Source organism: Xiphias gladius, chromosome 18 (genome assembly GCF_016859285.1).
Source record: "Xiphias gladius isolate SHS-SW01 ecotype Sanya breed wild chromosome 18, ASM1685928v1, whole genome shotgun sequence".
Classification (NCBI taxonomy): Eukaryota; Metazoa; Chordata; class Actinopteri; order Istiophoriformes; family Xiphiidae; genus Xiphias; species Xiphias gladius.
In genome coordinates this window covers 15,360,649-15,504,453 of record NC_053417.1, presented here as the reverse complement: position 1 = coordinate 15,504,453, position 143,805 = coordinate 15,360,649, and the positions used below count along the sequence as shown (strand labels likewise).

The following is a 143,805-nucleotide window of genomic DNA, read 5'->3' as shown; positions in this document are numbered from 1 at the left end:
AGCATATTTATTAGGGGAATGGGACACTATCTTTTTAACTCATTAAGTTCGGCACACTATGGGACCATGGCATGTGGTCACATTATTGTGTCCTCAATATTATGGTTCTAGGCAGCAGAACTCAACTTCCAAGGTCCCTGCCTGAAACCGAGCTGTGTCGCTGTCGCAGGAAAAAGAGTGACTCAACATATATGGTCATGCAGGCAACTAGAGAGAAGAGTCAGTTTTAAATGCTTGCTCCTTTTGGCTTTCAGTAGCTTTGTAGCTCCTCCGTAAAGTTCACTTTGCTACGTTTGTGATTTTTGTTTAACTCCTAAGTTGCTGTGCTGATGTTTATATAAGAAAATAGGAACCTGTTTTATGTACCTTCTTTTTTGCTGCTCCGTCAGAGATATAGAAACACCCATTGCTGTGTCAAGCTATTGATTATGCAAACTGGAACACTTTTACTGTGATGCAGCTAAGGGAGGGTTGTCTTAGCAACTGACTATTTGTTTTTGTTTTTGTTTTTTTTCAGTTACACTGGTGGCTCTGTGGAAGGCAACACGGTCGGTCCACCACTTTGTCCAGACTGAAATATTTCAACAACTATAAATTGGAGTGCCATGAAATTTTGTAGAAACATCCATGGTCCTCACAGGATGAAGCCTACTGACGTTGGTCGATTCATGGACTTTCCCTCTAGCCACCAGTAGGTTAATATTAATTATTTGTTTCCAGAGAAATTACTCCACAAGTATCTTATGACTTGCCATGAAATATGCTACAGATATCCATGGTGCCTGGGATGAATCCTGATGACTTTTGCGATTTTCTGACTTTTCATCTTGCATCCAACAGGTCAGAGATTTTATTTATCCATTGAAACCTCTCAACATCTACAAGATGATCCGACACAAAATTTTGTACGGATATTTATGGTTCCCAGAAGATGAATCCTAATGGTTTTGGTGACTCCCTAATGTTTCCTCTGGCACCACCATGAGGTTGATATTTGTGATGAATGAAATGTCTCCACACCTATTGAATGGATTGCCACAAAATATGATACAGACAGACATTCACATACCCCTAAGGATGAACTGTAATAACTGGTAATTCCTTATCTTTTCATTTAGTGCGATCATTCAGTCAAAATCCAATACTTTTAAATCTACTGAAATTCTCAGCCTCAGATGTACCTTGTGCTTAGTGCTAATTAGCAAATGTCTGCTACTCTAAACTAAGACGGTAAACATGATAAACATTATACCTGCTAAACAACAGCATGTTATCCCTGTCAAAGTGAGCATGTTAGCATACAGGCATTAGCATTCAGCTCAAAGCACCACTATGCCTAAATACAGCCTGACAGAGCTGCTGCTGTGGCTATAGTCTTGTTTACACTGCCAGCACTGTTTGATTAAAGTTAGACTTTATCTTGATTTAAATATTTTTCTGTCATTTTTGTTTTCAGTGTATCTATTTAAATGTAGCAAGGGAGGAATGCTAAAAATGATGCAGCCACAAGAGAATGATGGTATGTTAATGTTCAGGATCATTCAGTATAAACCTTTGATACTACCCACAACTCTCCAGTCTGGGTGATGCTCAAAACCCTTCTCCAAGTCCAAAACATGATTTAAGATCATTCCTAGTAATTCTTTGATTTCTGTGGCAACAGTCTCTATTAATCTGTTATTCTTGTCAAGAGGAGCTTGTAGGTTTTGTCATATGGTGTTTTCCAATCTGCCAATTTAATCTTTCCCCACTATCCTTTTATATCTGTGTGCTAGTTGCACTCTATGATAACCTTACTAGTTCACTTCAGAAGTGCTCAAAAACCTTTGGTCTACATCCGTCCCATAACAATAATCAAATATTTATTCCATAGAAGATAATTCTTTACGCTCCCATTTAGATACATTTTAGACACATTTCCATTGCAGGAAATTGGATGCCACCCACCTTCCAGTCTTCCAACATTTGTAACCTACAAAACTACTGCTGCTGAGGGACTAATGACATGAAGAAAATGGAGGAAAGATGGTGCAAAGATGAATTATAGAGTTAAATTACAAAAATGAATTACATCAACCTTTTCGTCCACAATCTAGGAAATTTACTAAGAACTTGTAAGGACCAATTTTGCAACAACAGCTGAAATGATTAGTCGATTAATCTATTAGTTTTAACAGAATATTAATCAACTATTAGCTATCACTATTCTGATAATCCATTAATCATTTGAGTCATTTTTCAAGATAGAATGCCAGACATTTGCTGTTTCCAATTTCTCAAATGTGAGGATTTACTGCCCTTCTTGCACCGTAAACTGAATACTTTGGATTTTTCTGAATACTTAGGGTTTGAGACTGTTGGTCAGACCAAAAAAAAATTAAATAGGTAACCTTGGGTTCTTTCAACAATTTTCTGACATTTTATGGGGGAAAAAAAAACCTGGTAATCAAGAAAATAATTGGTGGATTAATCGATCAATAATAATGACCCCGTCCTGCCGCCAAAATGTTAGCAGCTAAACTTTACAAGCATAGAGCAAATCATTAAGCCTATGACAACTCCAGTGTTGTGAGCTTTTTACCATTTTTATTTAGAATTAACTGCACCCCCCCCCCATCAAGATCAGCATTTTCATAACCTCTTTACATAATGGCAGTAAGGGTTTTTTTTTTTTTTTAAAGATACTATTGTACCCATTTTTTTTACATCTAACTTTGAGATACTCATAACCTACTGTCTTCATGTATGTCAGGTTGGTTTTGGCAGTTAAATGAAATCTCCCAGACCACAATTAACAATGTGGAAGTCAAAATGTCAGTAAGTCCTCATGCAGCCTGAACAAAAACCAATTTTCACTACTATGCCACCTCAAGTGATCACAGCAAACAGCCTTTTGTATCAAATTCTACAGCACAGGCGAGAGCCCCGCTGTTCAAGTAATACTTTGTAATGGTATTAGGAGGGCTATAAAAGTGTCAGAGCCTTTTAAACAGGCAATCAGAGAGTGAGCCATGGTCTGTTGCTTTTGCAGGCATCAATCACTAAGTGATGTATATGAAGTCTGAAAACACTTTTGGCCATTTGACATAATGTGATAGATCTACTTTGTTTGGTATTACTCAACAGTAATACTTAAAAGTATTTTGCCATAAAAGAGCAAACATATGTGTGCAAAGCTAGTGATTCAGATTTAAAAAAAAAAAAAAAAAGACAAACATACAAAATACTGAAACTGAGTCACAAAATTCACAAAATTACATAGTTGTGGAAGGTAACTGATTGTTTCATGTTTTACTTCTCAAGTAACACACTAAAAAAAAGGAAAAGAAAAAAAAAACGACAGCACATTAAAGTACATGTAGTTAGTCCTCTATGGAATATTCACTTAGAAATGAATGATTCCAAAATATTCCTGCATAGATTAAAAAAAATTGCAAAAATATCATGTAATGGTAGCTTTTTAAAAGAATTTGTTGGCATTTTTCATAGGATACAAGGGGAAAGAAGGGAATGACATGCAAAAATCAAACCATGGCACAGTATATAGTATTTGGCCACCAGGATGCAATGGTAGGTTGTTGGGATATTACTGCATTGAAATAAAATAACTGAGGCACTATCTAAATAATTCTGTGCTATTTCATCTCTATTCTCATTGTTGGAAATTTGAATATTTTTTCTGAACATTTCAATTATTCTATTAATTTTCTCTACAATAAAAACTGCGGTGGCAAATGACTGTCTTTGGTCAATCCTACGGCCCAGACTGAAATATCTCAACCAGTGATTAATCGATTGACAGTATTGGATGGAAAGCCATGGAATTTGCAAGAAATAATAATGGTCACTGGGGGATCAATTAAAATGACTGATGACAGTCTGACTTTTCCTCTGGTGTGTTAATTTTCAAATGTTAGCATGCAAACACACTAAACTAAGATGGTAAAACCCCAGCATGTTTGAATTGCCATTGTGAGCATGTTAGCATGCTGTTGTGAGCATTTAACTCAAGCACCACTGTGGCAAAGTACAGCCTTACAGAGCTGCTAGCATGGCTGTAGACTTTTAGTCTTGTTAATGAATGAGGCAACATGTGACCAGTTTATGGAGCAAAGGAGATGCTACAATTCTGACTAGAAGTGCTTTGCTATTCTGTGGTTGTCTACCTCCAGTGGTATAAAAGGATTTGTGTGCTTCCTGCTCCTCTGGCTCAGTGTTCACTTCACCATCCTTCCTTTGTCTCCCTGAAATTGTAGGGACAGGACTGACGGACTCAGTTTCAGATAAGGTACTGCAGAGAAGCCACTTCTTAAAAATTTCGGACCAATCAAAACATTAATTTCTCTATTTCTTTATAGTAAAGGCTGGGCCATCTAGAGCAAGTTCAGAGAGTTTAGCTGAAATGGTAATTAAAAAGCTCTCTCTTAAGTTTTAGTCAGGAGTCTAGCAACAGAATTTTGAATAAATTGTAGCCTCTTAAAAGACCTTTGGGGGGGGGGGGGGGCATTGATGTAACATCTATACCTTACTTTAGATGAAAGCCTAATTTAGGTTTTCAGCATCCTAATGACTTGGGAATTGCTGTACCCTTACAATATATTGATTGAAAACTTTATTTCTGACATAAAGAGAAAACAATGCAGTTTTGGTCACTATTTGATATTTGATGTTAATTTTACATAGCAGTCTAAGATAACATTGAAGCTTGTGATTTTATCTTGGAATAAGAGCTCCAGAGCTGCAGATACTGCATCTTTTTATGGCTATAGGATGAAGCAGAAATATTCAGTGTCTTGCATTTGTTGAGCTTTGAACAACTATTCATCAGTTTTATTAATTGCAGACAGATGGCCCATGAGCAAGTCTTTTTTATTTATTTTATCTGGCTCTTTAAACAGGTACATGTATAACTGAGTAGCTTTAATCCTCACTGGCATTTGAATTAAGTCTCAAATCAACTATATCCTAGTATCTCGCTTGTAAAAGGAAGAGCTGAAGTGGGCCTATAATTACTGAGGACCTCACTGTCCAGGTTAGGCTTCAGGAGAGCCGGGACAAGAGTCAGGAGAAAAAAAAAAAAAAAGGAAAAAAAAAGGATGGTCATATTTAAATGAGAGAAAGAGTCTACAGCCATGCTTGTGGCTTTGTGAGAATGTACTTAGGTAGAGCAATTCTCTGAGCTAAATACTCATTTCAGCATGCTTGTGAAGATGTAGTTAAGTGATCAACAAAGTGATTACAATTCATCCCGTGGGAGACATAAATGTCCGTAACATAAATTGATGGCGACCCATCAAATAGTGGTTGAAACATGTCACTCACAAATGTGAACCTAATGGTGGCGCTAGACGAAAAGTCAAGGGATCACCAAAGCAATTAGGATACATCATCTGGACAAACCATGGACATCTGCAGAAAATATTTTACCAATCCATTTTGTAGATGTTGAGATATTTCACAAGATAATTGAGAACTTTTGAAGAGTCAGGGAATCGTCAAAGTCAATCAGATTCATTCTCAGGGAACCATGGATATCTGTACTACATTTCAAGGCAACTTGCCAGCTGCTGGTGGTGCTACAAGGGATCACCATAGTCAGTAGGCTTCAAGCTCTGGTGACCATGAATGTCTGTTCCAAATTTTACAGCAATCCATTGAATTGTTTGGACCAAAGCTGTCTACCAATCGACAGACAGACAGATTGAGTGACAGACAGACCAACATTGCCATGCCTATAGCCATGCCACTTGTATGGCTTAAAATTTAGAGGGACCGGCTCAAAACCGCATCAAAAGAATACTCACAGTCACAGTCTTACAGAGAATCCAGAAAAATCCAGATAAAATCCTCATGTTAAAAACAACCCTCATAAATCATGTACAAGCAGCTTATTGCTACCCATAGTTACGTTTTATGTTAATTTTGTTGCTACCTGTAGTGGCTGTAGCAATTATGATGGGAGCAAAGGAGGAAATTAGATGACTTAGTATATAGAGCGACAAAGTCTGCGTTAGGAGAAAGGTTGGAGTGGATGGATGGGTCAACAAAACTATTAGTGAGAGTTGTTTCTTTTATCCATGACTGTTCCACATCCTTAAAAATGTGATTATTATTCCAACCATGACGACAAAAATCATCTAACATTGAGAAAGTACTTATATTAACCCAAACTACAATTTCTCCCTAAACCTGACTGAACCATGACCGTTCCATAACCTTAAACGCAGTTTTTATTATTATAAGCATTATGAGAAAAGTCCAGTACGCCACTGCGGGTACACTCCGTGCGTTTATTATTGTATGCATGTCGCCATAGGGGTGCCATTTCAGGAGACGCGCCAATGGGTCGTAACAGGGGGGTAGGGACAAACGACCTATTTGGTCATTTAGGTTGGAGGACTTGGCTTTTGATGGAGTGAGTATAGGGAAAAACATTTGTTGCAACAACGCTAGCTACTGCAAATTTAGTGTTAAAAACTAAACTATAAAATTTATCTTGCAAATCCCTCAACCTTTAAAGTGAAAACTTGGTAGTGAGTTTCAGAGATTGGGAGAGTATTTAAAAGCCAATCAATAGAGCACAATACTCTGGATACTGCACTCTGATTATCTTGGAGAAGTGGGCTCAGAATGTTTTTTTTTTTTTTTAATAAATTAATTAATAGACCCAAGACCAGGATGGTAATGTTGTGTCATCCAACATTTCTTGTTTGGTGTTGGTCAGGTTGTTGTTTAGGGTACTAACTGATCAATAAACTGAGCAAGCTTCACAGAGTGGATCTAGAAGAATTCTTTGACATTTTGGGAAATTTGTTTATTTGCCTACTTGCAGCGTTAGATGAGACATCAGTGCCACTCACGTCTGTATGGTTAATGTGAGGATTGACCCAGTAGCCAGATATCCTATCTTAGCATAAAGATGTCTCTGCTGGTTGTCTTTCAAGTCTTTATGCTAAGCTAAGCGGATGTTGGCTCCAGCTACATATTTACAATACACAAACACAAATATGGAAGTGGTATTAAACTTCTCATCAAACTCTTGGCAAGAAAGCAAATAAAGTGTGTCTGCCAACATGTCAAAGTATTCCTATAAATGTGTAAAGAATTTCATGCTGTAATGTTTATGGATCTACTTCTGCACTATGACGTCTGTGATGTTTCTGTGGTCAGTGACGAATTAAAAGTTTTCAATAAATGATCAGAAACAGGGGTATAAGTCATTGATATTTTCAATTCAAATCTCTGAGCTGTGATATAAATGCAGTATATTAGCATGCTGATATGTAGCCATGTTAAATAAATTCAAGGGTGTCTCATTGGTTAATGAAGTCAGCACAATTAGCGTAAGGGTTATTTAAAACATGTATAATAATTATGTCCAAGTTTTGTTATGGTTGGTGATACTAAACAGAAGCGTAACATAACTGATTAAATATGGGAAGATTCCTTATGAACCAGACTCTTGTCTAGATCTTATATTAAGTAAAATGACACAAACTGACTTAGTTAAACTTTTTGGTTTTATGTTGACTGGCTTTTTGTATTTAACATGTCTATTTCTGGACTGTATATGTCAAAAGACTGTAATTGCTGTAAATCCTTTGACTATTCTTTATTTCCATTTTGGGCACATTTAATATTATTATATGTAAGAGTCAGCCCCATGACAGCCACTAAAAAAAACAATACCATGAAATATAACTAATAATATTTTATTGCACATATAATAATCACCTTTGTTTGTTGAAAGTCATAATACATTCAACGTGTTGAATTTGAAGCCTTTTTACCTACTGTGAAGCAAAGTGCAGATCAGATCTTCCTGAGGTGTAGATTATTGCAAAGTGGACAGCAACAGACAGGTGCAAGCTGTGAGCACAAATGCACCAACAGATCATCATATGACCATATGGGCCAGTGGTGCCATTTAATCGTACAAATCTATCCATCCGAGCAAGACTAAATTATATAGAAACCAATTAAGATGTGACAGGTTTTCCCAACACAGACGGGATGTATGAACCACACACCAGCCAGCCAGCCAGCTCGCACGCACACGAGAGCAAGATGGCTATAAATGCACATACAAGGACTCAACCTAGCTGTAGTGAAAAGCATAAATCAACAAGATTGATTTCCATGGTTTGATTGGTTTACAGTACAAATAAACAGATATACAGAGATAAACATCAAGAGAAATAGATATAGACAGATGGATTGAATAAACTTCCCATTTTAAGCCTGGCGTGCTAAATGTACATCGGCAAGCTTTGCAATTTCCATATTGAAGTAATAAAAAGGACAACTTTTTCCCCAATTTTGAGAAGGGATGCAGTTATGGTGGTGGATAATTCACAAAACTATTTGCAAAAATAGTAATACTTCAGTTTAATGCAGTTTTGATTCAAAATGTCCTTAACTTAATCTCCACTTTAAAAAGGTGTTTTACTGTCTGACAAAAAGAAAAAAAAAATGAATAATAACAACTTTCTTTGTGTCTTTAGTCATCTTATGGTCATACTTGGCCTACGCTTTTGTTTTTCCTTTGTCCATGATCAGCCCTGGTTTTATATGAACTGAGCAGGTGGTGGTGCAAATCAAACACAGCATTGCTAAATATCTAAAAATTTTGACCACACAGTGCATTGCTACATGCTGGATGCTTTTCACTTAAGTTCTGTATGCATATTAAATGTGCACTGGAGAGCGGGATATCTTCTTTTAACTCAGTGAGTGGGCAAATGCTGAGAGATGGACTTGTACCTGGAAAAATCTCTTAGTGGCATAATGTCTGACTAACACATACACGGAGTATGTGTTTTAGTATGTGTTCCCAATTCAAATTAGGTGTAACAAAAACTATTATACAAAGCTTAAGCTCCAGTTTTTGGCTATATTATAAGTATTTATGGATATTTCATGAGCCATAGCTTTTCACTGTTTTTTCATCACATCGTAACTCAAAAATAAAGTTCTTCTTTATTAGACCTTTTACAATCAATAAACTGTTTTTTTAATCTTGTTTAACAGTCACTTACTGTCAGTTTTTGTATAAAGAACTCAGGCTATAAATTTAGGAATGAAATTTACTCCAATCGGTTGTTTTAACTTTCGGTGGGAGGTTGTCTGTTTATTTATGATTTGTTTTGGCACAGGTCCTTACGTCGTCTAAAACTGCAAAAGCTGTGATTCAGAATCACTTTCTGTGGTGCATCACTCTTGACTGCCACGGCTGTTCCTCTAGCGAGTTAACCACTAACGGTCATTTGACAAGGTCTTTAATTCCCTTCATCTAAGCAGTTTTCCCTCGACTTCAGTGGGTTTTCCCATGTCTGCATGAGCACACACCCATGTCTGGAGCCTTAATCTGTCCCTGTCAAAAATTACACAAGAATAGCATATACCATTGTCATAAAATCCTTGCAGAAAGAAAAAAAAAAAAATTTTTTTAATCAGATCACTTAACCCTTTACTTTGTAGCAAAGAAAAGTAGAGTATAGAGTGGCTTTGTGGACTTATTTGGTAATGTGGGTGTAGTTCTGCCTGCACAACAGAAATGATCTCTTTTCTACACTACTTCTGACCCAATGGAGGAAATATGCCTCTGCCCAACATGGCTCCACCAAGACTTTTCCTGCCCCCTTCAACAATTTTTCCATATTAATTATTTAGTAATGTTTTCTGTCTTTTTTGACACCTGTGAAGGAGTTAAACCTCATGTTCCATCACAGCAAAGATGGATATTACGTAGTCACACTTCATATGTTTCCAGTTACACGTGCTGATGTCACTCTTTTTCACTACTGCCATCCAACTCTGTCTCCACCATCACTACAAACCATTTCAGAGCAACATGGAAGCCATTAGGTAGCCCTCTAATTAAATAGCTTAAGAGCCTTTGTCAATATTTTTGGCTGGGGATTGAATGGGTTATGTGTGTGTGTGTGTGTGTGTGTGTGTGTGTGTGTGTGTGTGTGTGTGTGTGTGTGTGTGTGTATATATATATATATATATATATATATATATATATATATATATATATATATATATATATATATATATATATATATATATATATATATATATATATATATATATATATATATATATATATATATATATATATATATATCACAATGCATACAAGTTTCCACCAAAACTCTGAGTACATCTGCAATGAGTCATTAACTTCTGTGGGAAAAGTGGAGCATTGTAAATTACATGAATGAATACATAATTTGAAGCTATAGTTAGCTACTAAAGTTTATTAGTTGTTCTGTCAGTTCTAATGGATTTAACTGATAAGATCCTCGGGAGAATATTTATCTCTCAGTAGCTGTTAGTGTTTTGTGTGTGTATTGGAGATTCTGTCTTAATAATTTTTCCTTATGTCAGGCCTTGCTTAGGTACTCACATCTGCACATTTATAGTGCTGGCAAGTAAGGGCTGCTGGCTGAGGTTTAGCATACTTCAAGCCACACCTTAGAGGACTAAGCAGGGGTTTGTTCAAATGGACAGATATTTCAGCTGTAATTTGAGCTAAATCTGGAGAGAAGCCAAAAGTTCCCCAGCTTGGACTGAAGCAATAATAATACATTTATTGTGTATAGATATATATATATATATATATATATATATATATATTTTTTTTTTTTAACAGGTTTGTTTGAAAAGATTTTTTTCACTGTCAAAATGTAGCCAAAGTTTACAATATACCCGTACTCAGCAAAAGACTGTGGATTAGCATGCATAGCAGACAAACTGCGCAAATGTATATGGTGTACTTCACTCTCTCTGATATGTACAGTATGTGCCACTTTGTCACCTGACATGGTGAAAGAGCTCACTTAATGTTAATTTTGACTGACAAACTTGGTGGATGCAATAAAATAAATACTGTATAATATACAATATACCTCCTATTAATACTACCTATTTAAACTCCTACTAAGACAATATAAGAGAATTGTTGATTTAACTAATTTATCAGATTTGATGGATTGGCTTCAATTATGTTGGAAGTTGTACCTAATATTTTGGTAAAATACTTCCCAACAATCCCAAATATTTCCCTCTCCTCAAACACACAAGCACACACCTACTCCTGTACATCTGGGGGGGGGGGGTAATGAATGTGCAATAAGATTGAATCAACACCTCTCTGAGACTGCTTAAACTATACTACTACTGAAAGTTACACAAAAGGCAGCTTTTGCACGGCGTTGCTTGTATTGTGTGGAGCTTCTGCACTACATCCTACAGAGAAAATAAACGCAAAATGTTGAATAAAACTTTATTTTTGACATCAAAGACAAGACCATAATTGTAGAAAAGATGTAGAGTTTGCTTTACGTTTGCCGTTTTTTGTATAAGTATGAAATCGCTCTTAATGGAATGAAAAGTCATACACAGCCTCTCTTCTCTTTTCCTCACTCTGGTGTCAATCACTGTGCCTTCCCCACAAGTGTATAATATAACAATAAATATGTTTATGGCAAGAAATAACATTTGATTGTAAATATGTCTTTCCAACACACAAATAAATGGATAGGCCAGTCGAGCACCATATGCAACTAATTATGAGCTCTTTTTTGGTGTTTTAACAAGAAAGTGAGGGAGGCGAGGAGAGATAAAGGAGGAGACAAGACAGTTAATCTTCTGGCGTATTTTTAGGAGTATTTGCAATGTTTCACTTTTGCATTCATACACAAAAGAAAAGGTAAAGGAACAGAACAATGTAACCCTACATTTATGGTACACTGCTATTTAACAGCATAGTATGCAAGAAAGATGTTACAGCAAACCAAAGCTAACCAACATAAACTATTTTATACACAGGTACTGTTTCAGATTTACTCTGACAACATTCCAAGTCTTTCTCCACCTCAACAAGAACACTTTGTTCTTGTGTTTAATCACTGGTACTGGCAGAGCAACTGCTGTGGTTATGAAATGCAGCCAAACATTTCAGGGAATGTGCCAGTAATGGATAGAGGCTTAGCACACTGGCTCTATTTTATATGTTTGCTTCTATGGCATTCTGACTCCTATGTGCAACAACTAACCAGTCAAACATTAATCATATTAAAATCTCAATTTTGAGACTTCTTCTTTGGTGGCTGATTAAGTTGTCCTTGGTCTTAAAAAACAAAAGACTTAAGGGAAAGCAATAAATCAATGCAGACCTTGTTTCCCCTTGGCTATTCAGCCACTTGGGGTGTAAAACGCTCAAAGGCAATGAGCACTTGAAAGTCTGGAGCTGCGGACAGATTCTGCCCAGCAATTATCCTGTCTGCATGCCTCCTAAACACTGCATACCAGATATGTTTGGGCCTCTTCAGCAACAGTCCCAGTTATGGAGACACAGATGCTAATGACACCATATTTTAAGAGCTGCAGAGACAGAGGGCCTCTGGCCATCACTTCTAAAACACATGCCACACAGCCTGCACCACCCACACCACACAGACCTGTTATTGATGACCACTGACGGCTTTCCTCTTCACTTGACTCGGAGTGGCCGCCATAGGCAACAAAACAGTAAATACAACTTGTCAAGGTAACGCAACTTACTCATAACTGTTTATCAGTTACCTTCACTTATCTTGTTACTGAGGATAGATATCCTATAAAGATGTGTTCATATACTGACATATTTTCTCTTTCCCTAGTAGAGTTGTGCTGTCTAAGACTTTGTGTTTCCTTTTTGGGCTGCTGCCCAGTAAGGAGCAAACTGACAAGCACCTGTCACATGGATTGATGTGTCCAGCTGGTGAGCAAGAGGTGGGCCAAGAGACGCAGGAGCAGCGCACATTAAATCTGATGGCCAAGATGAGAGGGGTGTGGTTGAGACCCAAGCATAAGGTTTGAAGGTGATAAATGAGGTAAGATGTAGGGGTGAAGGGAGGGTGGGGTGGATCATTGGGGGAGAAGGTGACAGGAAGTGTCTCTACCTTGGATACCTTCAAGGTGACTCAGTATGACAGAACATTCCCAAGGGTTTACTACTGCAAGTAGGGATAGACAGAGAGAGAGAGAGAAAGAGAGAAAGAGAATTTCAAGGTGCAAAAGCTCTTTGCAGATGTCCAAATACGCAGTAAATCACTCTGAGGACCTGAGGGTGCTAAAATGCTTTTTGACTGAATCTGTCTCCCAGCCCAGCGGCTCCAGAATGACTAAAACATTAAAAGGAGTCTTCAGGGTAGCGGCAGCAGCCCACCCATCCCCCACTAGCGCCTGCACAATCCCAGGACTGTGCAAACATAAGGCCAAACCAAAATGGCCTCCATTCAGATGTTTGAAACCAAGAGAATGCTTGACTGGAAGATTGGCTTGTACACAAACTATCTATTTAGCCGTGTGTCCCCATTCCCATGAGTCATAAAGTTGCCCCTGGCATTTGAGTAGAGAGGTCTGTGTGTTGAGTTACAGGTGTTCTTTTTAACATGGTTGCTCAAAAAAAAAAAAAAAAAAAAAAAAGGGGGGGGGGTGTTTATGACTTTTCTTCTATGGAGGGCTGAGGAAACAGAAGTGGCACTGGGCTTAAAAAACAAGTTTAAACCTAGGATGTACTCACCTTTATAGCACAATAACAAATAGGCCTGCTCAGCATCCTATGTAACCATACTACTGCAATCAGCATACTTTTCTGCAAACACCCGCCAAGCAAAAGGGGCAGATTTTTAATTAAACCGACAGTCAAAGTGCTGGGAGGAAGTAAAAAAATTACTTGCGAATGAAAACAAACAGCAATATTTAATTGTATCATGTTCTATTATAAGCACATAGAGAAGCATTACAATGAATATAAATTTAAAAAAAAAAAAAAAAAGGAAGACACTTCCAAAACTTCACCATTAGTGGTCTGCAATCATTGCCTGATATTACTTTCTCTGGTTTAGAATAAAGGAAAAAACAAAACTGTTCTGTGAATGTTCAGTAAGAAGTTTAGTGCAGCACTATTATTCAAATGTGCAATAACATTAATGTATCTATTTCTTATTGCTCATAAATGGGGTGAGTAGTGAAATGAGTAGTAGTGAAATAAATGAAATTTCAATAGTTTTATGGGTACAAAATTACAACGTCACATTTTGAATTCATTGAACTGTAACTGGTAAGCTTACTTTGGAGAGTGAATAAATGTTCTTTTTATGTATGCTGTTTAAACTTTTTGAATGCTTTAACATTTATGTGTTCTAGTCTTAACACTGCTTTTTTCCAGACTTTGTCCTATAGATAATATCATCTTCACACCTTCCCACATTTTGCCTCCTTTGACCTCTAAATGAAAATGACTGACATGATTTAATGGTAATGAAGAGAACATTAATAGGGGATATATTCCAGTGAGTGCCTATAATTACAGCACTGCGTCAGAGAATTATATCCACAACTCAGAATGATTCAAATACAGTTAGTAGCTTAATCTAAAAAATTATTCATCTAATGTTGCACAGATATGCTTAATTTGCAATTCGCTTTAAATGTCTTCTGATAGAAAGAATCGGCAATGTTGCCACAAAGAGAGAAAAAGATGTGCAAAAACAGGACTGTCTGTGGCTCTCTGCTGCCTGGATGTGTGTGCTCGACTGCCCCCTGTCATATGCAGCTGCCACTGCACTAACATTTCATCGGAGAGGAAAACCACTCCCTATAACTGATTATCCCAGAAAAATTTCCTATATCTGATATATTCATATATATATATATATATTATCGTCATATTCACCCAGTCATTTATGCCATCTGCAGTGCCTGGGTTTAATACCAATGAGAGACAATGATATGACTGAGGATCCAGTATAGATGTAAGGAAGCATACCATTTGAAAATCAAAAGAATGATCTTCTTGATACAAACATTGAATACCATGATGTATCCTGAGTTTTGCAAAAATGCACGCTCGTAAGTGAAGGCAAGGTCTTGGCTGTTTAGGTTGAAAAAATTACCAACCTAGATAAATGAAAGGATACAATTTACAACAAATAAATTAATGACATTTCCTGGTCTCTGGCCTTGTATATGAAAACATTAAGGTAATTCACTGCCATCCAGCTGAGATCAGAGTCTTTTCTTTTCATTTAGATTTTCTGACAATGGTCAAAAGCCAAAAATTATAAATGCACACCAGTTTTTGGGTGTTGCAAATATTGCATATGCATAGAGCATGGTTTCAATCTGAACCAAGAACCAATTTTTACCAACTGTGCATGGGGGGGGTATGCTCACAATTTTAGCCTTAAAGCACCAACACCACTGGATACTGGATACTACCACTGGATTGTTGTTTTTAAAACATTAATCACACTCAGTGTACAAAAGCTTAAAACACAGTTGGACAGTATATCCTTGTGACAGTCCATTTTACATAAAACCTGCATGTTCACTGGTACACTAGCTGTAATGCAGTGAGGTTAGATCTGTTGTTAAACTACCCTCTGTCACAAACACATGCTGTGTGACTGAACTGCAGAGTAGCCCACCAAAACTGATGCTGCTGGAATGGATACTGCATTACAGTACCTCAGTCTAACTAAAGGTGGCAGCACAGCCCCTGACACAAAACTCAGCCAACTGTGATCACTGCCAGAGATCATCTTTAATGTCTCAACATAAACCACAGAGAACCAACTTGGTAGGTGATCAGTAACTTTGTGAATGAAGCCAGTGTTGTGGCAGACCTTCATAAACCTTATAACTTAATAAACTAATCACAACTAGAACTATTTGCTCTATATAGTCAATCAATAGTTGACCCTATCCTTGTCACCATCTTAAGTGAGAAAATACAGGATTGCCACATTTCACTCCTTGAGGAGTGCTTTTTTCTCAGCAACACCTTCCCCTGATAAACGGACACAGGGCAGAATATACTAGAGGGGCCACAGCAGATGAACATGCATCACTGCATCCATTCCACAGTGCTTAAGTCTGCTCAGTGCCGAATGACATCACACAACCAAGACCACTGGAGCAGAACAAGATCCTGTAAGGATTCAAATTAATTAAATTAACAAATGACCTTAGATTAAAAGGAGGAGTCACAGATCAGAAAATGCAGGCATTTATCACTTCAATAGGCAAGGGTACTCTCACATGATGCCTTTATGTCATTTATCTGTGCTACAAGACCACACTACCTTACAATGACCTGCATAAGACACTAATTGTACTATACATAAATTAATGTAAAAAACAACTAAAGGGTATAGAATAATGTACTTGTCTCGCAGTTGTTTCAATGAAAACCCAACTTGTATTAAAATGCCTTTGGATATAAAAGCATCAAAGGAAAATTCCACAATAAAGAAACAACCAGGAATCCTGTCACGGTGCTGTCTTGATAAAGTGTAAAATAAGCTGCAGCCCAGATGGTGTTTTCTTTTATTTCAAGAACAGACTATATCTGTACCATCTCAGAGAGACGAGTCAATCTCAAGGTTCACTAATACAGTGCCATGGACAGGGGATAAATCCCTAGTGGGCAACAAAAAGAAGATCAATAAAGAAAGCATGTAAACAAACCACAGTGGAAATGAAGTTGAGATGGATGGAGAGGGTGATAGTGTGGGTGACCAGCAGTGTTTCAAATAAAGCACATGGCCAGGAACTGAAAGAAAGAATAAGGGGCAGAAAGCCAGGGGGACTGTCTGGGTGAAGAGCAGTGGGAGTGCAAATGAGTAGAGGGAGATGCACGGCCATGAAGGAAAGAAAAGAACAGAGAACGAGGAAGAGAGTGCATGAGGGAGATGGGGGGAAAAGAGAAATTGAGGGAGAGAGAAAAACGGTAGTGTACTGGTGATTTATGCTAGTTGTATAATTTTCTACAACACTGCCCACTGCCCCCCCCCTTCCCTACAGCTCTCCTTTCTTCCTCCATATCCCACCCTCCCACCAGGGTGTGCTCCTCCTCACTGTCACAGCAAGGAACAGTCCCTGGCCACACCAGCCAGTGATTAAGATTCTACCGTGATGCGACTGCAGCACTTCGCAAATGGAAGACTGGACATAATTTCCCTAAAATGCTGTTTTTTATCACCTATTTCCCCTTCATCAGCTTGCCGCACACGATTGATAGCTGATGGCACCTCTGACAACTTAACGTTTTTATGGCTAGATTTATGGGCTATCTGCTCCTCTCCTTTTACAGCTCAAACTCTGTAAAAATGCTTATTTCTCAGATAAGGAGAGGGAGGGTGTGTGTCTGTGTATGGAATGGTATCATACCCACTTAAATGTATGTATGAGAGAGCAGGGCCCATCTCACTGCATTGCAGTCCAGATCTGTGCTAGACTTCCAGTACTTTATGGCTCCTCTGAGACTGAAATTACCTCAACATAGCATGGATTAAATAATACTTCTCATTTCTCAGAAAGTATACCACCCAAATCTCATCAGTTCCTAGGCAGCAAACGTTTGCCACCAGCCTCTTTCTAGGAAATAATAAACCACTTGAACACAAAAAAGTCTTATCTATACAAACAATATGTTTATTCTTACAGGACTTTTCTCTCCCAGATATAGAGCTATCAAGGCATCATTTATTTATTTATTTTTTATTTTTTTAAATCAGGAGGCAAAATAGGTTCCAAAGGGATCAACAATGAAATACCCTCACTATATACTACAAGAAGCTTTTTTTGTCTTATATTCATGCTGGCTGATTATGTTAAGAAATGGTATTGCATGAGACCCGCATTATCACTCTCAGATTTAAACAAGTTTAGATTGCAGTGAAGTTAAGTTAGGTGAACTTTGATGGCAGTGAACACCTGAACATCTGAGCAAAAAACTGCCTTGTTGAGTATTTGTGTGCGTGTATGTGTCTGCACATGTTGATGCGAGTAAGAGATTTTCAGGGTACTGGGAGCCTGCTGGACTTACTGGGCTGCAGTGGAAGTGTGGCCACTGCAGGTTCCCCTTCCTCCCTGGTCAGATTTATAGCCAGTACAGGCTCCCAGTTAGCCTTCTCTTCTCCACTGATGAGCCTGGCAGATCCCAGACAGATGCCCTGGGGGACTGGAGTGTGACAGGGAATGGGGGAGGGGAGCAAACAGAGGGAGAGAAAAAGAGAGAGAGAGAGAGAGAGAGAGATGTGAAGAGTAGGGAGGAGAGAGAATGAGAAAGAACCAGTCTGATGAGATCAGTGATTCATTGACATACCCAGGAGGACACACCCTGGAATGGGGTAATAGCACACGTTTTAACTGGGCTGGCCCATAACTCATTAGGGTTACCAAGGCTACAAGGAGCACCTTAGGGGAGAGGCCCCAGAAATCACCTCTGCATGTTGTTAGATGCAGCCCATATAGAGAGGGAGATTAATATTCAAGGCTGCACAGTGCTCACCCTTAGTGGAGAGTACCAATCTGTTGAGGGGAAAACCAGCACATTTGATGTCTGCATATTTCCACATCCAGTCACAGGTTTTCCTGAATTTTCCACACCCCCTTTTTTTCTTGGTACTGTGTCTGCATCTGAGGGTGTCAGTGGAAATTTTATGACGTGAAATATGTAACTGGAAGAAATGCAGCTCTAGTGTGCTCAAATACAGCCATCTTTCCAGTATGGTGCTAACCTCTTCCAGAATACCATTGGACCTTAATCCTTCATTATGGGAGATAAATATACTAGTCACTGTGCACTATATGAAAAAGCAGACTGGTCCTCGCTAGCAAAAAGATAATTACATACTATCATCTTTGTTTATTAAGGTCTTCTAATAAAGCTGCCTTCTATAACATCTCATCAATTTTAAAGCTACCAGATCAGATCTCAGGAATACCTAACTCTAGATAATCCACAGATAAATAGTTAATTTGGAAAGACTGCCTTCAAAAAATATGCTCCCCATCAATGGAATAAATTAGACCTAAAAAAGGATTTAAAAACTTTAACATCTCATTCCCCTGTGGGACTTTAACATTTTTTTTTGGACATTTTTAAAGATGCTGTTATCTGAAGCTGTTATCATGTGTCTTCTCTCTTTGCTAATTTGCTCTGATGTACTTTTTTGCAACAGAAATGTTGATCTCAATGAGATTACCTGATAAAATAAAAGGTTATATACACATGTCTGCATAAGTGTATTCATAAGTGAAACCTTGTCGTTCCTCACCTAAATTCAGTTTTTTTCCAAGAGGCTAAACTTCCACATCGCTCACTGGAAGCCTTTTCCCGTGAGGTCCAAAACAGCCTTCAGCTCAGCCCTCACTGGAGAGCTTAATTGCTGTGATAATTCCCAGTAATTGCTGTTGCTTTCTCTGTCTTGAATTTTATAAGGGTGCAATGAACAGGTATGGTTTGATTGTGGCTTTGGAGAGCGGATACAGCTCATGTTGCTTCAATTAAATTTGGGGCATTTCTCTAGCACGCTATGGTTGACTGAGTCAGATTCCTTATTTTCCATTTTCCGAAAGCAAGGCAGGATTATGCACAGGAGACCAGAGGTTGATGATAGTGAACCAAGGCCATTACACCCTTACTCAGCACCTGGGAGGTCCCATATGACTAGACTGGGTTCATCATCAACTTGTTTCCTAACACGGCACCGACCTGCTGACATCATACTGTGAAATTCTGGACATATGTGAAGTACTGAAACAAATACAGAACTACCAGGTAACAACATGACCTCAATCCAGTAAAAAAAAAAAAACCAAAAAACTCATCATCTAAATGTGATTTAATAGTAGCCTATTAATCACCTAATGTAAAACATGTTCTCTTCTAAAAAGCCACAAAACTGAGTTATCCATTGAAAAATGGTCTCTTTCTGATTAAGCAATCGCATTGCATGCATAGGCTGCCCAGATTTCATAAATCACTTCAAACATACATGGCATTTGATTAGAACCCATTAGCAATGAGCAACAGTGTGTGTATGACGTGCATGTGTCTCATCTCACATTTTCCATGGTCTGCTCTTTAGGATGTTCCTCATTAGTGTGAATATTAATGCGACCAGAAAGGGGGAAGAGGGGAAGAAAAATGTAAAAGGAATTTGGAAGAGCTTTTTAAAGGGCCCATTTCATCAGAATCGTTATTTTTTTGCGGTTCTCTGAAGGCTCGTAACCGGCGGTCTATGAAGAGAGACATGCCGCAGTGGGGCTTAATTTAAAACCAGAAAGGTCACTGCGCTATGAAAGGTCCTCGGCTCAGCCAAAAATATAAAATGAGGAGGAGAAAAAGAAAGAGGGGGGAGGGGGCCAAGAAACACAGCAGAATGAAAGGAGATCAGAGGATGCCGATTGGGAAGGGGGGACCCAGGCGGGAGGAAATACGTTCAAGTAATTTGGAAAGACAGTGTTATGGAAGGGAGAACAAAAATGGAAAAACACAGAGGAAAAGAAAACAGAGGATAATGAAATGAGTTGCAATTGAACTGGACCAGACCTCGCATCAAAACAGATGCAAGAGGTTTTTTGTTTACTTTAATGGTGTTTTTGCAAGTAATTTGTTATAATGGCCTACAATTTCAGGGAAAAAACACTGTGTCCATACACAGTGAAGGATTGCCAATCTGTCCAGCAATCTGTGTTGGCAGAAACACAGCCCTCCCCAAGCCTTTGCTGAATTTGGCTCCCCGTGCTTGATACTGGACCAGAGTGCTAATGGTCAGAGAAACTGCATTTTTCCTGAGATCAGTCTGTCTATAACTGATGATGAAACTTGATTTGGCTGAGAAATGCATGTCATGTGTTGGACTTGGCTTTGTCAACAATACTAAACCATTCGGCGATGAAGTTGCCCTCCCCCAACTCTACCTTACATTCCATAAACTAACATCCCTGCCTTCAATCACTTGTTTATCTATCAGCTCACTTTAATTGTCCGCTGGGTTTTTGACTGCACAACATTACATAAAAGCACACAGGAGCCTCATGGCAGCAGCACGGCAGCCTCTGATGTAAAGCCTCACGCTTTGCACAGATAAGACGGGTTCAATTTTAATGTTGCTAGCACACCGAGACGCACCGGGCTCACTTGTAAAACAGAATGCCCTGTTCGCTTGTAAACGCAGCAGCCCAAGAGGAGGAAAGAGGTGGGGGTTGGGCCGGCTGAGGTGGGGCTGAATTAAAAGGAGGAGAGGAATTCTAACTGTCCAGTTCCAGCAATCCATTCAGTAGATCGATTTCTTCTCTCAAATTCCCAATCCATTCCCCATCTCTTTAAAAAACTAAAACCCCATTCCAATCACAACTGCAGTAAAGCATATCTTGTAAAAGGTCATAGTGTGACCTCTGAGTTCTCTAAATTGGATGCTTGTTGGCCCACTTTCCTTTGAAATACTGCACAGCCTGATATAAAAACTGCCCTGTACACAATCACATCACCTGTGGGACCTGCATCCATCCCATCAGTAGGTGTTCATTTTGATGTGGACTGTCACAGCACAGAGAGTTTAACAAGATATCGGTTGTCTGTGTTGAGGGAAACAGGAACCAGACCTCAAACCTAAACTAGAGCATGGGGCCCAGGAAAAAATTTGGGATAGGTGTATCTGTGCGTGCATGTGTGCTCGCCATAGGCAGCATGCTGGCATATAGTGGAGCATCTCTCCTGCAGCCGGCCAAGGGAACTGATCAGATGGACGATCAAACACTAATCATTCCCTCACGGCTCATACCGAGTAAAGCTGTCATTAATTTTGCGGAATTACATCAAATCTGAGACATTCTTTATGTGGCCCACGGCCTGTAGACAGTTATACGACAGGGACTGCTGCGCTAAGCAGATGGGGCAGCTTGGCCGTGCATACTAAATACTACCGTCCCCCATTTCTCTATCTCCGCCCTCCCAACACTCAGCCCTCAGCCCTCCTTCCAGGCACTGTGCTCCTGCTCCCTCTCTTTGTTTTCTACCCTTCTAATGCTTTTTCTTCACTATATGGTCACACAGCCCTTCCTGGTTATATCACTCATCCCACAGTGGTGGAAAATATTTTACTCAAAAGTCCTCATAGTGCTTTAAATAATGCCTTAATAGAAAAAAAAAAACTGCACCGACTTGTATTCTAAGAACTCTATTCCCACAGAAGACACCTCACACATTAATTTAGTATGATGAGGAAATAAACTGTTTAATGACATAAATCTTTAATGTTTGTCTCTTGGATGTTGACAGCTCCAACAGTTTACTTGCCTACACACAACAGAAGGTCATAATCCCATTTGAGGTTTCCTTGGCAACTGATTACTGCTGAAGGCAAGCTGCAGCAAGCTGCAATTTATGACTAGTGACACATACCTGCCATTCCCTTTGAACGAGACATGTGGTAAGCTATATTCAGACAGACCACCTCAGGTAATAAAACTGCAGTAGCACTCAGAGGCTATACTATTTTCCTATATTGAGAGGAATTCTAAAACAGCTTGCTAGAAATCAGCAGACAACAGGGATTAAATTTGTGTGGAATAGTTCTACAACTGATAAATAAACAGCATGACAAGGCTTATGTGCCAGAACAGTTGATAGTGTTTTGTTTCTATCTTATGCTTAAAAGTGTTGATATTTGTGCGTTTACACTTCCCAAAGAAAAAAAGTATAAAGCCAGACGGTTTGTGTGCAGTTGTTGGGGTTGGGGGGTGGGGGAGTTTGACTGACAGAGGAGCCATAGTTGCAGGCAGCCAGGTCAAGATCAGGCAGTTTCATGGACAATCCACTTTCAGTTTCGTCTCTATTAGGGTGAAGCCTCACATTCCTAAAGCACAGCCATCTTCTTCACACAACAGTGATGCTTCAAAGTCAAGGCTATCTGTGGTCTGCCATAATGCCTTCTGAAATAAACAGTACCACAAAACTACAACCAATTACCAAAACAGGTACAAAGCCGGTATAAGACAGTATGTGATTAATTCATAAAATGGGTTTTTATATCCATGCATATCTGGCTTTTCAAACTGGATAATTGAAATCATGATAAAAAAACAAAGAGGCAAGACACCCATTCTGAATCTTGTGAAAGCTACAGTTGCAACAATATTGAATTAAAAACTTGAACATTTTTTTTGTTTTTATTTCCCACTATCCTAGCCTAAAACATACTTGTAAACAATGGCTACTGAATAAGCTAGTCATTGCAGTACAACCTCTTTAATTACCCTACTGCATAGGGAGCCACTACTTCCAGCACCACTCTGCTCACACCATCTCCGCACACTATTAATCCACTTAAACACAATTTATAGGGTCTCAACATCGACTGCCCATCGACATAAAATTACATGAAGCATCCTTATAGTGTCTTCAACAGACTAAATTAGCCAAACTGGACTTACTAATTGAGGAGGAGTAAAGTACTGTGTGACTGGATTGACTCATCAATGAGCACAAATAAATAAGCAGGCTATAGGCAGTATGAGAACATCAATAACTATAATAAGAGAGGATGAAGATTATTTAAGGTGCAGTTGCCGAGACATGATAACCTTAAATACTACTAACTTTCATTTCCACTTCTATGATCTGGGTTTTTGCTTTTTTGTGGTTGCCGGCAGCAAACTGCCTCATGCTGAATGTACTGCAATGTATATTTTTTTCCCCCTCCCTTAAATCATTCTTTTTCATCTGGATTTAAATTTAAAATCAATTTAGATCAAATTCACATTCAATTACAAAGTCAATAATTAAATATGTATTTTATTTAAAAAAAAAAAAAAAAAAAACTCACAAATTAGGCATATTTGTCTAAGACAAACAATTTAACAAATTACTGTAATACACCAAAAATTCACAGTGATGTTTTCCTTATCCTGGGGCATTGTCATCTACTTACTCAGCCACTCATATAGTTTGCTGTTCTGTTGTAAAATATCCAAGACCTTAATTGGATCTGTCTTAATTAATGCAAAGTTGCGGGGATGCCGGCTTTAAGCACTTTTAATTTCTCTCTTTCAGAATCTCGTGTTGTAGCCTGATTAATTAGTATATTCTTTTTATCTAATGCCTTTTCCTACATTATGTAAATAGACTAAGATCACAACGCCATCGAAGAGTCCCAGGAAGCTAAAGAGCACGCACTGTTTGTTTTACAGGTTTTAGTGATATGGTCTGCATTTGGCAACCTGAACGCAACGACTGTAAAAGCATTGGGTTTTCAAGATGGTATACTGCCATCTGCTGTCTAGAGCCATAACATAATCATGTTGGTTCACTTGTACCCCCACTTAAGAAGGAACAGTATTAGATGTGATGCGTCTCTCAAACCAGTTGCCAAACTGGGTCACGTTCCAACAAAGTAGGAATACAGGGTTATTTGGGAAACTTTTCTGAATAAAACCCGAATTCCCCATCAAATGTGGAACATGTAGTGATGTTAAAATATCTGGTCCGACGCCCGATTTTCCTCCGTAAAGTCAACCAGGTTTACAGAGTTATCTGTATATTTGGCAAAAACCCCTGCAGGACAGTGTTAAACTGATCCGAAAAAATTAATTGAAGAACTGTAAAATGACACAGGTTTGTGCTGGATACAGAGCAAAGGCCTTGTTTTTATTGTCATTCAAATTAAATACCTTTCATAGCGTACATAGTCTACCTCCTAAATGCACGGGAAAAAGTGCGTAGGCTAATAATAACGTTTATAACAAAGCAGTCACAATCGCTTTAGATGCCTTGTTCCTCCCCTTCCCTATGGGAGGGACGATAGCAAATGAAAGAGAAACCACAACAACGCTGTCGCACCCGCTAATCGTTGTTTTCCTCGTCACTTCATCAAGAGATACTGATCTCAACTGGTCCGTCTTCACAACGCTGTCGGACAGCCAATGGCCCTCTGTGCTTTGACATCCGATGAGGAAAACAACGGCGGCCGACGACAAGTGTCATATTACGCCCAGCGCAACCTCTGCTAGTCTTCTTTGAGCTTGGGGATTGTAGTTTAAAGCGCGGCATTTCAGCGTTGTTTCATCGACATGGAGAACAACAGCTCCCACAATTCCACGGTGGCAGTCAGGCTCTCATGCTTATGTTTTGCTCTGTTTTTTTGTTATTGTTTCGGGTTAGTGGAGTGGCTGAGCCAGAGGAGGAAAGCGCGGCTGTGTCGCTCATGTTTTTGTTGTTTTCTCACGCTCTCTGAGTCCAGTATCTCACAGAGAGACGACTCGTTTAGACTGTTTACAGAGAGGTGATTGCTATAAAAGGTAAGCGAGACATCAGAGACGGTCGAGATAATGTGCGCATTTGTCTTTAGTAGTTAACAAAGACGTTATTGTCTCCCCGGACGTGCACGAGCACCACATTAACTAATTGTACAATGATAATCAGCCAGTACAGGTTCAAGTCTACCTGCAGTGTCTTTGATTACACGATTGTCTTCCTAAGCTTGCATCGACGTGCATGGCACACCGTTTCTCAGCATGTGCTACTGTTGGGCCTCAAGCCTCGTGCTGAGTAATGTGAACCCCCGGAAAGCTACTGTATATTTAAGTCACTGATCTCTGGTTTTCGTCGGCATCTGTAAAATGTTCTGCAATATTTACACTACAAACGTTTCTTCTCTAATTTCTCAGTTTAGAAGGATGCTTTACTAAAATAGAAAACAATAGACTTCTATAAATATATTGGCTTATGAATGTACAACAGGAGAGAAATATAATATATAAAGTAACCATTATTCCATAATTGCATCATACGTATACTAAACCAAAATAAACCAAATAGGGATTTTAGAGTTCTGTAAAAGTGTTTTTTTCCCTTGCACATGTTGTTGATAATCTGCTGCACTATTATGTGTTTCTTTTGTCCTGGGTTGCTGTTTGCATGTGTGTCTGGGGAAAATTTGAATTTCTGCCATGCCAGGGTACATCCAACATAGTTAGGTACATTTGACCTATACTGGAGTCAATACCCACACAATGCTAATGAATAAATAATGCTTTCTGTAAGTTATACGTGTCTCCAAGTGGCGCATTTAACTGCAAGCAGCGATTCCTTAAAATTCATGTACAGTATTTACCAGTGGAATATGAGCCCCTACATCCCGGGGGCCCCAGACACCTTGTCCTGCATGTTGGCACGTGACAGTGTACAAATGCAAATGATTTTAAGGATGACTGAAATAGCCCTTCTGACAAACATGCAGTATGTCATGTTGCTCAAAGGCCATGCTGTCACTGAGGTTTAGTTCTGGTGTCCCTTCCTTAAGCGTATGCTCAGTCAGGATATCTTCTTACACTGAATAAACATTCAGACTGCTCGCTCTCTCGTTTGTTTAAAAAAAAAAAAAACACTCCAGTTTGAACATTGTGTTTTTCCTATAGGTGCAAAATAGCCTGCCTTTGTGTTTTGTTGCCATGGACAAAGCTTGGCAGGTGGAGTTTAGAAACGTTGGCTGCAGCTACTTCCCTCAGAGCAGAGTCGATTGCCACTACACACTGAGTTCTGGGCACAACTGGGCCAGCAATGACTGGATAGGGCTCTTCAAGGTATTGTTGATGACTGTCACAAATATTGAGGGAAAATAGAGTAGGTATGCATGTATATTCAACTGCAAAAATAACAGTGTGGGCATTTTTTCTCCCACAGGTGGGATGGTCATCAGTGAAGGACTACCACACATTTGTTTGGGCACTAGCCCCAGCCGACTATCAAGAGGGCACAGATGTCAACTGCTGTGTGCATTTCCAGGGTACCCCTGCCCTTGTTTTCTAACTGTATTTAACTGTACTTTAGTTAGCTTGAATCTATACAGTACAGTGCTTAGATCTGCACATAAAACCTTCAGCAGGAGATTAATGTTTCTGTAAATTGAATTTCTCTGTTGTACAAAGGGCTAGCGACTGTGGAAAAACTGTTATTTCTGTGTTAAGGCTATTTCTACAGATGTAAGAGGGAAAATATCCTATGCAGAAGACAAATATCCCTCTTTGCTTGGTCTAACACAGACACAGTCTGTGTCATGGTTTGAATGAATTTCTTCAATAAGCAGGAGTTTGAGTAATGAGGATGACAAAGACAATGGCTCAAAGCCTGCTCTGACTACCACTACTCACTGGCAGATACAGTGTTTGCTCTGTCCTGGCTGTCAGTGGCAGCTGATAAGCCTGATTCAGTGTGAGGGGCACGTGTGCAGCAGGTGTGACACTGACCCTTGGTAGAGTGATTTATCACTAACTTAAGCATACTGTCAATATCATTCTTCATTGGAAGAATAGCAGTGGAAAGAAAGCCTAAAAGAAACTGCTGATGGTCCCTTATCACCAGCGATGCAGTGATTTAAAAAGATGGTTGCCTGTACTGTGACCTAAGCTGGTGCTATAAGTTACAATACAGCTCATAAACTTTGCTGTATGTCATTTCTCCTGTCTGTTTTCCATTTTACTCCTTTACTGCACTTGTGTTGTGAAACAGAAATTCAAGTAAATCATTCCACACATGACACTATGGCCTGTGAGAGATAAAGATAATATTAGATTAGCTCGCTTTATGGGCTGGGTGAAGTCATGGACTGTGGCTAGCTGGTCTCTGGTCAGAGTGGGAAGCATTGCATTGTAAGTTCCTGCATGTTTTGTTTAAGGGGGAAAAATGAACCAGAGAATCATAACTGTGAAGATATGGACAAATATGGAAATGAGTAAATAAACTGGAAGTCAGTTGCAAGGTTATGCTAATACAGCTAGTCAGAAAAACCATTTACCAGTTAAGATATATGAAAAAATACTCTGCTTTGCATAATAATCTGTGTGATATGGTTTTTCCATAAAATAATTCAATTACCTGGTTAGAAATACTTAGACATTTACGCCCCTTCCGTCATTGCAAATTCCATAATCTATGACTATACAATTATTTTGCAAGTTACCTACTCGTGCAGGATTGTCTTTCAAACTAGCTGTGATGTTTCAAATCATGCTCACAGGTACAGGTCTTAAACTCAGATTTTAGGGGAGCACAAAGAAGCTTTTTACTTTCTGCAGAAGTATTCAGTCTTCTAGTTTCAAACCCTGAACATACGCCACTCTGCACAGTGAAGGTCAAGTAAGGAGTAACATGGGGGGACTTTAAGACGCCAGAAAGCAACGCATCATTAACAGGATGTTGATGCTTGCATTCGCACTCGAGGTTAGTGTTAGATAAAATATTTTTACGTCAGTGTCCGTTTTTGCTAACATTCTATTAAAATTCCATTTTAACTACTAACATAAACGACCATGGAGGGTTTTCAATTAATTTAATGGTGTAAAATTAAAGTATAACTTCTTGCCTCTCTAACCATATCTCATGTTAACCATTTATGGTTAAATGGCTGTTGAGGCATGAGCTTCACAGCCATTTAGCTTCAAACTATGCAGTAAAGGCTCATTAATTTCCATATTGCACTGTACACCACCACCTGCTACATTACTTATGTTATATTAGCTTACTACTGTTTTGTTACTTTCATCTCTGCGGTTTTCTAGAGTAGCTCTTTGACATGTTTTGGTTAGCGCTGGCTTTGCACAAACACTGGAAGCGACTGCAAACCGCTTATCAACAGGTATCTTATGTATTTAACATGTGTTTAAAAAAAAAAAAAAAAGACATTAGACTTCAACATGTTGATAAACGAGCAGTTAGCTTGCTGGAGCTAGCCTGACTGACCAAACAACTGGGCCCAGCGATCCTGCTGTCCTGTCCTCAATGAGGTTACTGGTTTTAGGAACTTCCTGAACAAAACCCAGGTAATTCATGGATGTATTCGTGATATCTAACAAAGTACAACGTACGACTAAGACACATATGTAGCCTTTGGAAGGCGTGTTTTTCCTCTTCAGTGGGCGGAGGTTAATCGTACTCACCTGCTTAAGTTCATTTCTATGCTAAATTATGCTAACCACGCCCAACAGAGATTAAAAACCGGTGCAGATAATCTATACTAACCCCGGTAATACAGCAAACAAGCGTATCTCACAGAAAATACGAGTACGTCTTTCAGTACCGCAGACAAAACACAAACTTTGAGAGATATCTCCAAACTTTAGCCACAATTGTCAACAGTTCGTTTTCTCAGATACAGGGCCTTTGGAGTGACCCTCCTATTTTAAGTACTCTGTGCTCATTAAGTATTTTAAAGGAAAAGAAGGACAACGGTAACTCACGCGAGGCAAGCTGGACTTCGCAACGAGGTATCATGATGGAGGAAAGTATATTCCAGGCCGATAAAATAAAACCAAACCTCATCTTATTCCCAAGGAGTTCTGTTTATGTCCATTGAAGTAATTGCAACCATTGTAATATCCAAAATGGCGCGAAATTTCTGTCTTGCTCACCTGTGCTGAACGATGTTAGTGCTGCCTCTGGTGGCCGGAAGCTGTATTGCAACATTCTATTCTTAAATCACTGTTACTTCAAATAAAAAAATAAAATAGTTTTTCGGTGGTATACCATTTGTAAATTCTGCCTTATTCATCACAATAACACAGCCATATAATGTAAAATAAATGTATTATAGACTTGTATAAAAACCAAAACACTGTCCGTGTCATTAAGATTTATAGTATAGATTTATAGTTAAAATTTGATTAGCTCTTCCAAATTTAGTTATATTGCACCTACTTCCATATAAGCATAATGGGAAGCTAGCTCTAAATGAAAACAAGGCTACTCTGAAACACAATTCTTATTCTCTGCACATTCATTTCAATATAACTCTCCTCTTGTTTCCACCACTGTTTAGCCTCCTACCTACCCAAGCCCAGCCACCAAGAGTATGAGTTTGTATACATCGATGCTAAGGGGGAAGTGTGCTCCCACAGCTCCAAATTTACTTTCTGTGCACCAAAGCCACTGGAGGATCTGGTGACCCTTGAGGAGGAACCCCATGAAGAGGAAGGAGGCACAGGCATGCTGCTCGTAGTACCCAGGGCTGAACTGCTGCAGGTGAGCATAATGAATACAGAAAAGATTAACTGGATAAGGTATTATGGGAGAGTATGTTTATTGCTTTGCAAAATTAACGAGTGCTGATTAAACACATCTGATTGGAAATCAATACTGTTTTATACTGTTAGCAAACAAAGATTAAAGCACAATGATGATCCCCCATGCACTGGTTGCTTCTTCCCATCTCTTGTCAGAGTCGACTGCAGGAATGTCTGCGAGAGCGGGCTGAGCTGCTGCAGCTGCAGGAAGCGACAAACAGGCAGAGGGAGAAAGAGAGGGAGGAGTACAAGAGGGCTAGGGAGGCCTGGGACAGACAATGCAAAGAGCTGGAAAATGATATTGACAGGCTGCATGAAGAGCTGAAGCAGAGTCAAGAGAAGATCAAGGAGATAGAGAGGAAGCAGAAGGTGGTGTATAGAGCTAAGCAAATAACAAGCAAATCATTTGATTAGGACTGGTTTGCCTTTTACCATTTCCATACTTTCCTCAATATCTGTGCCCTTATTCTCTGATAAAAAAGCACAAGTCTCTCCTTAAACAATATCCTTTAAAGGTTCAATGTAAAACTTTAAGTAAGAGCAATTTAGGAAAATGTATGAGTTATTGTATTAAAATAGCTTATTATTAAAGTTGTTTAGTCCATGTCAGGATAAATTAAAAATACTCATAAAAATTAAAAATGTGTCTGGTCCATTAGGTGGAGCAGGCTTTAGGAGAATCTCTTGCCCAGGAGAAAAGTGCTTTATTGGATGCAAGGGAGGCGAATGAAGCGCAAATCAAAGAGTTGGAGGAGGATATCCAAACCCTGACACAGAGAACCGTGGAAAGAGAGACCGAGTTGGAAAGGTCTGACATTTTCTTCTTTCCCTTTGTCTCTTCTCCGTCTGCTACTTTTAGTGTTACACTGGTCTCATGAATACTTTTGATTGTCAGTAACCAAATCTGTGTGTGCAGGATGAAGGAAAGAGCAAAGAGGGCAGGAGCTCAGAGGAAAGAAGAGGAGAGTGAGAGAAAGAGCCTGCAGGTACTTACAGTTCAGAACATGCACATATATCATTATAAAACCCCTATTCTCCTTTCTTCTACATCTCCTTCTCTTTACCCATCTGTCACTTCTTTAGACCAAGCTGGAACAGACAGAAGGTGAACTCAGAAGTCTGTCCAAGGAGTTCCAGGGTCTGAGGAACTCTCTGGCCCAGAGAGACACCAGTGTCATTCAGCTCCAAAACACAATCACCACCCTCACCCAGAAACTCACCACTGCCCACAGGAAAGAGGTCAGACATTTCTTTGGAATTCAGAGATGATGTGATTGAAAGGAGATTTATATCTTGCTTGATAGTTAAAGCTGCACTTAGCAAATTTACACGCTAGAGGCTTCAAATGTCTGATGTACTGTAACTATCAGCACAGTTTCGTTAAACAAAGAATACTTCATAAATGTTCAGGAGACATTTTGTTTCTTTAATCTGAGTTTTTAATCTACCACCTCTTAAAAGTGGAGAAGTATTTGCACCTGTCATCAGAATTTATTTGGGGCAAACATGTAGTCGCTCTACGACTTATACTGATACATGGATGTATTTGTTCATAAATACGCTTCCTAGAGTGGCTTTAAATAAGTTGTATGTCAGCACATCCGAAAAACCGTGCTAGAATTGACCTTAAACATTTGGGAATTAAAATTCAGTATTAATTATGTTCAGGATTAGTATTATCTAGCAGACCCCCTATAGATCCCCTACATATGTAGCCAACACACATTTTCTTGTTCTTTTATGGCCAGACGGAGAGCGAGGCAGCACTGAAGGACATGCGGAGCCTGCGGGAGCGTCTGAACGCAAGTGAGCGTGCTACAGAGGGCTTGAAGAGTGATCTAAGTGCCATGGTAGCGCAGAAGGATCATGGGCAGGCCGAGTTGCATCAGGCTCGTCTGCAGGCTGCCCAACTCACCCTTCAACTTGCTGATTCCAGTCTGGCCCTGAGGGAGGGAAGAGCCCACTGGGCCCAGGAGAGGCAGAATCTCCTGCACACTGCTGAGGTACTGCATCGCTGCAGTCCATAGAATCTGAAGTGGAGTATTTAGAAAATGTAATATATTTGTATTATGGTAGAGTTAAAGTTTTGAATATATATTTTGCCATATGTCCTGTCACTGTCCAAATATATGAGTTATGTTGTTAGATGTAATTACGTTTCAAAACAGAATTTGATGGCTTCAAGATGAAATGTTATAGTGGTATACGGAGCTTATCTAATTGTGCACTGCAGCTGCAAAGTTGAGTCAAGTTTTTGCACATGGTCCAGTGAACTCACTGACTGAGTGTGTGTGTGTGTCACTCTGACAGAAGGACCATGAGCATCTGGAGAAACTCAACGCAGAGATGCAGAGCATGGAGGAGAGGCTGCAGGAAGAGAGGATGGAGAGAGTGAAGCTGGAGGTTGAGCTTGGAAGAGAAAAGGATTGCAACCGGGTTAGGAAGACATGTATTTGGCAGATGCTTTGATCTGAAGTGACTTAAAATAAGTACACTCAAACCTGATAGGAACAAGATGTAGATATCATGTAAAATTGGTGAGAGAATTGTAACAGTATTTGTTAAATGGTTCTGATATACTGCATCCTGATGTCTTATGATATCTGGCCCGCAGGTTCAGCTGAGTGAAACCCGCAGGGAGCTCCAGGAGCTAAAGGCCAGCCTGAGGGTTGCCCAGAAAGAGAAGGAGCATTTACTTGCTGAGAAACAGGTCAGAAACACTGTTTGAGTCACACGGGACAACTAGAATCCGTGCTGACAGAAAGTTTGTCCAAAAAATGGGGAAGGCTATAAAGCTTTGAGACTCTGTATATTCATATGTAAATGCTGAGCTTGTGTGGTGTCAGGCCTAAATAATGGCTTGTATGGATTAACAAGTAAATTGTCTTATCTTAATCAACTCCCAACCGCAGTACTTCAGTCATTATCCACTTTAAATTAAGCACAAGTTTAGTTAAAATCTTTACCACTGTTTAGCTCTGGTGCACCTTTGAATATTTTTTGTTTTCCTAAAATATTGTTATTTATAATATATTCACATCCTAAAATTTGTTTTTGTAACATATACACAAGTATACTGGTATTATGAAAGTCCTAGGAGTTAGGAATCTTCTTTCTGTTGTTGTCTTTTTAGTTGTTATTGTGCAATATAAATTGTTTATAGTGCAATATAAATCACTGGATTTCAGGGCAGTGAGTGCTGCCACTGTTAAAGTGCCCAAGTTTTTGTTGGCTAACCTCCATCACATTTGCCCACTACTGGCAGAATGGATGGTCAATGTTTTTAAAATCAGTGTCCATCTTAGTTTTAACATGCGCCATATAGGAGTACAGCAGCCAATTTTTGGCACATCATACATTAAACAAATGTTTAAATGATTATTCTACTGTGATATTTATGTAATAACAAATGTTGTGTTTTTGTATTTACTGTGTAACCATTTTTTGTGGTTTTGGCTTCAAGAAGTCGGACATCATGAGGGTTATGAGGGTGATGGTTGCTGGAGCCACAATGAAATGTGATATGATAGCTGTATTTTCCACTACAGGAGTTGATGGAGTACATCTGTCAGCTGGAGCAGAAGATGGGAACAGTGTCCAGTGCCAAGTGGAGCACTGCCCTGATCGCCTCTACAGGTGAATGGAGCCACACATTAATCTACAGTATGCCCTGCAGATGTGAACAATAAAAGTGTTAACTATCATTCAACAGCAACACTAAATATTGTTCAGAATGGCCTATGTCATGGGTGACAGTAGCAGTGCTTGAGGAAAAGTGATCACTTTTTCTTTGCCAATGATTCTATCTGGCAGGGCTGCCCGATAGTGCGTTATCTGACTCTGAGGACGAAAACCCAGAGGCCTTGCAGCCCCTCCGTCCACCAAGACCTCTGGGCCACTACAGCCTGTGTGAGCAAGGCCAGCCTGACTCCTTGATCCTTGCAACCCCTCCTCCCTCCCCTAGGGAGATGGAGAGGAGCGCAGTGGTCATCAACCAGCCAGCCCCATTCTCCTCACCACACCAGGCCAGCGCTGACACTCTTGCACACAGCTCTGATTCGGTGAGACAGACTATATGAGCCATTCAGCGTCACCATAGTGTAATTATACGTGATACTTAAAATGAGTTATGTCTTCATGCTGATAGCCATGCACACCAGTTAAACATGGGCAGTGGATCATTTGATATAGACATTATCTCAATTGCAATTAGGCCGCTAGCCTGCAAGTTATTAGACTGTAATAGCTGCTGGACAGATATGTATTAAGAGTCTGTGTGTGTGTGTGTGTGTGTGTGTGTGTGTGTGTGTGTGTGTGTGTGTGTGTGTGTGTGTGTGTGTGTGTGTGTGTGTGTGTGTGTGTGTGTGTGTTTGTGTTTGTGTGTGTGTGTGTGTGTGTGTTTCTGTCTGGTGTTTAGGAGGAGGAATCTGATCCACGTCAGTGTGGAAGGCAAAGTTCTGGAGAGGAAACGGCACTTTTGCTGCCTGAGCACACAGACACTGTTCTCAGGTACAACCTCCCACCTCAAACACACATGACCGTATATAGAATATACACACATACACACACAGCAGGAGGCAATAGTACTCCTGTCCATTACTCTCAAGTATTAAAGGAATAATACTCCATAAATGTTTTGCATAAAAAATCATACCAATGTAAAAGGATATACATATTTCCAGTAAATTGTACTAAAATGTCAGTAAAAGTCATCATTTTGAGGAGTGGTTGCTTTCATCAGTGGTAGAAAGTAACTAAGTACATTTACTCAAGTACAGTGCCTGTGAGCAATTTTGAGGTACTTGTATTTTACTAGAATATTTCCATTTTATGCTACTGGATACTTCTACTCCACTACATTCACATGTCTTCTTTTCCGCTCCATTAATCATCTCAAAACCCCTCAGATTTATCTTGACCCCCTGGAGGGGCCTGAACTAAACCATCTATCAGTAAAGTAGATAAAATTAGCTCCACCTCAGGCAGCTTCAACAGTAAGATGCTGCTTACATATTGCTTCATCACAATAAATCAATACAATAATGTGATGTTTATAATAATATATATAATAATATCAGTCACAGGGGCCATTTTTCTGCGGAACAAGTCCTTTTACCTTTGATGCCTTAAGTATATTTTGCTAATAATGATTCTTCACTTTTACCTGTGTAGGAGAACTTGTGACACAATATTTTTACATCGTTGTATTGGCCCCTTTATTTAAGCATGGACACATGGACATACTACTTGCCTACACTCAAAATATATTGAAAGATATTCCCCACAATGAAAGGCAAGGCATTACTAAACGAGCGATGATAAGACAGTCATAACAAATTGATCACGCTTGAAGATTTAATGTTCAAAATTGAGATTTGCATTACTGACTGCATATTGAAATGAGAATTTTGTTGAGGCCGAACAAGCCAACAAATTTCTACCTGTCACGCGGGCTGGTTTTAAACTCCAGCAATGTGTCATATTTTATGAGCTCATGACGTGATTTGTGCGTACAGCCTTACTCTGCAAGTAATTAGTGAACAGCGCCACCAAATAAATGCAGTGGAGTAAAAAGTATCATATTGCTCCCTGAAATGTAGAAAAGTAAAAGCATAAAGCATCTCAAAATGGAAGAATGAATGAATGGAAAAAAAATTGTCTTTAAACATAGTACCTGGGTAAATCTACTTAGTTACTTTCCATTTCTGGTCTGGTTCATGCGTACACAGTGAATTCAAAGGTTGCTAATGCACACAGACACATGCGACCAATTATTTATAGTGACAGCGTGAGTATGGCTGGAAGATGGAAGTTTTGAATATGTGGTCGTAAAAGAAGTTGAGTCAGGGTGAGGCGGGGGAGACAGTCTGAAACAGAGCCGGGGCATGGGAGGGGCAAGATGGGAGGACAAGGGGACAGATAAGTTGACAGCAAGCTGTAGCAATGATTTACCTGAGGGGTGTACCGCAGTCACGGGCCAATTTTCAGCGTCATTAAAGCCCTCGCTCTCCCACTCTCCCACTCCTTCAGTCTAACCCCCTCTTTCAACCAGAATGTGTGTTTCTTTCAAGTTTTTTTTACACACGCGCACTCTGCTTTGTGTCTTCCACCAGTGATCTGGCCGACACGTCGCTATGGTAACCAGTGGACAGTCCAGCCACAGCCACGTGTGATGAGAAAAAGGAGAAGGGGGACTTAGTGTGGTTCCACATTACTTCCATTAACAAGCACACACTGTATACAGCTCAGTCACTATACAGACAAAATATTAATATGCAATTTACATCATATCTGCCATGAACCTTTTCCTTCCTAGACTGTCGTGTTATTGCCCTCACTGTTGTTGTTGTAAGGAATGACATAATGCTTGTGGTGGCAGGTCAACACCGTGTTTATGACTGACATAAGATTGTTGCATAGTTCGCAATGACGGGCTTTTAGGCAATGGCTCTGTGCATCTGAGAGTTCGCAGGCTGTAGCAGAATGATTTCCGTTGAATCATTGCTACGTCGAGAGCTTTACGATGGATGTTATGTCGTTTTATGACATTTGTGATTAGGAGTCATGACAGGCACTGTAATTATGATGTTTTGTGCAGGCCTGGCTCCACTGAAAATCATGGCAAAACTCTCTTCCAGCATTAAATTCTCCACAGCGGCTTTGAACACTATTCATGGCAGCATAAAGTAATGATACAGTATCATGCTAGAATTATATTGCAGTAAAGCAGGTCCATGACATCATATTTCTCCTCCATTTACTGAGAACTAAGATTTGATAAGCACTTTCTTGTACGCATTAGAAGTTGATTGTTATGCAGTTGCAGTTCGGGAGATTTAGTGATGCAGAGGCGCTCTATGACGGACAAGTATTTGAAACAGAGAGCCTGTTGAACAGACTGTGTTTAATGTCTACAACGATAGATGCTAGGTGCAATTTTGTACTTCAGCAACTTCATAACGTCATTATTATACCATTAGTGCTCATAAGCTTTTCACTATAGATCAGCTTGATCACTAATGATCCTGGATTTTACATTTCGTAATTATTGAAAGGAAATGCTAATTTACTAGCTGGTCATTTGGATATTTAGCGTCAGTCTTTATTACAGTTTATATTGTACAGAAATCTTAATTCACAGTCATGCAGTTCTAAATTTGTGGCTAAAATAATGAAATAAGAGTCAAAGAGTATCTTCTTTATAGATCTTGACATCATGACATGGTGTTGGTATTTTCCCTTAGCCCTATGGCAATATACTGCCTAATAAAAATAGCTGACTACCTTTAAATCAATACTGTATGCATTTTTCATGATTTTCTATTTATAATTAACTTGAGTTCTGCTGCAATGAAACTATATTCAGGTTTAGTTTGAAATCGGTGTTCAGATTTCGCACAACTGTTTGTGCGATGTGTGACTAAATTTTCCATGCTTGGCTAAGAAAATTTGCTAGACACTTTGATGCTTGATTTTATCTGCTGTATTTGCACCCTATTTTTACCTAGAGGAGTTTTTAGCTGAAAAGTCGATATATGGACACTTAACAATATGTCAGTTGGGTCCTTTCATCATTATATTAATCATTACCATTGTGTGTTGTGTTTACCCATATTTTATCGACGCTGTGTTTATTTTCTGATTTCAAATACTCACTTTGAGTCTATTAAGATTTTAATACTTGTGTTATATCGTTGCAAGATATTGGTGCTAATGAAAGGGAATGATACCAGCTTGTTGAGCCTAAGGTAGAGGTGAAAATCTGCAAAAGAAATGGATTTTAATGTTGGAACAGCTTCAGCAGGAACAGAATTATTAAGCTAGTAATGGAAGGAGTAAATGACTGACCAACCTTTCATTTACCCTTTGTCACAAGGTATTCTGGTGATGCAGTACAAGTTGATTCTCCATACATAGAGTATTTTGAGGAGTCTGGTATTCTTTCCCAGAAAACAGCACACTACATGTATTCTCCATAGTCCTTGTTTGTGGTTGTAATCTGACTTCATGTCTTACGGAAGTTGTTTTCGTGTTGTTCCACTGAGAGCTCAAATACAAGTGCTCCTCATCAGGACACTGTCTCACATTGCAATAAAGCCCCAGTGGTTATGGTTTGTTTTGAATTTTTGTGTGAAGGTTATCCCACATGTACACCACCGTGTATTTTCTTATCATCTGTGTAACAGGGTTGGGGTGGGTTCTTTATAATAAAATGGTTTATGTATCCATTATTGGGTCTAATGTGTCTTTTTCTGGCCAAAGATCATAGCAATATTTTGATCCTCACATGACATTTCACTGCCAATTAACTATGCCATTTCTTTTCACACAACTATATAGCCTGTATACCCTTTTGGCTCATTGCCGGTTTCAGATACGGTTCTCAAATCTGGTTTTCCTCTCTGCTCAGCTTTGGCTCTCCCACAGTCCCCCCTCAGGCCTGACGTCCTCATCATCTTCATCCTTGTGCCTCCCCAGTCCTCCGGCAGTTTCCTGCTTCCCTCCATCTTAAGTCTGGGGTGACGATAGCTAATTATAAAATCAATGATGCTGGGCTGCCTAGTTTACAGCTCCCTCTAAAACCTTAACTGGGAAATCACTGTGGGATTGATGGCTCCCTCACTCTTTATCTCTTTTAATTAGAAATGTAAAAGATATGAAGACCCAGAGGCCAGAACACATCTCCTGGCTTTTATGACCCTGCTTTCCCCAGCCCTCGCTCCCCTTTTCCAAATCACCACTTCCTCTACCTGGCCTTGTTTATTTCCTCTGTCTCCCTGCTGGCACGCCCTCCATTCTCACTCGTCACAGATACCTTTACCCGTTTCTTCATCACTTTCTCCATTACCCTTCCTTTAAGATCGCCCGCCTGCCTCACTGCTCGTACAGGGGAAGGTGTTAAATTTATGGTCTTTGCACTTGAAAACGTTTCTCACCTTCCCCTCACCTCTCCTCTCTCCCCTTGACAGATTCCCAACCCTCCATGGATTCACTGCATATGTAACAAATGACGAGCATGTCCTTTGCGTCTGTTCTGACACAAGCAGGAGACACACTGTAAATGATGTGGTATTTCACATTATGACCCTGCTCACAGCTCCATGCATCCAGCATATGGCACATATGCCTCTCTGTGTTGTATATAGCTTTAGGTCCACACAGAAAGACCCTCCCATTTTTTTATCACATCAAACGCGGGTCACATGCATCTCCACTCTCTGCCTTTATCGTACCCTGAGCCCAGGCCCTTCCTCCCTAACTGCTGCCAGGAGCACTTGGGTTCACTGAGCTTTATCCTCCCAATCACTCTCTGAGGAGCAGCAGTCTCTGCTGCTCCATTATCTCTCCCGTGTGTTGACCGAGGAACCACTGCAGTTTGCCCATGTTCAGAGCAAACTCAGCGGACCTGCAGCTTGGGCTTTCTCTGGGTGTAAGTATTCAAATTAATTTCTTTGGTATGCCACAGTCATGACCTACTTTTATGGATTCTTTACTATTTTTGTGAATAATTGATGTCCTGTGGCTGCAAGAATATTACACAGGAGATTTTTTTTGACCCTTTATTAATTCATTGTACAGTTATTCAATTTTTTCCACGGGCCTTTCCTCACAAATTTTCATCCTTTTTTTTCATTTCCAATGAAGCCTTCCTCTCTCAAGTAATTAGTCAATCAAATATCACTGATGTGGAAGGATGAGTATATAGAAATCTTTCCCGGCTCCTTTAAATTCCCCCAAGCACACCCAAACCTTCCCATGGGTTCCCATGGCAACACCTTCCACCGGTTCAGTATATGAGCCTGTTTGATTGTTCCTTGTAAAATAGTGTATAATGTATGGACCTTATTTTAATACCAGTCTGGCGTTATTGATCTGTCTTTAATGATTGTTAATTAAAGCAATCATATAATTGATAGAATCTCATCTCTGTTTATTACCCTCCTCTGATTCTCTCTCTCTCTCTCTCTCTCTCTCTCTGTCTCTCTATTAATAAAATCAAGGTGAGGTATTAGTATCCCACACTGGTACGCTGAAAAAAGACAGATGTTTACTCTCAGTAGCCCTTTACTAAGAGGGTTTCCATTCTTCATCAGGATATCAAGAGAAGGTGATTACGTCAATGACAGTGATATATTCAAGGTAGGAGTTGTAAAATTTATGACAAAAATATATGTGGTATGTTTGGTTGTATGTTCAGGATTTTGAGATATTCTGAAAAATATGTTGACGTTGAGTTGAGTTTAAGGCCCTGATGTCCTTTCATATTTCACAGGTCATTGCCAAAATAGCGAGATGCTCTCTTGTACAACATCGAGTTTCACATAAGTCCAATAAAACCTGAAACCATAGAAGCATCATTTTCATTTTCCCTGGCAGACCTCTAACATGTTCATGAATAACATCTAGGGTTGCAACCAACAATTTTTTTTTTAAATTTATTTATTTGTTAGTGACAGATCTTATGATTATTTTTTCGATTAATCGATTCGTTTAGTCTGTGAAACGTAAAGGAAAGAACAAAACAAACAAAAAAACGCCCATTACAGCTTGACAGAGCCAAAAATGATGACCCAAAAATATTTAGTTTACAGTGATATGTGACACTATTTTTGCTTGAAAATTGACTGAACCAATGAATTAATTATCAAAATAGTTGCTGATTATTTCTGCCAATCAACTGATCAGTTAATTGACTTTATCAGTTCAGCTCTATTAATATCTAATATGTTTCATCTAATGTATCTAAAAATTGAAATATATTATTTCTATTTGATCAGCACTTTCTTTTTTTCATTTTTGTGTTGTGGTTCACGGTGGTGTTTCTCAGGTTCACTCTTTTTTTGTATTACATGTTGTCCACTGTTCTAAAACTCAATAAAGGCATCATAACAGAAAGATTTACTTTTTAACTGCTAGACCGCTCTATCTGTGAAACAAAACTGCAGGAAAGAAGTAACTCTGTGATGATTTTTTTTTACGTTACCACCTGCACTGCTCTAACTGCAGAGTGAACAAATCCCAGTAACAGACCTTTATCTGATGTCCTTGTTCAGCAGGCGGCTGTGATTTATGAGCCTCTGCACCCACAGCTCTCCCTGAGCCAACAGACCCTGCTCCCATCCTCCAAGCAGGGTGAACACTGATGCATGCAGTATTCCCTGCAGTCATGGTGCAAGAGCTCCCTCTACTGATGCAGCCTGGTAATGTATGGTTATATTCACTCAAAGCTACTCATTAACCGTGTTTACTCCTAAATATTATGCCTATATGAGTGAAACTTCAGTCATTTTTGCACGAGGAAGAAAAATCGAACAAAAAAATCCAGTAATCTCACAAAAGTAGTTTATTGTGCCTCTTACTGTTTATATGGCTTTTCTTTGTATGACAAGAGTTGACATAAACAGAGGGTAGACAACACCTTGGCCATGTTGAAAAACAAAAACAAACAACATAATCTCAATATTCTGCCTGCATTACCATCACTAACATCATGATAGCCTGGCAGAGATTAAGGATGAGGTCATCACACAAGAGTTTTTGTGTGATAGCACCAAACCGATGACATTCACCCAATGACTGAAAACATGTTACATCATTCTCACACACGCACGCACGCACGCACGCACACACACACACACACACCTCTAAATGAGGAGACCTGCCCATATTCAGAAGATGGGACCTCTCACCGCTACAGAGAGAACGTTCATATTGCTTCAAAGGAAGACCAAGAAAAAGAAAAAAAAAAAACCCTCTATACTGTATATCAGCTGAACTCTCCCAGCTGATCGCCTACTGAGACATTTTGGCAATAAAGAAATGATACAGGAGAACAAATAATCCTCCACAGCTCCTTTAAAGAGCAGTGAGAATATACACGAGAAGACAAGATGATACGATGGCTTTTGGGATGTGAAGGCAGTTTGCTGCACGGATGCCAGCACAAGCACAGGCGGGGCAGTGATGACGATAATGACGATGATGACAACGATGACAACGATGATGATGATGATAATGATGATGATGACTTGCCCCTCCCCTCTGGGAGAGTCCGACTGGCATCCATGCTGTATTTTCAGATTTGTCACCTTCTATGTACATGCAGAGGGGTTGAGCTGATCAAAACAGAGTCAAGAATACACACATAAATATTGCCTGTGTCTAGCATGCCTGAAAGCAGCTAGGGTTTGGTCCTTACTGAAAAGCCCTGAGTCTGATTCCAAAATGTCTTCCATAAGGATTCCTGCTTTTGACTTGCATATTTCTTTGATCATTGTGTTGATGCATAACGTTGCTACTATGTGTGGATGTTTTTTGTCCGTGCTGAAAGTGTGCATATGTGTACTTCGCTACTGACATCATCGGGGAGTGCTCTAGGGTTGATTGTATTTAATATGTTGATGTTGTCCTCATCTTGGACATGCTAACGGAGATCTAGGCTCACAGACGGTAACTCTACTCTCAGCAGATGAGATGTGCCTTACTTGAATAGAGGATCACAAAAGTGCTACATATACAGTCAAGTGTAAATCTCTGTCCGGGCACTCGATGCCAGGTCGGCACATCTGCTACAGCTTAGGGTAGAGTGAAAGGAGTGTGTATGTGTGCGTTATATGCTTCTGTGTGTATATGCTGTGCATTAGATCAAGGGTGTGTTTGTATTAGTGCATGTGTGAGTGAGCGCTCTGTTGTGAGGATCGCTGGATCATGGCTGGAGTCCCTGCCAGTAGTCAAACTCATGCTCCAAAGGTGACTTTTCCTAACTTTGGCACAAAGATACTTAACTTTCCGCATTGACAGCATATGTTGGCTGCAACGAGAGCAAAATAGAATAATGCCAATTCCCTGATAACAGAAACTGATTAAGTCACTGCAACATAACAATAGTCCTCTGCGTTGATTATCATTGAAATCCACATTGAGCCAAAGTGCCCAAAAAAGCCCCAGCCAAGCATATGTAGCTGATAAGGAAGACCCAGCCAGTTCTGATTACCCTTCTTTCCCTCTGAATATCTTCTCAGGAAAGCTCTTCAAAGAAAATACTTGTCTAAAGGATTCATATATAAAACCAGAATAACAAATAAAGACAAAAATATAATGGTATATAGATATGTATGGACTTATTCATAAATTGAAAAAAAGAAAAACTGAAAACAATATTCAAAAGCATAACCACAAAAAACAAAAGATTAGCATACTCCATTTGGTTTTGCCCTGTACTCTTGTTTTCTTTTGAGAAATGTGCTTGTTGTAATCCATCGGAATCAGCTGCTCAGTTCTGGTGTCTGGTTTGGCCATTCCCCTATTTAGATATAAACAGCAATAGTGGAAAAAAAGAGACATTTAGTTTTCTCAAAGAGGTTATGTTCTTTTTGTCACATTAACTGCCCTCTTGGCTATACCAGGAGTCCATATGATTTACTGTCATCTCTCCTTTACTTTATTTTTCTGTAGTTCGCTTGTCATGGACCATTTGGCCTGAGTTAGAAGTCTCTGTACACATAAGGCTCTGCGCTGTGCTCCGCTGAGGAGAACACAATGATGTGCAGTAAAGAGAGAGAAGGGGGGAAGGAGAGGCCAGCATTTTCTCAAGGTGGGAGAGTGAGTGAGGTTGCACTGTATGTCTATACTGTTTGTGTGTGTGTGTGTGTGTGTGTGTGTGTGTGTGTGTGTGTGTTTGTGTGTGTATGAACCTGGATCTGCATTAGTGTATGCATGTATGAAATGCTCTTTTCACTGCGCCCTTCCAACAAGGCCTTTCCTCGACCCATCTATGGCATCCAGAACCCCCCAGGACTCCCCATCACTGTCCGAGCCCCTGTCTCGCTCTTCGTCTCCCACGTCGTCATCGTCATCCTCGTCCTCCTCCTCCGGTGACGGCTCGCTGCCGTTCTCTGTGGCCCAGCTGTCGTCCTCATCCTCAGCCTCCTGCTTCAGGACCAGGGCTGGCGGTGGAGGTGGCGGCGGTGGCGGAGGCGGCGGGCTCTCGTTGCACTCTGTTTGGTCTTCGAAAGCTTCTGGATTCTCAAGCATCTCCCTGATCAAAGGAGGCATGGGCCCAGGGATCTCCATCTTCAGAGTGATGGCTCTCTCCGCACCTTCAAACAAAAAACATGGTAGATAATTAGTATGTCATGTATGTTTTAAAAATAATGCTTCCCTGCCACATACAACACAAATGAAACAACAAAAGACTTATTTGACATTAAGTGAGTAATTCTATATGTTTGCTGATAAAACTGTTATAAAAGCATTGAAAATTTTTCAAAATCAAACTTTGTTCTATTAGACTCGCTCTCTTCATACTGACCCTTGGTGCTAATGCCCCTGAGGTCAGTTATCTTCATCAGCATGCGGGGGAACATGTGGGGCTTGTTGGGGCGGCGGCGGCGTGCATAGATCTTCAGAGCCTCAAGTAGAGGCTCCTGCAGCTTATCCACTTTCTGGGGTTCTTCTAGATCCATGCGATCTGATGAGGAAGCAGAATATACATAATATCGTCTATGAACTACCAAAATTGTGCATTATACTAAAACAAGTAAAGAACTGTGAAAAGTTTTATTCTTGTTTGAAATAATTTTACATACAATTTTACATCAAACAGATATTTAGGTATTCTTCTTCCTATTGCTAATCCTATCAAAAGACTGACACTTCATCAGTATGTATCTGTACACTGCAGTACCTCCACAGATGAGGCAGATGGCACTGAGGAGCCCGGTTTCTGTGTCGTCCATCTCCAGGGGTAGAAGTTGGCCAGCGAAGGCAAACACCAGGTCTGTGAGTGGTCCGAAGCCGGCGTTGTGCATCTGAGTCCGGTTCAGAGTCAGGCCATCTGAGAAGGTCATAGTGTCCTGTTCTGGGGTATAGCGTGTACAGATCCTCAGCATCTGTGAGCGAAAGAAGTTGGAAAAGTTTGTAAGCAGTGAACAAAATATGATGTACAGGTGATATAACAAGGTTTTGGACAGCACCCAAATATCCGCAGTAGCTAAACAGATAAATATAAGCTTAAGGTGTCATGCTATCTAGGTATAAATATTCTCAAACCCAACATACTCAGTAATATTTGCGCACACCTTCCTACAATACCACTTTTCACCACTAGATACCAGTGTTCACTCATTTCAGAATGAACTGTTTTTTCTCCAGTCATTTACTGTATTTATCAAAGTGAGCGAAAAAGGAAAAAAGGGAAAAACAAATACAATGGGTTCCTCACCAGTATGTCCAGGCAGGCCGACTTAAGTAGAGTGATCTGGTCCGCGATGGTGAGGGTGGTGAAACCTGGCAGCCGCTTGGCGAATTCCACAATCTTGATGATGCATTTGGTGGAGAGCTCACTGAACTTGTCCCATAGACCCAGATCCAGCTGGACGCGGTGGTCTGAGCTAGAGTTCTGAACACACACGAAAACACCCACTGTTCAAGGTTTTGTGACAGAGGTGGTGTGCAACCATGTTTACGTCAAGGGCGAGCGTTTCCGAGCCTCACAACACATTTCCATTTTACATCAATCAAGTAAGAAAAAAAAAAAAATCCATTTACATGTTACATCAATCATTCAGAGGACACACAGATTGCTTAATGGGGAACTGAATTAGTTGAGCCACCACTCTGTTGGGAAAGCTACGGTGAATTTACGTCTTTTCATGCAATTTAGGAGTCCTCAGTGACGGCATAGTTTGGAAAACGTTTCCACACACAGTACGAGTGACAAGCAGTGTAGGGGTTGTGTGCGTGTGACTTACGGTGGTGTATTTGCCCAACTGGCAAAGTGATGGGAAGGTTTCTTGGTGAGCTTTGCTGACTTTATTGACCAACTCCTCTAGCTCTCCACTTAGCTCATAGCTCTCAGGAAGCACTACCTCCTCCTTCACATCCTTCTTCTTCTTGTTTCTGTCGTTACGCACCGCTGCGTGTAGAAAAACAAGAAAACAAAGCTGTTAAAAGAGATTCACCACTATTTCATACAAAATCTTTTCTTCTGAAATTTCAGAGATCAGCTACAGAATGTTCCTCTTCTTGAACTGTGATGACATGTGAAAACATCCACAGCACTCATGCTCAGTGTCTTTCATCACTGCCAAGGACATCATGCTCGCTAGTGGAAACCAGAACTCAGAGGCAACTAAGGTTGCTCTTAACAGTATTAACATATTTCCTTTAGCACAGCACGGACACTGGCTATCTCCTTCTTATCACCCGCTCTCTTCCTTGTCCATCTCTCTATCCACTTGACCAGTGCACACAAGCCAGTCTTCCACTCTCTCCCTCTCTGCCTCCTCTCCCCCCTCCTCCCATACTTTCCTTCCTCTCAGGATATCCAGTAATAGCAGAGGCACAATGTGATCCCGGTCTTAACACACATCCCACACAAACATTACACCCACATACATGTCCCACGGGCTCTGTGAAGGGCAAGAAACTGCCACTTAGACACACCCGTCCACACACAACGTCAAAATAAAGAGGGCGCAAAACTGGGTCTTTGATTTGGCAAACAGAGTGAATCCTGACGCCATTATCTTTGCCAAAACTCAAAATCATGTCTTCTGCTCTGTTGTCGTAATGAATGAAAGCTTTGTGTTTGCTGGCCAGAGGCATGAGGTTTTGCGGTGAAACAGAAAGTCAGAATCATTTCGTAAAATGATTAGTCATATGATCGGTACACTGCCCAGCCTCGCCCGAATCACCACCCCTGGTAGGCTCATCATCTGCTTCTGTCTCTTTGCTGCATAGGTTCCCAGAATCTCTGACTGAGCATTAAAGGATCAATAGGTTCATACTGTTTCAGTCGGGTCAGATTATTATTTGGTGGTAAAACCAAAATCCAATCTGAGCCAAGTAGAATCTAAACATCAGCGGTTTGCCAAAGTCTCCAAGGTACATAGGCATAAAAATACTGTGTCTTGATCCATGTTTGAAATCTATGAAGGAAGAATCTGCAGCCTTTTGTGTATTTCTGTGTGTGTGTGTGTAAGTGAGTGAATATCTATGTTTTGGAAGTGGGTCTCTCTAACTCTTGGGACTCCAGGCCCGGAGGGCTCACCTTCCTTGGACATGCCGACCTCAAAGCACTTCTGCAGCCTGCAGTACTGGCAGCGGTTGCGTGTGACCTTGTTAATCTGACAGTTCTTGTCTCGGTGGCAGGTGTACACCATGTTCTTCTGGATACTGCGGCGGAAGAAACCCTGGAGCATCAGGAAACAAGAGACAAAAGGGGAGAGGGCAAGAGCCAGAGAGAGATTGTGTGTTATAGTCAAGTCATCAAATCAAAGATGTGCCATTTAACTGTTTTCTTTAATATTCGCCCTTCTTTCATCTCTGTCTTTGCCTTTTTACTTTCTATCTCTTCTTAGTGATTACATTTTTAACTCACCTCACTATAATCTCACCCATATTAAAGGAGTAGCTAAAATACTGACTTGTCAAGGCTCTCCTTCTTATCATGATGCAAAGGCAGCTAACTAATTCTTGCAGCCCAGTATTTTTATGAATGTATGTAATAGACCCAGACAAAGCGGAGCTCAAAAAGGCTCTGGCAGGTTCTTCTCACCTTGCAGCCCTCACAGGAGCTGACCCCGTAGTGGTACCCTGAGGACTTGTCCTGGCACACAAAGCAGGGCTTGTAGACACGAGGTGGGGGAGGTGGAGACGGAGAACTGGGTACCATCTCCTCAGAGCTGGTGCTCTGGGTCTCCACCGCTGTGAAAAAGACAGCAGAGCACATGAGCACATGATTTTTCAAAAATCGTACTACGGCTACTGTTCAGTCTGCAAATGTCTCATGTGCATATGTCAGTACATGTGGCAGGTGTGGATAGTAGAGCGTGTTTGACTGCATTCAAACATGATATGACAGCTGACAGCATTTCCTCTTCCTTTTCCATTTGATTTGCAAGTTATGTAAGAGATGGTGAATAATGGTTATGTTCAGTTGGTAAACATTTCATTTGTTTCTCTATGGGACAAAATTGATAGGATAAGAGCTAGGAAGGGGAACAGATTATGAACTACAGGCAATCGTTAATATTTCGAGGCACCAATTACCACCCTAAGGGACAGCACTCAGGTGCATACTTGGGAGATTATTGGTTTTTGTGAACACAGAGAGAGGGAAACATGACTGTCTGACAGCAGAGACAAAACTGCTTTTTAAAGCAGTAACCAAAAGTACCACTGATTGACATGTTCTCTGATAAGGCCACATAACAGAGTGAGCTGTTGCAGCCAGGAGTCAAAGCTGGCTCTTCCTCATTCCACAGACTGACAATAGCTCATGATGACATCTTGCTGCACAGAGTGGACGCACGTCAAACACACATGCGTGCAAAGCTGGTGTAAAGCTCTCCAGCTACTTTTCAAACTGGAACACAACTGTGACGTCAGCACTACCTCAAGTCACATACTTGCTATGGTACATTAAACTTCAATATATTCCAAGGTGGAACCCATACAAGCTCTTTTGGAAGTTCAAGTGTGCAGCGTATGGATTCCATACTTCCCCCGTGAAACATAAGCTGCTGCACACACACAGGACCAGACCCTCGTCACACATGTTAGCCTGCACAAGCTCACAGACACACATGTTGCCCCCCCCCCCAACAGCACTTCTTTCAACTTTCACCCTTGGTCACCCTCAAACTTCAACCCCCCAACTCTGCATCCCACCACCCCCTGACACACAAACCCTATTTTTCTCTTGTTTCCTGGCCCTAAATTCCTCAGTGCAGCCCTGCCAGGTTTTAATAGAGGCCTAGGCTCGTAAGGTGGCCTATAAAGGCGGTCCCATGGCTGGACTGGAGGCCCCAGCCCGGCTGGCCTACACTTTATTGGGACTCGGTCACCTTGGGCAGCTATTCACACCACCAGCTGTAGCTCCCAGCCCGTAAAAAAAGCCAATCATAAAATAAAAAACAGGGGGGCTCTAAAATTCTAACTTTTACTGCCCCCATCTCCCCCAGCACCTTCAATGGAAAGCACAGAGGGCTAGCTTAAACTTAACCTACCCCCCCCACCCCCACCCCCCTCACACCCAGGACTGAGGCAAAAACCACCAGCTTGGCTTTTTACAAGAGAGGGGGACTTCAAAAAGAAGAAAAAAAAGGGGGCATAAAAAGAGGAATTCAATAAAAAACAGAGAAAGGGGCAGAGGGGGAAAGGGGGAGGAGAGGACACAGTTGCTCCTGAGGGCAAGTCTTGTTCAAGACCAAGCTGACCATTACTACCACTTCTGCTACAGCTGCTGTGACTGGCCAGCTACTACCTCATTAATGATAGTAACAGAAATATGTCAGACATTTTTCATTTGTTGCCTGCTGCTCAAACATCTGTTTTTCATATGTATTTTTTTTATATTTGACTATTCAGAATCCACATTCAAATTCCTCCTTTGAAAGCCTTACTTTGCTGGAGGCAAAGATGTTTTCCATTAGTTTTAAGAGCAATCTCAAAGCCAAATGTGCAAATCAATCTAAAACCTGAAGTTTACGCCTGCTGAATGTTTCTACAGCAGTTCTCATATCTCCTTGGCCAGAATGTAACAAAGCAGCAGGGTCAGTGGGAGAGCAGAAACCCTCTGAACGTGCCATGAACCTCTGTGTTTATGCAATAAAAACAGCAGCAAATGAGGCTCCAGACCAAGCGCTGACAACCCTTTAGAAAAGGACAAACCATATGTGGCGTCAAGTAACGAACACTGACTGACACTGTCTAAATGGAGAAAGAAAGCGAGCCAAAAAGAGAAAGCCCATCCGGAAGAAAACTCAGACAACAGTGAGAGAGAAAATACGTCAGGCTCCGTCAACACGTTGAACCTGGTTCCTGCCAGAGAACATGACTCCTGTACCCGCCTCCAAGACTTCGCCTCATTCAACCCGCTCCATCCAAATCCCTCACACCACTTACCCCAGGGCGCCACAGTGAGAGGGCCCATTCAGGCAGCCCCTTTCCCCAGTCTCCTCAACTCAGCTCATCACTGTTTAGAAAACAAAGCCCTGTGAAATGAGAGGCCCTCCTTATCAGTGCTCCGAGGCCTGGGGCGCCATTTGCATGACAATCCGCCGGCCAAGGCCTGTGAGCTGATGACTGACGGTTGAGATGAGAGGAGTGGGATAGGTGGGTGGTTGCTGTTGTTGGGGGAGGAGAAGAGGATGAGAGAGACACGCAAGGAGGGACAGTTGAATTATCAGTAGCCACTGTTCGTTTCCTGCTAAGTATCAGTTTACTCCCTAATCCCTTCTCTCAATGCTCTCTGTGCACAAGTGGTCCAGCTGCACTGACCAGACCTAATCCCCTGGTCTCATACACACACAGATACCATTCAATGGCTACAAACTACACATACACGCACACAGGAGGATATTATTCACTAGTTACAAACTAGAGAACACACACAATAATCCGCCCCCCCCCTGCATTACACCGAAGTGCTTCAGCCTGAGCTGGATGTGCAGTACATCATTCTCCACAACCTCATTAGATGTCAAATGTAACTGCACACGACAGAAATAGCTGTTTAACTGAAGGTGACTTCATCTAGGTCAATTACATTAAATTCTAGGTTAAGTCAACTGGGCCAATCGATGTCCCTTTAGGTTCAACAGATCCAACCGGAGAGAAAAAGAGACAATAGGAAGAGATAATATAGAAAAAACAAGGGACTTTCTGGTAACACTGAAGCTGCCTGTTGTTCACTCAGCTGGAAAGGGGAGTGTTTCGAATGTATGTGAGCAAAGGCATGACTTTGCGGCTCGTGTTTTGTGTTGCAACACACTCCTTTTAACTGAGCACCATATGACATTCTGGCAGGGTAACAAGTATTCTTTCACAATAGGCCTGCAGATTTTGTCTACGTGACTTGTTGCTGTGATTGAATCTTCAGTGGGACACTGTTCCAGAAGTCTAGTCTTGGCATGTGAGAGTGAATGCGCAAGCTGTTTCTCTTTGAGGACAGTGGAGATACAGTACAGTACATGAGCAAGTGGCACGGACATATTTTCAGGTGTTCATTTCTGTGTTTATGTCATTTGCATGCATGCGACTCCAGCCAGCAGCGCTGCCCACTCTCTGGCAGCCATATTTGACTTGCAAACGCAGGACTGTTCGTAACAGTGCGACAGTGAGCTCTAGTGTTCCCCATTAAAATGTTCTCCAGTATGTGTGTGTGTGTGTGTGTGTGTGTGCGCGCGCGCGCATGCACGCTCATTGTGTTCATGGTTTTTTTTTGTATTCATGTTAAACTGCAAGCACGGGCATGTGGGGCCTTTGTCTCCATCTCTACCTTCATTAAACAGCCAGCAAAGCTTGCGTGTTCTTGTTGAATGCACTGAGCAGTAAAAGAGTGTGTGAGACTTGGAAGCAGTGTGTGAGAGAGGGGCACACAGTAGGGCTCACTGTGAAAAGAGGGGTGGGTACTGGGCAGACAGTAGTGGCAGAAGGGAAGCAGATTGAGAGAGGATGGTGAACAGTGGGCTGGAAGACTTGCTGGCACACTAGGTGGGGCCTCTGAGGGTGCCCTTGGCCCTCAACCCCATGGCAGAGGCTACCGAGCCACAGGGGGCTGACTGAGTGACCATCAGCACACTGAAAGGTTTCCATGAAGAACTGGGCTTCACAAAAGAGGAAAAGAAAGTACCACACCCTTGTCAGTGGTGCCAGTATGTTTCACTCTTCTTCTCTCTGTTTCTCTGCCCACGACTTCCTGCCATCTCTCTGAGGCTTCGGCTACAAGGTCTCAAACAACAGGCTTGTTTCCTTCCTCTTTTCAGTACCAGTCTTTCCGGAGGATCCCCGTCACTGCTTTGGTAGCCATTTCTCTGTGTCCCTCACTGCTACACCTTTCTACGCGTGCTCTCATTTCCCGCAGGTCGAATAATACTGTGGCTCTGTTCGAGCTCTGCTGTACACGGTTGAGTCACCGGCAAGCTCTGAAGCGGGAGGTCCATTAAGTTTCCATTGTGTGTGTGTGTCTTACATAAGCACTCACAATGTAACCTGCCGCACAACTGAGAAAGAAATGGTTTATATGGTGGGGTAGTCAAAAGCTGGGAGGAGAGAGGGAGGAGTGTGTGTGTGTATGTGTGCTGACAAGGAGGGGGGATGCTTTCATTAAAGGTGCTGAGCAGTAGCAACACCTTTCAACAGCTGTCAGAAATCTCATTACCTGGGCTCCAACAGACACGCACACACACACACGCACACACACACGCACACACACACACACACACACACACACACACACACACACACACACACACACACACACACACACGCACACACACACACACACGCACACACACACACACACACACTCATACGCCTGCAAAGAGGCCCTAATATGTTGTCTTTTGAAACATGGTCTATGATAAAACTGGGCTGCCGACCAGGAGATGGCTCAGGTTTGAGCAGTGAAAATGCACCAAGTTAGCCAAGAGGAGTGAGAAACCAGACATTAACACACACACACCACTCCAGGAACTGGCACTCTTCTGTCAGAATCCGCAGAAAGTCATGAAACACAGAGAAAGATGACGAACACGTGTGTGAATGTATACAATACACACATTTGATATAAAACCAGACGTATATGTAGAGTAGAACATTTTGGCATGTCTTCATAGCCGCTATGAGCGCTACTGACAAAATTCTGGACTTTTGAGAGTGACACAATGTGACATGGCACACAAACTCCTGCCAACACACACACACTTCACACTTCTTTATCTATAGCTCCCCCAAAGAAAGCATACAAGCAGAGCAGAGGAGGAAAGGCAGCAGGTGGGGTAAGCCTGTATCCTCAGGGCACATTTTAAAAAGTGGAATTACCCTTGCAGTCTGGTTGTACTCTCAAAACACCCTTTCTTCTTTACAGCACCTCATAAAGGGCCTTTTGATATTTTCTTGATGGAGTCAGCCAAGTCAACATTTGGCAGCAAGCACCCCCCTTTTCCTGCACCACACAACTTTGTCAAGAAACACACAAGTTGGCTTCAAACAGACAAACTTGCCCACCAAGCTGCCTGTCCCCCGTGAACCCAGCCAAAAGAAAAGTTTCCTTTAAACGTTCTCGTACAAAAACTGAGGGAGGAGGTATTAAAAAGAGAGGGGAAATTAGAGGAAACATAATTTCAACTAAAGGATTTTAGTCAGTGGCCTTTTATGATTAATGCAGGAAAAAGCAGACAGTCAAGTGCAGATCTGCAGAAAATTGTGCACACTCATCCCTGCGGTGAGCTCCAGCTGACTCTTCATCTGCCCACCAGAAGACAGAGAGGAACACAGCTCTCCTCCGCTGACTGGAGAGTAAACCCAAACCTGGCAATCACAGGCCTGGGCCATTGATCATGTCAATAGGACAGGACAACTCACGGGCAGGCGAGGAAGCAGACAGACAGCGGAGACAGGCAGGCAGGCGAGGTGAGGAGAGAGGAGAGGAGAGGAGAGTCATCCAGGGAAACCCTGAGTCTTTGATCCTCGGGTTGTTTCTCGTCCTCCCAGACTTCCTCTCACCATCTGTAGCCCTGGCTCTCACCTGTCTGTCTCTGGCAAGGCCACTAGCGCTCGTTCAATTGCTATTGCTTCCTCCCCACAACAATAGAAACCTACAAAAGTAGAAGTAGCCCAGCCGTGGCTGCAGCCTGGCTCTGTCAGAGGAAGTGAGGGGAAAGGAAGATAATGTAAACAACAACAGTAGTATTCACTCCAGCTCATTGGGGGAGCACCACAGACCAAAGCGTGCAAACGCAAACCTCTCACTGAAAGGAACAAGCACACTCACGAGTAGTAGTACACAGTTCATTCCCACACAACATGTTAATGTCCATGCCCAAGCATCTGCGCACACAACACATAGTGTTTCCTCTTGCCTTTTTCCTTTTGCTGCAGCTCAGTGAGTGTTTTACAAAATCATGCGACAGCCATGTATCACATATCTTAATATCAGATTTGCATTTGCAGCAACATTTTTATCTCTGTCTGTTCACTAGGAAGGAATTTAAAGGCAGCACATTGAAAAAGACAAAAGCCACAACAGAAACTGAGAGCAAGATAGATCAGCAGTGATAGAGCAGCCCCAAATGGACTGCTGAGTGATTGGCAGTTCAAACGTAGGAGGTGATTTTTGAAACACTGCAACATTGGCACAAAGTCCCCTGAAACTGGCACAAACACTCAGAGTCATATCAGATGTAGAAGTCCCTCTGAGAAACTTCTGCTTTGAGTGGTTCAGTGGAGCAATGATGCATATCAGAGTTTTTCACTTTTGCTTGGCAACCAACCGCCAACAGGTTGCCCAACTCTGTGTCTGGGCGGAGGCTGTCTGAGCACTGACAAGATATTCAGATTTCAGGTCCTGTAGTGATTCATTTCCTTCTCTGCCTCTCAGTGTGTTGGAAGTTCCATTTAAAATTAATATGGGGCAATTATGTCACATTTTGCCATTTTGACTATTACCTTTCAGAGAATAAGATATGTCACTGAGAACTTAATCCATGTGCATTCATTCAGTTCCTATAACAGCAGTTTACCCTGAACTCATTCAGCATTCCTGAACAAGGCATAAATCATTCCAAGCAGCCCCTAACTCCTTTGCTGGATCGCTTCCTGTCTAACTGGCTGTCTGTCTGTCTGGCTGGCTGGGTTTCTCTCAGTGTTTTCTGGCAAATGTGAGGTGCTCAAACAATCGAGCAGGAGCTGATAAATCCAGGCTTACTGACAGGATGACCACAGCCAGCTCTCATTCAATTACTGGTCATGCTTCGGTGAAGACATGGACATATTCTCTGGAGTTTTTAGTCACTGACGCACATGCTTTTTTTTTTCTGTGCCCATGCATACCTGTTCATGAGTGTGTGTCATGTGTGTAAGTGAGAATGCACTTTTTTTTTTGTCAGATTAAGACTGAGACATCTACTGCAGGGGCCCATTGAAACAGTGAGTGTATTTATGTCCATCTTGGTAACCTGGTTATTGCCAGTTTTCTGCAGTAACCTGATTTCCTTGTAAAATAAAAATTATGAAAAAATAGATTTAGATACCTAAGTTTCAGTGGGAGAAACCTGATTCCACACCCATGTTGGCACTTAACCAGGTTTATAACAGGTATTTTACATGCGTGCATGTCAGAAGGTCAGGATGGGGAATGAATTACTGTGAAAGCAACGCAGTGGGGTGAAAGGAAAGATCATTACTGTAACTGCGCATCCTTGTATCCAAAATAAATATATCCAAAATCTGACTAAAACAGAAACTAAAATAAATAAGTTTCCACAGCTGTACAGTAGACTATTTGTAAAATTCAGACACATGTGGTCTCTGTCTAGGTTAAAAAATATGACAGTAGACTGCAGAGAAATCTGATTACTGACCAGCTGCATGTAAAGTTTTCAAGATGTGAACAGATTTCCCTGTTTCCTGCCTTAACCTGATTTCTCCAATAACATGGTTTCATTTGCGCGTGTAAAAATAGTGAGTAAACACAGAAATGCACACACAAACAGACACACACGTGCACAGAGAGGCATCTGCGAAGCTCCCCACTGACATTCATGTCCTTCTAGTAAAAAGTCCCAAAGTGTCGGCAAGGCACTCAATTACAGGGATGTCAGCTTACACACACCTGTTCCCCGTCAGTGATCACACAGGCAAAACTATAGACACATAGACGCGCACACACTGAAATGGACATGTATACACACAAACAAATGAAAGCAAGTATATACAAATGAACTCATGCACCATTTCCATAAAAGTGGTCATGGCAGTTGCAAATACGCACATTGGCAGAATTTGACTGATGTCCAAGTGAAAAAAAGGCCAGCAGGCCTCGCGTCCCTCCCTCCCTCCCTCCCTCACTCACTCGGCCAACTCCTCTTCCATCACTCTCCACCCCTGAGCCCAGATAATAGCTGTACTACACCAGCCACCCACCACTCCCTGCCAAACACTGTCGGCTGTGTAAACACAACCCATTCACACATACACAGAGGGAGGACAGCCGGACTCGTCTGGGTTTCTAGTCCCAGCTTGGCTGTCCGAGCACTCTGCTTCTCATAACAGTGAGCCCCTAGCAACGCTTGAGCCAAGCCGTCAGTCAATAACACGGTGGTAACAGAACTGCTCTCCTCACACTCAGCTCACACATGGCTCCAAGCTGACATACGCACACTCCTATATATTACTATACACAACACACATGTGCAACAGTACATGGCATACTCACCTGCGAAATAAACTCTCACAGGTGCATGCACAAGTACAGCACGCACACATAGATGCCAAGGTAGACACACATGCACATACACACATAGCTCGCCAAATGCCCACGCCTTTTGTACAAGGGAAAATGTGTCTGGCAGGCAAAGAGCTGTTCTCAGTAAACAGCTACAATAGCAGCAGCCAGACATGGGTGTTAGGGAGGGCAGCTGCAATACCTCTGTGACCAGCAAACTATTGTAAAAGAACTTACGAAAGTCCACATTTTATACTCAGCTAGAGCTGATACACAGGGACAAACTGTTTGCCCAGTTACCTCATATCGGCCTGTTCTGCCATGTTGTGTTCCGATATTTTTCCGCCGAACGGGATCCCTCAGAGAAAGCACTCTTGTGAAATGCTGCTACAAAACTCAACCGAGATGGATGGGAAAAGACAAACAGCCAGTCTGAGGTGAAAGATTCAGCCTCCACATGGTGGTTGATGAGTTTCACTTACAGTCGTGTGACTGACGCTGCTGAGGGGCTATAAACTACTATTAAAGCAGAGCGGGATTCCAACACAGGCTTGAGGAATCCAGCCTGGCACATTGTCTGTGTCTCGATTTGACACAGCAGCCTGGGTGCCCATCACTAGCCAAACAGGCACGTAAACACTACATACATTGACATATAGGAGTTCACATACAGACTCCACACACACAAGCACATGGCTGACACCCTCTATTTATGCATAGGCAAAACCACACATGAAAAGGGGCTTGTGTAAAAACCTAAAGCAAGTGCAGGGATTGAATCTGTTTATTTATAGGTGGAACTGCTTATTAATGGGCTCAGTTCTTACTGCAGGGCTGAGACAGATCTGTTAGCAAGGTGGTGTGATACTGCAACACAAGTAGTTCTTATACTGAAAATGGCTTCGAGCTACAAAAATGTTTCCCATGTTGTAAAGTAATCCAATACAGTGAATATTAAACTATTATATGGTTACAATTAACTTTAATATAACAATTTATTTTGATATTATAGTTTCAGATTCAATTATTCAAATTATTGTTATTATTAGGGCATATATATATATATATATAAATATACATATATGCCTGTGCATATATACACACACACATCTGCAGATACAAAAACCTACACTTGCGCACACACATAGTTATGCTCCTTTTCCCAGTGAGCAGCTCAGCAAAATAGGGGCTCTCTGTCTACTAACTGTACTCTAAAATTAGGTGCTTTTTTGATTACAGTCTGGAATTACAGAACAAAAAAGATTAATGTCATGCTTCAGTGTTTTGTACATTTCACTTTGTACTGACTTTCTACTTCAAACAGCTCATTTAGCTGCATTGGCATAATTGTTTTCAGAGACAAGAGAAGGCTTTTCCCTTGGTCGTATCAATTACGACTCAGTGACCTTGGACCAGCTGACTACTTAAGCCTTTTAACTTCAGCACATTCATTTGACATTATCTTGAAAGGATCAACAAGGTCTATGTATATATAACAGCACTGACAAGCACTAACAAGTCCTCATTAGAACTGCTACCATGGTATTGTAAGTCTCCTTCATTCTCTCTCTCTCTCTCGCTCTCTCACACACACCACCCCACTAACCAAGATACCACTATCTATTCCAAGTCCTGCCCCCTCAGGCATTCTAATCTTTTAATTGAATCTTTTGTAATTATAATGAAATAACTGCAGACTTCTATCAAGGAGAAAATGATCGGGGCCAGAATGTGCCAGCGGTTACAGGACTCTCTTATTTCTCCGCCACTGCTGCCGAGATATACCCTCATTTCAATTAGCTCCTCAATTCACATTTGAACAGCACATCATTAAGGGAAAACAAAGAGGCGTGTGTGCCTATGTATGTGTGTGTATATGTGTGATTGCAGACATAGTGATGGATTACTAAGTGATCTGTTACTGCCTCGTCAGTCTCTTGTATGTATCGCTTTCCAGCATCACAATTAATATCCATACAGTGTCCAAAAATATCGAGCTACGTGTGTGTTTTGGTGAGAACAACACACATCCCCTTCTTCTGACCCTGGAGAACTGCTAAGTGTAATTGCCTCATTCTTCTAAGCAAATGAACATTGACAGAGAGGGGATTGGGTCTGCATAGGCTCTCTCAAATGGCTTCCCTGGTAGTTGACTAATTCAGTTCTCGTTGACGTATGACTAAATCAGTGTCCATTATCCATACGTCCAGGGCAGCTCAGATGTAGTACCGGCTCCGTGGCATAAGGCACTTAAGAGCATTACACAAGCCAAGCTGGCTGAAAGGGTCTCCTTTTCAGCCAGCTGACAAGGCTGCCACACATGGTGTAGATCTGACATTGGCCAGGCCGTAGCCTCTGACTAACCCCTGACATTGAGGTCTCACGCTGGTGAACAAAAAAACAGGAAAACTGACCACACACTTTTTAGTCCTCTGATTGTCCCTGGCTAACGGCCAACAACGGGGACACTTATCACTGCAGGAGATTTATTGCAAAGACAATAGCATATACTCATTTCGTTGGAGATTAAGGGGGCAAACACATTTTTTATTACATTTCCCAGGTTATCAAAGAAATACTTACAGATTTCTTGCATCCACGTTTTTATAAAATACACATGGAAGCCTACATTCGCCCACTGCTAAATTCTGTCTATGAAAGGAAAAAAAAAAAAAAACAACAACACAGTTTTAACCACAGTAATTAATTGTTGAGTATCATACCAGGGCCAGGTGACGCTCTCCACAAACCCAGTGGTTATTTTGGTGTACAGTGTGCATGCTTGCGTGAGTGTGGCATTAGGAGCCAGACAGGTCCCTCTGTTGTGCAGCTGGGCCGGCTTAATGAGATATCAGACTCAAACATCAATTCATCAGCCTCATTGATGAGGACAATGAGGGGCAACTGCTTCAGTAAAGAGAGGCATTATGGCTCCTTGTGTGGGGATAGGGCAGCCTTGTTTACAAAGGTTAATGGGCACAGAGGGCTTGAAACAGTACACCACACCAGCCTCCACTCTGCTCCGCTCTGCTAGACTCAGCTCCATTACCCTCGGGGCAGCTTCTCAGGACTTTTTATTTCTTTGATTTTCTGGAACAAAGACCCAAAAGAAAAATGTACTTCTGGTATCGGGAGGCCTAATTTTTAAACATTTGCATGTGTGTGAATGGGTTAAAAGGAGAGGCCATAGAGGCCTGATTGATTAAATAAACAGATCTCATCTTGTTATCATCGGGGCTCCCCTAGCTAAGCAGAGCAGGCTGGGCTGGCTGGAGTCCCCCCTGGCCTCGGCCTCCACTGACAGGGCATCTGTCTTCATTAAAGCTCAGCCAGTGTGCATGACAGCCACTGAAATGCTGGTGTCTTCACGATTAATGAAGACAGATGACTCCCCTTAAGAGGCAGTAAAAAGGGACAAAAAGCAGGAGGATGAACAAACAGAAAAAAATAAAATAAAATTCAGAACCAATTTCAAAAAGCTCCCAAAAAACAAGAACACAGTTGAACCCTTTATCCCACTGCGCCATCTTTTATTCTTGATTGTTTTTCCACTGCCATATCTGGCTTGGCTCCCTCCACACTTCTTCCACCATACCATGCATACACACCCCCACTCCTTTTCCACTCTCACACGCTCTCTCACAGCAGTAGTGGCCCCCTGGAAGTGTATGGAAATGGACCCCAGTTTTGTCTGTCCAGAGACAAGCCTGTTGAATGAGAAGCTGACAGAGAAAAAGGGGCGAAAAGAAAGCTGGCCAGAATATCCCTCGGCTTTCTTAAGACTGTGTATGCATTCCACATTTCTAATTTATTCATCCATTTATCCATTAAATTATTCATCTACTTATTAATTCATGGCTGTTTGGCTCAAGAGGAATATCATTATCCATGTAGTATCCAGAAGCATAAACAAACCTCCAACCTGTTAGGACTCCAGTGGGCTACACTAAACTTTAACATCTGTAATGTCAAACAGGCTACATTTTTCATTAAGATTTCATGAGAAATACATCAGTAACCAAACTTCGAGTGTCAAACCCACACCATGAAAGGAAAATAAACAGAACAGAGTATATCCAAAGCATCGGCGTTTTCTCTTCCTGTCACTCCCCAACCCTTTTTCCTTTTTCTTTCATCTGTGAATACTTTTGTTTGTAGTATACAGCACCTGGCAAGGTCAAACCTCAGGTGGCTCACATTGTAGCTGAAACTTGACTCCATGGACTCAAACTCAAGTCAAACATGGACAAACAGGCACACACAGTGCATATCATGTCATATCATAGCAGAGAGTTTCTTTCAGACGGCTCTGACTGGCTGTGGACTACGGGGGGAGTGGAGAGGAGAGGAGAGGAAAGAAGGAGAAGGAGAAGAGAGGAGAGGAGACTGTCTGTCCCAGTCTTTTCCTGTGTTGCTCTGTAGCCCCTGACAGCAGCCCCCTTGGCCGAGCCCTGAGGGGTAAACAAGCCAGTAACGAGAGAGAGAGAGAGAGAGAGAGAGAGAGAGAGAGAGAGAGAGAGAGAGAGAGAGAGAGAGAGAGAGAGAGAGAGAGAGGGAGAGAGAGAGAGAGAGCGCGCGAGATGGTTGTGTCATACAAGAAATACAAACAGGATGCCACTTACACTGAACACTGGCACTGCCCGTCCAAGCAAAGGGGTCCAACCCTGCAAAGAAGGGGCTTGCCTTCCGCAGCATACATGCACCGCGGCTGGTGACATCATAGAGCTGACGGGGGCCCATTCCCAACGCCTCCATACAGTCGAACATGGCACCCCTCCGCCCTCAGAAAAAAATCACTACGAGCCCTCAGTCCTGCCTGCGTCCTGCCCTGCTACCACTGCTCACGTCACTCGCTGAAGCAGTGACAACAACAAACAGCAGCAACAGCAAGCAGGATCTGCTGCCTTCCCTTCCCTCCCTTCACTTATCTCCTGCTGTCACTCTCTCTGCTGCCCTTTCCTGCCGATGCTGGAGTTTCCCTCTTTCCCTCTCAGCTGGAATGCAGATCTGGTTCCTGCCTGGCTGAGCTGAGTGTGACTCTGACTCTCTACTCTCCCCCTGCCCTTGGGTGAGCTGCTCCCTGTCTGCTGTAACAGACCTAAATAACAGCCTCTCACAGCTCTCGCTGAGCCCCAGACACGGCGGAGCAAACCAACTGCCTCGGCATGACGCTGTGAGAGGGGGTGGAGACAGAGAGAGAGATAGAGAGAGAGAGAGAGAGAGAGAGAATGCCAGAGAGGGAGGGATAGAGAGAGGAAACCAGGAGGAGGTGGGGGGAGAAGGGAGGGAGAGGGAAAAGAGGGGGCCGACCAGCAGAGCCTGCACTGGAGGAAGAACTGATCTGGTTAGAGGACAAAACTTTATTGCTGTTCTTCTCTGGCTTTTTTGTCCATGCTGCTTTTGTGTTTCATATTTCAGCCCCGAACGCAAACGCAAACAAACACAGCCCCCCTCCAATTGTGCCCCATTCAGATCTGGTCCCTGTCTCTGTCTGTCCTTATATCGCACCTCCCCCAATTCCCCTGCAGTACATATGAGCACCCCTCCCCTCCTTTCTCTGAGCCCCCGTCTCTAATCATAACCATATTAAAGTCCAGCCACTGGCTGGGTGTGTATGTGTGTGTGTGAGAAAGAGAGCCAGAGACAGAGAGAGAAAGAACATTATGCTGTGGTTGAACCCAGAAACCAGATGCCAGGGTAAATCCCTCCCTCCTCTCTGTCTGTTTTAGCGAACAGAGGATGGGCAGTTCTTTCTGTCTCTCCCTCTGGAAGTGCTTTAACAGTGATGAATGAGGGCTGCCTTGCTCAATCCCCACAGTGCATTTACAAAGACAAATACCCCCTATATACAAACACACCATGTGTTGGACACACTTCTCACAAGTTCACTTGACCTTGTTTGTGATTTATTTCTGAGCAACCTTTGCAAAGGCATACACAGAAATTCAAGGATGCATTTGTGATCAAGTTGTGCAAGCATAAATTTGAATGTATCAAAAAGCCACTTGATGAATGATCACTAGACTGTATCACTGAGACTCAGACCATAAACTTCTGGCTTCCACATTTAGTCTTCTTTAGCACAGGATGTGCTGTGCATTGCTAAAAACAATTCCATTTAAAACACAGCAGCTCCGTCACACTGATGGTAAATCAAAGGAAATCAATAGGCGGTCTGCAGTCAATGAAACAGCCTGTCACTAGTCCTAACTGTTGCTCAGCAGACAGATAGACTCTGGCTCGGCTAAAGCAAACAGCCAGATACAATGGGAGATATATGATAATAGAATGGCTTTAGTCTGTGTGCCCCTTACATTCATCTCCCCCCTGTCAAGCCAGTACAAGTGGTACAGCCCAGCAGGCAAAAAAGACACCATTTCCTGTCAATCTGTGCTGCTGGCTACACTCTCCATAAACACACAGTGCCCCCCCCCCCCTTCTGTCTATCATTTCACTCCTTTTCCCTTTCTTACGAAACAAACCGTGCTTTCACGTTTTCGCCTATTTTTAATGATTTCGATTAAAATGTTTATTGACCTAAAAGCTTTTCCTCCAGTTGAGACCTCGTGTTTATTTTCTTAAGCTGGCACACTCACACACAGCCATGTGCACACATGTGGGCTGATAGTCCTCGCATACACACAGGCACACACTCAAACAGACACACATTTAACAGCTCTTGTGTTGCATCAAACAGTTAACAACATCAGTTGTTTTTATGTGTTTCTCCATACAGCTGTCAGGTCATATAGAGGAAGCTTTATGACAGCAAAAACAGAACAGTGAGGTTAAATAACAAAGTGTTATCTGTCAAAGATGCCCCTGCTAACAGTTTGTTGTTAAAAATGACTCACTTTTCTTTTTCTACCTCTCCACCCATTTACACAATAATTTTTTTTTAAATGTCCTGATCTGGATGCTTTTCAGATGAAATCATCACTGCCCCGAGTCACATTTTTATGATCCACAAGCATTCTTCTCACACTCGTCTATCGTCTCTTTCCTGTCTTTTTTTCTCTGGCTGCTAGATTCATACAGCATCCTGGAAACTAAAATCTAGCTAATCCCCTGGTATTCAAATGTTCTATGTAACACCAGTGTTGTGTGCCAGGGCTGCTTTGTGGGCCGGCGAGCTGCAACACAATCGATTTATAATATCATGCACTCACACTTGAAACTCTTTTGTTATTGGAGATTTATGGACCCTATATGACTCTCTCCTGGTTTTAACATTTCTTTTTATTGTGTTTGAGACTATAATTCAGACCACTAACCCCAGGTTCTTCGCTTATTGGCACACAGCACTGTGAGCTGCGAGTCTTCCAGTGCTTTGGAGGGTTTGCGGAGTGAGTTTAGACATCTAATCTACACATACTCCATACTGCCGCTGACCCAGGCCGGTCCCTGCCTCGGCTCCCTCCCTTCCCTCCTCCCCTTCCTTCCCCGGCCAGAGAGGTTGAACTCTAGAAGACACCCCCACTGGGCCACTAACTTTCCCCCCAAACTTATTGTGCCCTCCCTCCTTCTCTCCCTCACTCTCTGGCTCACAAGTCTCTGCATCGCTCTCCTTAATTCCCCCCCCCCATTTCTGCAAATACTCTCCCCACTTCATCAAGTTCCCCATGGCTCTTTTTTCCCGACTGCATGATTTGTTTTAGTTGACAAAGTTCTCTGCTTTTGTTTCTGGTTTTGGATATGTTTCATTTTCAGTGGCTGCCAACTCACTGGTCATGTTATGTGACGGCTGCTTTCAATCATGTTTAACTGCACTGATTAGAAGAGATTTTAACACATATTCATAATGTTTAAAATTTCCCTCTGTGATAGGATTTCATATCTGTGGTGTTTCATCTCTTTATCTACACAGAAGGCAGGGACGCTCAGTCAGTTGGACCCAGTCTGCTTATAGCTCTGCGTGGGCTGGAGCCTAGGAAAATCAGGCTTTACTACTGTCTGACACTCTGATGCCAATAACAGATAAGATGTATATTCCACATTGTTGCCGCGTCCTCTGTATACAGTCATTCAGGTTCCAGGCAAGCAGTCAACAACACAGTGGTGTGTAAGGCAATAAAGACAGCTTGTTTTTAAATGCCTATGCACTAAATGCAGCATGGTGATTTTGAAAGGAATGTAGAGCTTTTCCATTGCTGATGTGAGCATGTGTGCAGTGTGTGGACATGCTGAAACAGATTGCTGGTGATGATAGAGACACTGAACACCAGTCCACAGTGCCCTCCCACTAAAGCCAGATTCAGGTTACTCAGAAACACACACACACAAACACACACACACACCCGCACGCGCGCACACACATATCCTATACAGGCTTTTAATGAAGGACCTTTTTTTTTTTTTTTTTTAAAAAGAAAGAAAGAAACTAATATCTTATTTAAGCGACGGTGTGTTGTTATGTTCGTCAGCGAAAACAGAGTGCAATCCTAGCATTCTTTCTCATCACATCCATCAACTGCTCCACCAGCCGCAGGTTTTACACATGTTCAGCTCTGACAAGACATGTAATCTTATCCAGTCATCTATCTCACTCTCTCACTATATATCTCTGTAAGATGCTTGATGTGTCAGTGAGGAGAGACGTGGGGAAAGTGAGGCATGACTTATGAGAGAGAGCCAATTTCTCAGCGGTGGCCATGTTCGCCTCTGTTCACATGTTAGTCCCACCAAAGGCCAAACAGAGCTACTTTTCAGAGCACTATCAGATTTGGTCATCTTTCAGCAAAGTCTCTTTCACTCTGTCTTTTTCTCTTCCTCTTGCTGCACTGTCATGACATTTTGCTACTTGTGTTTTGTGGGGGAAAAAAGACAGATCTTTTAGTTGTTCGTCCAAAAATATGAACCCCCCCGCATCTTGTTCTCATAGGCCCATCTTGTGCCTGTGTGTCCTCCCACGCCTTCTGAGGGCCTATCCCTCCTTTCTCGCCATTGCACGCTCTTGGTCTTGCACGTGCCCACAAAGGCCCATCTGAAGACAGACGCCTCCCATTTTTAATAGTAGCCTCTTTATCTTCATCTGTCATCATATCAGATCTGCATTACACTCAGTGGCCTCTCCCGTACCCGCAACCTTTGTCAACTTTCCACACACGCGGGCACATGCAAGCCCGCAGACACACTAATACACGCAAAGTTTCAGCAAGTTTCCAGCACTTCCGGCAAATTGGCTATAACTGGCAGAGACGGATAACGAGAGGAAATCCAAAGTGAAGGCCGAGGAGAGAGGTAGAAGGGGGAGAGAGAGAAGAGAGAAAGGGAACTCAAGAGTGCTTAAGCCGACACAGTATAGGTGGTTATCATCAGAGGAGCAGATATTCCACTCACTATCACTCACAAAAACTTCTTCAGTGGGGGCTTAAATTGGAAAAACAAAGTGGGCTCTTTCTGTCAATTTCCCCCCTCATCCAATGAATCATGGCCAGCACCGGTTGAAAAATCAAAAGGGCAATGTGAAGGGGAATCGATTTCCAAAAAGGAGTGGAGCGCCTGTCATCTTGAGGCTTGTGTTCGACTAGGGAAATGAAAGCAGGAATGTCAGACTATGCAGAGCTTTTTATTAAAGCAGATGAGGCTCCAGTCTCACTGATAGACCAAGGATGCAGCGCTTAACATGCTGTCATCACACACAAGTACACACAAATGGTCCAGTCCTAGCATTGCTAATTTGCTATGTAGATCATGGTCACAGGAGCAGAGATGCCAGCGAGCAGATGGCTCTATAACGGTGCTTTTCTCTGATGAAATATCAGCATGTATGACACTGAATGCCAGGGTCAAAACTAAACACTGCTAACACTGCTTTAGTGTAACGACTGGGTGCTTCATTTTTTGATTTACCGCCATCTTTCATAATTCTTAACTAAACTGATCAAGAGGTTCTCTTTCATATTACTGTCAGAAATGATCAGTGACTGATTTGTTGTATGGTTTTGATAAGGTCTATGAAAATATGACAGTGTTATTTTTTTCTAAGAAATACAATATGGGAAGATGATCATATAAAACCTGAGATCAGGGATAATAGTGTTGATATGTATCAAAACACTCCTCGTACATCAATAACAGATTAGGAATCCCTTTCACTACCCGTAAACTTCCTATTTCAGTCTTTGAAATGATTAACATCAATATGTGATGACTACTTTTGTAATGAATTGAATGATCAACCATGGATTGCACATTCTGCCTAGAATCCAAAAACGTTTCTATCAATCTCAAACATATGTGTCATTCCTGAGGTTTTCCTCAAATTCTTTTAAAATCCTCATTTGTAATGTTTTCACCCCGGGCTCTGCCCATTTCGTCTGCACCTCCAATAAATCTAACAGAGATCAGTAAATGCCACTAAGATTGACAGAGGTCTGAGATGGATCCGCTCTGCTCTCCAAACAAAGTGAAGTGAACATTCGAGTGTCTCCGAGGGCCTCTCGTAGTCTCAAAAGACAGGTGACATCACAGTTTGTAACGAACAAACGGGAAGAGAGGAAAAAAACTGAGATGGGAGTTTTGTCTTTCTGTGTCTATAGGGAACCTTGTGCTTGCAAGGAAGTGAGGGGTAACGGAGCTGAGCTCATCATTTTCATATCCATACATAGTTCACTTTGTCTCCCTCCCTTCACTCAGATATATAGTATACCCACATAAGCACACACATATGCACCCAGACAAATCCAAACCCACACCGTCAACCACGTACCTACCGACCTCCATCCAGGATGGGCTGAAACCCAGCACTTCAACCTTTATGAAAATAAATAAGGCGGTACAATGTGCTGTTTGTGCTCTGCTTCGCCTCCAGTGGAGGAGGCTTCACTCTGCTAGTCAACATCCTTCCCTGCTGTCCCTCTCCTCCATTTAAAGGTTCGCTTTTACATTCCCTCTCATACCACATTTCCCACCAAAATGGCTCCTTTACGCAACTCCCCGAGCTCCCTAAGCCAACATGACCTCTTTATGTGTGTGTGTGTGTTTAAGAATGCTAAGAGTGTTTTTAATTATGTCACTCTGCATGAGGATATTTTTTTCTGCTGGAACATTTTGGTCCTTTTCACAGCCTTTCTGATTCAATGGTTTGTGTGTGTATATGTGCATGGAAAGGTTGGTTTGAGTGTGCACACACAGATGCATGTATATATGCTTGGCAGCCAGTATGCTAAGGTTTGTGTGAATGTGTGTGTGTGTGCGTGTGTGTGTGTGTGTGTGTGTGCGTGTGCGCGGCATATACATAAATCCATGCCCAACACATACTTTACATAAACAACTGTTCGCCTTGTCTCCACCAGAGGCACAACTGAGCAGACTTGGGCAGGTTTTACACAAGTTTCAACACGCTATTCATTCCATTCTATTAATACAGTGCTTTTAATTTCATCCGAATGTGATGCAGCTCAGACTCTCACAGCTGAGCCTTTCATGACCCTTCTGTTTACATCACTCAACATAAAGCTAGAAATTGTAGTCTGAATGAATAGTCCAAGCGCAAAATTCTGAAGTACAGGACTTTAGATTTTGGTCCTAGCCATGTGGGCTGAAGGAAATGACCTACCAGCTTTTCAAAACATCCCTGTGGCTGACTTTGGGGCCAGGGCTCCGGCCCTGATTGGTGAAAGCTTAGAGAGGTGTTTCAGGGCTCAGTGGCGATGTTATCACATAGTAAGTGGCCTTAATGGGCTTCCAACTGTTTGTTTGAAGGACTCCCATAATGACAGGGATCAACTGATAACGGCCTGTGCTACACACTGCACAGAGAGCCGTCACAACCTCTCATGGATGAACAAACGCCGTTGCGCCTTCATAAACATATGGGTGGTAAGGATAGGACTCTTGCAGCACACCCACATGGTCAGTGAACCTCATTCATACATGACTTGAAGGTTGAAGTGAAGCGCTAAGGTTTTCTGGGTCCACTTCATTCCTATGCATTAAGGATGAAGAAAAGCCTACTATCTCTACATGAGCAAACACAGTCTGCCTACCCCGTCCCTCCCCTCTCCTGTCTCTTCCCACCTCTGTGCAAAACAGGTATTTCCAAAGACACTCTGGTGCCAAAACAGAGCGCCACCGTGGGTGGTGCTCCAACCTGTCGGCATGGCATGCACACCCAACAAAGGTTGCGGCTACCTTTCTACCAACAATTACGCACAGATCTCTGAGGCTGAGCAAGAATGCAGAGCTATTTACTGCACACACAAACGCACACACAGAAATATCCACAGTGCTACTCCCTTTATGTGGAAGGTATTTTCTAAGTCTGGCCTACAGACAGCCCTGACAACAATGAGCAGGACTGTTAAGCCAACTCCTGGAGAAGAAGTAGAAGGAGAAGAAAAACAGGGTCTGGGGAATGTCCAAACCAAGGCCTTTTGTCTTCCCTACTAACATTTAAGAGAGCGGGGAATGAGACTGCTGTCAGTAAAATGACTTGTAACATTCCTTGTCAAGGGATACACCAATAGAATGTTTTAAAAGGCGACGCCAATGGCTGAGAGTTTTCCATCAAGGCCAAAACTTAAACTGATTCTGAAATGTATTTTTGTAGGAGTTTTAGCACAAACAGTGAAATTAAACGTTAAGTGTTAGACATGTCAAGCGCTGAAATATTTTAGTCTATTAGTCCATTAATTAATTAGTCAGTCGACTAAAAATTAATCAACAACAAAACTGACAAGTGATTAATTGTTTAAATCAGGTGTCAAGAAGAAAATACTGAACATTCACTGCTTCCAATTATTTCTATGTTTTTAAATTAAATATCTTTCGGTTTTGGTCAAACAAAGAAGCAATCTGAAGATGTCACCTTGGACTTTAGGATCTTACAATAGGCATTTTTACAATCTTCTGACATATAGACTAAACAATTAATTGACAAAAAGACAATTGATAACATAAGCCTGAGCATGTCTGTTTTAAAGGTAATTCATTCAGTTAAAAATACCTTTAATTTGTTGCGCATTTTCGTCTGCTAGGAGCAAATTCATAATAATGTTGATTCTAATGTTCAAAGTATAAACTATTAATCCAATACTATCATTGATTTGTAATACTGGAATCAGCTAATATAGAGGTACAAATAAAAAAAAAAGTCAATCTCTACACATAAAGCCGATTGAAGTGAATTGTCACTATGATCCCGACTTAATCTTTGACCCCAGCCTTGTTTAAGCTCTGAGACAGAGCTTAAACCAAATAACTGCACACTTTAACCCTCGTGAATGATACTACTGCCAGCACGGATGTGTCAGTACAAGCAATCATGTATGAAGCCCCAGTGCATGTGGTTGCCTGCATCTGTTTGTGCTTTGATACTTGTTTTTATTTTAACTCATGCCAGTGTAAAAAAAAAAGAAAAAAAAGAATCCATCTGTCAGTGCGGTGGGATTTCACTCTGCATCAGGGGTACGTTTCTAGGTTTTCAATGAAAGAAGTGCTGTGTGTGTGTGTGTGTGTGTGTGTGTGTGTGTGTGTGTGTGTGTGTGTGTGTGTGTGTGTGTGTCAGAGAGAGAGAGAGAGAGAGAAAGAGTGGGAAGATTGTCTCTGGTGGTGTGTTTGCATGTGTGTATCTGTGTGTTTTCCTGCAGGGTGTGTTCTTGGATTCCACAACACTAGGACATTACCCCCAGGTGCTCTCTCTCTCTCTCTCTCTCTCCTCCTCTCTCTCTCTCACTGTAGTTCAGTGAAAATACCTTGAGGATTAGGTGGGCAGCGGCAGCAAAAAAAAGGGGGGCAGGGGTGTGTGTGTGCGGTGGGGGTGGGTGGAGTTAGTGATTGACGGCTGAAAGGCTGGAGAGGTGCTCAGGCATGCTGTGGTGGTAGAGAGAGGGGGACTGCACACACAAATGGGGGGGGGGGGCTTTCAGGCTCTGCACTCAGCTGTTGTCACACACACCCATTATAGCCCCTCCACCACCCACCACCACCTGCTGACCCTTTAGCACTGCACCCAGATAAGATTTCTCCTGCTTACCTTTACCTCATGCCCTATCTGCATCAAAAGAGCTCCTTCTTTTCTCTCTTTCTGTTTTCCTTTCTCTCACAGTAACATCATCAGAAACAAAGTATGCAGAAGTGGTTTTTAATGCAAGGATACTTCCTGACCTAGAATCCTGATTCTGATTTTAAAAAAACTGCGTTTTGAAACATGCAGGTGTTTTGAACAATGGGCAATGTATGTCAGCAGCATCTGTGTAATCTGCCTAGTTTTTCCATGACAGAAAAACACTCCGGATTGCCAACAATCTCCTCTTTGTGCTCTGCGCTCCATACATCATCCCTTCCTTGCACTTCAGAATACAACATTGCCCCCTGTGTTCAAGTGTAAAACTACAATTCTGAAACTACAGGAGCACGCTGGTTGTTTAAATCCTGCCATCAGCTCACCTTCACAGACAAAGGTGTGTGGTGTGTTTATTCTGAAAAAAAAGCTAGATAAGTCTTTGAATTGCATTTGTGTCCATTTTCCAGTATTTGTTGATGATCAGAGCACTCATCGCCTCCCATTGAAAGAATGTTGTTCTGTCTCTATGTGAAGACTTGTGGGTTGCCTGCTTCGAAAAAGCTCTGTGAGGTCCAGGTACACACACATAGATACGTACACACACACACACACATACACACATATACACGTGCAGACATACACACACCAGTGCAGCCAGAGTCAGAGCCAGAGTTTGTGGTCACAACCACACAACCACACCATCTACAAGCATCTATGAGGAAACCACAGCAGCAGAGTAATCATGGTATTGATGAAAGTGGACTCTTTCCTGACAGTTTCTGTGGGGAATTTTTTTTGCTACCACTCGTCCTATATCCCAAACAGACTTTAAAATTTGCCATTTCCACAAAATTACACTTCATGAAGTGCAATTTAAAGAGCTGTATTTTCCTCTTTCCACTGCAAGTCCAAATTGTTTAATGAGACTTGACTAAAATTAAGGTATGGGCCATTTATGTAGTTTGAGTTGAAATGGAAAAAGATACATGACAAGGAGAAAAAGTCAAACAGAGATGAAAATTACTTACAGAGAGCGGCCATCTCTTTGGGCAGGTCAGCACCAAATCTCCCAAACAGGCTGCTGTTGGCCAGCAGGTCGAAGGGGGAGTGGCTTCTCATGGAGTTGAAGGCGAAGGGGTAGACAGCAGGTGGGAAGCCAGTCATGTGACCCACCTGCTGTTCCCTGTTGGTAGCCATGGCGACAGAGCACCCAGGGGTCCGCAGCAGGCTGCTGGGTGAAAGTAATGGCTTTCCCAACACCTGGAAATCCTTGGTAAAGTTGAAATCCGTGGCCTTTCGAAGACTCTAAGGGTGTGGGGAATGGAGGAGCGATGACGGGGCCACTGGTTTAGCGAGGGAAGGTCGTACTCCACTTTAGGAGAGTCATTCAGATCACTTTTCTGAGGAAGAGAAGGAAGAGAAATTTGTTATTTCTTACTAACAGACATAAAACATGAGGATAAGTGTTGCTGATTGGCATGAACATGATGATACAATCAGTGGTTTGTGCTGAGATCCTCTTTGGATTCCACAAACACAATTCACCTCACATTAACTCTGAGCCCATCTGTGTTCTGGGACGGAGAATAGTTTATCCACAGTTATAATGTAAGAAGGATGTGCAAACTACATAGCAACAGGTACGAAAGAATGGGAAGGAAGAAGGAAGTAAGGAAGGAAAGGACGCTGAGAACCAAAACAGATAAAGACGTGAGAGAAAAAGAATGAGTGAGCTGTGAGAGGAAAGGCCAGAAAAACTGGGAATGGGCGAGGGGAAAAGAAAATAAGAAAGAAGTTTGGAAAAAGTTATAACAGGGAAGAGCGGGAGGGAGGGAGGGAGGGTAAAAAAGAGAGTGAGAAGAAGAGAGAGAGCTCTTGTTCCTGCAGTTCTGAAGAGCTTCCAGACTTCTACAGTGATTCCAGGCTATGCCATATGATTTAAATCACCAGAACTCTACTATAAAGAGCTCCTCTGTTCCTGCTGCCAGCCTAGCACAGCAGCCTGCCTCTCTGCCTCTTTCCCCCAGGACCAGAGGCCCAGACACGGGGTCCAGAGCCTGGGGGGGGGGGCAGGAAAAATGAGATCCACTGATTGCTAACTGCTGCTGTCACTTCCAACCATCTTCTCTTGAGGTCAGGCTCCCATCCCACAGAGTCATTTTGGCTCTAACCTCCTGCAGCCCGCTCGTCACTTTGACTCCACACAGTAGGCATAGACAAGTCAGGCTCAAGTGTGGACAAGGCTGCAGTTATGCCCCACTGTTGACTGTTAACGCAAAAGGGAGAAAAAAAAATCCCGGTAAAGCCTCCCATTTTCTTTTTCATGTTTTCTTTTTGCCTTTCGTTTCCCTAGCGTGATTTCATGAGTGGGTGGTGTGATCAGCTTGTTTTTTAAATGTGGCTTTGAAAAAGAGCAGAGCCAAGGAATTTGGAACTGCTGTGGCTTGTGAATCTGGGAGAAAAGACAGGGAAAAAATCTTGGTAATGAATTCGGTATAAACAAAGAAATGAGGGGCGGGGGGTGGGGGATCTGAGGCTGAACCATTGAACTGCTGAACTGAGCGAAAAAGCACAGAGGAACAGTGACAGGGTCCGGGCACTGGGGGGCACTAAGAAGTGGCGCCGTGCCCAGGAAAAAGAGGGAGACCTTTCCAAGATGCACACATATGCACCACATGCATACACATGCAATCAAGCACTGAAAAAAAACCCCTTCGACACATGTGTGAGAGCACCCACTAACACACATATACATACACCCACACCTCTCACCCCTTGCCTTTTCCAGGACTCTGGCTCCCTCCCTGCTTCTCTTTCTGGCTCTTTCTCTTTCAACAGAGCCAGTTAATTACACCCTACTGCTGCAGGCAGCTTCAAACCACCACTAATTTAGAGTTCCATTACAGTAAACTGTTCCACATGTGCATCCAGGGCCCAGGCAGGCTCGGGTGGCCACGTTTCAGGAAGGAACAGCCGCCGATAGGCACCCACCCCCATCCTGCCAACACAGCCATACTGCCATCTTTCTTTTTCTTTCCTTCTTTCTCTCCATATTTCTTGCTTTCGTTCTTTCAGCCTACTCCTCATCCATGCTACCTTTGATTTTTTTCCCCCTTTTCTGACCCCCCCCCCACATCTCCACTCTATAATCATGTCCTCATACCCAATTCTCTCCTTGGCCTCCCCCACCCGCAAGCCATCTCCATCCTTCTACTGCTTGTACAACTTGTACCATGACCCTGTGCAGCGGTTCCACTGTGTGGCTAACACACAAAAACATCACTACAGATTTCACAGTGGGCCTAATGGGAGAAGAGGTACAGATTGGAAAAACAAAATTGCTTACAATGCACAACCTCATAATCAGTGTGAGTATATGCCTGTGTATTATGAGTATGTACTTGGCCAGCCTTTTTCACATTTGGGTATCTGCCCCATGAACTCAAACTAGGCCCCATAAAGGCAGCACAATCTGTCTGCAAGTGCTGGGAGAAAAGAGAGGGATAAAGAGAAAAATGAAGATGTGTGATAAAAGAGCGAAATCATGTCAGAGAGTGGGACTGTATGCATGTGATTTTTTTTATTCCCACAGGAGGAAATAACAATATATTAATCCAAACAATTAGCTAAAAATGAGCTTCAAGACCCCCAGACCAAGCAGAATCCTACCTTAGCCCAGTAAGCCGCTGTCTCCCTGTACGCACATATATGTCATGAAACACAGAAAGACACTAAGAAAGAAAGAAAGAAACTAATCAAGAAAGAACTAAAGAACAAAAGGAGAAACACAGCCTTTGAACATAGAACCCAGTAACTTTACTCTCCCCAAACACAATAATGAATTAATAAAAGAGTTGGCGCCAGTGTTTTTTAATGAGTCACATCAGCCCAGCAGCTTTTTACAGAGCCATTTATGTTTTATGTTGGGTCCTGTGGTAGGCTCACTTCGCCAGCCCGTCTGGGGCTATAAGGGGATAAGGGGAATTTGGAGTGACCTCATCCACTGTTAGCTAGGGCCAAATGGGCATGAAGGGCCTCCCCACTTCCCCTGAGCCTGGGGGGCACGCAGGAGGCAGCAGGCAGCTAGGCAGGCGAGGAGCACCAGGGCCAGCGATGGGTGGTTTCACGGCTGCTGCTGGGACTTTCCATCATTGCCTAAGAGGTGCACTGTGGCAGTTTAAATTTACTTTGCTTGTTGCTGTAAATAGTACAGTGTCAAACCTCACAGTAGTTCATCATGTTAGAGCAGACTCATTGGTTACACTTGAGATAATCCATTATTTTATCATGACAAGATGTCGTGTAGCAAATGAAATGAAATCAATCAAGTCAGCAATTTGGAGACAGTGCTACAAGATGAGGCATGCTTTGAGAGAATGAGTAACCCTTGTTTGCTGAAGAGTTGGGTTTTAAACAAAAAGACGGAGCAGAACAGAGAATCGAACATGACTTAGACAGAGAGAGAGAGAGAGAGAGCGAGTGAGAGAGCGAGAGAACAGTTCCCACAGATTGAATGTCTGTCAAACAAAGGGTATCAAATCCTCTGTGAGCAAAACAACAATTGTGCCTTAACAGTTGAGACGGAGCGAGGCCCCTCAGGCATTAAGAACTGCAGTCAAACATAACAAATAAATCACGGCATCTCAGGAAGCTCTGCACCACACAAGCAAGAAAGGCAGTGGGTTTTTTCAGTCAGCACAAGAAACCACAGGTTATTACTCGGCGTATATGAGCATATATGCCGTGACTGCCCTGGTTTGATTATTAGGGGACATTTCTTATTCAAGTCAAGGAAAACACACACATACACACACACAAAATTACAGTAACTGTGTGTGATGTTATATTGGGATATAATAGTATGTTTGTCTTTCTGGATATTTACCTTTGAAGTCAAAATTTTCTGACCCTTCTCCTGCCCACTGACTCTTGCAGGGATGTCCTTTTGTTTCACTTTTCTGAGATCGGGCGAGTCCGCAGGTTTTTGTTTTGCTTCCTGAACTTCCCAGAAGGCCACTATTTGCAATTTTCAGAAATCATCTGCTAGGTAAAATAAAAATATGTGTCAATCAGCCCGGGCAGAGCTGCAAGTCAAAACCTTTACTCGAAGGATTGAATTGTAAACTCGCAGCCTCAAGATAAATGAACTGTACCATGTATCCTGGCAGGAAAAGCTTGGCAGAATCACAGAGGCCTCTCACTCTTTTTCCACCTCTGACTTGCCCACTCCTGTTCATTTTTTGACAGAAAACTGGGCATGTCTTCCAGGCACTGTCTTTCAATTGTCAACATCATAAAATGATTTATGTTCAGTAACTTTGTGAAGGAAACGACTTGAAGCAGAGAGGGTTTTGTTTAAGTTTTGGGTCATACTACCACATACTACCAGTTAAACAATGATTTTACAGTCCATGTGTCCTAACTGAGCTGGCAGACTGGCCTTTCCAACTGCTTGGAGCAAAATGAATATTTAGTGTCATCATCACTGCGTAATATGCCGACACAGAGCATTCAGAGCCTGTACTCAGAACTGTCGAAAAAAAAAAAAGAAAAAAATTAAAATGTTTATATCAAAACAGGATCACGAGAGTGTTATCTGATCTTGTTACTGGCGTCAGCAGCATATTGGGTGTGAAAACAATATCCTCAACACTACTATCTGATGCAAAGCTGACAGCTCCCAGTCTTTCAACAAGTGGCTGGCTAATGGCTCTGAGAGAGACATCTAGTGACAGACGGTTCAGTGTCACCAAACAAGACCTGCATACCATCACCTAAAACTTGTTTGACATCTGCCTGCTCTTGGCATCACACAAACCCATACTTGCTTACAGCAACAATGTAAAGTATCACCTCTGTGTAATCATTTGTCACTTAAAGACATATTGTTTTTCAGGATTTCCACTGGGGAGTGTCTTTAAGCATTCATTCCTAATTTTTTTGTACTCTCTCTTTCTTTTTTTAAACCTAATGTCACATAACAAGCTGTGTTGACTTGCAGTGGTGGAGAGAAGTATGGAAAGAGTGAGAACTCACAGTGAGACATAAAACACTTTGTGACATGATGAAGTCATCCTGACAGCTTGCCGTTTCCATGATGTGGTGGAGCTCTTTGGAGTACTCAACATGGATCCAGCAGTGGGTCCAACAGAATAAGAAAAACCCACCACAACAGGAAAAGGCAAAGACAGATGATGGTAAGAAATTTTGAAAAATAGAGAGAGAGCCAGAGAGAGACAGGAAATAAAGCAAGAGAAGAAAATTCAAAGTGGCAACAGTGTGAAGGCTACTCTTCTAGAAGTGAAAGCTGAAGTTGGGGCTTCTAATACGTCTCATTGAGTAATTACTGAAAGAGGAACTATTGAGGATTCATACGTGCATATATGAAGGTGTTTCTCTAACTCAACTCAGAGAGAAAACCATCCTTTCTCTGTGTAAAGAGATACATAATGGACAGGTTTCACCATCACCACTTTTAGCCTCGGGAGTCAAAGCAACATTCAGACACAAGCAGGCCCAAACACACACATGCAAGCACAACATGCAAAACCACAAACATTCACACAAGTTTAACTTTGTGCCAAAAGATCTTTTAATGAGGGCTTGGAGGCAGGCTGCAAATGTAAATCCTCACAATCAGAGCGGCACACCTGCGAAAATACACATAGGAAATGGTGCACAGATAGTTTCCTTGTTAATTATAGTGTGTCAGCGGAGAGCCCCTCGATTCCCCTAAAACCACCTGTCTAACTCCTCCCTACCACTTGGCCTTAATTGCTATAGAAGTTCCAGAAAAAGACAGGTATCAACAACTCCCAGATTTACTGCTCAAAGTCATGTAACAAAGACAGCCGATTTTGCAATAAGAAGTTTTAATGGGCCAACTGTTGTGTCAGTGGTTCCACCTGAAAGGTATCATCACACAGCACCAGGTTTGACAATTTCGTTTAAAAACAAATAAATGAAAAAATATACTAGTAAATATGGGTCTCATATACATGTGTCATATACGTTGGTACAGTTTTTCATGTTTTTAAACTTTGATTGTAACTGGAAAAATGAGTCTAAAAATCAAATAGAGAGAATGTGAGCACTGACAGAATGCTTTTAAAGCTGGGCTGCTGCTTGATGTGTAAATATGTAAATATTTAAAATGGGTGAATGTTTTTGCTGGGGTCGATGAAGCTGCAACACATCACACTCATGATCACAAGTACAGAGATCATCAGCAATGATACATACATATCTGGGGCATATAACGATGAGTCAAAAATAATAATTGATTCCAAACTGTCACTGAAGAGAAGGAAAATGCTGTTACTGAACACCATGAAGGTAAAGCTGCTCTGTATGGACACCCTGTCCTCGAAAAACACCCACGGGTGGTTCTCTGAAGGAAGTGATGAGCTTCTTGGATGAGTTTCTTCCACTCCAGATGTCACCGAGTCCGTGTCAAACTGATAGAACAGATGACAGTGGAGGGCTACACAGATATCACTGGCCTTCAAACAGGCATCCCTCACTCAGCTGTGTGGGTGTTTTTTCAGCTCACTTCAATCAAACTGTCCGTCACACTTATGTCAGGTCCACCATGGGAAATAAGCAGTACACAGCAGGTGCAAAGCCAAGGCAGTCCAGCTGCATCGCTTTACCTATCGACAAGTCATTGCTGGAGCAATAAACCAAAGCACAGTGGAAAACTACACTATGACATCAGGTGCTTGATCTTTATCTGATATCCAAATCACACAGCACTAAATGCACTGTGTTACACATGGCTGTAACAAGTGGAACCTGTTAACCTAGCACATATGCCAGCATCAATAAATAAACTTCACTGACATGCTTCTAACTATATGAACACAATGAATAACCTTCCATGTAAACTAAGACAAGAGCTGCAGACACACCTCACTCCACAGGAATCAGCCTTTAAAATTGAAAATTGGAAAACAATGCTTCTCTATTCTAAGTGTTCATATGTTGGTTATTAAAAAAAAAAAAAAAACAAAAAAAAAAAAACAGGTCAAGGACTGTTGACTCCTCTGGTGAATACACATCAAACACATGCAAGCTTGTACACACTAACACACACACATATGCTAATAATAAGGAGCTCCACAGGCATTGGGTAACACTTGAAACACTCATTAATAAGCACATATGTGCACACAGGCACAGGCAGGCAAACACACATGTTCCAGTATGTTTTCATATAAACTCAGTGTCACATTTATAAGGCAGAAAGAAAGAAACATACTAAAACACTGCATGCAAACACGATTGTGTGTTAGGACATTTTAGTGTTTACACATGAAATTCTGGTCGGATTTCAGGAAAACGATTAATTGTCTTGAAGCTTCTCAAGTGTCTTGCACACTCAGTCTCTGTCTTCAATTAAAACTGTCGACCCGTTCCCAAAAAATGCTGTCTCTCCTTTTTTCTCTCTGTTAACAGAAAATGAATAGGAGAAAGGAAGACAAACAATGCCCAAAGTTACTGCTTCTAAACTTTTTAAGTGTAAATGACTCACCAGCTCTTGTATTGATAATGCAGACGGACAGATCAACTACTTGATGTTGGAACGGACTGAAGAGCGGAGCTAGCCAAGGAAAAGGAGAAAAGATGTGTGTACGTTCATCAGAGTCCTTCTGACAGCAAAGACAGAGCAGCAATAAGCCCCTCTCTCTCTCTCTCTCCCTCACTCCCCCATTTGCACTCTCCTCCTCCTCCCCTCTCCCAGTCTCTACCTCTTAAAATCACTCTTTCAATCCCCAAAGACAGACACACACTCACTCTCTCACTTACTAAGAAATAATTACACTCTCTGATTCATAAAGCCTTCCTTTGTCACGTGACCCAACACTTCAAATATACAGCACATTTTTTCACAAGCCACAAAATGCCTGGAGGGAAGAAAAAGGCCCAGAGAGCTTAAGTTTCTGTTTTTAATTCTCTCTCCCTTCTTTGTCTCTCGGGTGAATTCCTTTTCTCCCCCCCATCTTCTTGGCTACAGAGTTGGTTTACCTACAAACTGTTTGTGCATGTCAAAAAGCATAGCCATGTTGTGATCAAAGATCATTCATATTTGGTCAATACGTTCACAGTTTACTAGGAGAGGATGGTTGAATATCCTGAACAACACATATTATTATGATTTGATATAACACAGACGCAGTTTTAATGGAAAGCCAACAGGTTTCCTCTTCCAAGAGTATCTAAGTGGTTTCACCTTGTCATTTATTCCTGGTGTGATCAATTTATGGAATAAACGCAATGGACTTTTGCCCAACCTGTCTGCTCAGTACAGGCATATACTGTCAGTGCCCTTTTTGTGTAACTCGTGTCTATGTTTAGCTCTGTGTTTTAGGGCTTGCAATGTTTCTGTAACAATCTTCCCAGAGCACTGACAATAAATCACAACCACCATTAGCATTGCTCATGCTACCACTATTGAAGGGACTTAACATTAAAGACAGCATGTATAGGGACCCTTTTGAAATTAATCAAAGAATTATTGGACACAAAAGAACGTGAAAGAACATCTAAAACATTCTACCGTTACTTAGGATAAATGAAAAGCAGAATTTGACATTCAAAGCGAACATTTTCGGGGGATACACAGCATCTGTCAACATCCTGCCAATAGTTGTGCAGTTGGAAATAATCTTTTTTAGTCAAGATTATTTTAAAAATAAATAAATAAATAAATAAATCATAATCTCTGAACCTAAATCACTTCAGTTCCTAAAATGAAACTAGTGGTGGCACATCAGCTGCAGGGAAGTCCCGTGTGACATGGCAGAGTGGTGCAGCAACAGCAGTGACAGATTTGGGTGTGCCCCTGAATGTGCCCCTCTCTCCATATGAGATCATATATTTCAGATCTGTGTTTGTGTGTTTGTGGTTCTGGGCGTGTGCCCTGTTTTTCTTGAATGTAATGTTTCTCAAGTTGTTTTGGTTATCAAGAGCACCTCAAACCTCAGAACTGGGAGGAGAAGGCACACCTCAACTGGCACCTCAACGGGCACTTTTACTTCTTCAGCAGAGCATAGATCTACTGAACCTTCTAAAGAAAAAACACATACATGTCAGAGTTAACACATGCACGCTTCTTTCCCACTAAAGTAAGCAAAATCTAGTGTAATGCATGTCTAAACCAACCAAGTGCTGCCAGAATTTTCAAAATAACCAACTTAAACACGCACTACTTATTCTGAAACTTCATCTTCATAAAATGATGCCCTTCAGGCATATTGGCCATGCATCACTTCGTTCTGAAGCAGAATTGCCAACCAATGCAGCATGTGGGACTTTTCTTCTTCTTGGTCTCCCCAGCTATATGTACATGCACTTTAGTCCAGCTATAACTGCTGCTTATGTTGTTTATAGACCTCAGTAATTGGCCTGATACAGGCAGAGATCTTATCCAGGATAAAGTCAAGCCATAATCATAATTAAAAAAAAATAAAAAATCTGAGCCTTGCTGTCGTTATTCCTATGTGCTTACAATCTTTGCCGCCACATATGGTCTACAGTAGCTCACTGAAATGTTCTTTCATACATATTTGATGTGGATTTGCTAGCACAAAATTAAAGTGAATGAATGGATAAGCAGCGAGAGGCACCGTTGGATTTTTTGCAGAAACCTTATATTCAGGAAGCAAAGACCTAAGCCATTCTGCGAAAAGCACTTCAGCTGATCCTTATCTCATTTACATTTGATTTATCTGTTGCTTATGAGGTCACTGAGGCTAATAGAAATCCTTTAACTGTTTACATAGCAGTACTAAATCAGCAATTGTGTAATATGAAACAAGAAGGTAAATACAGCCATAGGACACTGAATAAACTAACTGTATATTAGCTGTTAGAGTGATGAGAACTGTGAAGTGGGAATTTCAAGTCAGTGCGATGCCATCAGTCTAACTGAGACCATGCGTTTGTGTCAGAATGTGCAGTCAACTGCATGAAAATAGGTGTGTGTGTGTGTGTGTGTGTCAGTGAGCAGGGCATGCCATGCTCCTTGTTAAATTATGACAGTGAGCTTTAGCAGGGGGTGTGTCTACTATTTGCGAGTGAGTGTGTGTGTGTGTGAGTGTTTGCACATCTGCAGTTCTGAATATGTGTGTATGCGTACTTGTGTCTGTGTGCATGGATGAGAGCGTGTAGGCAGTAGCAGCAAGAAGGTCAGAGGTTACTAGTGTTTGTGTTTCAGTGTCAGTGAAGTGTGCTCCAGGCAGAGATTTATGATCATTGTGTCTGGGAGGCTGTAGAGTAGGGGATAATGAAGATAGATCAGGGTGCTATCTCCCTCTCCGGGCACCACTGGAAACATGGCCTATGGCCCCCTTCGTTCTCGTATCATTAACTTCAGCCTGTGACATCATAACACACTGCCCTGACATCAATCCTAACACAGTGTGCTCTGACAAAAAGTCGAACACAGAGAGGCAATTCCTCACTGGAAGTCATCTGGCAGACACAGGCATTGTTCAGATTCTCTGGGTGTGTTTATGAAGATATGAAATATTCATGGAAACATCATACTCATCGTGTGTTTCCACTTTAGACTCAACCATATTTGCATCCACAGAGCTATGGAGCAGAGGCCTCGGGCGTGCTGGCAGAGGAAAAGGAGCAAAGGAATAAAGGGAGGAGGAAAGGGGGGATGATGGAGGGAGCAAGACTGGGAGGAAGTGAGGTTAGAGGGATTAAGCAGAGATGCAATGAGGAGGAGAAAATAAGGGCTGGAAGGCAAGAGGGCCACTGGTACAGGGAATCTGAGGGAAAGGGGTGTGAAATAGAAAGAGGGAGGGAAAGAAAACTGGAGGGTGAGATGGAGAGACGGATGGATTGTCGCACGGGGGGTGTGGTGGGGTGGGGTTGGGGCGGTGGGGGTGGGGGTGGGGTGGTTGATGGGAATGGAGGTGGGGAGGTGAGAAGGGTCCAGGGAGCTGGTGCCTGTGGCGGCAGGTTTTAATCAGTAACAAGATGCCTGTAATGAGATCACTATTTCCCCACATTCAGATTGATGTCATGTGCAGTTTGGTGCCGCACTGAGACAGGCAGGGGACACAGGGGCGAACGCACACACCCCACTCGAGAGTCATTTACACACACACACGCATAACACATCCGTGAACAGACACACAACACACAAATATACACTTGCTTGCACTTTCTTGGTTACAGACTTAAACACACATCCTGAGAAATGAAGGAGCTCATTCATCGCGCCTGGCAAAGTGTTCTCATTTAGAGTCCAACTGCCTTGAAGTAAAAACATACACAGAGGGATACTACTCACAGGAAAATGAGTTACTCATGGCAAAGGAGAAATGTATGTGTTAGAGACCAAAGGGCATATACCACTATGTACTCCTTTAACAAAAACAAATGAGCACAAACCTAGGAAAAGAGAGAGAGAGAGCCAAAAGCTTTTTAACTGCAGGAGAAATCAAGGAAAAAAGAAGAGAGGAGAGGGAGAGAAAGAGAAAATAAAAAGAGGAGTGTGTGTTTGAGCTTTTTGTGCATATTTTGGGTTGCATTCAGAGGTTGTCGACGCAGCTAACAGCGTGTGTGCCAGGACATGAGCGCTCCCCCTATTCCCCAACATGTGTGTCCAATGAAAGGTGAACGGCTATCCTGTCTATACTTTCCTCAAAAATCAGCCATGATGTCACCATGAACCCATCTTGAACCCACTTCTGTCAAAAAGCATTACTCCAGCCCTCCCTCTCTCTGCCTCATTTTCTGTTCCACCTCTCCCTCCTTCATGCTCCGTTCCTGCCTCTCAAATTCTTCGCTGAACTCCCATTCTTTTTCAATCTTCTTTTTCATATTTCCGTATTCTTCAACATTTCCCCTCTCCCGTCCATTTCTCTTTCCTCTCACTGAATCACACACTTTTTTCTTTTTTTTTTTTTGGCAAGCGTGGCCTAATTGAATCACCAATAAGTGTAGCAGTTTGCCAATAATGCCAAGATGTTCTGATAATCATAAACTTTGTTTAAACTGTGGTTTTACAAAAACGATGGTCCGAGTGCATGAGGGGAAGCCAAAAATGTAAAAGCTGAAAAAAAAAAGAGGAATAAGGGAGAATGCAAATGAAAAGGGGAGAGAGAAAGAGAGAGAACACTGGGGAAGAGAGGGGTGGTGGGGGCAGCGAGAAGGCAGCCAGAGAGCCACATATGGAAGTGATTCTGTAATTACTGCAAATCTTGGAGCTCAAAAGGAAAGGTCTTCTTTTCCATGCCTCCGTCCCTGCACATAAAACTGCCCTTGTGAGGAAGCTGGGCTCTAAATACTGCACAGGAAACATGAACAACAAAACACAACAACAACAACAAAAAACAACAACAAAGTTTTCATTTGCTTTTGGATATTGGGCACGTTGGGTTGGTATATAAATATGCATATGATGTAGCCTATGTTTAGTATGTTGAGTTCAAATTTTTCTACACCGACGAAGAAAAAAAAATCTCTTCTGATCATGAGGCTAATTCCACACGGTACACTACTGGAAAATTTTCTGCATTCTTTGCTCATTTGCTTTGCTTTCCAGAGCTTAATCAACCGTCCTCGAGGCTAATCTAAAACAAACTGCGCGGTTCAGCCTGGAATAAACTGCAGTCTCTCATCAGCCCCACACCAAGCTGGCATCGTTCTCATAAAGCACACATTCAACAAGCTGTGTGAAGGGGGGCCGACATACAGACAGAGAGACAGACAGACAGTGATGAAGACTGTCTTTTAAGCCTCAGGCGCAGCGGTGCTTTGCAGGTGTGTATGTTGGCAGCGACTTCTGTTCTGCTCAGTCCCCAAAGAGTTTCAACAGCCTGTAATTATCTCGTGCCCTGCCTTAACGTGTTCTCATGATGAGTGCGTGAGTTTCTCTCTCTCTCTCCCTCACACACACACACACACAGCCTATACAGTAAACACACACCCCGACTGAAGCAGCTTGAGCTTCGTTTATTCTTAGACACATCCAATTAATCACGACAGGAGATGATTTATGTAAAGTACACAATCCTACCTTCTTCGCCTAGAGTGGTGTGTGCCACAGCCTCGAGAGCGAGCACACACCCCCCACCACCACCCCCAGAAGTTTGAAGCATAAACACTGGATGACACGCACACCGAAGTTTTCTGTGAAGGAGACAAAACAAAGTCATGGACAGTCTTCAGAGAAATCCTCTATTACAGCGCAGCATCTTGTAGAGATCACGCCATTCGGTCTCACGCTTTCGGGACCATTTCAGTCATTTGTCAGATTACCTTCGTCTGTTGCCAATCCGTCACTGTGTCCCGGTAGCTCAGGGGCGTCGATGGGAGCTACCGTGCGTGAGGATTTGTGACCCTGTGACTCCCCCTGGTGGTGGACGGCGGGACTGCAGCGCGCACTCTGCCGGCGAGGACGGGGCGCGACGGGCAGGAAACCAGAACAAACAAAAGAAAACAATCGACACCTAAGTCGAGTGACTAAGTCGGTATCTGTTTATACAAGTCAGTAAACACCCACTCTGCTCGCTTTGCCTGTGATGAAGGAGTAACACTAATAATGACATTCATACTATGGTAATAGTAACGATGATCTTATCATTTTCTGGGAATCCTCTACTTTTTGGGGGGCTAATCAGTTCGAACATGTCCCTGCAGTGCTTCACACATGTGTTCGTTTGAGACAGACAGACAGACAGACAGACAGACAGATAGATAGATAGACAGAATAATGCTTGTGTGTGTCAGTGCCTTGACTTGCCACCTGGGGGCGCTTCTCTCAAACTGTGTTTGGTTGGTCTCGCGTGTGCAGAGACAACGACAGACAGTTTGTTGCTAACTGAATTGTTGGACTCTCTTGTTGCACAAACGAACGAAAGAATAACTTAAGAGTAAGATTTGTTTTTCTTTGAATGTGAAAAATTGGCTTCACCCTCAAAAACGGGCAGAGGTGGAATATATTTTTGACGCGGGAAAATAATCACAAATTGAGAAATATTCAAAAATAGGATTTTTTTTTTTTTTTCAATAATCGAAATTTTAAACCCAAAGTTTGGGGTTTTCGCGGTGTACTCCGACGGCATGTTGTTGGCGTGTCACGGGTCCAGCTGCGCATCTACAGTTTCCTTTGGCACATGGGCTTTAAACTTGGCACCTACCCGATGTTTGGCATGTCTTAATGTTTACCATCCGTCTGCAGCGCTGCTTGTCAGAGAACAGGCAGTCACGATGAGCCACGCCTATTGTCCATGTGCTTCGTCCACCAATCTCTCCATCCCTCCGCGCCACGCGCTCCGTATTTTGCATAAAATGTGTATCAGTAGGGCACATGCAGAGCGCACATGCAGCGTGGCTTTACTGAACACATACCACGGTCGAATAAGCGCATCAGACTCCCCTCGGCTCCAGATACCCGCCAATGAGAATGCACAAAAGCGTGAGGGAGAGAGAGGGAGAGAAAGGACTCCGCGAGATACAAAGAGTGAGCCAAATCCCACACAAACAGACACAACACAAGCTGGAGGGAACGGAAAGGCGCTCACATTTCCCACTCACCTGCAAACGTGATTGACGTGGGTGTTCGTATCGGTGGGTGTGTGTGACACTCCGTTCGCGGATATGCTGACTCGAGTTTCTTGGAATTCATAAGAATCGTTCAATCTTCGCTCGCGCAGCATCGCACGCGCTCGAGCCGAGTGTCCAGAGCTCGGAAGGTATCCAGGTATCCCGCCGGTCTGACTCGCCTCCTTCAGAACAGAACTGAGCACCGAGAGAGACACCTGCGTACAGTTTTTACCGGGGAGAAACTCTGCGGGCACTGGACGCCTTTCCATCCCCGCTTCCCAATTTTTGCGCTCCGTGAGGCAGGTGTTTTACGCAGAGCTCCTTCTCGACTGTCTCACCTGTCTCCACAAGACTTTTGCTCCAGCCTAGCTACGTTCACAGACGTCTGTCTTCAAAATTGTTTCAAGTGATCGACATCAACAAGAGACATGGATAACAGCCCCGGCGGTGGTAAGGTTAACTTTTACATTATTTTAACCCGCATGCCGCAACCGCTGCATCATGATAGCAATGAACTGTCTAAGTTGAATTATTTCATTATTACATTATTACAACCGACGTAAATTTCACTTTAAATATAATAAAGCATTAATTGATGTAACGCAAAGCAGAACTTCTGTTACACATTCAGTATATTAACGATTCTGTAAATCCCTCCTCAAAGCTCAAAATTTATTTATTTTTAATAATATGTGTATAACTGGCAATTGTGTTTGCAACTGTGTGTGAGTTCTCATCACATGCACCACTAAGTGCGAGTGAAACATCCCTTTTGCATGCGAGTCTTAGAATAATTTCTGAGCTGGATGATTTTATAGGTTTACCGCTGTTTGGGGACATTGGGTCCATGCACGAGTTCACTCTTATGGCATTCATTCACTCGAGCTTGTTTCTATGTTCAGTGGAAGTGTAACTGCGACACTTTGCGCAAAACTGTCAGGAAGTCATTGCATGGCGTCCAAATGTCAAAACGCTGCGCCCGGACTGCAGCTCGACTGACAGCGAACCGCGCCATATGGTCGTAGTGGGGCTGGCCACTTCCTGTTTCTCTCCATGAAAACAAACTCACGTGGAGCTACAGTACACTGGCTGTCACTGTAATCATAATCTGTCGGAGCACACAGCAGCAACAACAGCACACTAACCCTCTACCACCTCGCGGGGGGGGGGGGGGCAATGAAACTCTGGCGTAAAGGGCGTGTTTGTTCCTATTATCAAAGGCATCGCTGAGGTGCCTGCAGCATAAAAAGTTGATAACCGCGGGACTTCCATCCGTTAAGTGGCATTAGGCAGCGTTTCTGTCGAGGTCAGCCAAAGGTGCTCGTGCTTTCTGCTTTCTCCTCCTAATTGACGGTGAATCATTTACAACAGCGACGGTCACGTTCCAGCACAGGTGATGGGCGCCTGTACAGCCTGTGCTCCGTCAACACGTTACTCTAATCGGAAGGCTACACTAAACCCACTCACCGGGTTATGGCTCTCTATTAATGTTGATAAAGTGGGCCAGTGTTTTTCGCGGAACACGCGAGGCTGTTAAATGTGTAATCGTAGATAAAAGCTGTAGTATAAACCGATAAATGTGATCACTGCGTGCCTGGCTTTGCTGCTGGTGTTCTATTGCTATTTGGTGTTTGTGTGAGTGTGAGTGGGTTGTGGGTGGGGGGGTTGAGTTTGCAATTTCAAGTTTTTATTCGTTTATTAAATTGTTTATTTATGTATATTTACTGTTTGCTTATTTTACATTTAAATGACAGTACATCTTTTAACTTTCCATGAGTCTTTTGACATTGTTCTCTTCCTCTCACCCATCTAAATGTAAGTGGCCACCTTCGACTAGGTTCACTGACTTTTAATATTTCAATAAGATTATTGGAGTACACATGACTTCATTTCACTCATGAGTTCAGTGTGATCTAAACAAAGCTCATAAACATCGTCATAACCTGGCAAAAAATATGGCTGCAGTGGTGGGCTGTAAGGCTCATAAAGTCCAGCAGATAAAATGAGATTGTATGCATGTGTGTGTGTGTGTGTGTGTGTGTGTTCACCTCCAGAGATGAGTGGGTTGTGGGGCTGGGGGTGTGTTCTTTCATATGCCATGTAGCATAAAAAATGGGCCCAAACAGACCAAATGTCAAAGTCAGTTTTGACTGACCAAAGATCAGACAAAACTAATATTGGAATATGTACAATACGTCTTCAATCATGCATGATGGAATACTTGCCAGAATCAATATTTACATCAACTTGCACAACCTTGACCTCATGTCAGAGGTCAACTGCACCATGGAGTTGGGGTCAGTTGTAACACTGCATATATTTAGTCTTCCTTGACACCAACATTAATTTGCTCAAAGGTACTATAATAGGATTAGTATGCTATTACAGCAGATCACATATAGTTTTCAACTGGTGCTTACATGATAAAAACAGACTTTCCTTACTGCCCACTGCATAACTTCATGCACTACACTAAAACTTCTTCTGACACTCCCCTGGTGGAGGTTTTCTGCATTATTCTCACCATGCTTAAAGTAAGGACCCCTAACTCGGGCCCATTCCTCACCATCAAATCGAAACCATCTTTACTTTGGTTCCAAGTTTTACCTGGCTGACATAAACATGTGGAAGAAAATTCACTAGTAGGGGCCGATTTTTGACATCAAAATTAACTCCATAGTCAGCCATAATATTATAAGCTACAGTATGTGGTATAAGATAACCACATTAGTTTGACGGATGGCCAAAAAGTGATAAATCATTTCAAATTACAAATGACAGCATCTCCAAAATACACGGGTAATGAAAATATCAAAAAAGAAAACCCCCAAACAGCCATGTGAGGCCACGAAAATATGAACGTATCTTTCTCCTGGATTGCAAACGGGACAGTCAGTGCAGGATTTACTGTCATCACTCAGCCTCGGCCAGACATCACAACTGACCCGTTACCGAAGCAGTTCTCCCCTATTCTGATACATTTAACAGAATCATTACCGAAAGAGATTTTAAGAGAACAACTCCACTGCAGGCTGTGTAAAATCCTACTCGCCTATTTTTCACCCGAAGCTGAGCGTTATGCATTTCTTCACAGTATAAACTCGGCTCTGGCCGCATGCTGACACATAAATTTCCCCCCAGTGTTTATAAATTAGATGCAGCGCCTGCTGGCGGTGCACAGTGAGACCACCCCGGCGCATAACATGGTCTATTTAATTTGGCCATTCAGTTATAAGCCCCTGGTGGACCGTAGGAGCTCTGGCTGCTGGCTGGAGCGCAGCTTCATGTCTTCCCAGGGAAAGCTCAGTCAGAAGCCTCCTCACGTGGCTTCCCTTGCAGAGCCGCGTGCGACGCGTGAGATACCCGGGCCCTCCTCCCGCCTCCCGCCGCTTCCCCGCTCTCACGGACGCTTCTGTGTTGATGCCGCCCGCGGTGGTGGTGAGGGAGAGCTTGGTCAGTGGGTCAGCGATTCCATGCATTGACTTTGTTTTTTTTCTCTCTCGTCACGTTTTACCGCCTCATGCGCCTTTGGCTCGTATTGAAATCGTTTCTCCCGCAGCTGAATCACAGTACTTGCAGTTCGGTTGACGCTGACTCAGTTTTGGCTCGACAACATCTGTCCCCAAGCCCATGGGTTCAGGGCTCACATCCGTTTAGGGTGTGTTTCAGCTGGAACGTGACTCTGCTATTAAACATAACAGCTCCCCTCTCATCCGCTGCGCTGAAAACGATGCTGAAACAAACAGCGGATTAAAGACATCGAGAGGCTGAAACTCTGCTTCTGACAAAATCGCGCAACCTTGAAACGGATGTTTTCGGTCCATGTTTGACACGGGGTGTGCCAGACAAATTCAGCCAGAACAACAACAAAACCCAGGATATTCAACCGTAGATTTCAAATCATATTCTGGCGTTTAGAAACTGTAGCTATAAACTATGATAATCTAATAGAGTTCCTCTGGATAAATGCTTGAGCCAGAGCTAGTGTGTGTGATCCAGCAGCAGTTCGCAGAGATGCTGAGGCACATAGACACAATTCTATCAAGTTCCCCTGATATTGACCTACTTACACAAGTCTGAGTTAATGAAGTCGACTGCAAACACCAAAGTAGCGTTAACAGATTGGCCATGTTCAGTGTCACATAATAACTCTTTTTACTGGCCATTGCCTACAGCCTACGTAATTTTTCTGTTCCAGCATAATAAACAGGGTAGCGCTCTTAGGAAGCCATCCTATGCCATGTTTATAAACTTTACACCAAAAGGCCGGACAAACACTACGGTCCCCTTAACTGTAGGCTGTCTGTGGCTGTCTCTCCATGTCCTGCATCAGAAGGTGAACCAGTTAAAGTGAGAGATAAAAGACAAGAGAGGAGAAAAGGGGAGAGGTGCTGTTGTGCCTGTGAACTATTCACTGCTCACGTTTCTCTGCCTGCCTCCAGTCCCAGGCAGATTAGTGCTTGCATGGGTAAGCTAAGCTTCAAATGGGCACTGAGAACTGATTGACTCCTCAATTTATGCTGTCTGCAGTGACCTAAATTGTAACTGTTCTGTGCGCACTGTGACAGTGTGCGCTGCAGTACTGTTTGCCTTGCGTGGGAAATCCCACGCAATGCAAAAAATCCTGAGAAAACCATGTGAATTTTGGTGTAGCTGCAATAACCAACATGCTGACCGCTGACCCGCAGGTACACTGGATGGTCAGTGTTGGATGATACCAAGTAGCCTAATACTAGGACAGGTATCTCCTGTAGTTCACTGACAAGAAATTAGATTTTTCTTATATGGAAAAAAAAACAGGAATTTCATACAATGAAGATATTACATCTAATATCCCCTAAGAGCTCAATTTAGAAGTTGATTGATATTACAGGCTTCCAGTAATATGAATAAAAACAGTAATGCTGCCTAACACATAATCAATTGATTGGTGATTGCAATAGCATTTTGAATCCTGTGTGGATACTGAAGCTTTATGCAATGCTTGCATTGAAAATAATGAAAACAACAATATCATGCTGTTTTCCCTCAACCATGATGAGGACAGATAACAATTAATTCTTGTTTTTGACCATACATGGTGATAATGCTATGATAACATAATAATGAGTGTAGGAGGATGGTGAATATGTATTTTGTGCAAAACAGTGAAGGGAGTCTGCAGTTTTTACATTTAAATTGTGTTATTGCTTGTATATTGTCTGTAAATACTATGTATATTATTTGTATAGAGCGTTGCTTGAGAGTCACCAACTGCCAAAAACAAATTCCCTGTGTGTGCTAACATAATACCAATACTACCAATAAATCTGATTATGGGTCTAATCAGCTTCTCTACTGTGACACTTGATACATGAAGGTGGTTTGGGTACCTGCCCGTCACTCCTGGAAAGCAGGCTGTAAAACGGATTGTTAATGACGGTGTTTACAGCGCAGTGGCTCTAGAGGTCATTGATAAACACTGTACATGTGAGTCTTCAGGTGGACATGCAATGTGTTTGGGTGGAGTGGGGGCTGGGCCACCACTGTCTGCTCGTAAGCTCAGGAAGAGGTGAGGCTCAGGCTTGCGTCTGCTGGATCTGTCTGTGACTGTGGCATGAGTCAACAAATCCACCGACACGTGCTGGTTGAGGGATTATCAAAACATTTGAGCTAAACAAATAGCTTGCGCACCAAAGGGCAACACGGCAACGCAGGGACAAGCCCACAGCATTTAGGCATGATTTCCACAAACAAGGCTGAGTTGGTCTAACCAGTTTACCACTGCATGAATTTTAGATGTTGGAAATTATTTGTATGGTGGAAATTTCTCAGCTGCATATGCAAGCCAATCATGAACGAAGTTTTAACTTGGGCCCATATTTGTTTCTTTCGTTTTGGACATTTACCCTCATTTGCATGTAATTTGTCACTCTGAACGTCTCTCTGCTGGACTTTACTGTACACGGAGTAGTCAGTACAGTACAGTAGTTATTACAGCGGTCCGGTCCCTACAGCTGAGGCTTTTCCTTTGCAAAAACGTGACTCACATTCTCCGACTGTTGGTGGCGCATGAACAGCAGTGGCCGAGACTTGGTGCCACCTCACGCCCGCGGAGCTTCCCAGTCAGCGCGTGTTTATAAACACAGATCTGACTTCGGATTGTTGTATATTTCAACACGAGACTGCGGATTTGGTTCGGGCAGTAACCGTGTCAGGAGCCCATGCATGTGAGGCTGCGGTCAGGTGTCTTGCTGTTAGCTGGCGCTGGGCACGGTGCCAGGGGAGTGAGGCTATTATTGGAGCGGAGGAGGCAGCAGACCCCGCAGACACGTGAGGCCGTGTCTCGGCTCATCCCCAACGCATGACTAGAAATGCGTGAGAGAGAGAGAGAGAGATGGGGGGAGGCGAAACTTAAGAGGAAAAAAGCCCCAGCTGAACGACAAAAAAAAAAAAAAAATCCACCTATCCATACAGTGCCTACATAAGTACTGCAGTAGCATGACGCTGAAATTATTTACTGAAACGCAGCGCTTCCTTGCCTCGTCTGGTGGAAGCCTGCCTGCTTTGTTGCAGTGCTACCAGCAATATTTTTAGCGCCCACTTTATCCGCTTGAGCTCACCATAACGCCTATTACACTCAGGATGAGGCAACGACGCTGCAGATTCTCAGAGCTGTTCTCTGCTGCCCAGAGGTTGGGCAACGTTACATCACATCACATCCAACGGTGTAGAGTAGCTGAACGGTTTCTCAGGAAATAAGGATCGCCATCTTAAATGCACGATACGTCTATAATTGATGTAATTCAGTAATTCAACAACTTCCAGTAGTCTATATATATAACATACAAAACATAATGTTTTGATAATAATCTTATCTATAGCTAAATGATATTGTATGCTTTAATTGGGAGCTCAAATTGATCTCAAATATGAATCACCTGACCCCAAAATCTCAGCTCAGAGGTCTGATGTCCTCCAATCTTTCCCTTGTGTGCAGGAGGTGGCGGAGTAATTCTCTATGCAGGTTCCTCTGGCAGTTCCAGTCCCAGCCCTGGCAGCCCCTCCAGTGGGTACCAGACACAGTCACCCTCTTCACACTCCCAGCCCTCATCTCCAGAGGAGGTTACCTTCACAGAGATCGGGCCATTGAAACAGAGGGCAGCTGGGTGCACCACCCCATCCTCCAAACTGGTATTCCAGTTCCCAGAGGTCTACAGTGGCTCCTCAGTATCAGCCACTACACAGCATACCTATGCACACCCCATTGCAGGAAAGAGGCCATGCGGGTTCCCAGGAACTTTCACCAGTAAGTGTTTCCTCGCTGTCAATATGTAGAAAGACTTATCCCAGGATGTAATTGTTTGCAGCTTATCTAACTGTGCTTTTACCCTTCCGCAGAGACAGGTGGAATGGTCCTGCTTTGCAAAGTCTGTGGGGACATCGCATCTGGTTTCCACTATGGGGTGCATGCCTGTGAAGGTTGCAAGGTAAGCCCTTGATGAGAGAAATCTTTTGAAATGAATAAACAATATTTTGCTTTTGGTGCACCAATTTTCATGTCATATATATACACACACATATATATATATATATACGTTTCAGGGCTTTTTCCGCCGCAGCATTCAGCAGAACATCAACTACAAGATGTGTGTGAAGAATGAGAACTGCCTGATCATGCGCATGAACCGAAACCGTTGCCAGCACTGCCGTTTCAAGAAATGCCTCTCTGTTGGCATGTCAAGAGATGGTGAGACATCCTGACACATTTTTAACTGAGAGACCCTCATGCAGTTCTGCCAGAATACCACAGTGCCCTGATTAGCCAAAGCAGCAGGGGAAATGGGCAGCTTGAAAGAGGCGCAGTACTGATATGTAGGTCTGTGTGAAAAATGTAATGCAGAAAGTCTTTTGAGGTCATCGTGCCAGTAGCTCAGTCCCTCACTTTACCAGCAGACCATCTGGCCTTGTATCACTGTTAAGTTTTTAAGTGCCTTTCTCCTGCCCTTTGCAGCCTCTTCCCACAACACTGTTACCTCTAAGCTCTTGTTCAGTTCAGCGCCTCCTCCTCCATGTACCCACCATGTTCCCTCAGCTCTCTTACATATCCCCCTCAGAGAATGATTTATGAGAGGAGGAGCGCTGAAGTCCCCGAAGCTATCTATCATCTGGAAAACTGCAGCAAACACAGGAATTATTTTAGGAAATTGGAACAGATTCAATTTGATTACCTTGTGTATGCCCACAGAACATCTTATTGCAATTAATGAGGGATAGGGAAACAATTAAGCAAGGGATGCAAAAAAAACAAACAACAACCTTGTTTCACCTCGGATAGCTGAACATTGATTGATCACCTATAATCACAGATTAAGAAAACAGCTGCACTGACCTAGAAAAACAATACAGAAGTGTGCCTGTAGTGTACTCATACATCATGACCTACTTGGTGTAGTTTTCCTGTCTTCTGCTTCTCAGTATGATTTTTGCTTATCTCCACCCTCCAGTACCCTGCATTGCCTAATCTAGTAAAGAGGTTAGTGTTATTTCTGCATGTGATGCAGAAATAACACTGGCTCAGAGAAAACAGGGTCGCTAAATATGACTTGATAAGAGAAAGAAGCAGTCAGGTCGACCCTCATAGAGGAGATTTTTGAAAGCGTTAAGAACCACAACCTAAAAACCCCTTTTTGCTCTGTTTCAACCATTACAACAACAGGAAAACCACATGCAACTGCCTGAAGCCCACATTAAATAGTACACCCTGATTTCACACCAGGCAGCTGTGTGACTTTGGCTCTACAATATAGGCAAATATTTGTCCGTTGGCATGATGGCACACTTTTCTTCCTCTATCCAGAGCAACATTTTTAGAGCAACAGCTCACTATTCTGCATTTGCCTCATTTTAACCATGATGAAAGGGATTAATCTCATGCTATGTTAGTGGCCCCATCCTCATCATGGGACCCTACAGGGTGAACAGATTACTGTATTTTGGTAAACAGAGCAATTTCTACTGTGCATACTACTGCGACAAGTAAATTGCCTCACTTGACCCAACACAGTATGTTTTTACGTCAGTTGCTTATGTTTTAACACATGGCAATAATGGTACGTTGCTTTACAAATATTACAGCTGCCATACAAATTTTATGCTACACTTAAACAAAAATCAGGTACACCATACTTGCATAAGTCTCTGAATCTGTACCAGTTCAACTTCTCTGCTTCATCTAACTTCATCTTTCACACACATCTCCCGCGCACAGAGACACACCCTCTTACTTTCAATGTATCACCATCTCTCATGTCAGTCCTTTTCATTTACTCACTACTCTCTCCTCAACTCATTTATGCGCTACAAGCCCACCCCTCTCATCCTTTTCCCTCTCACTATCTGAGTGCCAGTGACATCACGCTAACGTTGCCCCACTGCCCTACTTACAAATGGAGGGAGGGAGAGGGAGAGGAAGGATACAGGGGTGGATAGAGGAGGGGATGAGCCAGATGGTAGCGGGGGGTCTATAAATAGCCTCTCCAGCTCATGGTTACTGTGGGAAGGGGAATGGGAATATGGGTGAGGAAAGTTTCCATTTCACAACTTTTGTGATTCTCCTTTAAATAATTCAAAACTTTAGGAGTTGTTTGTGCTTTTGATGCGTGCATGTTTATAAGGAGGTGTAATGGGTAACTGTTTAACAATGCTTTGCTTTAATTTATAACCAATATAAGTTACACTAGCAGTCCTGTGCTTCCTAAATAGCACCACTGTATAGGTAGAATGCATCCGCCTCTTGATCTTAAAGAAATGAATTTGTCTTGGTTGTCAATGGAGTGCTTGTACCTTTATAATTTTATGTAATTTCAGTGAGCATTGTATCCAAGAAAAAAACAAACAAACAAAAAAATAACTGGCGATAACATTTATTTAAAAAGAAGGAAAAAAATAAAGCACAAAACATGTCCAGTCACAAAGACTGTAGGCTGATCTGTCCTCACTGCTTGTGTCTTCCCTAGCTGTGCGTTTTGGCCGCATACCTAAGAGAGAGAAGCAGCGACTTCTGGATGAGATGCAGAGCTACATGAACAGCCTAAATGAATCAGCTGCCATGGACATGGACTCATCTTCAGTGAGGGACGCTCCCCCCAGCCCAGAAGATGGCAACTCAAAAGAGGCCATTGGGGCCATCTCCAGAGCCTACCGTGACATCTTCACCACCAGCAACAGCAGCAGCCAGGAGAGAGTAGCCAAGAGGGCTAACATCACCACCAACAACAACAACAACAAATCTCCCTTTTCTCAGGATGCAAGTTTTCCCCAAGTCTCATGTCACTCCACCTCTGCCCAGAGTTATCAGTCTTGCCCTGTTGCCCCTGCCACTCAATGCCCAGTTGCCCCTAATGACAACCAACCTACATTCCACAATGTAGACAACAATCACTACACCTACTTAGTTTCAACAAATCAGAATCATGACCAGTCTAATGGTATAACATCTCAAAGGGGCAGCTCTGCCAATCATAACAGTTTTCGCAATGCAGGAAGTGCAACAGATCAGCTTTCCTGCCCATGGAAATTAGATCCAGGAGCTAAAGTGCTGGTAAGTGCAGGACACATACTAAATTAGTTTAACACTCACATGTTATGTCTTGTTTGGCCAACATTTTTTTCATTCTTTCTATGTCTCTTTGTCTTTCTTTAAGGCCTGTCCTCTCAATGTGTGCCCTGTATCAGGGGCAGAGCATACGAGTCAGGAGATATGGGAATCCTTCTCTCAGTGTTTCACTCCTGCCGTCAAGGAGGTTGTAGAGTTTGCCAAGGGCATCCCAGGATTTCAAGAGCTTAGCCAACATGACCAGGTCATGCTGCTCAAATCAGGCACCTTCCAGGTACTTGCGTACATTTCAAATGATTAATATTGCTTGTAATAAATCCCAACTTTTTGACTCCTTCCCTTTGAGTCCGAATGTATTAGTTGGTCAAGTATTTTTCTCAAACCTATCTTTGTGTTGCTCTTTTTTTTTCTCCGTTACTTGTGTGTTTAGGTTCTGATGGTGAGGTTCTGCACCTTGTTCAATGCTGAGGAGCGCACAGTGACCTTCCTAAATGGCCAGACTTACCCCCTGTCTACCCTGCGGGCTTTGGGCATGGGCTCCCTACTGGACGCAATGTTTGAGTTCAGTGAGAAGTTGGGCTCCCTGGGGTTGGAGCCTGATGAAATGGCTCTCTTCATGGCTGTGGTGCTGGTCTCTGCAGGTGAGAGAGAGTCAAAATTTACTTCATGAGTACAACTTTAATGAACTAATAATGTATTAACTGTCTATCAACCATTCACACTGGCATCCTCTGTGCTCTTCAGATCGTTCTGGCATCTCAGACATATGGGCTGTAGAGCAGCTCCAGGAGGGTCTGATTCGCGCCCTACGGTCACTGATCACCCGACGTCGTCCAGATGACACCGCCCTCTTCCCGAAACTCCTCCTGCGCCTGCCAGACCTGCGCACCCTCAACAATCTCCACTCCGACAAACTTTTGGCCTTTCGCATTGACCCTTGAGCAGCACTTGTTCACCATGCACACAGACACAAACTATTTTACACAAACGTATACAGTACATCACACACACACATTATCTTCTAAGGGCATGACTTCCTTCAAAGTTGAGAAACAATGAATTTTGCAATCGAAGAAGTGTTTTTCAAAAGGATAAATGAGGGCTGTGGCGAACATTTTTTTGATTCACTATTGATTTTCATGCAATGTTATGGGACAAATGAACATACACATACAAACTCATGTATACAAATAAACCTCAACACCTCTTGAAAGACATTGTTCCAGTAAAAAAATAAATAATTGTGTATAGTTACTATCACCCTTTTGGACAGATCATTTATGCATTTGCTCATTATATCCAGTGTACTTAAGAATAAAAGCCAGTTCATTTCTGTTTATTCCTTTAGTGGTACAATATCAACAGACCATCACTAAGCAGCAGCTGAAAGACGGATATCGTATATCTAAACCGTTATTACTTAGGGACCATTAATGATGATTGACTGTGTGTCAGTGTGTGTTTAAGAGAAAGGGAACCTGTATATAATACATAGCGAAATGGTAAGGTAATTCTGTATCACTGTTTCACAAACATGCCATCTGCATTAGCACTGGAATGAGACTATTTTAATGTGTCACTTGTACACATTGAGATGCATTCTGTCTCTTACTATTTTTGACTAATCTTCCATACATTTGTCACACCTTGGGTTTGAATATGCCAGCTTCATTAGTCAATGGCATTTTATATGTTTTGACAAAAACACTGTGTCTGTGTTTATTGTATCACATCTGGACAGATGGAGATGCTCCATGCATGTTGGGTTTTGTAGTTCCTTTGTTTATTTTTGTTGCTGTAAATATTATTTTACCCCAATCTCTATGTATGACTATCAATGACTGAACTGATATATATAATTGATGGGACAGATGAGTTCAGTGTAAAGAAGAATGTACTGACCTTCCTTTACTAGCGGGGGGTTTGGCCATGTCAAGGGGGCTTTTTTTACAGAATATTTAGTAGGGATTTGCAAACGGCTTAGACACACTTCCTGCTATTAGATGATGTAACCAACCAGCATAATCCTTGAAATCACCAGCACTCACTCCACATGCACCCTTCCTCTGCCCCCAATGTTTGTCATACAAACACAAGAGATATTTTTGGGTGAGAGATCTTATTTGATTGGTCTTCTCACTATTTGCTTGTTTGATTATGGCTGATCAAGCACATCTTGTATATTTTGTAAATCTTTCTTCCTAAATAGAAATGATATAATGATATAAAGTTCGAATTATGTATTATTCTGCTTGTGTGTCGTTCTTTTGTGTCCATTTAAGATGTGCTGAGTAGTTAGGCCTGTGTGGATCTGAAAAATGTGTAATGCTGCTGAAAGTTACAGTTATTATTTAACAAAAGTTTATACTCTGTGTGCAATGAGTGTGCGTGTTAGAGTCTCTTAGAAGGGTGATTGCATTCATAGCTATAAATCCAGGTTAGACAGCATAAAAACTACATAGCTTACTCCAATACCATTACATTATACACACCCGTACATTTGTGTGAAATCTGGGTGTCGAATTAATCAGAAAACATGGAAAAACTACAAAGCATACTTACCTCAAATAACGAACTACTAGTAAATACATAAAATCCAACCTACAGACAAGGCTGTTCCTCCGAGAAAGCTGCAACACGGGATTTCTGGAGGTATGCAACAACTTTCTCCTACCCTTGTAAATGAAAAAAAAAGCTGGAATGCCACCTTGTGGTGAAATAATAGGTCACGGAAGTGAACGGTCTGTTTGCTAGTAAAGACACACTCGCCTAGCCTTATCGTCCACTATCACTTAGCTAGTTAAGTTTAATTTTATCACTTTCTACGTCGTACCACTACTATGGCACCGCTCACAAACGACACGGTAAGACATATATAGTATGATACAGTATAGTGGAAAACAGATGAGATAGTGGCGCGAGTTATCTTAGTAGCAGGTTAGCTTGTAGACTAGCGTTAGCTAAAAAACAATAGCATGTAGGTCCACCTGAGAGCCATCAATTAGCTACGCGTTAAAGTAAAATAATCGGTCACTAATCAGTATTGAAGCAATTAATGCAGGTAACAACTAACGTTATACTGCAATACCTACTTAATGCCGTTTTGTTTAGCGACCAAATTTTGTGAAAGTAGAGCTTATTAGCCAAGTAAGCAACGAATTAACAAGTCGCACCCCTTACTCTGTATTATCCACCAGTAACGTAAATGCTCTCTCGCAACGATGCTTCCCGCAGCTAAGTTTTCCAAGCCAGACCACATCACACAAGGTCTAGATCAAAAAACCACTATACTTGGACTCGTCTCTGGGCTAGACCAACCACAAGTATAGTATAGTGGAAGCCATTCCTGTCAGCGGCCGTCACTCTTTACAACGATTCTCCTCTGACAATACTTTGTCCCTGTGACAGCCTGCTCACCTGGACTTTTTTACCTGTCACATAATGTACAACATCTGTTATACATTAGATAAATCCGATCTTTCAAGGGTCACGCGGCTCTGTAGACGGTTAGGTACGTAAGTATTTGGACAGTGACACAATTTTCATAATTTTGCCTCTGTACAGCACCGCAATGGATTTGACACGAAGCCATCAAGATGTGACTAAAGTGTAGACTTCCAGTTTTCATTCAAAGGATCCCACGAAGATATCGCATTAACCGTTTAGGAATTACGGCCGTTTTTATACACAGTCGCTCATTTTCAGAGGCTCAAAGGTAATTGAAGAAACTAACATAATTATAAACGTAAGGATTATTTTTAGTACTTGGATGAAACTTCTTTGCAGTCAATGACTGCCTGACGTCTGGAACCCAGGGACATCACCAAATATTGAGTTTCCTTCCTTGAGACGCTCTGCCAGGCCTTTACTGCAGCCGCCTTCGGTTGCTACTCGTGGACGGTCTTTTTGCCCTCTGTTTTGTCTTCAGGAAGTGAAAAGTATGCTCAGTTGGGTTGAGATCACGGTGACTTGACTTGGCCATGGAAGAATATTCCAATTATTATATTTTTTCTTTCGCAGTTTGTTTTGGGTCATTACCCATTTGTTATGTGAAGCACCGTCCTATCAGTTTTTCAGCATTTGATTTGTTATGAAATAACAAAGGAAGAGGCCACAGCTGGCCATGAAACTGATTGTCAGTCAATTGTCCAATTACTTTTGAGTCTCTGAATAGAGCGACTATGTATAAAAATGGCTGTAATTCCTTAACGGTTGATGCAATATTTTTGTTAAGCCCCTTAAATTTAAGCTGAAAGTCCACACTTCAGTCACATCTTAATGGCTACATTTCAAATCCATTGTGGTGGTGTACCAAGGCAAAATTATGATAATTGTATCACTGTCCAAATACATATATACCTGACTATATATACACGTGACTTGAATTATTGTACAGGGTATTATGATATATTGTATTGCAACCATTATATTGTGTATATTCCATACATAGTATACGTATGGGTCTATCTTTACTCTTTATTGTTTTAATTCTCTTTTCATTTATATTTTTTTATTTTTACACCTTTTATTATATTTAGTTATTGTATATAATTTATCCATTAATTGTATTGTTTTTACCTACCTCTATCTATCTTTTATCACCAAAGACTGTGCATAACATAGTGTGAAATTGGGGTGAAATTGACACTTTTTTGCTTTTACAAATAAAATAAAGGTTTCAAAACTTCTGAAAATGGATTAAGGCTTTAACTCTGATGTCAAAACACCTTTTCCCCTTAACTTTGCTCTAATATGCCAAATCAGAAGCAGTGACTCAGAAGCTGTACATTGTCCTTCTGACTGTATATATTTCTTGCTCACCTTGTCTCTCCACAGGTGCTGAGAAGCAGAAAGAAAAGAGCTGAAAACACCCCAAGACTTCAGGTTTGACCTCAAGTGGCTGCAGTTTTTCACACCATGTTGGTGACAACATATCTTGCGATCATTTTCCTGCTCGCCCTGTGTGTTGGCCTCGAGCTCACAGCACGCCGGCTCACCCCACCTCAGTCTACTCCTAATGCTGTAGCCAACCCAGCCTTCCGTCGCTTCCAGAGTATATTCCTCCGGGCATACCTTTTGGCTTTGTGGGCAGACTGGCTCCAGGGTCCTTACCTCTACAAACTTTACCGCCATTACAGTTTCCTGGAATCCCAAATAGCCATCTTATATGTGTGTGGCCTGGCTTCCTGTGTTCTGTTTGCTCCTTTTTCAGGCTGGCTCCCTCAAGCTATGGGCCGCAGACAGACATGTCTTCTCTTCTGCCTGTCCTACTCTGCTTGTTGTCTCACAAAGCTGTCCAGAGACTACTTTGTTTTGATTGTGGGCCGTGTCCTTGGGGGTTTGTCCACATCTCTGCTCACCACCTCATTTGAAGCCTGGTATGTGCACCGACATGTAGACGTCCATGATTTTCCCAAGGAGTGGATCCCCAGCACCTTCACCAAAGCTGCTACCTGGAACCATGGGCTTGCTGTTGGAGCAGGGCTGGTGGCTAACTTGCTGGCTGAGTGGCTCCACCTGGGGCCGGTAGCTCCCTTTCTCCTAGCTGTCCCCTGCCTGGTTTGCTGTGGCTGGGTGGTGCTAATGGACTGGGGCAAGGAAGAGGCTGAAGGAAGTCCTGAAGGGGATAAACAGACACTTCTTCTTGGCCTTCCCAATGGAGGTGTTAGCTGTTTGTCTGCAAAGGCCCGGTTCTCACGCAGCTGCCATGAGGGGCTGCGCTGCCTGCTGTCTGACAGGAGAGTAATGCTATTGGGCGGAGTGCAGGCTCTGTTTGAAAGTGTCCTCTACATTTTTGTTTTCCTGTGGACCCCAGTACTGGACCCACATGGACCTCCTTTAGGAATAGTGTTCTCTTGCCTGATGGCTGCCAGCATGGCTGGCTCCTTGCTGTACCGCCTAGCCACCTCCACTCGCTATCGTCTGCAACCTGGTCATGTACTCTGCCTGGCTGTGCTAATGGCTTTCTTCTCCTTTTTCATGCTGACCTTTTCCACTGCCCCAGGTCAGCCTCGACCTCATGAATCGTTTCTGGCCTTCCTTCTGCTGGAGCTAGCCTGTGGCCTCTACTTCCCAGCAGTCAGTTTTCTCCAGGGCAGGGTTATCCCAGAGGAGAAGCGGGCTGGTGTACTGGCATGGTTCCGGCTGCCTCTGCACCTGCTGGCCTGTTTAGGGCTGCTGGCCCTACATGGGGAGGTATCAGGAACAGGTGGAGGGGAGGGTGGCAGCGGCACCAGACACATGTTTGGAGGCTGTGCTGTCATGATGCTGGCAGCTTTGATGGCCGTCGTTAGTCTGTTCACCCTTGGCAGAAATGACACAGACCTGAGACTGGAGGGAACCAGAGGGGAGGGGGAGATGTACTGAGGAGATGGGCCACATATCCATTTATGCTTTACTGGTTTGAAAATGTGTTATACCAGTTTTTTGTTACTGAAAGTAGAAATCTTGGGTGTTTGACCAGAGTAGTTACAAGTCTACATTTTGCCAAATGCATCAATCAACGAAATCAGAGCCCAAAGGTGGTATTTTGGTAAATTGAAATTCAAATAAATTTAAATTTTTGTATGTTTGCCTTGTTATTTCTTTTTGGGAGAGACTTTTATTAATCCTGTCTGTGTAGGAATGCTTTGGGAACATGGCCATATCTACCTTCATTTGTCAAGTAAATTGCTGGAAATGTTGTAAGCCATGTCCAAAACCCCTGTATCGTTTTAATAATTATTGCAGTTAACATGTTATTGCCTTTGTGTGTCCATCCATAGGGAGATGGGATGATGTGTTTGAAAGGATATAATTAATTTCACCTGTCAGTAGCCCCGTGGTGATTGGTAATTCTGAAGTTTCATCAAAATTTTAAAAACACACATGAAAAGACATTAATTTACAGAGAGCTGAATGAATGTCCAAAGAAATAAGGTCATGACTAGCATGACCAGTATCTGAATGTCAGTTCATACGGTACTTTTTGAACAGTACTTTGATTTCTGTATGGGGTTTGTTTTTTTTTTTTTTTTTCTTTTTTTTGAGCATCTGTGTATTTCTTATTGAAAAGAGCATACTACAGTATTTCAGTTTTACTTTGAATACTTTTTCTGCACCATCTACAGGATATTTTTTCTGTATTGTCTTAACATGGCTCTGTTCTTTGCACTTTTAAATAAAAGAGTTCAAATTGTACATAATTAATATTTATTTGTTTTATAAGAATTTATATTTTGCGGTGCATTGGTATTTATTGACACATTATGATATTTATTCTGTTGTCTCAGGTAGGGTTCCCAAATAATCCAAAATAAGGCAACATCAGATATTTTAATTTACCACATTTTTGAATGGGAAATGTTCTCCCAAATGTTTTTTTTTTTTTTTAATTTAATTTAAAATTAAGAAAACCATTAAAGTCTCATTTTGCACCAGTCATTCAAAATATAATATGGATTAATTAATTTGAAAGTTAAAGCTGTGAATTGCTCAATTGTCCTCAAAAAAGCCATTTGTGTTTCAGGTAATTTGAATGCAAGATTACTATTTCAAATTCACAGAAAACATTTAACTAGCATTGATCGTGGCTGTAAAGGCAGAAATTTCACAATATTTCAGCCCCTGCAGTCCCCCTCTCCTACTTTTTGCTGCAGACCTTATTTCCAGATTTCTCTGGACTTCTCATAACGCATCATGCAAGCACCCATCCCCCCCATTTTTCCTGGTCCTGTGGTACAGTCCCAGCTCTTTTTTATGGTGCAGCTTCACCTGGATGCTGCTAGAACATCCCTCTGTGGGTGAGGGAGGGGTATCCGCACGAGTCTGAACTGCGTTGTTTTGGGATTGCATCACTGTATCGTCACAGGCTGTTCAGTCCGAGCAGGCAAGAAGAGCACTATCAATCTTTTCTCACGGCTGTCAGTCCTTAGACTCTGCAAGAGCTACAATATCAAGCAAGGACACTCCGGAGCCCCACTGACCGGTTGGCATACTGGACATACAAGACAACCTACCGCAGGAAGACAGACAGGCATCATGACACAGGGCAAGGTATGAGCTTGCTTTAATAGTGATATTCAGTTAATCTTTCCATCCTTATCTACTGTTAATTATGGACGAACAAACAGTTGTGTATTTTATATATCTGTATGTGGCCTAGATTATTACATAATAGTCAGTTGAGATACGTGCTTTTGCTCCATCCCTATGGTCTCGCTATTGTGAATTGTTTGATGGCAATGCAGGCTATTCAGCTGTCAAAACCGACAGATTTAGTCATTTAAATGAAATAGGCCTATGAGAAATTGTACTGTTAATTAGTATTGTATTCTGCATCAATGACTGGTTTTGTGTCCAGCAGCATAGTATATCTAGCCAAAAAAAAACAAAAACAGCAAGATTAAACAGCTGTAACATAGAGTAGCTTTTTAACGACATCTTATTTTTTATTTTATTTTTTTTTTTAACAAACTGTTCGGCGTTGCCTGAGTTTATGTGAGTGAAATGCGTCACTGGTTGTTATACCAGGTTGCGTCACCATGACGACCCATTTCTTTCTGTAGCTCTGGTAAAGCCTGCCATTTAACCTACTGTGGCCTGATCCCAGTTTGTGCCTCTCATATCCATACAGGTGGTTAGAACAGTCTTTGATGATACGATGAACACGGTAAGAAGAGCAGATGGTGTTTTTTAAACGACCTTCTGAGTTTTTCAAACATCGCCAGTTAATTATCTTCTGGAGAAATGAATGCTGTGTGACCGTCTCTGTTACCTCCTAAAGGGGCCATGGAGCAAACATTTGCAGATGGAGGACCCGCCATAGCTTATATTGTACTTAAGTGGTATACATTTTTATCATATTTGTAGATCCAAATGATATGGAATAAACATTGCTAGTGGGGCCCCAGGGTAGTTGCCCGCTTTGATCCAGCCTTGTCTGAGACCCGAATGTATGCTTATACATGAGAGGCACAAGCTAACTGTAGTCTAACTACTGTTTTCAGTAGGATCTGTGTCAACCTATCAATCAAAACTCTAATGTAATAGGCTATAATTGCAGTTATAAACATCATATCCGGAAATCAATGTGTTGCATGAAATGTGCGAGTTACATTTGAAGATGAAGCAGTTGATTAGTCTGTTGAAGTGTAAATTATTAAAAGCAGTTGGTATGTCAGCTGAACCATAGGCTCACTGCTATGAGCTGAAGTTTAAGTTGAAGTAAAACAAAAAACAGAACAAAACAAAGCACAAACAACTGTCAGTTGAAGTTGTGCAGATGAAAGCAGTTTATATTTCAGTTGATGTGAAAGTGCTGGAGATGGTTAACACTGTATTGTGTGCAGTTGTATTTTAATTGGTATGTAAACACTGAAAACAGTTGAGGTGTCAGTTGAAATTTAAGGGCTTAAAGTAGGCTAGTTAGTTGATCTGCAGATCTGTCATGACCATATATCTTAACCCTTTTCATTTTCTAAGCTCCTGACTCACTTTTATTCATCCTTAGTATGAATTATACATTCTTTGCACCATAAATGTTCACAACTTTATATTTTCAGGGAGAGGCATGTATCTATGTTTACATCACACTAGTTTTATGATTAATTTACTGACAGACCGGAGAACAGTACCTGATGAATATGCAATACCAGTAGGATTCTGAAACATCTTTCACTCTAGCCCAAAAAGTTAAAGTTCAGGTTAAGTCTAGGGGAATTTTTTCTTTTCTACAAACATATTTTTTTCATTTACTCTCAGCTAAAAGGAGTAACAGACTATAGACTAAAAGATAAAAAATTGTTCATCTTTTGCGCTATCAGCTGTCACTTGCAAACAAGACCACCAATGGCTCCTCCAGTGGACAGGCCTCAGTGGCACCAGCTCCTCCCAGCTACGAGGAAGCCACTGCGGGTATGACAACACCTTAAGTTCGTCTGTCATTATTTTTAACAAATATATTTGACAATGTTTATCATCTTTTTGGATTGTGCAGTAGTGATGGGATTACATACGGTAAGTATATATTGGCCAAAAAATGCATTGTAAATTAAATAAATGTATTCTCCAGGCACCAGTGCTCCTTGCTACAATGATGTTGAGATGCTCACTGAGTTCACCTGGGATGATCGCAACATCAGGAAGGTCTTCATCCGTAAGGTATCAAAAGCTTTATCATCACATTGAATACAATATTTCCTAACCCTAACCCTTGGTGAATGCTGTGTATCACTGACAATTTACCTCAACTGAACATTCTTAAACTTTAAAGGCCTGACCAGCACATACCAGTACATGTACAACTATGCAATCTTTTTTCACTCAAACTTGCTCTCTTTTAGGTGTACGCCATCTTGATGATCCAGCTTTTGGTCACTCTTGCTATTGTTGCTCTTTTCACATTCTGGTGAGCCCAGTCTTTTTTATTCTTTACGTCTCATATTTAACAATAATGAACAAGGCATTCTGATAAAATTTACTGGGTAGTGTAATACCTAAGACTATTCTACTTTTAGTGACCCTGTGAAGTACTACATTCAAACCAACCCTGGCTGGTACTGGGCCTCTTAGTAAGTAGCACGTTTAGTCAGTAATACACAGTTACTCTGTACATTTTGGTTCATGTCAACTCTGTCTAACAACAGTATTTATGTTGTTTAACAGTGCTGTGTTCTTTGTAACCTATCTGACCCTGTCTTGCTGCTCTGCACCAAGGTAAGTTAAAAGTTCTCAAACTTGAATGCACTTCATCAAAAATAAATAAATACATTGAAAATAAAATAAAAAAAAAAAACATAAATCACCTTAAATTTTTGAATTCTCTTTTCTCACTCCTACAGGAGACAGTTCCCATGGAATCTGATTCTGCTTGCCATCTTTGTAAGTACAAGTCTGATATTTGATTTGATATTTTTATTAGATGAGCAGTGTTTTCAAATCAAAGCTGTAAACTGAGGTTTAGAATATCAAACAGCACGTTCACACATTAACAATATTTGTTTTTTACCCTACAAATGATTGTAAGTTGACAGTTAAAATGTTTAAAACACATTTATTATAAATATTTTGGGAAAATTAGTGCTGTCCATTCGTGACTCTCCTGAAGTGGAGTGAGATTTTAAAGAGTTCCTGGATTATCACATGACTATTGTATGTCCTGTTACAGACCCTCTCCCTCTCCTACATGACAGGGATGTTGTCCAGGTATACTTTATGTTTGCTCACTTCTTTATGTAACTGTATTGTTTTACTTTGTATTGTATCTTGTGGTGGCCTTCCTAATTCAGACTCTCCGTATGGTCTTTGCTGTATTTTTTTAAATTTTTTTTATCTTGAATAACTTGACACATATTCAGCGAGTTTTGCATTTTTCTTGTTTTAATAGTTTTTATAATACCAAGTCAGTGTTGATGTGTCTGGGCATCACAGCAGCTGTTTGTCTCCTGGTCACAGTCTTCAGCTTCCAAACTAAGGTGAGAAAAATAATATTTCTCCTTTTCTGTATTTTTATATTTTATCTGATATACAGTTTGCTGGATTGAGAGTGAGAATCATTTGTGTTTGTCAGTTTTTCAAACTGTTGGATAAACATGCTTAGGTTTGATTTCATGTGCTATCTCCATCCAGTTTGATGTGACATCATACCAAGGTGTGCTCTTTGTCTTCTGCATGGTCATGTTCATTTCTGGAGTGGTGCTGGCACTCGTCCTTCCCTTTCAATACGTAAGTGTGATTATCCAAATCAAGCGATTACACCAGCTGTGTGACGTGTACGATTGGAATGTGGAGGATTTTCCGACAGCCAGGATATAGTTACATGAAATATGAACATAAACTGACAAATATCCTGGAATTACACCTAATCAAGTCATTATTGCTATATAGGTACCGTGGTTGGATGCTATCTACGCTGTCTTGGGAGCCATACTGTTTACCATGGTAAGAGTACAGAAACTTCCAAACCATTAATGACAGAAAAGATCATATATTGTGGACTTTCAGAATCAGAAACAAACAAAAGGATTTCTTACTTGCTGTTTTATTTTCTTTTGCAGTTTTTGGCGTTTGACACCCAACTGCTCATGGGGAACAAGCGGTACACCATGAGTCCAGAGGAGTATGTCTTTGCCACTCTCAACATCTACCTAGATATCATATACATCTTCTCCTTCTTCCTCCAAATCTTTGGAACAAAACGAGAGTAAAACATCGCCCTACCTGTCTGATGTGAAGACAAAGGATGCACCAGTATGGAAATATAGGCAAACATGATAAGAGTCTTTTAAAATTTTGGTGATTGTGGTGACAGTGCTTCCAATTGTAACAGCTTTATTTTTTGCCTGATACTGACAAGGTTACAAACAGTTTGTGAATCTCTTGTACGGCTACACATGTACATAGAAGTCTGTCAGTATTAACACCCAAGATGTTTATAACTTTCCCTCCTCTATAGCATGTTTGGGAACCCTAACCACATTATGGGGTTAGCTTACTAGCTTTAACAGCCAGAAACATACAGTGATCCGTGATCTTGCTCCACTTAACGTAGGAAAAACATTCTGTGAGTGTCCATATGAAGCTGTATGGGTGTCTTATATCCATGCTTGCATTGGTATCACAACAGACAATACATGTCAATGTTCTTTAGGAGGTATTTGATCAACAGTACATTATGCATGACTCTTAAAAAAGCCCTAACTATGCCAAGTACACCGATCCCATCAATGTAACTATTGCTATAGGTGTTGATTTAGTTACTGAGAGCAACTTTAAAGAATACTTAAAGATTTTCCCTGTGTTTTCAGTTAATTGTTTTTTAACAGTTTGAGGGTAGGTGACATGTTTTTCTGGCTTTGAATGACAATCTGAAAATGTTATTTATTCGATTTGGGATGCTGCTACTCTTCTCTGCCTTGATTTGTTAATCATTTTATATTGTATGGTATATGTGCTGCGTTTTGCTCCATTTAACTATGAAGCTGTCATCCATTTCATTCACATTGGCTCAGTGTTTATTCTTAGTGTGTTCTTTGTCTAATATGTGTGTTGTTTGAAGATTGTTTAGACAAATTTTTCATGAAAAATATTTAGTTTGAGCAAACCTTGATTATTTAAACTTATACAGTTGGTTTGAAGTGGTGACATGATAATTAAATACAAACATGAAAGTGCCATACATGCATGGATTTACTGTAACTTTTGATAAGGCCTGAATTTGTGGAGGGGCTTGAATGCTATATTTCATGACATTTGAAGTTTATTTTTCTATGACGATATATATCAGAAAGTGTTTGATAAATGATAAATGGTGAGTTTAAAGCTTGAAACTTATTTGCAAGTCTTCAAAAGTGGCCTTGGATTACCATTATTTGATATTGATACAGTAGTATATTGTTTTAAGAGCATTTCACTGTAGTATTGGTGTTACTGTATTCATTTATTAAAGGGTGAATGTGTTTGAGTGCACTCACTGGTTCGTTCTGATTTAATAAATTATGTGTTAATACATCTACATTAGCTTCACATTTACTCTATGTCTTTCATGTGAAACTCCATGTAAGAAATTCATTTAGGAAAATTGTTAAAATTGTGGCTACTTTTTGGCAGGGCAGGGTAAATGGGAGCTTCATTTCAGTTGTTTATTTTCACATTAAACACTTCAGTGTTGTGGAAGTGTCGTACTGTAGGTGTTTTTAAATATTCAGAATGTTTTACTATGGTAAAATCCTTGCAAAATCACTTACATTGTTAAACAGCATGCAGTCCCTAGATGTCTCATTCACCAGCACTCTGGTCCTCAGACTTCTGATGATTTAAACTGTATATAAAGTTCCTCATCCCTCTGTGTTTGTTTTGGGATCATAGTTCTATTTTTGAAATATTTCCCCAAAAGTAGTGGTCATATTAATATTGAGCTAGGTAGATGTCTTGATTTGTGAATCCAGAATTCCACATTGGACATATATTTAATATAATAAAACTGTGTTTTTATGTGAGTGCGTGTTCAGTTTTTAATCTGGTTGTTTAGTGCACACAAATTAGTCAAGGTAGATAATAGTATTCAAGGATCAAGGATAGGTAAAGTTCATGTAGTGCTGCTGGGGCTGGTAATGTGGTAATACTGTATTTTGATGCGTAAATGACATTATATGCACATGCATATTAATATAATACATAATATGCAATGCACATGTGACATAATAATCACTCATCCTACAATATGCTCTCTATGGCACCATGCCATGCCTATTGTATGCCATACTCTCTTTTGTATCTTATAACTTTTATTGGACAAATTAGACTAGAAAATAACGTGTCCTATAGGTATAAACAGCATATACAGTAGTTGCTTTGTGTTTCAGGCTGAACATGTTTTCTTCTCGTTATGCATTTTTGCCGTCAGTTTAATTAGGTACAGACTCAAGCGAAATACTCAAAACCTCAACAAATATGTTAATCCTAATTATGAATGATTAAGGCCTCTGAGAACATACTTTGTAGCTTCGTGTGTTTGGCATAAAGATCGGCTCCATGTATTTATCGATTTCCAAATATAATTAGAAAATCAGAGCATACGAGAAGGGCTATTCCTCCACACCTATCTGTATTTGTGCGACAGACACACGGGGCGTGGAAATGTCAGGGACAGTAGGCCAGCGCCAAATTATAACGTGCGTGTGTTGACTACATGTAATAGAAATAAAACTGTGTTCCCAAGCCAGTGCCGGCGGGTGTGACGTGACATTAAATGCTCTCCTCCAGTCTGCAATCTACCAGTAAGTCTGTTGTGCACTCGGTTTTAGGGGATGCAGTCGTCCAATCACCGTGTGCGATGGTAGCGCGTCCAGGTCAGCCATGTTGTGGTTTTGAATGAGGAAGAAGCGGGAGATGTTATTCTACAACGAGTTTATATGCAGTTTAAAGTCACGTTAAGGATATATAAATGAGTTAGGGTTTGAGTAAAAATGATAACCGTTTTTCCGAATGCGTTGGATGCGACCTATCGCATTCCTGTTGGAATTTAAACATACTTCCATAAATTAGCAGTGTAGCTAACAACGTTAGCTAGCAGGGTAGTTAGCGTAGTGTGCTAGCTAGGCAACTAGCGAATTCTCAGCTAACTAGCTAAGGGTTAGCTTGTGTCTTGGGAAAGTAAAATGGTATTTGTAAGGAGTGTTAGCCTTTCAAAAAGCCTCAGCTAACCCGCTTCAGTCGAATGAAGCGTATTAGCTTTATTTGGTTTGACTATATTGACAGGTAGACTGAAAGCAGCCATAGTGATTTATTTTTAGCGGCGCTATTTGTAAAACTTTTGAGCCATGTTGAATAAAATCTACGAATGGATAGAAACAAGCTTTGCCAATCTTCGCAATGGTGTACCAGCTGCGGAGCACTCAGATGCACACCGGGCACCGGGAGATGGTCAGATGAGGAGGAAAAGAACAATTGAATGGTACGAGCTTTAACAGCATTAAAATCCTGTGTAACCAAATGACTGTGTGTTTAAAAAGACATGGAACTAAACTGACCCTAATTTGCTATGAAGTTAACTGTTTTTTTTAATACGCATTTCATTGCTCCGCTGGTCAGTCAGCGTTTCAGCAATTTTTTGCAAGGTGAAGAAAATTGTTTGAGTCTGTCGCAATGGAGGGAACGTGTTATTAACTGCTTTAGCATCAATTTGTGTTTTTCTTCAAGTTTGGAAGACGGACATAACATCGACCAAGATGGATTAATGATAAAGAAATCAAGAATGGGTAATTGCACAGTCACTCACTCTGTTCCATGATATGGTGCGAGTATCTGTGAGGATATAGTCAAATCAGTGTTACCTTCCTTACAGTCTTGTCTGTCTGTCTCAAATTTGTCCAGGGGATCTTATTGACACAGTCAAGACTGCAGCTGAAGGGGTTAAGAGTCATAGCTCCAGCGTGGCTACATGGATGAAGAACAATGTAAGCCCTACCTTGAGAAATATACTGCCTGCCTCCCCTGGACCTCCACCCGGAGAGCCACAGCCCTCAACATCAGCAGCAGCCTGGGCAGGGATGCCGGTAAGGAATGAATTTTAGGGGCCTGACTTTAAATGTGTAAAAACATTTTTTGGCTTTTATTTAAACATGACTTGTATTTGTTTGGATGAAGATTGCTGAAAGGAACTCTCTGGATGAGACGTTCGTTGCTCCCTCAACAACGTTGGAGTGGAAAACATCCAAATCAGGTAAGACTTATCATTTAAAGTATTGGTTGAGGTTGATAAGGTTTTGGCAGTCTTTGACCTCCCGGAGAGAAGTTAATTACTGTACTGTTTTTTGTTTTTGTTTTTTGCTTGTTTTTTTGTTTTTTGTTTGTGTTTTTTTTCCTTTCCAACTCTAGAATGGATACGTAATGAGAAATCCATAATGGGATCAAAAGTCTGCAGGCGACAAGTGTGCATGAGTCCCACACATCGTGAGGTGCCAAAAACAAATGGGCATTCAATCAACTTGCCACCCTCTGTCATCCCTAAATTGCACCCTTCCCCACGGCTAGGCAGATCCCTAAACTTTCGGCCATATGGAACACCAAGGTATTTCTTACATCTTGGTTTTTGCCTCTTGAAAACAAAACTTTTCCTGCTGTTTTTGTTATATGATTTTTCATTATCCTGTGTGATCTATTGTTGGTTGATGATGTTTGAATGCCAAACTGTAATTTTGTATCTGCAGTTTCTTTAGTGGACTGGGCACCACAAGCAGCTCCTGCACCAGCATGTATGAGAAGACCTTTCCCATCAAAGTGGTGCAGAGCCCAACACATAGCACCTCATCTGGTCGCATAGCCAGGGCCAGGCCCCACTGCACAGCGCAGGAGGTCAGACATCAGGACAATAAGGCGTCATGTGATTCCTTCTAATTCAGTTGTTGCATTTCTTTGTAGATTTCTTGGTTCTCCTCTGTGTTTGTCTAGTCTGTTCGTGAAGAGGAGAAGGAGGTCTACAGGCAGCTTCTGACCATGGTCTCTGGTGGTCAGTCGTCTTTCCTTCACAACGGCAGCTCACACGCCATTGTGAGGTCACACAGAGATTTGTACGTATCCATACAAATACAGGATACTTTAACAGTGCCAGATTCAAACTGTTAAAGAAACATGTAAAGGGATACAGAGTAGGGGGGCACACTAGAAAGAGTACTGTCAGATTTCAGTCACAGGCCAGTGGGGGGCTCCAGAAGCATATAAGCTTAACAGTAGTACTTTACACGAAATTCTAGTTAAATTAAATATGTTTTTACTTGCATAGCTCTATGGTCAACCAAGAATTCAAAAGGGAAAGCAATTTCTCATACATACTCAGTGGTAGTCGCACATGTCCTTTGTAGCTGGAAGGGGCATGCAAGGAAGGAGTATCCATCTTTACTGCAATCACAAATTCTTCATACAGTTATACAGGTAGTAAATATTAGTAATTAATTTTAGTAATTGTAACTTTTAACCCTTTGATTATGTCTGTACTGTAACTAGATGATGTCTGCTCTCTCATCTGCTGTCACGTTCTCATCAGCACCAGCTTCCTGACCACCAGCCGCAGACTGCTACAGTTCTCTTCCCCTACTGGGTCAGCAGCAGGAGAAACGTCAGAGGGAACTAGCAGCCCACCCAGCCCAAGAGGCATGTCAAGCCAGAGCTCAAGCAACCTCCCCAGCCCAGTGGAGACCTCCGGCAGGCCAGGGATGCAGACATGGTCTCTGGACACGGACCTCAGCTCCAGCAGAGCAGCTACTCTCACATCAGCTCCCTCCCCATCTACTCTGCAGGATAACTCCTCTCAGGACACACAATCATCAGGTAATATACTTGTATGTACACTTAATAGAGGCATTACGAAAATGGGATATCATAATTGATTTGAATATTCGCTTGTTTCTGTATTTCTTCTTTGGTTGTAACCTCCTTGTCTTCTCTTGTAGCTCACGATGGTGACTCTGTAATTATTGTAAATGAGCAAAAGGGTAAGAAGCAAGACAGCTCAAGGTTAGTATTTGTTTTTCATCAGTGTCATTTTGTTCCTTTTCGCTGTTTTATGAAGAGCTACATTTCACTGTGGTTAATGTAATGCGTAATATGATTAAATCTAATATTAGCATGTCCAAAGACATAGACATCTAAAAATTTCATGTTGGATTGTGTTAATTTATTTCATAATTTAAATTGAAAATTGAATTCATATGAACACAGCAAGTAAAGTCTGTGTAACATAAGTGTAAGGAGTGTGAGGTGGAGTAAAAACAGACTAAAGTCAGCAAAGCTTAGTGTGAACTATACGTGACAGCATATTACTCTTTCTTTACAGTGTGCCATGTTTCCAAGCTGAGTTATGGATCAAAGAATTGTAAGTACTTGCCAATGCATTCAATTATTTATTAAATAATTGATCCATTATTCACTGATAATATGTTTGATTAGAGCCACGAGGAAAACTTGTGTTTTTGTCATTGTAGAACTAGCATGTACGACTCTCGAGCGAGAGAAAGACGGAGACACATAGAAGAGCAGGAGGCCCTGGCTGCCCAGCTGCTGCGACAGGTGACTGTTCACATCTGAAGCCCTCATTCAGGGTTCAGCTGTATCATATCAATTGTTTCTCGACCTCCTGTTATCCCACTAACCCGTGTCATGTTGTTACTGGTTCCCAGCGCCTGTCTGAAGAGGGGCAACGCAGCCCAGATGTGGAGGTCCATGTTCGAGTTCCTTTGGAAAAGGAGGTTCCTTTGACTCCTGTGATAGAAGAACCAAAGCCTTTGGAAGAGAAACCAGAATTCCCTGAAATCACAGCAGTATGATTGTTGTGTCTTTAATTTTGCTTGAATTTATTTAGATTGGGTCACCTAAATAGACTTGCTCTCACATAGAAGATTTTGTGTTTCTGAATATATGATTTCTTCCTTTTTAAAAAGTAGAAATTCTGTTGTGCACCTTACTGATGCAATGTTTATGTTCTGTAATAATAAAATGAAAAGCAATAAAATCTAAGCCCAAAATAAAGTAAAATTATATTTGCAGTGTAACTAAAGGTCTGCCTAAATGGTGCTTTTATGTCCATTTGGTTTTATTGTAAATTTCTTCAGGTTGATATTACGTGTTCTATGCTGCTTAAGTTGAGAGCAAATAGGTTTTTTGCCGCTGTCCCGTTCTGTGGGTCAAGATAATCACATTAGAAATAATAAAAAATATAAATTCAGAATAATACATGGGGTTAAAAGTATCAGCTATTTGTAGTTTCTACAGGCTCAAGATTTTTGGAAAAACTTCAAATTTAATGAGTATAACGGTTAGGTCAATATTTCCTGCTTTTTTACGTGTGGTATCTCTTTCTGTTAAGGAAATGGAGGCTGAGGTGAACAGGGTGCTGAGAGGAGGTAGTCCTCATGAAGTATTAAGTGAAGGTTTTGGTCTCAGCCTTACGCGCAAAGACCTAAACACCCTCAGCAACCTCAACTGGCTGAATGATGAAGTGAGTACACATTATATTCAAGCAAAGATCTGAGTGAACTTATTTTGCAGTAGGTGGACATTATAACCTTTTTTGTAATGCATACATTATAATATAAAAAAATACATGACCATGGTTATATTGTGCATGTAATATCTGTTGCACAACTGAGTCATGCATTGGTGCTTGTCCAGCTAATTGAAACTGTCCCTCCTTAATCTCTTAGGTGATCAATTTTTACATGAACCTGCTGGTTGAGCGCAGCAAGGACCCCAGGCTGCCATCAGTCAATACGTTCAACACTTTTTTCTATCCAAAGCTGCGCAGGAGTGGCTACTCCGCTCTCCGCCGCTGGACCAAAAAGATGGACATCTTTTCTAAAGACATCCTGTTGGTTCCTGTCCACTTGGAGATGCACTGGTGCCTCTCTGTAAGTCTCAGTGACCATCATTGTGAACTTGGAAGTAACAGTCTTTATTTTGGATTTATTTTTGCAATTTTTTATTGTTCAACTCTTTCTCTCAGGTGGTGGATTTCCGCAAAAAGGCTATCATGTACTTTGATTCTATGGGAGGAAACAATGATGAAGCATGCAAAATATTGTTGTAAGTTTCTGTATCAGATATGTTCATTTGTTGAATAGGATGTATATTTGAAAAGCTAAATGTAACTCCAGCAAATACATTTTTATGAGCCATTGATGTCTTTAGCAAGTAATTCATTTTTGTTTCCCCAGTGAATACCTGCAGCAGGAAAGTAAGGACAAGAAGGGCGAAGAACTGGATACCTCAGGCTGGACTCTACACAGCAAAAAGCGCAGTGTAAGTCCAACACACATGAGGGCTGAGAACATCAAGTAGTCTGTTTTCATTGTTGTGCCATGTCATGCTGTGATATCAGATTCCATGCAATTTAGGAATTCTAGATGGGCTTCTGTTATCAGCAGAAAGCTCCAGGTTTATAGTTTTTCAATGGCCAGCTTGTCCAGATCCATGGTGCAGTGCAAAGTGATTACCAGTGGACTCGTTTTGATTGTAAATACATCACCATGTTTTATCCTAAAGCCCTTACTAAATTCTTTGTAACCTGTAGGTACTTTCACAGTAGTAGTAGACAAAAAAATCAGTAGATACTTTTAGAGAAATTGTAAGTTGCCATAGTACTCACCATATGTTTTAAAGTGGACAGTTGGAACAAACCTAAGGAGAGGTGTTTTTTCAAGTCCAGTCAAGTCAGATTTTATTTATATAATCCAATATTACAAATTTGCCTCGAGGGGCTTAACAATCTATATTTGTACATATTTGAGTAAATTTAGAAGAAGAAAATGTCTTGGGGTGCTTTGACAGTTAGTGGGGCTGCAGTACGTATGAAGGGAAAGCCTATTAATCATCTGTTGGCATACAGCTCATTTTCACTGTTTACATGCACAATATATTCCAGTTTTAGCCCTTATTATTAAAAGCTGGTTTACATCGCTAATGAAAATGAATATTCTGCTAATATTCCATTTTATATGCAGCTGTGCATACTGTGATTAATGTAAAATGCTCCCCACCTTATTGAAAAGGTCAGCATTGCGATATTTGCGCACATCCAAAGACCTGTTGATATCCAAGTCTTTCATAATGTTTAAAAATAGGTATGTTTCTACTTCCATCCAGAAATGTTCTTTTGGTAATTCATCTCTACCCAGCCTTGCAAACTGTTGTCTAGTTGGTTTGTGTACAATGCACAGAGCTGACTGTAAACAGGCAAGAGGGCATGTGCGGCAAACTGCTGTAAAAACCCCGACCCCGCATATTCCGAATGTGCTGTATACATGTCCAAAGAGTGCTCCTAAACCTGAACAATATAGGTGTGTCCCACATATCTTAATCGGAAAATGCTAAATTCAGAATAAGGCCAAATTTGGAATATCCAAACAGAATATGCTATTTCATTGTGTATCCAATTCTGAATAATAGTGGAATATTAGTGTGCATGTAAATGTACAGTTTGTTTCATTGGGACATCAATGAAGTGGCCAGTATAGAAAAGCAAAGCTTCTTTTAGCTTCATATAATGCAACTATGGAAATGTACCATAAAAATGGCAGTCTTAGTTTCTCAGCCAGCCAGTCAGTCCAGTCCACTTTAGGCTGTTTGTATTTAAGGAGCAGTCCGCCTTCCAGACCCACTGGTAGGGCTTTTAAAATTTTGTTCTAGTAGTAGAATTGTGTTTCTCATTAAAAGAGCAGTGTTGTTTATAATGTCGTATTGTGTTACTGTGACTTTTTTTTTTTTTTTTTTTTTTGGGGCAAGGATACATTTGAAATATTGATAAGATACAATATACTACGGTGCAAAATCTATTAATAATCCTGTTGCATTGTCAAGAGCAAAATGTCACATTACACGGGATGCTTGTCTTTAAGAAAAGTGCTAAAATGGGATAGAGTGAATTTCCAAAGCAAAATCTTAGCCGTTTGTAAAGTAATGTTAATTGTTGGTATTGATGAAATGTCCTGTCAAACTGTCACAGATGATTCATTTCATTTTGCATTGCGGGTTGGTTTAGAGTTTACTCGCACCTTTTTAAATGTTCATTAACATTTTTATTCCTCCTTGCTCTCAGGAAATCCCTCAGCAGATGAATGGTAGCGACTGTGGAATGTTCACGTGCAAATATGCAGATTACATTACCAAAGACAAGCCAATCACGTTCACACAGGTAATCACCAACAGCAGCAACAAAAAAGATTTACCTGGTGAAATAATGGTGTCCTAAAAATGGCTCACATGATCTTTCTTTTCTTATTCACAGAAACACATGCCCTACTTTAGAAGAAGGATGGTTTGGGAGATTCTGAACCATAAGCTGTTGTGATGTCAGGGTGAGGAATGTGAACTTGTATAGTCAGCTCATGGTGTTACAAACACGCGCCGTGACTACGGCCGAGCTGCGTTCAACAACACGGCCCACTGACAGACATCCTGTTCTGGGAAGGATTTGCACACCAGCTCATCAGATCAGGAACCAGCTCTGCCTCACTCCATCCTTCAAGGCCAGTGAAGCCCTCAGCTGATCTTGGCTGATGGGATGTTGCTGGAGCACCTAAGCACTGCCTCCCAGTACTCTTCTCCAGTTTTTTTTTGTTTTGTTTTTTGGTGCACCCGTGGAGCATCAGTATAGCAGCTGAAACACTGCGTGTTTTTATATTGCCCAGCCAGAACTGTTTTTGAAATCACACTTACTGACTTACAGACCATACTCTGAGCTGCAATGTTGGGTTTGATGCAGACACACAAAGTTTACATGTTTTTGTCTTACAGGGAGATGAGTGTATTATGCTGCATTGTTTTTATAATGACAGTAATACTACATTTTTCTGTCAATGTTTGATACTCTTGGTATGTGCAAAGGAAAATTTACCATGACAGTATGAATGCCCACAAAACTGAAATTTGAATGGTATCTAGTCTAAAAATTTGTCTCTTTGTATTTGGGCGTGGGACTTGTTTTGTTTTCTTTTTTTTCTGCAATATGAATATTACACCCAGAACAAGATTATTTTTGTACCTTGTTTGATTAAAATGCACATAAGTCTTCAAATGTGACATTGCCTCAGAGTATGATTTATAATGAAAACAGAATGTTCTTACCTTGCCTCTGACTTGCAAGTATAACAAAACGGTCTTAGTTACAGCCTAAAACAGCAGGGTAAAAAAGTTTTGCAATTTCTTTCATATTAATTAGTCTTGATAAAAGATTGTAAATTAAGGTTCAAAGTCTATTTTATGTATTTCAGAGTCTCTTAGTTGAACAGCAAATTTTGGGCATATTCAGTATATTTTGAACTTTGTACATACTTCAAACATATACAGCCTCTTGAACAGTGTAATATACTTTTTTTTTTTTTTTACCTATTTCTTATCTATTTTTATCTAGATCCAAGTCTGTTTTAGAAATAAATTCTCATGTATTGTGACTGTTTTTTGTGTATTACCTCAAAATCAGTTTGGTTTGGTATAAAAAATTGCCACATTTGATAATTTGATAAACATGAAAGAATGTGGACATGTGTCTTGGCTTATTTGGAGTGCTTTATCTCTTTTTTTTTTTTAAATGTGCCAGTGGTTCCTTGTGTAATAAAAACCACAGAAACCACAGTGAAAAAGTTTTATTTAAAAAAAAAATGACAAGTTCAAAATCAAACCAAGTTAAAAGTTTAATAGCTGTAGGGTTTTTTTTTCTATGACGGAGACAAAGGACCTGCATCATGGCACAGACAGACAAACATTTACTGAGGAGAAGTTGTTTGATGCACAAAAAAAAGACTGCATGGACAACGTTGAACATAAGTTACAAACTGGTCCCATATGTGACTCGAAATATTGAATGACCTTCAGCTAAAAGCTTTCTAAATTCTTAGCAATCCAAACTTAGCAGCAATAGTTCTTTAGACTCAGTAAGCCACCACTTAGTTTCTCTTCAGTATTTTGGATAAAGATAATGGAATGACAAAGGAATACAAAATAGTAATTAAAAGTTGTAAATATTTCTTTGCTTCATAGATCTATGTTCAGAGTAGTTCTGACATTACAAAAATCTTTTCAACGTTAGCAGTGCACGAAAAAAAATTCCAGTCAGAGGTCAAGCCCACCAAATCGGAGTAGCACTTCACTAATCCCTTCCAGTGAAATCTAAGGCATTTCTGTGAAGATTAATTTTCTCCTGGAAATGAACTGTTTCATGGTTTAAGAGAAGAGAGCAGTTTCAGTAATTTAGAGAAAGAAGAAAGCAAGTTAACAAACAGGACTAGACAGGAAACACAAAATGTAATCAGAACATATAAATTGCAATTGGATGGAACAGTGAATTATGGCTAACACAACCCTATAGTGTCCATATTCCAAAAAAAAAAAAAAATTGGGTAGACAAGCGGGCAACACCCACCTTCATACACATAAAGCACACTTGCCATATTGGTTTTTTTTTTTTTTTTTTATAGTTCCTACATTTCCTACAGTCATATTAACCACATTTTGGTATGAAATACTTCCCTTTTAATGCAGCAATTTTACTGACAATTAATGAACCAAAGATGAATGTGTCAGTCAGAAAAAAAAAATCTCAATGTATGTATAGTGAAAGATAAAATCCACGTTAGCCAGAATGTGAAGTCATCTTGTGAGGTGATCCATTGTCATAATGTGAGGTGTCTCTTGGATATCGGTAGTATTGCATTTATAAGGATAATAAATTAATTGCATAGATCATCAGACCTTGGGCATGTTTTCCGGGCATTGGACGGAAGAGTTAAAGGATGTGGACACAGTACCAGCTGTGAGCAGCCATGAGACCTACTGTAGTTGGTTATTGCCTGTGAACCTTGTACACAAACTGAATCTACATTGCTCTGGCAGGATGAGGTAAGTCAAGGTTTTGAACATATATTTCTCTTACATTGTTCCCAACTGCTTGGGGTACAACTCTGTAACAATGTATCTGAACCTAGCATACATAATTCATCCATGATCAGGAGTCATGTTTCATAAAGTGCCAACATTTGTGACACAGACAGAACTGAAATGTCTTAAAAAAAAAAAAAAAACGAAAAAACCATTAAAGCCTCTTTGACATCAACACTGAAACCAGAACAAGAGAAGTATGCAAACATACAAACAAATCACTCTTTTAAAAAAAAAGTGGAAAACAACTATTTCTCACTATTTGAAACACTCAACACTCTATCAAAAATAAAATCAAAACTTCTTTGAAAAACAGGATCAATCTTAAAAGTAATAAAACTGAATTTTTAAAAAAATGTGAGAAACCTTTAAATAAGAAATGTAAAAAAAACAAAAAACAAAACAAAAAAAAACCATGAGGGTGAAAAACAGAAATGCAGAAGCAGATGCAAACACACAGCAATGGCCAGTCTTAAATCATCTCTCTACTGGCCATAATCAGCCACCTAGATAGTGTTTTCTGAAGATATAACAGGGCAGAGCCACGCTTTATCAGTCGCTTTCCATGTCTATGTAATAAGAACTTCTTACTCTAATAACAACATCTAAGTCTTGCTTCAGAAAATACATTTTTTGGGATTTAGTGGAGATTCAGCTTCCCCTTTTATAAAAGGGACATGAGGGGAAAACAGAAAACACAGCAACGCATAAATTGCTTTGTTCAGACAAGTTGGTACAATGTTGTTATTAAAATAACCGAACCATTACTACATTGATAAAAGAAAGTCAAAAGAAAGCCTAAATAAATTTAAATCTCTTATTTACAGGCAGCTCTGCATGAGATGTGATCCCTGTCAACTTTGGATTTCGTCAAGTGGAGCAGCTCAAAGTCAATCAATATTTAGAACTTTTTGATAATCTCTGGAATGCTTTAAATCTATTAAGCTCTCTTAAAAAAGTCTTCTTTGTGAAATCTGTCATTAATGACCGCCGTCTCTAAACTTTCTCTTCTTTTTAATCTTCTGATTGTCTGAAGCTTTGTCGAGATTGTTGGAACCATAAATAATTTGAGAGTCAAGTGCCAAAGAGAAGTGAGACCACTTCAGGTAAGGTTTCATACCCGAAAAACTCGCCGCCACTTCAAGAGAAGCTAATCCAAGTCAGCACCATATCTGTCTAAAATATGAGTCATCAGCTTTTTGAATGACTTCAGTTTTTTTTTTTGTTTTTTTTTTGAGCCTTCTGTTGTCAAACATTTGCACAAATCAATCAAACTAGGCCACATGAAGCTAGGAACACACCAAAACAAAGAATTATGTACAAAAAGGCAGGTTCAAAGCCTTATAGTATCAGACCAAAAAAGAAAAAGAAGTAAAATCAGCACATCTTACAAAAGGTCAAAGCAAAATATGACTCAAAATAAATCATGGTGTTGAAATGTTCTTCTCCTGGTTTCATTCTAGCTCCCCAGAGTAGTATTAGAAAAAAATAAGAATAATGTTCAAATAAATCTTTTAAACATGCGTAATGTGTGTCTGTGTGTGACTTTTTTTCTTGACTGTTATCAAAATAGACGCTCCTTGTTCTGTTCTTCCATTTCCCATTGCCTGCTTTCCTCCAGCCTTGCTTGTTTGGAGTGAAAGAGTTTGTTTTAAAATATGAGTTTGTAGAAATTTTTTTTCTTTTCTTTTTTTTTTTTTTTTTTTGTCATTTCTGTGTAACAGTCCACGTTCCTCCCGAGTGTCTGGTGCCTTACGTGCAGAGTCACTGTGCCGAATTTCAGCACTTGGGCCCCTTGAGAGTCACTGCGGTTCCAGAGGAAGATCTGACACAGGATGACAAGACCAATTAGAAACAAGAGATACTGCTGCGCCGTCTCCTTTTGTAGTCACATCACAGCGAGAGAAAAAAAAAAAAAATGTTTTTTTTAGTTAAGATGTATACGCAGTACAGAGATACCCACAAGCGCGCACATGCACAAACACAAGCACTGATCAAAACCCACCTCTTCACTTGTTATGCTGGTAGGAGTAGGTTGTGTGTTCTGTTGGTGTCTCTATGGCAACAGGTTGTTGGACGGTACTTTCCTGAGAGTGAGGCAGAAAAAATAAATTCGTAAGTGATTGTCTCACATAACATTTTTGTGTTAGAACTGTTCTAGTGAGAGAAAACAGAGGTCATTACCTCAACTGAGATGTTGGTGGCAGGCACTTGGGTGTACTGGGGGATGTAGGTCCCCTGCATAGATGTGTTTGCAGGCATATACTGGAGGAGAATGGAAATAGTAAGTTCATTGGACATGACAGCTACACTGGTAATAACACTGTCAAATAAAGCTGCATGACACAAGAATTATACGTTAAAATTACAACAAGTTTCATCAGCCAAAATTACAAAAGTTAGCTGCAATTCAAGAAGAGCACCCCACGCAATTCATACCGAAGAATTCACATTATTTGCCCAAATAAAATTCTAGTTATCTCCCCCAAAAGTATTCGACAGATCCTAAGAGGTTGTGAAAGAACACTAGGGAAAAACTGAGATCATTGCTTCTCTCATCCCTTTGGTATTGCCTTATATAACACAGTCACGGACTGGCCAGTTCGGTAGACAGTTGCTCTCAGCTGTCATATGGCGCCACCAATGTTTCAATTTGCCTAATGCAGCTTTAGCAGTTAAATAATCGATGATAGCTGAATCCTAAACGTTCTGCACTCTACTCACCGTGCCACTGCTGCCCATGGAGAGGTGGCTGAGCTGCTGTGTCAGTGGCCCTATCATCGAGGTCGGCTGGATGGACATGGTGTGGTCCATTCCTGGTGTCAGGACTGCTCCCTGTGGAAAAAAAACAAAAAAAACACACAGTGGTGTTAGAGCCTGCCTCCGAGACAAACAGACTGTTAGACAGACAGTCTGACAGAGCATTGATGGCAGTCTGAAAGATCGTGAAGGCAGCAGAATATTAACAGATTTCGGCAGGTCAAGAAGCAATTAACAGGAAGGAAAGACAACAGCTTCTAGATACTCACTGTGGGTGGCATGATGTACGACTGGTGATGTATCCAGGATGGGTTGTGTACCTGCAGGAACAAGAAAAAAACAGCATCACATAATATGAATGGGGTATATTAATTTAGAAAATAGACAAGCAGGCCAGATAAATTCAGCTCTGCTGTTTTTACAAATAAAGCATTTTTTGGGACTTAATGGTTCACAGTGATAGGATTTATAGGTATGTGATAAAAGGCCTGGCCTTGTCTGTCGCTGACTAGCGTCTTAACTAACTGACACCCCAGCTTTGAAGGTCTGAAAATACCCCAGTACCTGGTAAGTGGACACCGGTGAATGCATGTATGGCGAGAGGGAGGTCGGTCCAATCATCCGGTTGGGCGCAATGCTGTACGGAGAGGAGTAGAACCTGCGGAAAGAGACACAAAGTCATTAGTCACCGCAACGTGATCACAGTCCCTCTGGGTATACGAGGGGTTTGTCAGAGTAGAAGTACTGACCCATTCTGTAAGGCTGTGCTGGGGTCATAGGTAAGGGTCATTCCTCCCTGGAGGAAAAAGAGGAAGGAGCGTGTCATTATGAGGCTGATCAATGTGCTGTATCACAAGCTTCAAGCTATGTTGCATAATAAGAAAAACAGTCTAAACAGCAGTCATCAGGCATGAAGAAAAATCCTAAACTCACATTCTCCCCATCTCTCGTCCAGGGCCGGCCGTTCTGCAGATATTTTCCCTGGCTCTGGCGCTTCTTCTGGCCTCCATCAGCAAATTTGCACAACAAGGGTTCTGACGGCACTATTTCAAAATAAGAAAATATCATGTTACATGAAACATAATATTCAGTTTCATGAATGTAAAAATCTTTGGATTAGATTATTTCCTTTGGCTAGTTATTTGTTTAAAAGATGCTTTATCCAAACAAGATTTCAGCTCAAAGATATCCAACAAAAAGTTAAAAAAAAAAAAAAAAAAAAAAAAAACTCACCTGGAACTCCAGGTGGAGTCTTGATATATTTTCCATTGAAATGCTGGATGATGGCCTCGCATTTCTCTGTTGACTCCATCCTATAGGAGAAGATTATGCTAAGTGTCTTTTAAAAACAAGCACTGTGTTTAACACAGGCAGGTGACAAGGCATCATGCTGTGTGTTAATATATCCAGTGGGAGATTTTCTACCCACATTGGCCACCAGAGGGCTCACTCACCATGATTGATACTAAATTTGACCTGTAACTTTAGTGCTGGCTACACTCAATTTTAGAATATTTCTTTGTGTTACTGGATATTTCCTTCAAAGCACAAGAGGCTCTACCATCACTAATCATCTTACACCCGATTTCCTAATACATGTGACTAAAAAAACAAAGTTTGTACCTGGCAAAGCCTACTCCTCGGCTGGTTCCGTTGGCATCACGGAGGATGCGTGTGGAAATAGCCTGGCTGAATGGCTTCAGCATGTTCTCCAGCTCCTGCTCGTCCATGGACAGTGGCAGGTTGGAGATGTATAGGTTGGTGGGGTCCTGCTCCTGTTGCTGCGTGCAGAGAAGCCAAAAGAGGATTTAAGAATGAGGATGTGGAGCAGTTCGTCATTTCCTCATGACAGAATCACAACTATATCATGACAACAGGATCCCTCCAAAAAGTCAGGGCCATAAAAAAGTTGGTGCCATCAGCATTAGGGTATTTATATAACATTTCAACAGGAAGTGTGTGCGATGTCTGATATTTGAATGGGTGGCAGATAGAGGACATCAGGCAGCTAATAAAACAGTTCAGAGAAGGGGTAGAGGGTTTGAAGTTTAAGGCAGATTTCATTTTGGCCTTGCGAAGAAAGAGAGATGCATGAATGAGATCTAAGGAGAAAACAGATATTCAGAGATGGTGGAGATAGTAGTCTGGCGGGACTTCAGCTGAACCTGTCTCTTGTTTTGACTCTCTCTCTCTCTCTCTCTCTCTCTCTCTGTCCCCTCTACTTTTATTCATCCAACTCACTTTTTTCTTCTTTACTCTTCTCTTCTCTTGTTTTCCATCACTCATGTGTTATTACCAAAAGGGTAGAAGAGAGGCACATTGTGTGAGACTAGCCTCTTAAGAGGATGAAAGGACAGGATCCAGGTAATGTGATATCAAAGCATAATTACATTTCAAATGGCTCCATCCATGGATGATCTAAAATCATTATGCGCTCTTGCTCGGTGTAGAATCACAGCAGAGACATTTTGGACAAAGACCTTTGGAAATAATCTGGAGAACATCTAAAGCATTGTGCTATCATCTTCCCACAAGGCAAACATTATCATCCTGTTTCTGAGGTCATGGCAATAATATGTCGCTTGCATTCAAGCAGTTATATTCATGTGGTAATCCTGACCTTGAATGCAGGCACAGAGGCCGACTCTATCGGCTTGCATAAATCAGACAAACTATGCAACCTTTCCAAAACGAAATTGAAATTATTAAAAAACAACCTGAAAGAATCTCTAATCTCAATAGCTATTTTGGAAGCTTTTCTTTCTTTTCTTTTCCTCCTGCTCAAACTAATTTAATTTGACCAACAGTATCATGTAAGATAACCAATCTGTATCACCCTCTAACCATTATGAATATTCATTCACAGAGTACAGATGTGATTAAAAACCTGTAAATGCAGTGTGAATTCATTTCCATCCTATGAATAATGCATGTGTAATCGCTGTGAAGGTGATTTCTCCTTCACCTCCCTCCTCCTTTTCCTCCTTCACAGCAGTGCAAGCCAACGATGAAGCTCGAACCCATGAGAGTGAGCAGAGACCTGCTGTTGATTTCAACCACGAGTGAGTCAGAATGAGTCACAGAGATATCTGACGCAAGTATAAGCCTCGTTGTAAACCAGAAGTGAAGGGGTGAGTGAAATCAAGTTATTTTGTGAGCAAAAAGCCGTATGAATGTCAGTGATCCAGCTTAACGAGAGATCAGCTTTCCCAGGGTGCTGGTGGTGTGCATGTGCGCGTGCATGCTTGTGAATGTGTCATAATCCAGTTGAGGCAAGGCTGGTGAAGTGCATGCGTGATTGTCAAGTGTACTCTGTATGTGTGTGTGTGCGCGTGTGCGTGTGTGTGTGTGTGTGTGTGTGGGTGTGTGTGTGTTGACAGGGCGGGTGGCTGGGCACAGGGCCCTGCTGACTGGGGAGCTGCTCAGACACTGAGTCAGATGCCACCAGGGAGAACAGACAGGTCCTTTGTACAGGGAGCTCAGAGAGACCAGGCCCTGGGACACACTCCCCCAACACCGTCACGACACACATGCATGCATACACGTGTACACACCATACCTGTGTGCATCCCTTCACACTTGTTTGTGCACACACATAGTCCACAGCGCATTAATAGCCATTAAAAACGCTGATTTAAACATACACCCATATGTGCATGCGGTGCACCGCCCACACACTCATGCACGAACACACACTTGAGAAAGCTTGAAAAGAGAAAGTCATAATAGGCTATAATCCGCCAAGGAACAACCTCTCTGCTGCAATTCATCATTTAATTTGTAATTAATAATTCATCCTTCAACTTTTTGCTGAGTCAACGTCAAAATATCTGAAAGTGTTTTTTCGTGTGCTGAAGATTTAGCCCTGACCGACACTGAATTAAGCTGACAATGAGTTGTAAGAAATACATTCACCACTCACTATTCTTACCTTGGCCATCTGAGCCTGCACTCCACCCGCCTTCAGCGCTGTCACTGCCTTCTGAGCTGAAGCTGGACTGTCAAAGTCAACAAAGCCATAGCCTGCAGGCACCGAGACATACAGCAAGACATACAAGTTATGACTATGTGATATGCATACCACGGGACTCTATGGACGCAGATGTGTAATTCGAACACATGACGCATTCATAGTAGTAGTGTTTGAACCTGAAGAGACAGCCAGCTTATGTCTGAGCCTCGCTTCCCCATGGAGGACAGATGTAGAGTTATACAACACTTTCAATGTTATGTCACACAATACACACCTGTTAAGTAGGTACAGTGTGAAGCTTAACACACGCTAAACATTTGGGAGCTAAAAGCAAACAGCTTTACTGAGAAGAGTGTGTGACGTAACCTTAAAACTGAAATCTGTAACTTTCCACACAGCAGAGATGACAAACTATCTAGCGGCATGCATGTGGTGCTATTTCACCTCTCTGTTGTTGATATGCAGTGAAAATATCATCAACTGATGAGATAAGGTGTTAATGAATACATTATCTACTGAAGACAGCAATTTAAGTGAACCGGAGAGGCACGATCCAACAACACGGAACATAGTAGAATACTGGATGCATCTCCAACCATTTTAAATGATTTTTTACCTGTTTCCAATCTACCATACTGGTTGTTAAAATAAAATGATTGTAAAGTAAAAATATTATGGATATGGATTTCACATTTTCAAATAATCATAATACGCAATGAAATCATAACAGAATAATGGCGTCGAACATGAATGAAGTACAACGTAAATTACTTAAACAAAGTTACAACATTCATCCAGAAAGCATCTAATTCAAAAATACCTTTTGGCTTGACAAAATGTAATGACTTAATTAATTTAAATATAATTTGACCAATAAATCTCCCTATTACTTATTAAATTCTTAGATTAAAAAAAAAAAAGTGATACTTGTCTCCCAGATATTTATTACAAAGGTTGCCGAGCATCTGATTCCTATCCCAGCCTTTTTTCTTTCAGTGACACTGGGAATTCTGTTATTACTATCCCTGAAGCTGCAAACAGTCTGTCTGCAATTTAGATTTTCATAAAAAAGGTACTTTTCCCAATTAAGCTCCTACACAAATTCCACATTAAGATCACATGCTGACATATTTTTGTGTAAACAGATCTTTAAACCTCAGCTCAAGAGTTACGTTCAACCTGCCGGTGCCTTTACACCTCACCTTTGCACTTGTTAGTAGTCTTGTCCAGGATGGCCTTGGTGGATACGATTTTCCCATACCTGAAAAAAACAGTGAGGTTTACACTCAAAGATCGTCCTTGCACTGTGTACTGACAGTAATTACTTGTTTACATTCAGTATTGGCATGTAACATTGCTGAGGCAATGCAGTTTCTGTCTAAATTCAACGCACCCTAAGAGATTGTGCTACATGAAGCCCAAACTATAATTCACCTGACAAATTCAGTGCAATGACGCTGAATACAATTATACCATCTAATAATAAATGATGTGCATAGGGAAGTCTTTAGAGAGGGGGTGGGGGGGTAATATGAAAGGAAATAACAGTAATGTCCTGTGGGTTTCTGCATGCTAGAAAGAACTTCTCTATGTCTTATTCATCCCGGCTGATGTGTATTTTTAATCCCACAGTTGTCCTGTTGTGCATGCTCTATTTCCCATGGAACTGATGCTAGGTCACAGTGACCTGGCAGGTTGTATTGTGTGTCAGCTGTACAATTTAATACCTTTTCCCAAGAATTCCTTTTAGCATCACTCCCATACAGTTGACTTTTTTTTCTCAATTCAGACTACGCAGGCCTCCCATCCTGTTCTCAGCCATCGCCTGATGGCTGTGACTGGGACTGGTATAATATCCTGCTGTTGGTCACCTGATTATACCTAAGGCATATGTGGGACACAGTTGTGACAGAACTCAGTTGATGATGGCAATTTTGTATAGCCACTTGTGTGAGTGCCCTTATAAAATCATTGTGGATGAGATTATAAAGGACTATAGAACACACGTACATAATACATAATGGTACATATGGTAACAGTAACACAGTAATGTGCCTCCACAGTACGATATGACCTTTCACCATTACAGTCTGTATTGACTACATTCATGTCACCCTCCACAACACATAGATGTCAATAGGGATCATATCCAAGGGGAATCCAACATGATGTGATGTGGTTAAAAAAATAAAAATAAATAAAATATATATATATATATATGTATCTGTTGTAGTTTCAGATTGCTTCACAATGAACTATCGATATGAAAATCCTGCATTATCTACCCAGCTAGCCAGCTATGGATACTGCAGATGCACAGGATAGTGTCGGACTTGGGCAAATGCTTCAGTGAAATAGTGTCTATCAGTTCCCATCTCTCCAGGCATGTGCATGCAGTGTAATCTGATATGCCTCTCCTTGGCTGTCCTGTCCAAAGCTGGCTCCCAGCCATACTCTCATTCTACTAACCAGCTTCTCTCTAGGCAGTGTTAAACCCTCCACTGGGTCTTAGTGCCCCTCACAATGCAATCCAACTTTCATCCAGTGACACTGCACCACTGCCTCATTTCATCTGGGCTAGAAGAGTCACTTTCAAAATACATTTTATTAATAAGGATTAAGCATGACCTGCTAAAACTGTAATCTGACAATTAATCTGTTGGATTAGTCTGAATTGGAAATGAAATTGTTTCTTTTAAGTTACTTTAGGATAACTTTACCTTTCGAGAAATCTGTGAATCTGTAATCTCTAGCCGAGATGTCTTAAATTAACCCGTGAAGATGATTATATAAATTTATTAAATAAAATTGATACTACGACAGTAAACTACACTACTACATGTTGGGATTATAAATATAAATATTGTATTCAATATATAAGTAGTGAATACACAGTGTGTTCACATTTTACTTCAATTGCGTCTATCCAACCTTAAGACACAGCAATGCAAGGAGACCGAACAGTCACTGGTTTGATACTAAAGCACTTTTTATCATCTAGTAAAGTTCACATTGTGGAACTCACCCATTATGTCAATCCACCAAAGACTTTTAGAAACAACTTAAAACCTATTTTTACTAAATGCCTCTTAACAATATCTGATTTCTTGTTCATCCTAATTCTTAGGTGTTATTTGAGTTTATACGCTGTATAAAATGACTTTGAGATGTGTTAAAAATTATCTCTTTAAATATCGTTTTTACTCGATATTCAGGGCATCACACACAGGATATGTTGGATATGCCAACATTGTCTTCCTATATTTTCATATGCATCATCACTGTGGGCACACAGAGACCCAACCAGTCTCCCACTTCACATTATGACTAGTATTTAGGCCGGGAGCTCTGCTTGCTGCTCTTCCCTGCTTACACAGTTGAGATACCCGTTTACTGAATTGTGCTCAGAGGTCTTGGACTACATGATGCAGAATGAAACGAGGGGCTACAGACTCAGCCATGTGTGAGAGAGCACAGCATACAGAGACCAGCCCAACATCCATCCATGGTCAACCACCAGAGAAGGACCGGAGCAAGAACCAGAGTGGCCGCGAGGCACCCACAGACACAACTGCAGGGGCTGTAGATGGAGAACCAACCCCCATCCTCTCCTCTCATCCTTCACTCCCTGCATAGTACATCTCACAGTGTTCATACAAGAACTCTCAGTGTGGGGGAGGGGAGCTTTGGGAGTTCTGTGTCCTGATTGAATGCACACACTTACTGTTCAAACTTGAGTTAAGTATGTAAAATTTCCTCCATTAGTTCTCTTCCAGCTGTTTTACATCCTGATCTACAAGCATTTTCCTTATTAACTATCTCAGTCTACTTTAACAGAGAATTACATTGGCCTTAATGTGCTCCGCTAAAAGGCAAATTTCATGCAGTGATTTTATCTGCTCAGTAAAAGCAGAAATATGAGAACTACCCCCACAGAACACCACCTGACACACAAACCCTGAACTCCATTCACTCCTCCCCCTCTGATTCTCTCCATCCACCTCCCCACCCTACCTCCCCCTCTTCATGCCATTGCCCTTGTTTGTCTTTCCCTTTCCCCTGGGCTCGCCGTTTCCTGTAGGGTTGGGCAGCCTCATGTGAGCCATATCTTCCAGACAGCTGTAAAATAGCAGGCCTCTCCCTCCCTCTCTCCCTTATTCAATCTCTCTAGCCCCCTTTCCCTCCTTTTCTCTCACTCTTCTCCTCTGCTCTTCTGCTTCTCATCACCAGGCTCCAGAATTCAATTAAGTAAACCCAGATCATTCATCTCAGCCCTACTTGTTTTGATGTCTCCCACTAAAGACCAAACAAACATATCAGATGGATTGGATGATGCTGTTGTTTGATGTCTGACTACACACTTCCCTGAAACGGAGTTCTTAAAGACTCACACTCAGACTGTTGAGCAGTATAGTGTGGTGTTTATAGTGCATAATATGAATTTGAATTTGGGTAGCATAGTCTCATTGTCATCATACTGTAGGATAATATCTAAAGCACAGATGGGCCATAATTCATATGCAGTAGATTAAAAGCCAGAGGAGCAAGAGCACACATACAGAAAGAATTAACATGAGAGAAGGAGACTAAACATTCTGTACCTAGCTGTTGGAAAGTCTGTGCTTAGCTGTGCCAAACTGAAATGTCTTAGTTTGCAGCCCAGATGATTGTTGGTTTTTCCATAAGGCCACTAAATGATGGGCCTTAAACCACGTAGATGAAAATGTGGCCCTCTTCTCCGTGCCAGAAACACCTGCTAAAGTGTGCTTTAACATTCGTGTGCAGTGTTCCTTACAGTGTAAGGAAGCCATCCATCTACTGTATTTGCCCATGTAGTAATGCAATCCACTCAATCTTTCAGCCAGGCATCTATCTATCCATCCATCCATCACTCTGTTCTATCTTAATCTACTCTGCTCCTCTACCATGGTTCACGCTCGGAGTGGGCAGCCAGAGAGAGATTTATTGAGTGTCTTAGTAGACGCTGAAGCAATTCGTTTTTGGGTGACTTACGGCTGACAGAGTTTGACCAGATCCTGGTCTGTGGTTCCCGGGTGGAGGCCACGGATGTACAGGTTGGTTTTGCTCAGCTGCTCTCCCCCACTGCTGCTGCTGCCACCACTGCCATTGCTGATGGTAGTGGTGGTGTTGCTGTTGCTGTTGTTGTTGTTAGGGCTTGGTGGAGCCATCTGATGGTTGGAGGGGGACACATACGTCTGCTGCCGAACAAAGAAATGGCGTAGTTAATTTCGAATGGTACAGTCGTACACAGTGCAATTAAATGGATGTATACGCTCATGTAGTAGTTAAAAGCAAATGAAGCAGCTGGTTAATGGACCACTAACTGCTCAAACTTGCTCAAACTACACGCTTATGAGGAGAAAATCAATTAAGGACACAATAAGCCAAAACATGAGCAACGGTGGCTGGTTAGCCCAACGACATGGTGTCAAACATATCCAAATGAGGCCGCAGAGTCAGACCCAGGATATCAATAGCAATTTTACTGCTTCATCTGACTTGACTGGTCAGGTGAGATGAGACGGAAGATAAAAAGAAGAAGAAGAAAAATTATATAACCCAAAATTTTCAAATGTACCGCATACTGTACATAATGCAAACATTAATATTGTCATTTATACATATAACGGAAATATAAAGAATAAAACTATGTATGACTATAGCATCTATGCTGAATAAGCAAAAATGTGTGCATACTCATATTAAGAGGTCATAATAATCGTCACAGGGTTGTGCTTTTTAAACAATGTTTTACAGCCTCTGAATGTACGGTGATTTATTTTTTTAAAATCACGCCAAACCAACATCTATAACAAGCAGGTTATATAGAAAATTTAAATATTTAGTGTTTCACTATTTATGCATGTTTACCATTCATTTGTGCAAAAATAAATGAAGACTGGCAATGTTTTTTAAACACTGATGATGCATTAGTTAACGGTGTAAGATTGAACGTTGACTGGCATACTGACCTTACCCTATCTAGTAAAACACTGTTGCCTATAAACATGTTTAACATGCATTAGCGAAGGCTGGCGCACAGAATCATTTGTCTGTTCATCAGGTGCACAATGGACACTGATTATTATAGAGATCTATTACAGGTTGCCTACAAAACACACATACCTGTTGCTTTGACTGTAAATGTCAAAACTTTACCTTAATTATTATATGTGTAAGAATGCCAATCAAAAGGAATATTACTTATTTTGAATAGTATTGAACCTCAGAGAAATGCAACTTTTGAAATAAATTTAAATTGTAAAAAATTATAACATACAGTATATGGGCACTAAGCCCTCTTACAAATGCAAAATGAAAGAGTGGAATATTAAATCTGGCTGGTATGGTTAATGTGGCTGTGTTCCATTCTGCTGCATGGTGAGTGAGAGGCTTTTATGCTAAGGGTTGAAGCTGAAAGGGTTTTTGTGACCAGCTTTCATTGGGAGTATTCGAAACAGTTCCAATCAAAACTGTTCACAGGGAGATCTGTGGATCATCAACAGCAACTAGGACATTGTTTCTGGAAAGAAACTTTTATATTTGCTTTTTGAATTTCATTTTTCTGTGCTTTGAGCAGCACAAACCAAATACTGCTCACCACTATTGTCTTGTGATGCTGGCAGAAATCTCAAAACTTAAACTATCTGCATGACTAGATACATACTGTAAAAACACAATAAATATGGTACTGTATGTGCAGATTTGTGCATCTAACTGATGCATTGGTAATTTTATGTGACGCCTGTTTTCAAAGTCTTTAAATATCATGGACCATGGTTTCAAACTGAAATTCTAAATTGAGTTTGTTAGGAAGTAAAATGTCAGATAAGTTTGGCCTTGGTCTTGCTTTCCTCTCAGTGCTGGAGGAGGAGGAACCGTTTGATTAGTTATGGTCAGCAGGCCCGGCCCCAAGGAACAATGGGGTGGCTTGTTGGACACCACAAGGTCAGCACTGGACCACCAGCTCGTTAACAGAGAAGGAGCTGTCAAAAGGCTGCTGGAATCAAGCTAATTATGACCTCTTTATTTCTCTCTGCTGTGACTCTGTTCGAAACCAACTAGTACAAGCTTAATTCAGACTCCTGAAACACAAATCTATGAGGGAACATAACATTTTACAAAATTAAAACTAAGTGTTTAAAGTTCAGACCAAGCTTAAAATTGTGGTCTGAAAAAAAAAGATTTGAAATAAGTTTTGAGTATTTATTTTATAATCAAAATGTTTGCAGTGTTACAAAACTCAATAGTGAGACACAAATCTGGACTGAAAAATGCTAAAAACTGTCCACTATGCCTGGGAGGGAAAAAAAGAAAAATAAACAGATCATGTGCGCTCCAACAAACTACAACCAATCAACTAATAGAGCCCCAACAAAACGCCTTTTTATTGGCCGAACATCAGTCAACACAGAAGTTTAAAAACTCCACCTAAAATAGGTAGCAAAGGATGGGAAAGTGAAATAGCTGCATTAAATGATACTTTAATGTTTGTTATTGGGTGTAGCTGATGTCATCCTGCCATGGAAGCTAGTTAACTAACATAGCTGCTGTTTTTTCACACTCTATGTTAACGTTGGAGGCACATATCACATTATCCCAATCTAACGTTAGTTAATGTTACTGACACTGTTTAAAACTGTGTTCAACATTCAACAAAAAGACACTGAGAGCCTAAATCAACAGAAGAACTGAGACAAGTTCTCCAAGATGCTTGGAACAACCTGCGTGCCAAGTACCTTGAAAAACTGTGAACAAGTGTACCGAGGAGATCTGGTGCTGTTTTAAGGGCAAAGGGTGTTCACACCAAATACTGATTTTAAACTGCACTTTTTATGAAGTTAACTGATAAATTAAAAAAAACTATTGATGGCATTATCTTTGAAACCATCCTCACTTTACTTTTAGAGCCTACAGTAGTTCTACAGTAATGTAAGTAATAATCTAGTAAAACTTTTTCAGACAATACTTACATGAGCAACACCAGTGATTCGTTTGAACGCTTTTTTTTAAAATCCCACTACCCAGCTGCCATATGTTTTCCAAACTGTTTGGAATCAGCCTTTTTAGTCAAGCTGAGAAATCAAAGTGACTCACAGAGCCCATTCATCTAAGTCCTCTTTCCTAATCTCCCTCTCTTCTTTAGCATCAATAGTACAGTGTTTGTTTTTCCACAATCACAGCCTCTTCCTGTGCTTTCCCTTGCCTTCACTGTAGGCCGCCTGCACAGACTATCAGGAGGGATGCACCTGCAGAAGCCTGGGGAGATAGAATCTGACAGGAGACCGAGTCGGGGCCCGGGCCTGGCTAGTGAGGCCTTTCTAATTGGGATGTGAGCTTGTTAGCGGAAAGTCCTAATCCCTCTCATGTGCTCTCTAGTCAGAAGGTAGTGTCTCATTAAGACCGCTCTGCTAGGCTCCTTCAGAGAAAAGGATGGCAGTGAGTCAGTTCCACACCTTCTCCCCATCTGCCCCAGTGCCCAGCGCAGGCTCCAGGTGTTTTACCACCCATGTAAGGTAATGCCTAATGCGCTGGTGCACACACTGGCAAAGACGCATGCAGAAGAACACAAATGCAGCTAAGAAGGTCCGAAAGTATGATGAGAGCATGACTGGGAATCACAAATGTAATTGTACAGCCTGCAAGACTGCATATCCTCTGGGTTAGTCCTTGCCCGACACCTGACCTCTTAACATGTTACTCATTTCCTTCCTACTTGTTACTCTTTAGTCCACAGCCGCCCACCTATCTGTTTACACTGCTCCTTACATAGATCACAGTGTCATCTCTGAGCATTCTTTACATTCCTTTGCAATCCACAAATGTTTGTGTTTCTCTCCTTGAAGTGGACAGGGGCTCTGAGGGGAATGTGTTGGGTTTAAGATCACAGTTGAAGCTGTCGTTGTTAAAGTGAACTACATTCCCGGAGGCATCACTGTTCTGTCGGAACTGGGCTTCTCGACAAGGCAAGATCAACTCTGAGAAATACAGGAAATGATCCTGTGTGCAGATAAAACATATACTAATTTGCAACTGACATACTAACATTGGTTTAAAAAAAAAAAAACCCAAGGCATTTATTTTTACAATATGTAATGACATAATCTTATCTGCCCAGAAACAATTGATGCTCAGTGGCTTTAAGCACCTCAGAACAGAGAAGTAGGAAATGTATACAGTTCTCACATCCCCATTAATATCAGTGTATGCAGTCATAGCTGCAGAAAGATAAGTCAGCTCTTTGTGTTATTATTATAGTTGTGCAAGAAGCATAACCACAGTAAGTGGCCTACAGCATGGTGCAGAGAGATGGAGTGTGCTCCGGGCAGCAGCTGAAGACTGATGAGGTGATTACAGCTGGAGGGAGCCGAGGTGATGCCTGTAGAGAACGCAGGTGACTCAAGGACCTTTTCATCCGAGAGAGAACAACGAGTGCTAAGTGAGGCAGGATGTATGCCTTTAACTCTAGTAATAGCAAAGATATGAGCCTGACTGTCTGACACTTTAATTCCACATCTCTCTGGCAACACAAACACTTTGTGCAACTGATGCTGAGGCTGCTTGCAAAAATCTTCTTATGGTCATCCCATTTACTTCTTTCATTTAATTATCTTTATCCCAAGATAGGCATAATGCTGACTACAAAATCCTAGGGAAAAAAGTGTCAAATTGACTAAATATTTCAATCAGTTCCAAAAGAAAATGTATTTTGCTTATCATTATTATCATAATGGTACTTTCCATTACCATACAGTAGCATTTCAAAAATAGACTAGTAAACTGTCAAGAATCATTACCTCTCTATCGCTAAAATAGTTATTATTTATGCTATGCAACAAGTATATGTTTATGAATACATGACAGAGAAATATCTTAAATGTAGAGTCCTACCTGCTTTGCTAAAGAAACCTTAAAAGGCACCGTGGAAAAGATCATAGTGTCACAGACACAATCTCTTTATATTATATTTCTGCAGCTGCAGGCGAAAAAAGCGGTGCAAGGTTGGAAGAACCCTAATGAGAAAAGTGATGAAAATCCTTGGCGTCCTGTGGCTGAAAGGTGAGACTTCTCCTTGCTCTCCTTCTCCTTGACTCAGTCCAGTTTTATCAAAAACACAAGAAAAATCTTAACAGACGTTTTAAAAAACAGGCTGTTTTCAACAGGTATCAAACAGCCTGAAGAAAGCAGAAAGTAAATTTTCCGGACGAGGGATTCATCAGTTAGGAGGAATGTTCAGCCTCTCTCCTCCATGTCAACTGAACCACTGACAGACAAGAGATCAAGGTATGTGAAACACAGAGGGGAGAAAAACTGGGGGGAGTTATTCGAAAGCGCGCGGGGGGGGGGGCTAATCCTTTTCTTTTCTCCGCCCTCGTAGTAAAAGACACAGACCAAGGGGTTACCACTTGACGCTGAATTTATAAGTCTTCCCTCTTTGTGCTTGTGGCATTTTAACAAAGCAAAACGTGTAAAATTAAAAAAAAAAGTGTGTGCATGTCTTCTTTCAAGGAAAAGGTTTTGAGTTTGCCCCTCTTGAAATGAGCACATTGTCTGAATCCAGGATTCCAGAAATTCCAGGTCATTAATCTGAGCAGTCTGAATTCCTGCCAGCCATGAGGCAGGGAAGGGAATAACACAAGGAAGGAGGGAGGTGTTTGATTTCAGCTTTGTTGAGACATTACAATCAAAATGCTAAGAGTCAGGCATCAACGTACTTCATACGCAATTCCAGTCCCAATGTGGCTGCGACACTTTCAAGACACATTTTGGGATGAACTCTTAATGGTTAAACACATTTTTCAACAATCAGCATTCAAAACTCTCCAAATCCTAGACATGAAAGTTTTCGAACAAAGTTGCGAACAATCCTGTCTAATGCTATAATATCTATAAGTCCCAGAATTGATATATTCTCTACAGAAAAAGTGGTTGAAAACAGATACCAAAGTCACCATATGAATTATTCATATGAGAAGACAAACTAATCAATATTGGACCTTATATATTTTTAGCGCTACAACTGATCTATACATCCCATATGGCCATATGGCCTTTATGAGGTTCTAGTGGTTATTAAGGAGGTTCTCTGTATCCTTTACGATGTTTTAGTGGTTCTTCTAAAGGTTCGAGAGGTCCTTTAGGCCGTCCTAGGGGTTGTTGAGAAGGTTTAAATGGTAAATGAAGAGGCTCTACAGATGGTTTTAGGAGGTCTTAGTAGTCATTAAGAAGGTTCTAGCTGTCCTTTAGGAGGTAATGGCAGTCCTTTAAGAGGTTGTAGTGGTCAGTCAGGAGGTTCTAGAGGTGCTGTAAGAGTTTCTAGGAGTCTTTTAGAGGTTGTAATGGTCATTGTGAAGTTTCCACATGTAGTTTTGGAAGTTTTAGTAGTCAATGACAAGGTTCTAAAGGTCCCTCAGAAGGTTCGGGGGGGTGGAGATTGTAGTGGTCACTGAGGAGGTTCTACACGTCCTCTATGAGTTTTTATGGGTCTTTTGGAGGTTTTAGCTGTCTTTTAAGAGGTCCCAGTACTCCTTCAGGAGGTTTCTGGTGGGCCTTTGGGGGATTTTAGGGATCTTCCAGGTTGTTAAACATCTATGGGAGATTTAGCGGTGATGTGTTAGACATTGTTCCCCACCACCATCAGCAAAACACCAAATGAGGGAATGTCCTTTGGAAAACGGCTGTTCATCCCTCCAGGAGAACTCAATACACTTGAAGAATTTATCACGAGGAGCACTGAAAATGTTCTGGAGGCTCTTGGTGGAACATCACATTATTAACACACTTTGGTTTCCTTTAATTTGTCCCCCATCTGTATTACATTAATATTGGACTTATTACATGGGCTCTGTAACTTTCTTCTTTTTCACAGTTGCATGCAAACCCTCTCAGTCATCATTAGCAGGACTGAAGGGGTGGGGCATATCTGTACGCGTAAAAGAGATATATATTCAAAAAAAAAAAAAAACTTTGCTAACTTGTGGTTAATTCAATGAAAACATTACTTACATTCATACGTACATTCATGTTAAAATAGAATATAAACATCTTTTATTCGCTTGTTCGGAGCCTTACGAGCATCTAACAGCCAATTTATAAGCTGTTCTCTCTTTGCGGGCTAAGTATAGGAAGAGAACAGCGACCGTATCGGAAACAAACGAAAGAAAACTGTAGCGGTGACCTACAGGCAACAATGTTAGTTTTTAAGAGTGCAACAACAACACCAAAAAGCCGAAAGCGAAGGCTGCAACGGCGAGTGAGAGACTTTAAACCTGTGATCCACTTTCAAGGACACTGCAGCTTAAACAGCCGAGCAGCTTGTAACTGGACAGGCAGAGCTCGAGCAACACCGCAGCGACAAATGACTTCGTATTTCAGTCAGAGAGGTGAGAAGTGGGCTGCGGTGTTGTTATTTACCTTCTTGCTGTTTTTGCCGGCGTAGCCGTTGTACGGGTTGATTCCTGTCCTTGGCGGCACCGAGAGCAGCATTTTTACACGGCGCCGTGTCCGGAGGAGCGGGGAGCCGAGGCAGTCAGCTGACGTCAGCCAGGGAAACTCAGCCAGGAACAGCGCTGGTGATTGGAGTCGCTCCTCCCGGCCCCCTTGATGCGCTCCGCACATCACACTGGCCCCATGCGTCTGTGTCATATGTGGCTTTATCTCAGGGTTTCGAGCCCGGGACCACGCGAGCCTGTTCTCCAGCCGCGAAAGTGACAAGGCAGGCGGTAAATGCCTAAACGGGTTTTTGCTATAACTTCCACCGTACCAGTGTTCGCCCAAGTAGCCCTGCAGGATTTAGGATTTGGGTGAATACATTTGGCTTATAAAAGCTGCTTCCGATGTTTGTGCCGGAGCCAGAGGAGAAAAGGGTGCTTTCTAAGACTTTGTGCAAAAAGCAAGGATGTTGCCCCTTGGATCCCACAGTCCACCCTTTCAGTCAAGTCTTTTTAGCAGCTGGTTTTAGGATCAAGCTAAATGAGCTTCAGGTCAAGATACAATAATGCACCAGAAGTGAAAAGGAACAGCCCACTAGTACTATTTCCTGAGTAGGAAGTAGACATGACTCACTATGACCTGGCACAACTACTAAAAATAACCTTTACAAACAAAATAAAGCAAAAAATGTTTTAAAAAAATCCGATTATCTGGTTTCAGTTTACACTGTTTATTCGCCTTTATATTTTGACCATTTTGTCAAAAAAACAAAAGCAGATGTATGCCCTAAGGGTGGCAAAGCTTTGAAACAGTATTTAGACCACCACTAAACAAATGACATTTATCTATGGTTAGCCGTTGTTTAAGGCTGGATAACCTTTATCTAAGGAGTGAAAGGGAAGCTCTGCCTTTAATTAAAGAATACATTAAAGAAAATGCCACTGAAAAATTAAAAACATGGACAAAATAGGCAAAGAGCTTTAAATGTTCTACACACTTTACGTATATGACCACAGAGCATTAAAGTTGGGCTGATATCTGTCCAAGGCATTCTCTCTTTGCTGCGCTAACCTCTGTGACCATAAGAGACAACAGTGAAATTAAATTTATCACACTGCAATACTTTGGCAATAAGATAATACTATACATCAGACATAGCTGCGATCAAAGTAATGTGAGTTATACTGCTTGAGGATATTGTATTGTCATACCCGATATTGGTTACAGTGTTTTATTTGAGTATGATATAAATGGAGCTATAATACGAATTTCCATTTTTCCTTGCTTCTGGATCTGACCCAAATTTAAAAAGAACTCTTGATTAATAAGATAACTGCCTATATTACCTCACATCTCTCTGTCTTTTCATCAACTGTCATGCTTTTAGATGGCTCTCATCGTATGAATAAAACAGAAGTTACTTGGCAACTAAATCCCCTGACCCTTTTGCCTGGTCTTGCGTACCCTGACTGATTAGCCCTCAAGTGTGTAGAAAACATATGCAATTGTTCACTCAGCCAAACAGTGTTTTTTTTTTCTATTCACAGCATTTACATAATAAAAATACGTCTGGAAAATTCTGCATCACAGAAGGACAGAGGCCATGCCTATATACTTGTGTTGATCTACGTGCACAAGGGATTTCATCCTGATTTCATCATGACAGTCTAGTCAGACAGATGGGAGAGGCTCAGCTGAATTCATAATCTCTATCTCTCTCTCTTCCACACACATGCACACAATCTCAAAACTTGATGCATTGGTTGCATTTGCATAAAAATAACATTATTCTGTGTTGCCATCATTCTCTCCAGCTAGATATTGACGCTTTTTCAACTGGACAGTTGACACACCACAATTAGGTCACCCAGAGTTGTTCACTCCCCCCTTTTTTCGATCTATGCAATGTTTTGATATGTGTGTGCAAGTGTTCAGCCAGATGGGCTGTGAGTTCCACAGAGCTCAAGGACAGTTTGGGGCGTGACTCAGTCAGCAGAGGCCCCAAGCCAGCCAACACATACTATGAATTCACCAGTAACGGGAATAGTTGGGCTTTTTGGGAGCTGTGGGTTTTTGGATTGGGTTTCCTCCACTAACAGATAGAAAAAAAAAAATCTGATGTCATTGTAATTGTGTACTACAATAGAATTGTATTTATCGAGCAGTTTTATCAGTTTTTATCTTTTTCCTGACAGAACAACCAAATTTGATTGCATAAACTAACACCTGCGTATCTACAAATCTAAGACCCTGGTGAAAATGTCATGGTAAACTTTGTGTTGGACTGGGGCTCTTGCTAGTGGGTTGTATGGGGGAGGGTTGCAGATGGGGGAGAAGTGGGGGGTGGTGTGAGTGATGGGGGGGGGTAAGGAGAACATAGGCTGCTGGTGCATGCTCTGCATTCCTCAGGTGTTGTCAGCATAGCTTGCTCGGTAATTACATCTCTCTGGCAAACATGCACAAAGCCACACTATACTGGCAGCACCCAAGAAAAGCCGTAAGGGGAGATGTCAGAGACAGATAAGAGTAGATTTATATTTACATTTAGGCATAATATGCGCTAGTGTAAGGTTATTTTTTCTAATGAGTGCACCTGAGTAAAATCTGCTGGAAAAGTACAGACATGGTGTACTGCATGCATGCAGTGCAGCTACAGATGCAGGTTGTGGCTGTGTGAGCGTGAGCAGCTTGATTTGTGCAGTAATCTGTCTTCTCCCAAAGACATGGACAGGTTGGGTAATGATTGTTGCCAAGCAGACCTCGGCATGTGAATCTGCTTGTTTGACACAGATGTACAGTTGCATGGATGGTGGTCATCCTTCACAGAAATGTTATTAACTTTGCAGACAGGTATTAGATTCTTCTGATCCTCCCTCTGCATTCTGCTTTTATTGTTTCTCTTAGATGCCATCACTTTCATCATTGACACTACTGTCAAAGAAGAAGCGGGTTCTCCCTGTCTGGGAACGCTTCACTCCCACTTTCCTCTCCTTCCTTTGCCCCGCTCTGTCTCCTTGGCAGGCTTACTAAAAGCTGAGGGATTGTGTGCAGATGTGCCTGGATAGAGGCCAGCCCCTCTGCCCTGGGAGAACATGTGGTCTGGGAGTGTTTACGCTGGCACTCTTTCAAGCTGTCTCCCACACAGCATGCTGGCGTCTGTCTCTCCTGGATGACAATGCTCAACCCTCCTCCCACAAAGGGGGCATTCTCAGGTTGAGGTGAGACCAGCAATCATGTTGATTCACTGTGTTGACAAACAGGAGACAGCAATGTAAATAAAAAGTAAATCAAAAAATGGTCTTTTCCAGTGAACTTGAAAGGGAGAATTATTGAAATACATGGAATGATAGTTTAATTGCAAAAAAAAAAAAAAGCTATTTAAAATGTTTCTATTCTAACTATTT

The 143,805-nt window shown here is 41.4% G+C and overlaps 7 protein-coding genes and 1 long non-coding RNA gene across 17 annotated transcripts; 5 read left to right on the top strand and 3 right to left on the bottom strand.

Annotated features, from left to right (window-relative positions):
- The first annotated feature begins 24,923 nt into the window (after nt 1–24,923).
- calcoco1a (calcium binding and coiled-coil domain 1a) lies at nt 24,924–38,135 on the top strand. Its single transcript, XM_040152173.1, has 15 exons — nt 24,924–25,146; nt 26,266–26,430; nt 26,531–26,633; nt 29,661–29,863; nt 30,061–30,273; nt 30,564–30,712; nt 30,821–30,890; nt 30,988–31,143; nt 31,653–31,907; nt 32,215–32,340; nt 32,519–32,614; nt 33,453–33,540; nt 33,718–33,965; nt 34,322–34,413; nt 36,018–38,135. Exons 2-15 carry the CDS (start codon nt 26,299–26,301, stop codon nt 36,043–36,045), a joined length of 1,959 nt encoding a protein of 652 aa, XP_040008107.1. The 5' UTR covers nt 24,924–25,146; nt 26,266–26,298; the 3' UTR covers nt 36,046–38,135.
- A 3,107-nt stretch (nt 38,136–41,242) lies between these two features.
- On the bottom strand, nt 41,243–85,377 carry rarga (retinoic acid receptor gamma a). Of its 3 annotated transcripts, XM_040153080.1 has the most exons (10): nt 85,310–85,377; nt 84,429–84,555; nt 84,187–84,299; nt 47,465–47,613; nt 46,958–47,099; nt 45,657–45,820; nt 45,128–45,304; nt 44,591–44,795; nt 44,216–44,374; nt 41,243–44,003 (listed from the first exon to the last, which is right to left on the bottom strand). In XM_040153080.1, exons 3-10 carry the CDS (start codon nt 84,266–84,268, stop codon nt 43,639–43,641), a joined length of 1,443 nt encoding a protein of 480 aa, XP_040009014.1. In that variant the 5' UTR covers nt 84,269–84,299; nt 84,429–84,555; nt 85,310–85,377; the 3' UTR covers nt 41,243–43,638. The 3 variants fall into 3 exon arrangements, with proteins under 3 accessions (XP_040009014.1, XP_040009013.1, XP_040009011.1); XM_040153079.1 differs by lacking the exons at nt 84,429–84,555; nt 85,310–85,377 and having other exon boundaries at nt 84,187–84,372; XM_040153077.1 differs by lacking the exons at nt 84,187–84,299; nt 84,429–84,555; nt 85,310–85,377 and adding an exon at nt 60,760–61,257.
- Nucleotides 85,378–85,494: 117 nt separating this feature from the next.
- On the top strand, nt 85,495–98,562 carry nr1d4a (nuclear receptor subfamily 1, group D, member 4a). The gene is made up of 8 exons (XM_040152866.1): nt 85,495–86,165; nt 92,695–93,003; nt 93,096–93,184; nt 93,300–93,444; nt 95,714–96,297; nt 96,401–96,586; nt 96,743–96,953; nt 97,057–98,562. Exons 1-8 carry the CDS (start codon nt 86,144–86,146, stop codon nt 97,251–97,253), a joined length of 1,743 nt encoding a protein of 580 aa, XP_040008800.1. The 5' UTR covers nt 85,495–86,143; the 3' UTR covers nt 97,254–98,562.
- On the bottom strand, nt 96,831–100,169 carry LOC120803879. Its single transcript, XR_005709387.1, has 3 exons — nt 100,078–100,169; nt 97,035–97,286; nt 96,831–96,947 (listed from the first exon to the last, which is right to left on the bottom strand). It is a non-coding gene; the product is annotated as an uncharacterized LOC120803879 (long non-coding RNA).
- On the top strand, nt 99,053–103,445 carry mfsd5 (major facilitator superfamily domain containing 5). Its single transcript, XM_040152867.1, has 2 exons — nt 99,053–99,176; nt 101,149–103,445. The coding sequence occupies exon 2, from the start codon at nt 101,230–101,232 to the stop codon at nt 102,676–102,678; it is 1,449 nt and encodes a 482-aa protein (XP_040008801.1). The 5' UTR covers nt 99,053–99,176; nt 101,149–101,229; the 3' UTR covers nt 102,679–103,445.
- A 798-nt stretch (nt 103,446–104,243) lies between these two features.
- On the top strand, nt 104,244–109,638 carry LOC120804079 (protein lifeguard 2-like). Its single transcript, XM_040153271.1, has 12 exons — nt 104,244–104,346; nt 106,116–106,206; nt 106,364–106,452; nt 106,635–106,699; nt 106,809–106,862; nt 106,957–107,007; nt 107,133–107,172; nt 107,459–107,496; nt 107,678–107,765; nt 107,920–108,015; nt 108,178–108,231; nt 108,348–109,638. Exons 1-12 carry the CDS (start codon nt 104,332–104,334, stop codon nt 108,495–108,497), a joined length of 831 nt encoding a protein of 276 aa, XP_040009205.1. The 5' UTR covers nt 104,244–104,331; the 3' UTR covers nt 108,498–109,638.
- Nucleotides 109,639–110,928: 1,290 nt separating this feature from the next.
- On the top strand, nt 110,929–119,361 carry si:dkey-21c19.3 (sentrin-specific protease 1). 5 transcript variants are annotated; one of them, XM_040153560.1, is made up of 19 exons: nt 110,929–111,068; nt 111,676–111,745; nt 111,991–112,049; nt 112,165–112,346; nt 112,438–112,513; nt 112,669–112,861; nt 113,001–113,145; nt 113,242–113,360; nt 113,834–114,117; nt 114,240–114,303; nt 114,623–114,661; nt 114,771–114,855; nt 114,966–115,106; nt 115,652–115,783; nt 115,989–116,192; nt 116,288–116,367; nt 116,499–116,583; nt 118,379–118,474; nt 118,568–119,361. In XM_040153560.1, exons 1-19 carry the CDS (start codon nt 111,041–111,043, stop codon nt 118,628–118,630), a joined length of 2,145 nt encoding a protein of 714 aa, XP_040009494.1. In that variant the 5' UTR covers nt 110,929–111,040; the 3' UTR covers nt 118,631–119,361. The 5 variants fall into 5 exon arrangements, with proteins under 5 accessions (XP_040009494.1, XP_040009492.1, XP_040009493.1 ...); XM_040153558.1 differs by having other exon boundaries at nt 111,640–111,745; XM_040153559.1 differs by lacking the exon at nt 110,929–111,068 and adding an exon at nt 111,077–111,140 and having other exon boundaries at nt 111,640–111,745.
- Nucleotides 119,362–119,957: 596 nt separating this feature from the next.
- Nucleotides 119,958–140,746, bottom strand: LOC120804252 (RNA-binding motif, single-stranded-interacting protein 2-like). Of its 4 annotated transcripts, none has more exons than XM_040153584.1 (14): nt 140,384–140,744; nt 132,962–133,167; nt 129,151–129,209; nt 127,898–127,998; nt 125,599–125,756; nt 125,209–125,288; nt 124,909–125,018; nt 124,725–124,771; nt 124,540–124,633; nt 124,245–124,295; nt 123,940–124,050; nt 123,400–123,480; nt 123,221–123,302; nt 119,958–123,040 (listed from the first exon to the last, which is right to left on the bottom strand). In XM_040153584.1, the coding sequence occupies exons 1-13, from the start codon at nt 140,612–140,614 to the stop codon at nt 123,225–123,227; spliced, it is 1,407 nt and encodes a 468-aa protein (XP_040009518.1). In that variant the 5' UTR covers nt 140,615–140,744; the 3' UTR covers nt 119,958–123,040; nt 123,221–123,224. The 4 variants fall into 4 exon arrangements, with proteins under 4 accessions (XP_040009518.1, XP_040009521.1, XP_040009522.1 ...); XM_040153587.1 differs by having other exon boundaries at nt 127,907–127,998; nt 140,384–140,742; XM_040153588.1 differs by lacking the exon at nt 140,384–140,744 and adding an exon at nt 137,861–137,980.
- Nucleotides 140,747–143,805: the final 3,059 nt, after the last annotated feature.

Excerpts from the sequence above, each read along its gene's own strand:
- calcoco1a (XM_040152173.1), top strand. The coding sequence starts at position 26,299 with ATGGACAAAGCTTGGCAGGTGGAGTTTAGAAACGTTGGCTGCAGCTAC. Across the intron at positions 26,431-26,530 it reads ACTGGATAGGGCTCTTCAAG|GTGGGATGGTCATCAGTGAA; the intron begins GTATTGTTGATG and ends TTTCTCCCACAG. Across the intron at positions 31,908-32,214 it reads ATCTCCTGCACACTGCTGAG|AAGGACCATGAGCATCTGGA; the intron begins GTACTGCATCGC and ends TCACTCTGACAG.
- rarga (XM_040153077.1), bottom strand. The coding sequence starts at position 60,904 with ATGTTCGACTGTATGGAGGCGTTGGGAATGGGCCCCCGTCAGCTCTAT. Across the intron at positions 45,821-46,957 it reads GGTCGGCATGTCCAAGGAAG|CGGTGCGTAACGACAGAAAC; the intron begins GTGAGCCCTCCG and ends TTCTACACGCAG. Across the intron at positions 44,796-45,127 it reads CGGCCTGCCTGGACATACTG|ATGCTGAGGATCTGTACACG; the intron begins GTGAGGAACCCA and ends TTTCGCTCACAG.
- si:dkey-21c19.3 (XM_040153558.1), top strand. The coding sequence starts at position 111,041 with ATGCTCTCCTCCAGTCTGCAATCTACCA. Across the intron at positions 115,107-115,651 it reads AATTCCCTGAAATCACAGCA|GAAATGGAGGCTGAGGTGAA; the intron begins GTATGATTGTTG and ends CTTTCTGTTAAG. Across the intron at positions 116,193-116,287 it reads AGATGCACTGGTGCCTCTCT|GTGGTGGATTTCCGCAAAAA; the intron begins GTAAGTCTCAGT and ends TCTTTCTCTCAG.
- LOC120804252 (XM_040153585.1), bottom strand. The coding sequence starts at position 140,614 with ATGACACAGACGCATGGGGCCAGTGTGATGTGCGGAGCGCATCAAGGG. Across the intron at positions 129,210-132,961 it reads CTGGTCAAACTCTGTCAGCC|GTATGGGAAAATCGTATCCA; the intron begins GTAAGTCACCCA and ends TGTTTTTTTCAG. Across the intron at positions 123,481-123,939 it reads CCATGGGCAGCAGTGGCACG|TATATGCCTGCAAACACATC; the intron begins GTGAGTAGAGTG and ends ATTCTCCTCCAG.
- nr1d4a (XM_040152866.1), top strand. The coding sequence starts at position 86,144 with ATGGATAACAGCCCCGGCGGTG. Across the intron at positions 96,587-96,742 it reads TCAAATCAGGCACCTTCCAG|GTTCTGATGGTGAGGTTCTG; the intron begins GTACTTGCGTAC and ends TTGTGTGTTTAG. Across the intron at positions 96,954-97,056 it reads TGTGGTGCTGGTCTCTGCAG|ATCGTTCTGGCATCTCAGAC; the intron begins GTGAGAGAGAGT and ends TGTGCTCTTCAG.
- LOC120804079 (XM_040153271.1), top strand. Across the intron at positions 106,207-106,363 it reads CTACGAGGAAGCCACTGCGG|GCACCAGTGCTCCTTGCTAC; the intron begins GTATGACAACAC and ends TGTATTCTCCAG. Across the intron at positions 106,863-106,956 it reads GGCTGGTACTGGGCCTCTTA|TGCTGTGTTCTTTGTAACCT; the intron begins GTAAGTAGCACG and ends GTTGTTTAACAG.
- mfsd5 (XM_040152867.1), top strand. The coding sequence starts at position 101,230 with ATGTTGGTGACAACATATCTTGCGATCATTTTCCTGCTCGCCCTGTGT.